We start from the raw sequence: 144,179 nt of genomic DNA, 5'->3' as shown, positions 1-144,179 counted from the left end.
CATGCTAAAATGAGCTAGGATTGTATCGATATATGAAGCTTGGAATAAGCACAACATTCTTTTCTTGCGATCCCTTATTATTTTGATCCCAAAAATATGTGTGCATTCTCCCAAGTCCCTCATATCGAATTACTTGGACAATCATATCCTTACTGTTGGAACCCCAAGGTGTTTTGATGTGATCAAACAAGCTAAGTTAGGTCCTGCGTTTGTTTAACTCTTGTGTCTAAGTGTGCAGGAGCTTAGGAACACAGGAAGTCGAGCGGAAGACGCGGCTAGCGAGAAGGACGGCACGGGAGAGAGCCGACGGGCTCGGTGCGTCTGAGGGACGAGGTGTCCGCGGAAGAGTACACCGGTGGACGAGAAGAGCGTGCGCGGCGCTCGAGGGATGAGAAACCGGGAAGGAAGGCTGCTCGAGGAGAAGGCCGGAACATGGGTTCGGGTGAGCCCTATTCCGGAAGGCCGAGATCACCCAAGCTAGCGGAGCCGGAGCGAACAGACCCGGACCGAGACTGGGACTTAACGGAGAAGTGATCCCGGACAAAAAGTCAACTGTAGTTGACTTTTTGCTCCGGGGCGCCCGGAGCATGATTTTGACCAGGATCGCGATTTTCGCAATCTGACCGTTGGGGGATAAAGTTTATCCCCCCGGGGGCGCCCGGAACCCTTCCAGGCGCCCGGACCAAGACTATAAATATAGCCTTGGTCCAGAAGCAATGATCAATCAAGAAAAACTACTTGTAATCCAGTGCTTTCATTTGTTTTATTTATTTCTGTGCTTTCAACGCTGTAAGAGGCTACTCCGCCCAGAGGAGAATCAATTATTGCGCCGTCTTTGCCTTGGATTAGCAATCCTCTGATTGCAAACCAAGTAATTCCTCTGTGTCTATTTTCTATTTTAATTAGTCTCTGCCTTTTTAATTACAAGTTCTTTTAAGTTAGTTGAATATCCGAGAAGGGTTTTTGGTTTTATTTTGTAGGGCAATTCACCCCTCCCCTCTTGCCGGCCTCCAAAGGGACCTACAAGTGGTATCAGAGCGAGGGCGCTTTAACCGCCGATCGAAGCAACAAGATGGCCGGACCAAGCATCGTCCCACCAAAATTCGAGGGGAACTTCGCAGACTGGAAGCGTCGTATGGAGGTATTCCTAAAAACAGATTTTGAAATTCGATTTATTATGAAATATGGTTTTGTAGCTCCAATAGATAAAGATGGAAAAGAAAAAGAAGAGAGCGATTGGACAAAGAAGGAGCAGAATGAGTCGGTAGCAAACAGCCGTGCGGAACATCACCTGCTGAGCGTGTTACCGCCTAAAGAGGTCAACCACATCGGAAACTATTTATCTGCTAAAGAACTTTGGGAGAAGTTCTTGGAACTCCACGAAGGCACGTCCAAAGCAAAGCTCGCTAGAAGGGACATCCTCCGCAACAAACTGATGAACATCCGTCTGGAGAAAGGTGAGAAAGTAGCTGGTTTACACGCAAAGGTAAAAGAACTAGTTACTGGTCTCGAGAACCTCGGTGAAACGATAACAAACCGGGACACTATACGCTACGCGCTCAACGCGTTTCCAAGAACTCCGGAATGGACATCAATCGTCGACGCCTACTACATCTCAAAAGACCTGGAGGTAAGCACTTTAGAAGAGTTGTTTTCTACTCTTGAATTGCATGAAACCAGGTATGCAAGAACGACAAAGGATACAACCCAGACTATGGCGCTGAACGTAACCCAGAAGGATGAACTCGAGTCAGACTCCGAAGACGATCAAGAAGCATACATGGTAAGAAATTTTAAAAAGTTTTTTAGATCTAATAAATTTAAAATGAAGAATAAAAGGAATCAAAAAGGTGGAAGAAAGGTGCGGTGCTACCAGTGTCAGAAGGAGGGACATCTAAGAGAAGACTGCCCATAACTCAAAAAGGCCAAAAGGAAGTCTCCCAAGAAACACAACCTAAAAGCAACTTGGGACGACACTTCTTCATCTGAATCAGAAGCTAAAGAATATGCCGGAATAGCACTAATGGCAAGCTATGATAGACAAAGTATATCAGAACCTAGCATCGATGAAGGGGGAGCGACCTCGGATGAAAGCAGTGAAGCAGGGGGAGATTCAGGCTTCAAATCCGACATGGTAAGTGAGGTATGCCTCTTACCCCCTGATCAGCTTTACTCTGGTATCAAAGCTATGACTAAATCCATGTATAAATTAGAAAATAAAAATGCCAAATTAGAAAATGAAATTTTAGAAACAAAGAGAATTTTGGCAAAATCATGTCTTATAGAGGATTTTGAAAAATTGAAAATTGAAAATGAAAAACTAAAAGAAGAAATAGAGAGATTGAAAAAATCTAATGGTTCAGATATTCCTAGTTTTAGAAATTTAAATTGGTATTATAGATTTCATCAAAGTCAAATTAGAAATATATCAAAAATCTATATACCTAGGAAATACTTGGTTAATCCTGTAGGTAGGAACCTTTACTGGATTCCAAAAACCTGTTTAACTTAAAATTAAAGTCAGACTTAGCATTTTCAGCAAGGAAATTAAACAACTAATTTCTTTATGAGGCTTTGTCTAAGGAAGTGGTTGTTGCTCCAATAACCAAGAAGGCCTAGTGCCTCGCCACGACCTGGAAGCCAACTATCGAAATAAAAAGTTTAATTGACTAACTGAAAAAGCATTAATTTAAATTACTTAATGATTTAAAAAAGTTATTCAATTTGTGTTAGAAAATAGTTAAAAACTTTCTAACTTAACTTAGAAATTTTTTATTATCTTAGAAATTTTCATGAAAATTGACTTAGAATTTTTTTTAAATTGCCTTATCATTTTTTTTTAAAAAACAAATTTCACTTAGAATTTTTTTTAAAAAAAAATTAGAAATTTTTTTTGGGAATGCTGAGATAAGTTTTAAACTTAAATTTTTAACACTTACTGTTCTTATCTGAAAAATATTTTTTTCAAACGAAAAATTCTGAAGAGTGTCTTTTCTAAATATTTTACACTTAAAAGTTCTTGTTTGAATTTACCTTAGACTTTTTTATAACCCCAATTTTTATGTGATCAAAGGGGGAGAAGTATGTTAAGTCTAGGGGGAGGTACTATATAATTTTTCAATTGAAAAATATTTGGACTTATTTTAATATAAATTGTTTTTATTGCATATGGTTACCCTAACTTAACTTGGGTTGCTCACATCAAAAAGGGGGAGATTGTTGGAACCCCAAGGTGTTTTGATGTGATCAAACAAGCTAAGTTAGGTCCTGCGTTTGTTTAACCCTTGTGTCTAAGTGTGCAGGAGCTTAGGAATACAGGAAGTCAAGCGGAAGACGCGGCTAGCGAGAAGGACGGCACGGGAGAGAGCCGACGGGCTCGGTGCGTCTGAGGGACGAGGTGTCCGCGGAAGAGTACACCGGTGGACGAGAAGAGCGTGCGCGGCGCTCGAGGGATGAGAAACCGGGAAGGAAGGCTGCTCGAGGAGAAGGCCGGAACATGGGTTCGGGTGAGCCCTATTCCGGAAGGCCGAGATCACCCAAGCTAGCGGAGCCGGAGCGAACAGACCCGGACCGAGACTGGGACTTAACAGAGAAGTGATCCCGGACAAAAAGTCAACTGTAGTTGACTTTTTGCTCCGGGGCGCCCGGAGCATGATTTTGACCAGGATCGCGATTTTCGCAATCTGACCGTTGGGGGATAAAGTTTATCCCCCCGGGGGCGCCCGGAACCCTTCCAGGCGCCCGGACCAAGACTATAAATATAGCCTTGGTCAAGAAGTAATGATCAATCAAGAAAAACTATTTGTAATCCAGTGCTTTCATTTGTTTTATTTATTTCTGTGCTTTCAACGCTGTAAGAGGCTACTCCGCCCAGAGGAGAATCAATTATTGCGCCGTCTTTGCCTTGGATTAGCAATCCTCTGATTGCAAACCAAGTAATTCCTCTGTGTCTATTTTCTGTTTTAATTAGTCTCTGCCTTTTTAATTACAAGTTTTTTAAGTTAGTTGAATATCCGAGAAGGGTTTTTGGTTTTATTTTGTAGGGCAATTCACCCCTCCCCTCTTGCCGGCCTCCAAAGGGACCTACACTTACTTCTGACAACACTTTGATATTGTTTCCAACTAACAAAATGTCATCTACGTATAGTACAATAAATACCACCACATTTCTATCACACTTCTTGTATACACAAGACTCATCCAGACACTGAATAAATCCATATGACTGGATTACTTCATTAAACCAGATGTTTCAATACCTTGAAGCTTGCTTCAATCCATAAATAGATCGATTTAGCTTACAAACTAGATGTTCTTTGCCCTTTGTTATGAACCCCTCTGGTTGCTTCATATGGATGTTCTCTTCAAGACTTCCGTTAAGGAAAGCTGTTTTGACATCCATTTGTCAAACCTCATAATTCATATGAGCGGCAATAGATAAGAGTATCCGGGTAGACTTAAGCATGACCACCGACAAAAAAGTTTCCTCATAATCGATTCCTTCTTTATGAGTGTACCCCTTCGCAACAAGCATTGCTTTGAAGGTTTCCACCTTCCTGTCTGTCCCTCTTTTCCTTTTGTAGATCCATTTACATCCAATAGCTTTTACACTATTTGATGGTTCTACTAACTCCCAGACTTTGTTAGAATACATAGATTCTATTTCTGAATTCATTGCTCTTTGTCAAGATACTGCATCTTTATCTTGGAGTGTTTCATCATATGTCCGAGGATCAGGTTCATGTTCACCAGGGATCAAGTCCGACGACTCTTCCAAAAACATGAATCTTTCAGGTTGCCTAACAACTCTCCCACTACTACGAGACACTATCTGTTGTTGTGTATCATTTGTGATACGTGTTGCAATTTCTTATGATATTTTATCTTGCACTGTTGGTACTAAAGTAGGCATGTCCTCTCTCATTTATTCTAGAATAATTTCACTCATGGGCTTATGGTTTATTACATAATCTTCCTCTAAAAATTGAGTATTGGTGCTAACAATGATCTTCTGATTTTTTAGGATTATAAAACAAACCACCTTTCGTTCCCTTAGGATATCCTACAAACAGACAAACTTCTGTATGTGATTCCAACTTATCAGTATCTCCCTTCAGCACATGTGCTGGACTACCACATATCCGAATATGACTCAGACTAGGCTTATGCCCATTCCACAATTCCATGGGAGTAAAGGGTACTGATTTAGAATGTACCATATTCAGAATGCATACTGTTGTTTTCAGAGCATATCCCCAACCTTAAGGTAATCAAATTTATGTTTTCAATTTTGTGTTTCTTTTGCTTTTCGAATTTGTGATTCGATTGTTCTTTTTGGTTAAACCTAGGGTTACTATAAGGAAATTAAATATTAAATTTCGTTAAAAGACTTTGTCTAGGAAGTGGTGGATGCTCCCATACCCAAGAAGACCTAGTGCCTCGCCATGTTTAACTTAGAAGCCAATCTCTGAAATTAATATTTAATTGAATTTGTAACATAGGTGGATTTGGATTAATAATGTTAAGCATCATTTGCAATCCAAGTCTAAACCACTAAGAACGGATAAGTTGAATTTGGAATCAATAATGCTAAGTTATGTTTGCGATTCCAAATTTAATTTCTAAAGAACACAATAGGTTATTAGAAATGATTCAGAACTTGTACAAAAATTTTGTACACGAGAACCAGTACGATATTTCGAATAGCAACCAACACTACGGAGAGAGGGAGAGGGGGGAGAGAGGTTGTTGGTGGCGGGAGAAAAAGGGAGGGGCATGGGTGGCGCTGAAGGGTGCGTTGCGTGAGGAAGGCGATGTTGAGTCCATCCGGTGGCGGCGCTGCGCGGAAGAGGCGATCTCAGCCCACAGGCGACGAGAGGCTGCTGTGGCGCGCTGCCGATGAGAGGAGAGAGAGAGAGGAGGAGGCGATCGCTGACCAAGGATGGCCGGCACCGGAGACGATGAGGAAGAGCAGTCTCGAGGGCGAGGTTGGTGCGGAGAAGGGGAAGATGATGGCTTCCTCCCATGTGCCTCCTTGCCGGCGGCCGAAAACCCACGAGCCTCCCTCCTCTCATTGTTACAGTGCCCCCTTTCTTTAAAACCCTAATAGTCCTTTTACCCCCTTGCCCCTCTTCTTCCTCTAAATTTCCTCTCTACCCCTCAACCTATATCCACATCACATTGTATTATCATTAAGTGATGATTGTTGTTGAGCAATAGGGACATATGACGAAGCACTAGAATGTTCAATTAGCTTAAACGCATAAGATTCTCCATGACAATACCAGTTATAATAATTTGAAATAAATCATTTTTTACATAAATGTATTTTTACAGTATCTGCATCACGAAAAATTATATTTCTACATTTGCAATGGTTACATGGACATTTTAACTTGTCTCCATCCAAATATTCTGGATAACGCTTAGCAAAGTTGACAAACTCTTCAACTCCGGTAAAAAATTCATCACTAATAAACTCATTTCTAACCTATTATATATTCAAGTCTTATTCATATACACTATAACCTAAAAAACATAAATTTACAATATTAATTAAACATGTAAAACTAGTAATGCATATAGTCATTAGATGAGCTCAATTATATCATTAAAACATAATGAAATTATTCATGATACCTGATAACATAGGGCTGGAAATAAGAGTTTGGAAAAATCAGTATATCTGAAATAACAAAAAAAAACAAACAGAAATCAGCATTTCAATACAGCAATGAAATTCTTTCAATTAGGTGCCCAACAAATCTTGAGTCGGCCAAACATCCATGACGACCAAGGAAAGGGTGGCTAATCACAGGCTGGTCAGGTTCAGGCCAACCAAGCTGAGGTCAGCCAAGCTTAGGACGATCAAACTCAGGCCAGCCAAGCATCCATGCTGGCCAAGGAAAGGTCAACCAATCACTAGCCGCCCAAGCCCAGGCCAGTGATTGCTCAGGCCGGCCATGCTCAACCAGCCAAGCTCAAGCTGGCCAATGCTCAGGCCGACAAATCTCAGGCCGACCAAGTTGAGGTCGAGCCTGCTGACGCCGTCCAAGGAAAAGGCTGTCCAAGTTGATCGTCGGACAAAGATTGTCCGGCAAGGAAACACCAGCCAAGTTGAGCCTGTCTAGACCGCGACCAACCTCGCGGGCTGAGTCGGTAGCCGAAATCACAGGAGAGGAGCGAAAGAAAAATGAAAGAAGAGAATATTACGTGCGCCGAAGAGGAGCTCGCGTCGGAAAGGATCGCCGTCGCCTCCGGAGAGAATGGATCGCGTCGGAGGAAAGATCGCGAAGAAGAGATTGTGATTTATGGATCGCGTGGGAGGGGGTCGGGAAGGGTTTGGGGTTTAGGGATCGCGTGGGAGGGGAGGGAGTCAGGTGCACAGCTAGGATTAGGGAATTTTCACGACCAATTTAATATAATCGATCGCTAAATGTTTATAAATAAATGCACTCGCAAACCCAACGATCGAAATTATTTTAGTCGATAATAACGACCAATTTATAAATGCGGTTGTTCTATAGCTATCGATTTATAAATGCGGTCGTATACAGCGACCGATTTATAAATGCGGTCATTATATAGCGACCGAATCATAAATGTAGTCATTAAATTTTGATCCTGACCAGATCAATGGTCCGTTATTTATGTACTAAAATTTTTTCAATCTGTACTATTATAGCGACCACAATTTATTTCGGTCACTAATTAGCAACCTTAATTTTATTCTGTCGCTATTATTTTTTCCGATGGTTCAAGTTGTGATCAAAATTTATTTCAATCAATAAATTAACGATCGAAGTGAATGTCGGTCACTATTATAGTTGTAGTCGTTTAAATAGCGACCGAAATTAATTTCGATCGCTAATTCTGTCGCTATTTAACCATTTTTTATAGTGTTGTTTGAGCTCGTTTAATGAGGCTCGTTAAGATAAATAAACCAAGCTCAAGCTTCGCAATATTTGGTTCGTTAAGCTCATTAAGCAACTTTTAAATAAAAATAATAATAGTTTTGATATTGAATTTATAGATTTTACACTCTACTTATGAAGAATATAGACAAATATATTAAATTTATTTATTAGAATAAAATTATAAATTTTAATAATAATATTATAATTTTTTCTAAATATATAATTTAGTTTTTAATGAATATTTAAATTTATTATTTATATTTATTAAGCTCGTTTAGGCTCGATAAAAGCTCGAATAAGCTCGTGAGCCATGAATATATTCGTTAAATAAAACTTGAGCTCGGCTCGATTATAAACGAGTCAAGCTCAAACATTCCAGAGTTCAACTCGACTCAGCTCGATTACACCCCTACCCACAAGGGTGCAAATATACCTGTCCTAAGCACATAGTGGCAAGACTTAGTAGATCACCCACGCAAAGTTCAAAATTTAGGATGGATAAGAAATTTATCATCGTATTTGAAAATTGGGATATGTCGGCTACTGGATTTGAGCAGATTTATTCGATGAGTGAATCAGAGACGAGGTCATCCACCCCCAACACTAGTCGGGCTTTCTAAGCGTGGATATCTGAGCTGTCAAAAATAAAATATTCAGATTAGAAATTAAAAAATATTATGACATATGCGAATTTGATTCAAAATTTGAAAATATAAAAGCATTATGACTCGACTCAAAATAACATGAGAACTTGTGTTCGGATCGAATTGTTTGGACCTTAATAGTTATTTGAATTTTAATTTAAGCATATTTACATTAAAATTATGAATAAAAATAGAGTTCAATTCGAGTTTGAATGGTGAGTGTTTAGTGAACAATCATCAACTAAAATATTATAAATTCAAATTTGATTTATCTAACATGTTCAAATTCGATTTAAATTTGATAATTTATATTCAAAGTTGGACTCAAATTCGATAATTTTAAATATAAATTAAATATCTTTTTAGTTAATTTGAAAAGCTCATGAATAGACTTTATTCGTTTGCACCCTTAATTACAATGTTGTGTCATTTCCTTTTCTTGAACTTGGTTTCTCTACCAAGAACTGGAAATGAGGTGGAGTATGAACTTGAAGCAAAAAAGAATTGATCAAGGAGAACTTTGGCACGTGTGACCTTGTGATCACGAACTCAACAAATAAAATAACATCTTATAATGTAAAATAAAATTATATATAAGAGATTCAATATGATTCGATCCTTTTTCTAAGATCCATATTGATTGGACTTTTGGGCATCGTGCTATCCTTTATTATTTCTAAGTTAATTGGTAGATTTTTCATAACTTTTATATGAAATTTCAATATATCACAATTTGTAAGAAATTTCTGATTTATTAGTGTTATTTAATGGAACAATAGTTAGGGCATCCCAATGATAAACCTAATATTTTAGCTATTGCAATTTAAAATATGGTTAGATATTAATGGGGCCTACAAAAATGTGGTAAAAACTTAGGGTGAGTTTGGTTTGTACGTTTTCTATTTTCATTTCCTAAAAAATATATGTTTCTGAAAAATGGTGTTTGGTTTGTATTTTCCATGTCCATTTTTTTAAAAAATAGATAACATTTTCTAGAAAAATAAAAAATGTCTAAAAGTTATTTTCTATTTTCTAGAAAATACGTATTTTCTAGAAAATGAAAATGAAAAACGTGCAAATCAAACACACTTACACACCCTTAGGTTTTGATTTTTGAACTAAGTTTTTTATTTAAACCAAAAACTCAAGTCTTATAGTAGGTTTAAAAATAGAGGTTTATTTTTTAAACCCAACAATTTAGTCCCCCATTGGGTATGCACTTATATAGTTAGATGATGGCGGGAAAAAAAAAATAGAAACCCCTAATTCCGAGCCTCCATCCTTGACCCTAATTCCCCATCTCTAACAAGACAAACGACAATAATTTAGTCCCCCATTGGGTATGCCCTTATATAGTTAGATGATGGCGGAAAAAAAAAATAGAACCCCTAATTCCGAGCCTCCATCCTTGACCCTAATTCCCCATCTCTAACAAGACAAGCGACAACAGATGGGACTCGTGGTGGTCATCTGGACGATGTGAAACATCCGATACTGACATCATACCTCTGACACTCGATACAACTTCATCAACTAAGTGGCTCTGGGCTGATGTGGCGACCTACATAGATGGTGAAGTTCACCAACCAACAGATAGGTAAAGATAAGCTCTTTTTACGCGTGCACTCAAGCTCTTTCTCTTTTCTCTCGTTCCTCATCTAGTACTGACTTAACTATCCAAGGGATCATGTCGGTCATCATCAACGTCCATTGACACGTGTTGAAGCACAGACTTAGAGACAACTCAGACGGTGAGAGGAACAAGAACTCTATCGTCAAGGTACTAATGAGGTGGAAGGCACGGCCGCGATAGAACATCAACTTCATTATTGGTCAAATCGTGTTCATGCTGATTGTGCTCTACATAGATAAGACATATTTGTTTGGCATTTAAAACATTTTTTATGGGGTCTGCATTTCAATAATGCTCTAGTAATATATTAATTAAGTATTCATATTTTATTTTCAGCCGTGATATATTATAAGATATTTTTTTTATAGAATAAAAAATCTGAGACATTGACAATTAGATGAGGAGTTACATGTACATGTCTTCCATGGATTCTGAGAATTAGATACTAAATTATTAAAAAACTGAAAAAATGTTTATTTATTTATTCTGACAAGTATTTCATAAGAGTACAAAAGCCCTGACATATTCATTTTGTTGCTTCTTTTGTTTTTGACTTTTGTGGCAGATCAATCATGTTGGATGGGGTTCAGGTACCATCTATCCACCCTATTTAAAATATTATTATTGGATGAAATTCATTTTTTCATAAAAAAATAGATACATTATCTTAGCGGTTCCTCTAGTGTCGGTCCCACAGATATGAAGGGAGGTTCATACAGATACACAGGTCATATGGAGGGAAATTTATTTTTTCAGGATGATATGATTAGTGGCGGATTTAGGGGGATGGAAGTGTACTTGAGCACCCTTTGCTCTTAGAAAATTTCATCAGTATGTTGTAGTCTGAGGGACAGTAAAAAGGAAGACAAACTCTAGCTCCCTTTTCTAAGCACCTTCTTTTTTTTTGTCTGAATCCATTATCAGATATGATTACGGGATATGATTAAGATATAGAATGTTATCATATGATATTTTAAAATCATATTATCCTGAACAATTATTTAACTTTCATATATTCATTGAGCAATTCATAACTACAACTTATTATGAAATTAATTTCCTCCATTTAATTAGTTAGATTTAAAAAATATATATGTAATATTTAAATTTAATTAATGTTTAAAAACATAAATAATCAGCAGTCGAAATGAAATTCGAGTTGATTCGAGATATTATTTGAAATAACTTAAATTCAAATTTTAATTATTTAAATTTTAATTTGAGTATATTATATTAAAATTATGAAAATAAATAGAGTTCGGTTCGAGTTCGACTCGTGAATGAGTCATCAGCAATCGAATAAAATATGAGTTCGAATTTAATTTAAAAAAATTATTCAATTTTACTCAAATTTGATAATTTAGAAAATGAATTATAAGTTCGATTCTTTTGAATCCCTAACTATATTGTTGTGTGTCATTCCTAATTTTCTTTTCACGAAGAAATAAATTGACATGTTACTAGATTCATGATAGTTTTCCCCTTTCATTTGGTTGTTTCCTTTTCTTGAACTTTTGCGGCACAGCTTCTCGATCAAGAACCGAAAATGAGATGGATTGGGAACTTGAAGTGGGCAAGAATTGGCTATGTTTTAAGGTATGTTATTGTTTCTAGGTTAATTGAAGAAGGATCTTGGCACAACGATAAAGTTATTGTCGTATGACCTTATGATCATGAATTTGAGTTTTTTAGTCTCTTACGATACAGAATAAAACTACATATAATAAATCTAATATGATTCAACTCTTCTTCGAGACTCATATTGACAGGGGTTCCATGCATCGTACAATCTTTTATTGTTTCTAGGTTAATTGTAAATCTTTCGTAACTTTTATATAGAATTTAAAATATATCACAATTTGTAAGAAAATTCTGATTTATTGATGCTATTTTAGTGGGAAAAAAATGTTAAACTCAGTTAGTCTTATTAACTAGCCTTGAGTGATCGACCTAGTCATACGGATTTTTTCCACCAGCCATCGAGTTAAATCGGGAAGCGCGCGTGGTGGGCAGCCTAGAAGTCCAGCATCCTTTGGTTGCGTGCTTCATTTGAAAGAAAAATTCCTATAAATACGTCATAGTTAGGGATTGAACCACAGGTATTAGGGTGACAACCTAGATGTCTTATCATGGCACCATAGCCCCGGAGGCTTAAATGATAAACTCAGTTAACCTCATTGACTAGCTCATACCCCTTGAGTCTTAGTTCTTAACACTACACAATAAGTAGCAAGCAATGAAGGTTCGTAGCTTTACTAAGACAATGAGTGGATCGTCCAACGATGACGAGTAGTGGATGACCTCAAACTCTAGATATTGTCGATTTGTCCCTTGCCACAACCGAGTTACAAGGGCCCATTGTGTGCCCTAAGATCTTGCCTACAAGTTGAGACTCAATGGTAAAGCGACATCCTTGAGGGATCATCTACCCATGTACTTGAGTAGGATTCCAATCATCCACAACGGAGGGACTTTCAATAAACATGGAGAATCCCAATCTAGCAACACATCTAGTAAACAATACTCGTCGTCGTGGCGGCGACACGACGACGGCCATGGATGATCCTAAGGTCATAGAGCCACTCGAGGCTAGATGCTGAGCATCTTGGCTTTCTTGTTAAAGTCATTGGACAACCATTGAGTCGTGTACAGTGTAAAAGTGATCTCGCGAAAAATATGTTGATCTAGCTTTCTACCATGTCGATATAGTATTTTCAAAGTGACAAATGGATATGACTTGTAAAAATACTTGGGAGATTTCATAATTTTAGCTATCATAACTAAAACATTAAAATTTATAGTGAATATAGTTTCAATCATCATCTGGCAACATAACCTTGGCTATAATAGACTTTTACTTGAGACTCTGTATTAATGAGAGCTTCGTGCACCAGACTATTCTTTATCTGGCAATACCTATCTTACCAGAATGCTCTAATTGCTCCATCTCCCACCTCACCCTCGGTGCCACACTCTCATGCCTTGGCACATAATCCTGCAAATAAATCAAATAGTGGTATGGACTTAGAATTCTTTGACACAAGGAGTCGATGAACCTATGTATTTGCCTTTTTATAAGTATCTAACATAACCTCAAGCTTGGACAATAACTCGTGGGCGGTTGTCGCCGAGACAATGATGTGGCGGGCAGTCGGAGCAATGAACCCCTCGTCGATGGCCTTGTCGATGAATGATAACAAAGAGTTGTAGAACCCGTCCACATTCAACAAACCAACCTGCTTGCCAAGCCAACGCGATCATATTTATCATAACTTAAATGACAATTGATATACATATCGAAAGTTAAACGCATACCGGTTTGTCATGGATCCCTAATTGAGCCCAAGTTATCACCTCAAGTAGTTCTTCTAGGGTTCCATATCCACCTACACTTCCAAGAGTAATGACTTAAAGTCGAATTAGTGAAAAAATGCAATCAAGCATGAACATGAGACGAACAATTCTACAAAACGGGATTTAACAACCCATTAAAAAAATTTGATCCGTCTTCAAAAAGTAATACTCTCAATATAATTCGTCAAATTAATATTTAAGATAAGAATATAATTAGGATAATTAAAAAAATATATAAGACTTAGTTCTATGTTATTCTGAACAATCTAGATTTATCAACCAATTTTGATTAGATCAAAATTGACTAATGGATATTGAAAGCTTCCAGATCCTCTGGTCCGCAATCTCTTATCTCTTCCTCGTCCCTTCCGTAATTTGTACTCGGATTGTGATCAAAATCTGGTCAACATTGGCTGTGATTTCTCTTAGGTTTACCTTTCCATCTAGGTTATAGTTTTGGATCTTTCTCGTCGCCATACAATCTGGCCACCGCTGGTAGCCTCCGGTTGTCTGACTCGACCTAAAATTATAATCTAAATGGGAAGATAACTTAGGAGATATCACAGTTAATTTTAACTGACTATGATCTAACTTGTAAATTACGAAAGCGATCAAGGATAACGGACGAGAGGATCTAGTCTCTAGAATGACAAAATGTTCAGTTACAGTGAACGGTCAAATATTATAAAGAAGAGTGTTACGAGGATCTCACCGGGCAAGGCTATGAAAGCGTCGGCCTGCCGGGCCATCTCCGCCTTCCTCTGGTGCATTCCGGCCACCGGGTGGACTTCGCCCACCGCCTCTCCGGTGATCTGAACTCGCCGGAGAAAAATAACGCCACCCCAAAATCATCAGAAAATCGAACAGAAAACGCCACTGGCATTCGAGTTCGAGAAGCAAGATTGGGTACCTCTTTCGGCATCAGAGTCCTCGGAATCACTCTGCATTATTTCAAACACACAGCGAAACGTGAGATTTCGATGATAAAGATTAGATTTTGACGGCGAAAACAAGTCGATTTTGGTGCGAGGATCAGTTTTTGACGCTAAAGATCGGATTTTGAAGACAAAGATGGGATTTCGAAAGAGACCCCAAGACGTGGCGGCCGCCGCTGAAGACGGCGCGGGAAACGAGGCCCATGAGGCCGGCGCCGCCGCCGCCGTACACCAAGTCGATGTTCCTGTGCACCTGAAATCAACCGTTTTTTAGGAGGCGATTTCGGATGATAAAGAGGAAGGAGGAGGAGGTGAGTACGAGTTCGTTGCCGAGGTCGATGGCGGCGATTTGGTAGCTGAGGCGCTTGCCGGAGCTGCTGCCGCAGAAGACGCAGACGCGCTTGAAACGGGGAACGGAGGAGGGAGAGGGCGGCGAAGTGGGCGGCCGCCGGTGGAGGGAGAGTTGGGGCTTCCAAAGGGATTCCGTCGATCGCAGCAGTCCCTCGGATTCCATTGCCAACTGCAGAGAAAGGTGAAGAAGGGTAAGTATCCATTTTTATACCTGTAATTTAATTAATTAATTAATTAATTGGAACATTTTTTTAAAACACCCTCTAATATTTACCCTTGTCTTAAATGCCTTTAATTATTCATCTATTAATAGAAAGGCAAGTGATGTGGTCGTAAAAAGGGCATACCAAAGATGAGTCAAAGGTGGGAAAGACGGTTGACATGAAGGCTAAAGTCAAGATCATCAAAGGAAGGAAATCGTCGACTCATCAAAGTCGGCCAACCAGACAAGAAGGTTTCGATCGGCCCGAAGGTTTATCTGAGCAGATCGCTCATTCGGTCGGGACGATCATAGAGAGGATATCAGATGCTCACAATTGTGACCAAGTGAATGCTAGTTCAACTGGACCGCTTGTCCGGTCGGGCAAGAGACGACTTACTGACCCAAGCGACCATGGAGAAGAACAGCCTTGAGCCACCAGGCGAGGAATCCTGGTCGAGCGGCTTCTCCGCTCTGTCAAACAGTGGGACCCCTTGCGTAGCTCAACATATCCTTCTGGGAATCAGTGTCGCTAACAACAGGGCAAGGTCAACAAGTAAATCATACAATGGAAGCTTCTATTATCATGTCAGGATTTACACACCTTGTTAAGGAATGGTATTAGAGATATTTTTCTTATATGTCTTTTCATAGGACAATTGGGAAAACGTACACATGCCTTGAGAAGCGTGCACATCGACTACTAATGGAGAAAGAGGATCCATGCATCGACGGAAGTATGTATTATTTGTGCTTGAGCTCCCGTTGTTGCTACGTTTCTTCATCGTCTTTCTACTATTCTAATGATTGACATGAGCATCGAAGGACTAACATCGGGACCCTCCCTTCCCTAGTTCGGCACTGACTTTCCTTATATTGCAAAGCGGAACAAAGTCTTCATATAGTCAACTGAATAGTCACATCTTTAGTCAATCGTTTTCGGACATTATCATTAGAATGAGTTTAAAATAATATTTTAAAATAAATAATTATAAATATATTCTTACTTATGAACATTGTATTTACAAGTCTAAAAGTAAAGAGCATTTTGACAATAAAATGACATTAATCAAATTTTGAGAGGCATTTTTAAAAATACAATAAATATGAAGTATTAGTTTGAAAAAAAATTACTAGACACGATAGACGGTGGAGGAATTTTGAAAACTCCTCTAATTAGTTAATTAATTAATTAATTAATTTTATTTATTAAATTTTGAAAACCCCATGAAAGCTTAAGGGTCCTCGAGGAACACATGCTCCTTGACAAGTCCTTTTCATTCGGATAATATTTTATTATTATTTTTTTAAAAATAGTAATAATAAACGGTTGTGATATTAAAATTGTGGTTGTGTTTGGTCCGTCAAAAATTATTGATTTTTTTTTTATTTTTCAATCTGAAAAAAAATAATCAAGAAAAATAAAATAAAATCCTCAATCATCCTAACTTAGTCCAGGATCTTCTAAGTCTCAATTGGAATATTCCCTTCCTTTTGTTAATTTAGGTATCTAAGTCCGACTAATTCTGAAGGTGAATGACCTTTCTCCCGATTCAAGTATCAGATAAATTCAAAAATACTCGTGGTAATTCGCTCAACAGTCAACTTTCACAGTTAAAAATTCATTGTAAAACCTTTCATTATCCTAGTTGGATTTTGAATCGTGATAATTTTCAAGAGTTTTTATCCTGAAGGTGAAATGAAAGTCATTTTTTATTAGATTAATTGACCGTTTAGTTCAACCGATCAACTCGAACCAATTAACCTATCCAAATCAACTAGTCCATTGGCTTGATTAATCTGCCCTATCAAAGACTGGCCTATCGATAATATGCGATCAACTCAACCCCATTAAACCTAAAACTAATTGTCCTATCCAACTTGCCAAGTTTACTTGGAGTAGCTACTATCCAATTATTATCAATTCAACGTTACAAGATTGAATCGAGTTGTTTTCCTTCGGACTCGTATTATTCTACAAGTTGAAAAATCCAAACTAATTCCGTAAGCGAGTAACAACGAAAATTGTTTGCACGCGATCTCCTTAGAGTTTGAAGTTCCTCAAATATAATGATTCAATTACCCACTCCCGACACATGAAAAAAGTGATGACTCATACTACGACCCCATCAACAGTGCAATTCATAACCCCTAGGGGGTCGGGCGGGGCGGTCTATCATCTTCATCATCCTACACTCACTACTAATTAGGTCATTCACTGACCTTGCATTGTCTTATATGAAACATACCCTTCCTTTTTTTTGATCTAATTTGGAAAAACCTTAGTTAAAGTTGTCGGCATCCCTACTATAGTGATACTACTATTCCTAGAGTATGGAACTAGGAAAATGTTCTCGCCTAGTCTTTCTACTCAATCCCTACTTATTTTCATTGGTTCGAGGTTCGACTACTCAATCAAGAGCGCAAGTAGGGATTAAGTGTCTCCGACACATGAGGCGGCGGACAAAGATAGAATGATGTGCGATGAAGGAGGTGAAGAACCAATTGAGCGATCGAAAGAGTAGATGAAGTGATATTTCAAGCCGAAATACTTGTTTTTCTTCAAAAGCTTGGTTTTTTTTTCATATTCGGTGCTATAGTTTTGGCTCATGTTTTTCTTGTCAACCTCCCCTCCCCCTTGCATGTGTAGCAATTATAGAGTGTGTCAGTTAGGTTTATTCATTATCGTGATTCATCCCCCCTTGAACAATAATTTTATCTAGTAATAAAATCATAAAAATAATTTATTTAGAATTAATGTGACCTTATGATTGTGGATTCAAAACAATGTTTTACAATACAAGGTAAGGTAAGATAAGGTAAGGTAAGACTTCTTATCATCTTTATTCAGGCACTCTGTGTATTAACTATCCTTTATCATTGTTTTGATTAATTATGATATAATATCAATCCAAATATAATGGTAAAAGATGAATACGCTCACCTCCAACGCTTCTGTCAATTCGTCCCAAGATCAACACGGAGAAGGTAAATCATGAATTTAAATATATCATAGAACAAGTGGATTTACAAATGAGAAGAATTGAAATGACAAATCTACCTCATTTCCCTTACTTTTTTACTTGCGTTTGTCTTTTTTTTAAAGAATTCATTTTTTCTTCTTATTTTTTTTTTAAAAATATTAAAATAGAACTCATATATATTTTTATTTTAAAAATATATTTATTCCAACATTATTAAGATATCCGTGTTGATTTGAAGATTAATATATATCACCTTTTAAAAATATAGAGTCTATATATCATTATTAAGCCATATCCATATTCATTTTAATATGAAGATTTATTATTTGTCTATTCATTCATTTTTATTTTTTATACCTAAAATTTATTTTTTTTTAATTTTTTTTACAAAATTTACTCATTAGCGAACACTCATTCATATTAATTGTAACATTATTTGATAAATATTTTCTTCATGTATGAGTTATTATTTCAGATATTAATATTTACTCATGATTTATTTAGTCACTTTTTTGACCAATTTGTAACATCATTTGAGTGTTACACTTACCCATTAACCTTGCTTTTGAGTGTTACACTTATCCCAGGGTGTAGCACAGACGATGGGCGCATGGTATCTCTGGCGTAATGATCAGGAGTCGATTCTCAGGAACTGACGACTTGGAGTTTATCCCGTCATGCGTCTATGACCTGTATACCTGCATGAACCTCCCTCCATATTCGTGGGGCCGGTACTAGGGGACTACTAAAATAGCGGATCTACCTTTTTATTGTATAACTGTTATAATATATTAAAATAAATGGATTACAGTAGTTATATTCGTAGTTATCAAAAAAATAATATAATAATTTTAATTAGGTTGAAATAGTTTTAATTTTAATTTATAGGACTGTAGGGGCTTTTTTGGGAAAAGGACGAAAATGCAAAATCAGAGGCCGCTTTTTTTTTTTTTTTTTTTTTTTTTGCCGAAGGAGCTTTTGATCGTTGCTGATTAGGTAAGCGAAGCCCTAAGTTTACCGGAGCGTACCATGGCGCCGCCGTCGCTGCTCTCAGATCTCTCTTCTTCCGCCACAGCTCGCCTTCTCCCCTTCCGTGCGTCGGAGGCCGCTACCAGGATTTTCCGCTGCCATCCGCCGCCCTCTCGCCAACCGATTCCCTCCAACTCAGTCCCTACCCGTTTGACCTTGTCCCGGCGATCGAGTTCATCTTTCGTCTTCGGAGGTAAATTTCGGATCACTTCGGTTCGTGATCCGCCTCAAAAATGTTATTTTTCTTTTTTTTTAGGCTGATATTTCCTTGATTGGGGCAGTAGCAGCGACGGATTCTGGTGCTTCTGCTAAGGTCATTGATGGCAAACTGGTCTCGAAGCAAGTAAAAGATGAAGTCGCTGAAGAAATTGCTACGATGAAGGCCGCAACCGGCCATGTTCCAGGATTGGCTGTCATTCTTGTGGGTTCGAGGAAGGATTCGCAGACGTATGTCCGCAATAAGAAGAAGGCTTGTGAGGCGGTGGGCATAAAATCATTCGAGGTTAACTTGCCTGAGGATGCCACTGAGGAAGAAGTGATCGAGCATATTTCAGAATTCAACAATGATTCATCTGTTCATGGGATTCTCGTTCAGTTGCCCCTTCCCCGTGTATGCTCTCTGAACTACTAATTCTTGTTGCTATGCTTCTCTATTTTTTGTATTCATTTCAATGACCTTCCCAAAAGTATGTTTCATGATCTACGGATTATACTATACCTCTAACTGCTTGTTAGTTTTTAGCAATGTTATTTTAGGCAATGCCCATAAGTTAAAAGTATTCAATTGAACGAAATGTTCTTTGATAGACTTTGAAAAGTTAACTGTTCATGTGGATAAAACAATTCATGATTGCATAATTGTTGACACATTTCTTTATCAAGTACCTTTTGTTCACTTTTTCTGGTTCTCACACTATTTTGCTTATTGGAATCTGAATTTTTCCAGCATATGAACGAGGAGACTATATTGGGTGCTGTAAACATTGAGAAAGATGTGGACGGTTTCCATCCATTGAATATAGGTCGTCTTGCCATGCAACGTAGGTACCCGTTGTTTGTTCCTTGTACGCCCAAGGGATGCATGGAGCTTTTGCACCGGTATGGAGTTGAAATCAAGGGGAAGCGAGCTGTCGTAATTGGCAGGAGCAACATTGTTGGCATGCCAGCTGCATTGCTTTTGCAAGTACTGCACTTCACACTAATATCAGATTGCTATCTAACATCTTTGTGTTGTTGTTTAGATTCTTTTTGTATCTTGCATTTCTCTTACTAAAGTCCTATTTCTCAAATCGACAGAAAGCGAATGCAACTGTTAGTATAGTACACTCCAACACTAAAAATCCTGAGGAAATCACAAGGCAAGCAGATATTGTTATTTCAGCTGTTGGGGTTGCTAACTTGGTAAGAGGCAGCTGGATAAAGCCAGGGGCTACCGTGATTGATGTTGGAATAAACCCTGTTGACGTAAGATACTTTAAATTTTGGTTATTTACTTTTTGCATTCCGAAGTTGGCATACCTTTGAATTTGCCACAACTTTGAGTTCTTTAGGTATGCAATTCTATTGTTTGTGCCTAGAGATAATATTCCCTTTCATGGTAGGTTTGATTTTTTGTCTCTCTATTTATAATGTTAGGATTACTTAATCTTTATGTTTTTGGCTACAAATACCTAGCTTAATGATCAGCTATATATATATATATATATATATATATATATATATATATATATATATATATATATATCTTGCTTATTTGAATTGTTTTGCATATATTCGTATTTAGCCGATAGAGTTTGTTGGTAATTGAAGTGTATGTGATCTATGATGTTTCATGAACTTTTTTCAGCAACACTGTTTATACATTCACTAGCTTCTATAATTGGGCTATTCTTACCTATTTCAAATCGTATCTGTTATGCCTCTCGAGTTTTGACTGACACTGACATATTCAATGAGTCAATTCGTCTATCTTTTATATGACTAACGGTTCTCAACCTTAGCTCCTCAAGCATCATCTACCGGAGTCATGAAGCTTCTTAGAACAAAGTTACTAAAATACTGCACTATTTAACTCACAATCTACTTGAGGAATAGCCACACCTAGCGCTCAATCGGTCCATTTTTTCATCTGATTCTGGTAGCCAAGATGCAAGGACGTAGGCGAAACTAAAATATATAACCACGAACAGTTGTTTGTCATTGCTATTGTCATCGGTGGTTCTGATATTTATATGCCGTGTCACTGTTTTATCTGTTGAATACTTTCACTTAATCTATGTATCATCGTATTTGATTCTTTGTGCATAACCTTGTCGGAATCGAATCTGGTTGTGTTGAAGTGAGTATAATCTTTATACTAGAAACCATTAGATTGTGAAATCTCGATTCCATTGATTACCCTATATATTATTTGCTAGAACTATTTCATCTGAGAATTTATAGTGGAAATGAAAATTAGAATCATCACTCATATTTTTTTTGGTTCTATTATTTTTTTAGGATGCGGAAAGCCCTCGTGGCTACCGATTGGTAGGTGATGTGTGCTACGAGGAAGTTAGCAAAATCGCATCTGCTATCACGCCAGTCCCCGGGGGAGTCGGTCCGATGACAATAGCTATGCTTCTATCCAACACACTTGAATCTGCCAAAAGGGCATACAACTTCAAGTGATCAATCTCATGTCTGTTTTAACTTATGCATCATCTTCTAAAGGTTTTTGCTAACATCTCCAGTAAATGTCGAATAATTCCAATCCATATTTTTGTTTGATCTTCAGAGTTCTCCTGTTTTCCATCGTTTGCGGTGAGGAATTTAAATAATAGCAAACAATCTCTTTTTAAATTATCATCTCGCAAATGTTGTAGCAATTGGCCTTTTTGTTGTTGTCTGTAGAAATCTCCTCCAGTAAATGGAGGAACTCATTGATAAATGTATAAAAGACATTTTTGAGGGTGGTTTCAGTAGTATGAATTTGGGCACTTTGTACTAAAAAGTTATTGAATCTTTAGTGAATGGAATTAATTTAAGGTGGCGTTTGGTTTAGAGGTTTGGGAATGAGGGAATGGATTCATTCTCAAATTTTGTGTTTGGTTGATGGGAATGGAATTAAGATTTTGAAATGAAATTTAAAAATTTGAGTATGGATGAAACACACTCTTCCCTTGGGTTTTGATGAAATGAAAATAAAAATTAAGTTTTGGACGAAAATACCCTTAGTATATTTGTTTAATTTTTTTTTTCATTTCACTCTCTCTTTTGTTCTTTCTCATCATACTTTCTCTCTTCTCATTCTATTATCACATTTTCTCTCTCAATGTGCTTTATCTCTTCTCATTCTCTCTCATCACACACGATCTCTCATTATTTTCTCTCTCTTCATTCTCTTCTATTTTTTCATCATAATTTCTCTCTCTTCAATCTCTCTTATCATATTCTCTCTTCATATTTTATCTCATCACACTTTCTCTCTCTTCATTCTCTTCCATCACACTCTCTCCTTATTCTCTCTCATCACACATTCTCTATCATTTTCTCTCTGTATTCTCTCTCATCACACACACACTCTCTCTCATTATTTTTTCTCTCTTCATTCTCTCCTCATTTTTTATCATATTTTCTCTCTCATTGTACTTTCTCTCTCCTCAATCTGTCTTACCATATTCTCTCTTTATATTTTCTCTCATCACACTTTCTCTCTCTTCATTCTCTTCCATCACACTCTCTCTCCTCATTTTCTCTCATCACACTTTCCCTCTCTTTATTTTTTTCCTATCACACTTTCTCTCTCATCACATTTTCTCATCATACTTTTTCTTCTCAATCTCTCATTTTCTCTCATCACACTTTCTCTCTCTTCATTTTTTCCCACTACTCTTTCTCTCTCAACACACTTTCTCTCTCATCGTACTTTTTCTCTTCTCAATCTTTCCTATCACGCTCTTTCTCCTTATTTTCTCTCATCACACTTTCCCTCTCTTCATTTTCTCCCATCACACTTTCTCTCTCATTATATGTTTCTTTCACATTCAACTTTATCTTTCATCTAATTTTTTCTCTTATTTTCCTCTAAGGGTAAAAAAGAAAATTCAAGTTCATTCCGATTGAAAATATTCGATTAACCAAACATTATTTTTAGGAATGATATCCAAATTCATACTCATTCCCATTCCACAATACTATGATACTCATTCTCATTCCGATTCCTAGGAAGAACCAAACGCCACCTAAATATTTAGTTTTTGTTTTTGAGTCTTCACGCAATGATAAAATGAAATTGTTCACGCGTGACTTTGACTTCTCGAATTTGAAATGCGGAGACTTCTTATAAAATATAAAGTAAAATAGTATATAATAGACCAAATGTGATCTGTCTCTGAAATTTTACATTCATGGTATATAATAGAGTTAATGTGATCTGACTTTGAAATTCTAAGTGTCTTTTTTTTTCATATAAAAATAAAAAGTTATTTCAAATTTATTAAATAATCTATTAGTATATATTGTATAAAAACATATAATTAATTGTTGATTGCATTTTATTAGTATGATAAAAAATATTATCTGTTTTTTGTAATTTCAAGAGTTTTAGCCTGAAAAAAAAATAGTGGATTTGGACAAACTTAGATTTGAGCTTGGGAATGAATTTGTTTTTTGTTTCTATATTTAAAATAAAATTTGCAGATTAAATTTTGCTTATAACACTGGTTTCTTATAGAAAAGAATAAATATAACACAAAAAGTATAACTTTGTAAAATATAAAATTAAAATAAATGATATAGAAATAATTATTATTTTTAAAATAAAATATTTTCCCCTAGCAAGAAATTTATATAGTGAACTTGAGTTATATTTTTTTTTTTTTGAGTTTTATCTAATATTAATTATTTTCAAATCATATTTAATATTTATTAGCTTCAGTTGTACAGGAGGAAAACAAACTAGAAAAAGAAGAAAAACATCTTTAAAATAGGGTTTCGTCTAGTATAAAAATAATAATTCCAATTATCCTTATTGACTATCTTTGAGGGTGATCGGTTTGGTCTCATGTAAGTTTTCCATCAATTATCAGGGTAAATCGAAAAGCGCACGTGACGACCAACCCAGAAGTCCAGCATCCTTTGATTACTTTCTTCATTTAAAGAAAAAATTCTTATAAATATATCGTAGTTGGGATTCATCTAACATAATCCCTTGACACGGAGTTATAATGACATGTGATGCGATGATACATTTCACACACGTTCATTTAAAGTTGCTGACGATACCTTCTCCTTATGACATGGTCGATTCTATGAGAATAACAAGTGTTAAAAGGCATGCCGAAAGATATTACGACGAACATAAATCATCAACTAATAACAAGAGAAAAGAATATAGAATATAAAATTAAAGTTAATATAACATCATACTTCTCTTAATTATTACCAACGATATTTATAACATTGTCCTTCCAAATTTTATTTATAAAATTATATTTATAACGAATTAGTAGGATGCTTGGATTAGAGTTGTAATTGGATTGACCCGAGCTTGAACTGATCCCAACTCGAGCTTGAGCGAGCTCGAAATAAATAAAGAGGCTCAACTCATGCTCAAGCTCAATTGAGTTTGAAAATTTGAGCTCGAGCTCTGCTTGACCATCTAATCACAGGCTGAGCTCGGCTAAAAAATGTGAATTAAAATCAAACTTTTGAGGGTGAGTTCAAACCAAAATAGAAATAATTTTATAGTAATTTTTTATACTGTAAATCAAACAATACTAACTGTTTGATTTTCTTGAAAATAAACTTTCAAATTTTGAGATTTTATCTAATACTTACCATTAATTATTTGACGTTACTAAATTGTTAAATATTTATATAAATAAATAAAAATAATATATTATATATATAGTCTAGTTCATTAGGGCTTGATAACCTCAAGCTGTATTAAGTAAGTTTAAGATCGACTTAAATATTAAATGAGCTAGTTTGAATTTGATTCGAGTTCGATCAATTCTAAGTTTGAATTGAGTTTATCCTTAATCAAGATTGTCGATTAGAGAGGAGATAATATTGGTAGTAACAATATGTATAATTATATATTTTTTTTCTGTCCTATCTACATTATTTTTCATTTTAAAAATATATACAAATATTTTACAACACAAAACTAATATTATTAAAAATGAATAATAAATACTCATTTTTTACGAATTTTGATTTTTTTTTAAAAAAAATGGAAAAAAAAAACTTGATAAAAGAAAACTGGTTCAAGCTCGCCAACTCAAACCTTTAATCGTTATTTTTATAATTTAATTTAGTATTAATTTAATAAATAAAATTGTTTTAAATTTATAAATAAGTTTTATTTTCTTTGCTTTTTTTTAATGAGTTGAAAAATGTTTAGAACTTTGTTTTACACGTTACAAAAGGGTTTCATTTCCATTTTTCTAAAATCTAAAATCGTTTAGAATATATATATATATATTCGACAAAGGTTTTTTCGTTTCTTCGTTCCCTCGTTTTTCTCGGCCGCTGGTGACTGGAGAGTAAGGTTTTTTCATTCCCTCGTTTTTTCCGGCGGTGGTGACTGGATAGCAAGGTTTTTCCGTCGAGAGAGACTATGGAGTGTCATCCTCTTCCTCCTCCTCGGCCACTGCTGATGGGCCGCCGTCCTTCTCCACCACGGCCGACGGTAACCTTCCTCCTCGTCTTTCGCGCTATGCACCGCCCCAGAAGCCAATCGTTGTGTGCCCCCCCGCGCGCCGGAGAAATCTCAATCAACTGTGACGCCTCCGTCTGCGATGATCGCATCGGCCTCGGGTGCATTGCTCGCAGCCACATCGGTGCCGTGCTTGTTTGCCGTCGCCACAGCACACAGAAACAGAGCTCGTGAGTCCGTGGTCTACCATGAATTGGAAGCAATTCTCAGAGGTCTACAAGAAGCCCTCCTCAGAGGCTTCTCCGCGGTCAGGGTTCTCTCCGACTCCTTAATATCGGTGCAGATCCTGAACGGGAACAGAGAAGCAGACAGTCCGTGCCGCCGCCTCCTTGCTTCGATCCGTCTCCTTCTCCTTCACCTACCGAGAAGCCAACTGTCCGGCAGATTTCCTTTCCAAGCACTGCCACCCTGACGACGAGGAATGGGTATCTGACGACAGCATGGCCGGTGACTACCCTGAAGAATTCCAGTATTTGCTCTGCATCGACGCCTTCAGCATATTCCACCTGAGGAAGCCCAATTAGCAGCTCCCATCTTCGCTAATCCCAATCATCAATTCCTGAGAATCAATCGATCTCTTGTCATTATGTTAAAAATGTCATGCATCCACCATATGTGTGAGAACTGATATGTGGACTGTGGCATAAAATTCCTATGTACAACAGCCCATCAAAGGCTTAAACATTTGTTCTTTGTGGCCAATTTATGTTTTGTGTTCTATGTATACTTTATTGTTGGGTTTATATTGTTTTTGTATTTCTTGAAGGCAACCCCATTGTTGATCTAAAGTGTTTATTTCAACAAAATCAGAGTTAATTCCACTAATTTCAAATGTTGTTCATTTCAAAAACCTTATAGAGTAAAGGTGGAAATCAAAGTAGACTCCTGATATCGGGCACCTGGCACCCGGTAAATAATTTGAATTGAAAAGATAATCACACCCGATTTTTGTTTTTTGTTCAAATTGATATTGTTTAATTTATAGCTATCCTCAAAATGTTACCTTGTTTATGTTGTTTGAGTATTCCATGCAGTTAGTGCTAGCTCCCCATTAGATTTGTCTGTTCAGGGAATTAAGTAGTTCATCGAAAGAAATTCGTTGAAAATTTATTTGGAATAACAACTTTGAAATCAGTAAACCTGAACTCAGATTATAAATGTTTGCTTTCTGGATTGTGTGCTACTGAATACTACTTCTATTGCTTTGTTAATTGAGTGAAATTGCGTTTGTACCAAGCTGCCTTCGGGGGTGTCGTCCTTTTTCGCCTCCAATAGCTGCACGAGCTCGTTGCAGTCAACATCGCCACACGCGCCATGTGAGAGATCCCTCACAGCCCCATGGGACTGCACTACCCAACACCGTGGAGGGGTTGAAGCTGGTCATCGATCCCTTCGGTGTCAATCACTTTCACTTCCTCTTCACGAAGATGGTTCATAACCGTTCGTGCTATTCGCGTATCGATCGAAACCGACTCGTGGCACGCGGTCCAGGAAGAGCAAGCGGCAACTGCGGCTGAGGCCGACCGTCACCGGGACGGAGACAACGCAATAGCAGAGAGGGCGCCAGAAGTTCGTGCAGGAGGCGGCGTGCTGGCAGCTTGCAGAGAAGGCGGCATTGCTACTGTAGAAATTAACAGGTAGAGGAGAGAAATAGACTTTTGTTAGATTATTACCATTATTGTTATTAGCTGCGTGGGAGAAGATGTTGGCCATAAAAATCAGGCATGAGGGAGAAGCCTAAGTAAAAAGTGAAAAGAATATATATATATATATATATATATAATCAGTAAATTGTATATCTAATTATATTTTAAAATATATAAATTTATTTTAAATTTTAAAAAAATAAATCAATTATATTTATTTATTATATATATTATCAAATTATTTATTAATTAATAATATTGTTATAATTATTATTAATAATTTTTTTTTATTTTTTAAAATAATTATATAAGTGAACCCGCGATAATATAATAAATATTAAATTAGATTATGCCATTATCTAGTTGAATCAAATAAGATTATAATTATATTTTATTACTCATAACATTGATTATCATATATAAGAGATTATAGACGATAATTTGAATCAAATGCACTATAAAAAAAAAAAGTCATATTAATACCAATTTGGGTCTTAAAATTTATTAATTCCGAATATAATCGAAAACTTTCCTATTTTGAAATTTTTACCAATTTGCAGTCACATTCATTCAATTTTTTCACGTAGATTAATAACCAATTTGCGATGACTAATATGCCCTCGGATGATGCTTTTTAAGCGAACACAATCACTTACCTACATTTCCTAAATCCCCTCGTTTCTTATTTTTCGACGGGCAGACAACCAGAGAGAAAGCTCTTCCCGGTCCCGGAGAAAGATCAAACATGGAACACCGCCGTCACAATTTCCTTCTTCTGCCTTCTCCTCCTTCCCCACCATGGCTGCTGATGGACCGCCATCCTCCTCCACTATAGATGGGCCTTAATCTTCCTCCACGTCTTTCGCCTTCTTTAGCAGCATCGCAGAAGCCCGCTGTGATGTGTCGGTGCGACCCCACTTCCGTTGGAGAAATCAAAATCAACTGCGATGCATCGATCCGCACTGATCAGATAGGACTCGGGTGCATCGGTCGTAGCCACACTGGCACAGTGATGTTCGCAGACGCCGTAGCTAGCAGAAATAGAGACCAACCAAAGTCAGTGGTTTATCACGAACTGGAAGCCATTCTGAGAGGGCTACAAGATGCGCTCCATAGAGGCTTCTCCGTCATTCGGGTTGTCACCGATTCCTAGATATCGGTCAAGATCCTAAACAGGGTCAGAGAAGCAGAGGGTTCGTGCGACCGCCTGCTACTCCATATCATTGTCGTGGCCTCCTTTAAATTTGCACCTTAAAATTTATTTATTTTGAATAGAATCGAAAACTTTCCAATTTTGAAATTTTTACCAATTTGCCGTCACCTTCATTCAATTTTTTCACGTAGATTAATAACCAATTTGCAATGACTATTCTGCCCTCGGATGATGCTTTTTAAGCGAACACCGTCACTTACTTGCATTTCCTAAATCCCCTCATTTCTTGTTTTTCGACGGGTAGACAACCGGAGAGAAAGCTCTTTCCGGTCCCGGAGAGAGACCGAACATGGAACACCGTCATCACAGTTTCCTTCTTCTGCCTTCTCCTCCTTCCCCACCACGGCTACTGATGGACCGCCATTCTCCTCCACTATAGATGGGCTGTAATCTTCCTCCACGTCTTTCACCTTCTTCAGCCGCAGCGCAGAAGCCCGTTGTGATGTGCCGGTGGGTTCCCCCTTCCGTTGGAGAAATCAAAATCAACTACAACGCATTGGTCCGCACCGATCGGATAGGACTCGGGTGCATCGGTTGTAGACACACCAGCACAGTGATGTTCTCAATCGCCGCAACCAGTAGAAACAGAGACCAACCAAAGTCGGTGGTTTATCACAAATTGGAAGTCATTTTGAGGGGGCTACAAGAAGCTCTCCGCAGAGACTTCTCCATCGTTCGGGTTGTCACCGATTCCTTGATATCGGTCAAGATCCTAAACGGGGTAAGAGAAGCAGAGAGTTCGTACGACCGCCTGCTACTCTAGATCGTTGCTGCGGCCTCCTTTAAATTTGCACCTTAAAATTTATTAATTTCGAATAGAATCGAAAACTTTCCAATTTTGAAATTTTTACCAATTTATCGTCACCTTCATTCAATTTTTTCCACGAAGATTAATAACCAATTTGCAATGACTATTCTGCCCTCGGATGATGCTTTATTCTGCACTCGGATGATGCTGTTTAAGCGAATGCAGACACTTACCTGCATTTCCTAAATCCCCTCATTTCTTGTTTTTCGACAGGTAGACAACCGGAAAGAAAGCTCTACCCGGTCCCAGAGAGATCGAACATGGAACACCGCCATCACAGTTTCTTTCTTCTGCCTTCTCCTCCTTCCCCACCACGGCTGCTGATAGACCGCCATCCTCCTCCACTACAAATAGGTTGTAATCTTCCTCCACGTCTTTCACTTTCTTCAGCCACAACGCAGGAGCCCGCTGTGATGTGCCGTCGAGTTCCCCCTTCCGTTGGAGAAATCAAAATCAACTACGAAGCATCGATCCACACCGATAGGATAGGCCTTGGGTGCATCGGTCGTAGCCACACCGGCAAAGTGATGTTCGCAGTTGCCGCAGCCAGCAGAAACAAAGGCCAACCGAAGACGGTGGTTTACCGTGAACTGCAAGCCATTCTGAGGGGGGTTACAAGAAGCTTTCCACAGAGGCTTCTGTTGGTGCGGTTAGCACTGACGGTCTAACTTAAGTTTTGATGAATGACAAAGTAGGTTAAGTTAGTTTTATTTGTGTTCTAACCACTTTGATCAAGTGTGTAGGAGAAATCCAGATAGGTCGACGAGCTAACCAGATGTTTGGCACGAAGCCCAGCTAGGTCAACAGGCCAACCGGATAGCTGGCACGGAGTCCATACGGGTCGACAGGCTGACCGGACGTTTGGCACGAAGTCCAGCTAGGTTAACGGGCTGACTGAATAGCTGGCACGAAGTCCAGACGGATCAACGGGCTGACCGGGCGTCTGGCAAGTAAGTGAAGGTAAGTCACTGGATGGGAGTGACTGTGAGGACGCGTTCCCGGGAAGGGAACTTAGGCGCCGATCCGACTTAGAACAATTTCGGAACTCTAAGTCGAGATCTTGACTAGATTCCGATCTCGGAGAGATGGAATATAATTAATATTCTGTTTGATTTTAAACTGTGACAATACTTTGTTTTGCAGGATATATATCTTATATTCGCCTCCGGACTAACATTTTCTTGTAGGAAGGAATTTGCGGGAAAACAAGGGTTCGGGCGCCCGGAAGTGATCCGAGCGCCCGGAGGCAACTTTTATCCATATCATCGCTTTGCCACGTGGAGCTCGTTGACTGGCTCGGTTACGTCACTTTCAGGGTGCCCCGAGGGGATCCGGGTGCCCCGAACCTCCTATATAAGGAGGGTGAAGGCTGGATCAAAGAGAACAACTCACGATCTACTCTTCTGTGCTTCTGCGACGATGCGAAGGCTCTCCAACAAAGCTCTGTTTTTCTGTCTTATTATTTATTATTGGTATTTTCTTTCTAGCATTTATGTACCTAACTTTTTGTAATCAAATATTCGAATTGCTAGTAGATTGACCAACGAAAGCACTCGACGAGTGCGGGCCTTGGAGTAGGAGTCGACAAAGGCTCCGAACTAAGTAAAAAATTACTTGTGTTAGCGTTGCTTTAATTTTCGCTTTTTCCGCTGCGTATTTACTCGATAATTTTTTTCGCTATTCATCCCCCCTAGTGAATTCACGATCCAACAGCTTCTTCGTTGTTCGGGTTGTCACCGATTCCTTGATATCGGTCGAGATCCTGAACGGGGTGAGAGAAGCAGAGGGTTCATGCGACCGTCTGCTTCTCTAGATCGCTGTTGCGGCCTCCTTATTTCGATCCGTCTCCTTCTCGTTCACCTACTGAGAAGCCAACTCTCCGGCGGATTTCCTGTCGAAGTTCTGCTACCCTGATGACGAGGAATGAGTCTCCAACGACGACTGTAGCGGCGACTTCCCAAAAGAATTCTAGTATTTGGTCCGCATCGCCGCTCTCGGCATGTTCAACCTGAGGATGCCCAAGTGCCGGAGCTAGCTGAATTCCGGATCAATGAAAATATGGGCAGTAGATATCGTATATAGTGTTGTTGTACTACAAATTCTCTGTGATTGAAGATTTGTTTTATATATGTTTTGATTAATATTTTGTATGCTATGGGATTTTTGATCGTGTACGGAGAGGGTGGGCCGGGAGAAAAAATTTTTTCTTTCCGTGTTATGCGGCGTTTCGAAATCGTGAACTTCCATTTTTTCATAGTCATCCTTATTATTTTCAATCTTTTAGGTTTAATGACATGAGATATTATCTTATCAACCTGTCCGTTGTTCCAATCGTGTGTGAAATCATTTGTAACATGAGATCGGTACAATTTTAACAATTCTATTTAGATTCCACTACAAAATCCAATCTCAATCTATCCCGGATCAATTTACTTCCAGATCATTCGATCCAGATTGCAAAGTTTACAAACCAGACCGTTCTTTAAAAAAAAATAAAAATATAAATAAAAATATATAAAAAAAAAGAGAGAAACACATCATGCTGCGTGTGTAATATAATAATATATAAATTATTTAAATATTTAAAAATCTAAATTATTTAAATTTTCTAGTGTCACCCTGATAAACAAAGAATTAATTATTTGGATAAAATTCGTCAGACCCATTCAATAGTGACGCTCGAAAATTCCAGCAACAAAGTACTGTAACGGACTTCCATATGAAAAAAATTATTTTAATTTAATATTATACTTGTCTTAATAAAAAAAATTAAGAAAAATATATTTTTTAATATCGTTGACCTAAAATATTTATAGAAACTTTTTTGATCATAATATTGTCAATTCTAAGATATAGGACTAAAGAGAACTATATTTTTTTTAAATAAAACAACCAAAAAAAATTAACGATAAGAAAAAATCATAATAATACGATGTAACTGAGTTTCAAACTCTAGATCACTGATTATTTCGTTTATAGAATTATTAATAAACCTTAAAATTATTTTTAATGTAAATAGAAAAAAGATATTAACGTAAATATATTTTAAGTTTCATCAAAATTAGTTAGTAAAGAGAGAGATTTTTAATAAAATAATATATATATATTATTTTTGCCCAAAAACATTCACTTCCAATGCAATATGATGACCAGACAGAAACAAAAGAAACACAGAGACGGCTGGCATGTGTAGTTCAGCTTTAGCCATTGAAAAGTCCATCAAATTGAAGCAAAATGACCCAAAAAACAAACAAAAGAAAGAAGCAGAAAAAACATTAACGAAACCATCGTACCTGCCCTGATGCTAACAATAAAATCCAGAGACAAAATATGGGGCAAATTGTTTTTTTTTTTTGGAGAAAAAAAAATGTGATCAAGAAAAATTCTCTAGCTGTTTCCATCGCATCGGTTGCATTGCTCGCGATCTTCAGCTATAAAATTGAAATTCTCGATACGGTTTGGAAATCGTGGTCGAAGCTTCCTCCAAATTATCAAAAGCTTATTGGGTGACACCGGTTGATTATACAGCAACTGGTTCGTTTACAGAAGACATTACGCCAGAATTAAGCTGCAAAAACAAGCAGCAAGGACTACTATTATGATCCCCAAGAAGTTTTTTTTTCTTTTTTTGAATTTCAATCTTTCGGGAACCAGATGTCTGACGAATGAGTTTGTCGAATGTTTCTCAAACAAGACCTGTGGAACCTGGTTGGATTCAGCAGTGAACTATCATAACATTCAGATTGAGGTTGTTCACCAATTTTTATTGAGTAAAAATCAAATGGACATCCTTTTTATTGGAATCAGGAGCTCATTTTCCATTTATCAACAAGACAGTACCGAATCCCATTTTTCTTCCTGAAAATATTTATATTTTCTCCGTATTATAGCACACTATAGCAGCTACAGGCCTAACTGCTTCAATATAAAATAAAAATGACTTAAAACAGTGTTTGTTATTTACTCATAATTGCTACAACATAATATTTATGAGATAAAATATCTATATTGTAATAGCTACAATTCATAGCAATTATAATATAATTTGATCTTGGCCAAAGATAAAGTGTCTATATCATAACAGTTCCGGTTCATAGTTACTACAACATACTATTATTAATGTTCATCAAAGTTGAAAAAGATACCGATGTTTTGATGGTAAATGAAAAACAGACGCCCTTTTGACAATTCCAATAAAAGGAGCACCCTTTTGATTTTTGTAGTCCTTATTGTTGTTAAGTCTTACTTAGCTAGTCAAATTCAATAGTAAATTTTTCACAACACCATTAATTCTAGCTTTCAATGTGCATGTGGTTACAATGGGGAATGGGACATGAAATCAAAATGACAATAAAAGGAAGAATGATCAATTCTGAGGTCAAACTAGTGCAAATATGCATTCAATTTTTTGGCTCCTCTAATTCACCCAACATGCTCGGTTCAATCAACATCTAAGCTTGATCAGTTTTCTGGCTCATTTGACCTCCGCACCCGGTTTATTTATCTCAGTCTTAGTTTTAGAAATACTAACCTGATAAATAATATTATACTTAATAATGGTAGAACAAAGCTTTCTATCTCTTAAATTATAGAAAGTTATGAGTCATTCCTCATATTTCTGCATCCAAATATTGGAACAAAATCGTATTCTTTTGTATAAGGCTGCTAAATATTATTCAGAAATAAGTTTTTTTTCTAAAAAAAATATCATATAAGTTACAACCATTTTCTTAAGAGAAATCCTAATAAGCAAATTCTTGCGATAAATTTTTCACTGAGAACTGAATTAAGATTGTGAAGACAACGAAAGCACTAAATTATATTTTATGTGTTATCTACCAGAGATTCTTGATCTTAAGATTAACACATGATCCATATGACTACGGTAACGTGTTATTCAACATAACTAAATTGAAACTATTGTGTTTCAGAATTTACGCATGCAAATATCAAAGAGATTATTTTTTATTTCATTGAGCTACATACCTTGGCAGATTTGAAGAGTTCGTCCAAGACTTCAGATAAGGTTGGATGTGCATGAACAGCAAATTTAATGTCCTGTTGAGATTTAAGATAATAGTTTGATTTAGTTGAGTAACTAGAATTGGCTTGGCTTGCACACATAACAAAGCAAACAAGTTGGTGTGATTGTTCACTGAATACACGTGAGGGTTTTGAATGTTTGTTGCTGTGATAAAGCAAACTGTAAGCAGCCGTTCATTTGGGATCCTTCAAAATGGAACATTTGCACTTTCCGAGAACTCTTAGTTATTTAAAAAAGACGGATTCTGCCTTAATAATAAGATTTAAACATCATATGAAGGTAAAAAGAGCAGGACGGTAATCATGCATTATTCAAGACTTTTCACATGGTGGTCGGAGCACTACAAGTGCAAATATACAATATGATATCAACAAACCTTCACGACCATTGCGCAAAAGAAGACCTCTGTTAATTGTCAAACATACAAAAGTAAATTAATCCCCAAAACATAAAGTGGTGTTCGTGTATGAGTTCTACTGGTCCTTTCATTGTAGGAAAAGGATTTTTCAGGTTCATTCAAAACTGTGAACTAATTATTTAGGCATTTAAATAATGTGTTTGTCGAAATAGTAGAACATAATGGCATGTTGTTAGTATTTAGATGCATCGAACATGTAAAATAAATAATTGTATCAGAGCAATTCAATTTGTTATCATTAAAAAAAAATCATGAATCACGAGTCAGATTATGTAAATATGATTACCTGTAATCTTGTTCCCAAGGCAATAGCATTTGATGCCTCGTGGATGAGGTCAGCAGCATGCAGCCCTATAATATGTACTCCAAGAATCTCCCCAGTATCAGGTCTGTATATTAACTGCATTTAAGCAAACAAGATCTCGAAGTTAATCATGAATCCACAGAAAATTTCCCAAGTTTGTAATTTGTTGGTGTGGGAAAGAGGAAACAAAGTTCTAATTTTCTAAGTTGATTGTTTAAAACACACACAAAAAAAAAAGTTAATTAACTTAAGAATTTTAGGCAAAAAGATTTAGTTCCCAAATCAAAGTTAATTGACTTAGAAGTTTATGAAAAAAAAAATTAGGTCCCAAATCAGATGGAATGTGTCAGCAGTAACACTTCTGCTCGATTCCGTGGAATCAAAATGTGAAGAGACAGTGTTAAATTCACAAAGGAATAGATTGTAACCTTAGCAATCCCCTCCCCCTCATTTTCTGCCAGAGCTTTGGTGTTCGCCTTGAAACTGGTTTTAGCAACACTGATCGGGAAACCACCATTTTCAGCTTTCTCCCTAGCTTGTGGCTGCAAAAGTAAGTTGAGAAAAATTAAATTTTCACAAACCACAAATTGAATATGCTAACTTAACTGGTACAGTTCCACATTTCCATTGGCTAGGTCCAATTCCTTCTAACAAATCTAGACTTGTGCTTTTATGATTTATTTCGTTGATCCTTTATCGAAGCAAGCAAATTGTTCTTTGAAATTCCACATGTCAGCATCAATGTAATAGTTGAGCTACTGTTCAGTAAACAGTTGGTTGATTTCTATAATCATAAATATCATGTAATTTAATCTACCAGAGAAACTAATGAAATGTTGAAGTCTTATTTCAAATTCATATCTAAGTTGTGCTTACCTCTGTGAGTCCAACCATACTGATCTCAGGGTGAGTGAAACATGCAGCAGGAATGCTCAAATGATTAAGCACATTATCGTTGCCACAGATTTGCTCGACAACTATGTTCAAAGCATAATGAATTATCAAACTGCAAGAATTTAAAAACTATGAAAAATAATTATACTATGAAAGGAGATGGTACCCGATATCCCCTGTGCACTGGCAGCATGAGCAAGCATCAACTTTCCGTTGGCATCTCCTATGCAAAATAAATGAGGGACCTACATGGAGAATTTTGCAGATCATTTGCAAGGGTTATATGCAATATGAAACTATAGACATCTAAAAGTGTATGTATTACTCTTCTGGAAGAAATGCTAAACTAACCAGATTGCCATCTGCATCTGTTACTTGCATGTGCTCATCAACTGGGACAAACCCACGTACAGTAGCTACATTTATCTGGAAATCATACGAGAGAACATCAAAAACCACATATTTTGCCTCCTATTTGATAAAGATCAAAAAGTTTGAAGATTACATTTTCTAAGCCAAGTCCCTTTGTGAATGGTGCCCTTCCAGTTGCTATCATTGCTGCATCTACCTGCAGAAAAAGGCAAGTTAGTTACAACATCAAAGCAAATAAGTTATACATAGAATACCCGTTACTCTGAAAAGAGACGTCCTAACTAACAAAGGCAGCCTCTAAATGGATCAAGTAACTGTTTTGGATAAAGGTAGGTATGCCTTCAGAAGACATTATAGTTTCCCCCCTAAAAACTCATGCATAGCTTGAGTAACAACTGTCTATTATTAAACGACTGTCCAAACTAGAGGGATTTATTTTTTAAAAAAAGGCAATCCATCAAAAATACTGAGATCTCTTGTCAATAAAGTCCAAAATAGGGCTACTTTCACCACAAATATGTAAAGCCGATGTCTGATAGTGTGTTGAAATTTGTTTACATTATGATAAAGCGACAGATGCAGAAGTGATAAAAAAACTGAAAGTGCACGTATTCACCTCTAAAGTATCCTTTGGTTCCTTTGTCTTGGCGTCGATAAGTTCAATAAGAACAGGTTTCCCATCCTTTGCTGGTGTGATCTATAAGACCATATAAAACCAAAATGGTGATGCTTTAACTGCCAACCAAAAGAACCTTACAAAAATTTCCAATCAAAGGGAACAGAGGTTAGAGGAAGGAGAACTAAAACCTTGGTTGCAAATACACCTGTATGATAATCAATCTTCCTAGGATTAATAAGAACTCTCTGAGCCATCTTTGATATCTCAGGATCAAATCCAGGCATTAGCTGATCTAGAGCTTCAACAAAAGTAACCTTATACAAATAAAAACAGGATCAGAAGTGTTCCAAGCAAACAAAAAACTAAAATTCATACAAGTTCGATGGAACTAACAAAGGTGGAGTATTGCTCCATAGGAGAAATAAAGATGAGGTTTTGTTTTTTGATCTAACTGTACAGAAGTACAGAAATACTTGGGCTCTAGCTGTTTCACTAAAAAAACAAACCTTGGAACAAACTTTAATAGCACACATCATTTGTCAAGTCATAGGTTGTTTGATGGACCCACTACATACAAAGGTCTAGTTGAGTGAAGAAAGATTAACAGTGGCCAGTGAATTATGATATAAACCTCTTTCTTATTAAAGGCAATATGCTTGTAGAAGCACCAACACCATTAAGAAGTATCTGTCATGTACTCAGGAACCACCTTAATTCAGACAAAGAGCATGTCAATGTGGTAATGTGGGAATAAGGTATGCTAAGACTTGTTTTCTGATGAACGTTGGGACTTAGGAGAAAGGCAATGTAACAAAGCATGGCATTTGATTTTACATTAAGGATTCCTGTTATAAAGAAAATATTGGAATACAATTATACAAATCATTACCCTAAGTATCTGGAACACTAATTGTCCAAACTAATTATTTCGTACAAAAATGGAGCTGCGTAAAAGAAGGGAGCTGAGTAAAAGAATCAACCAAGGAATAGATACAGCTGATAAAAAATCAAAGAAAGGGGAAGCTGAAATGCAAATACCTCACTACCAAGGGCAGTGTAGACATCACTAAACTCAAGTCCAATATAACCACTTCCTACTATAGCTATCCAATCTGGCACCCATTCCAGCTTGAGTGCATGATCACTAGTAAATACAGTTTTTCCTGCCCATATCACCAAAGATCAAAATTAGTGGAACAGTGTATCCAAGCACTACCAAGTCGACCATGGAAGTAGATTTGAAGATGAGAGATGTTTAAGAAAATGAAATGTCATATCAGCCAAGCAACAAGGAAAGAAGGGTTGTTATACAAGTTAAGCTGCTTCCACAGAAAAACAATATTCAAGAATAATCAAAGTGACTAAAAAGAATCAGTTCATCACTTCTGAAAAAAGGTACATAGATTAAACCAATATGATAAAGAAAAGAAGCAAGGAATGCACAAATGAACATCTCATTGGAAATTCTCCTACATGAACAACATGTTAGAATCTGAGTGTACAGATATGACTGGCTAATTACCAACAAAAAAGACACAAGATAAGGAATTACCATCAATTTCAATGCCTTTGGGTACAAAAGGAACAGATCCAGTAGCTATTATTATGTTTTCAGCTGTAACTTCTGTATCTGGAAACCCAACTTTTCCATATTTCACCTTTTGTGTCCCCTGAGAACATCAGTAAGCCTAGTTTACAACTCTCTGGTGAAGGCAACAATGCAAACCACTGAGAAAGATGAGAGCTAGAAAGGAAGCACTACCATGTTTGCTCTCAATATAACAGATAATATAGTTTGTAACTGACAATCTAAATCTCTATACAAGATATTTGTATTCTGCACCTTTATCTAAGTTAATCAAAGCCGACAAATAACAAACAGAGCATGCAAGCACTAACACAGTATAGCTGCTGTCTCTTGTAAGATTTATTGCAATGAATAACTAAAACAAATATATGCCAAAAAGGCCAGTTTGAGCAAATATTATATGATTTCCATTAGGAGAAAATTACATTTTTAGTCCTATAACTTGCATCTTTTCTAATTTTAGTCCTATTATGAGTTAATTTACGTTCTTAATCCTGTAATTTGTAATATTTTTCAATTTTAGTCCTTTTTCCTCTGAAATTGAAATTTTTCGACGGAAAATGTCTAGTTGGTGGTTGGAATATAAAAAGTGCGTGGGTCATAAAAAAATCAAAATCCCCAAATTCAATTTACAACTCAACATTTTCCGTTGAAAATTTTCAATTTTGAAAGAAAAAAGATTGAAATTGAAAAATATTATAAGTTACAGGACTAGGAACGTAAATTAACACATAACAGGACTAAAATTGAAAAAGATGTAAGTTATAGGACTGAAAATGTAATTTTCTCTTTCCATTAGCTACCAATAACAATGTACACTTGATTTTGGTTCTCATATTCTTTTATTTAATGGCACCACAATGTCAAGATGAAACAAAGCCTTCTAATCAATATGAATAAAAATATCAAACCAATAAAAATTAAGTGAAGTAAAAATATCTTCTCATAATTTTATAGTTCATGTGGGATAGGCATTGAAATTCTACAAACCATTTGATTTTTGTATATTTTTTTAGTTAATGGCACTCAATTGATGAGAGATTAATAACAGATCTTCTATAGAAGATGAATAAAAATATTAAGCCAATGAAAATTATAGAGAACTGGAATATGTTTTTGTCATTTATATAGTTCCTTCGACTGAAAGAATTTTCACCTTTTTACTTCTTTGTTTGATATGTAACTGAGCAGGAATATCTATTTAAACACAGTATGGTTAAGATCTGATTTTTAAGTTAACCAAAAGATATATGGATGGCGAAAATAGTAGCTAAATTAATAAACAACAGGTTCAAATATTTACTCAAAAAATATGATTTAACCACAAGCAAATGGTTTTCCACAGTTTTCCTAACACCATATCAAATAATGATCAAATGATTGTAAGAATATATCCATAAGAAAAAATATTTCAATCTAATTAGGATGAAACTCAGCTATAAATGAGGTGGCATAATGATGGACAAGTATAAAACAAGGTTCGACATTGAGCACATGCAACTTACCACAATAGTGCCAAAGCCTGTCAGTATATCAACGCCTAAAGATTTCAATGAATTAGTCAAGTTGCTCCGGATTTTAGAGGCAAGATTGTTTGCATGATCAGCAACACTTTGTCTATCATAACCAGGAGAGGCAACCTTTTTTCAGAGGAATGAGATGACATCAGCAAAATATTAACATAAATGGTGAAAAAAAGATAAATTTTGTCACATCATTTATCTCTCTAAGATATTTATGCTACAAGCAAAAGAAAATGAAGACCTCTAGAACTATAGGTTCAAAAGATAAAGGAACAATCTTTTTAAAAGTTTCACAAAGTTAATGTAGGTTTGAATGCCTTCAGGTGACATGACATTGATATTGTACAATAGTAACCAGATTTATGTCAATTTCTTGTTGAGGGGGGACTTCAGTTCCATGTTGAGAGAAGTGACATTGTAATACCTGTAGACCCAGTGCCTTCAGATGATGTTCATCTTGGAATTCACGCATGCGACCACTGACTGCTAGTAGAGCTTTAGATGGGACACACCCTCTGTTTACACAAGTCCCACCAACAATATCCCCTTCTATAATGGCAGTTTTCAAACCCTGCAAAACAAATACATTATTTTGCACTCCTAGTCGAGGTAATAACCCACGTTGCTAAGCATATGTAGAGAACTCCATGAGTGAGTCAGAAGTCATAAATGTCAATACAGATTTTCAAGAGAACATAGATAAGGTTGATGGTTCAGTTACAGTCACAGATGTAAAAAATCTTCATTTGGCCATGAAATAAGCAGCAGAATCAGATACTGTGCTAGAAGTGCAATTAGAACCATTACGATTGCTAATTTTCTCTACAGACTATTTTCTACTTGAAAATACTTGTAGAATATTGTCGGTTATTCATGTGTGATTCAAATACCACGAATTGCAACAACTCACCAAACATGGAACGCCATCATCAGTGGGTAAAAGATAAGCCATAAAAGTAGAGAAAAGCACACTGATTACACCACATATGTCAGAAAAATCGCATGATGTCAAAGCGTCGATTGACATAAGACCACGCAAGGAAATCATCGCAGGTAAGGCAAGCTACTTTTGGCGATGCATTACGAGATAAAGCACCGAATGTTCGGAGGAGAGAGTGTAAGTTCAAAACATACGGCGTGCCTCAGATGCCATGTAAGAATTGATCAGCAGAGAAGACTATAGTACCTTCTCGACCGCGTGAAGCGCAGCTCCATGACCACCGACGCCAGCTCCGATTATGATGAGGTCGTAGTCGAACTTGGCAGGCTTCCCGTTGTTCTCAGCTGCAGCCACGATCTTGGCGGCGCGATGTCGGGCGAGATCCGCGATCATCCTGCGCGATTCCGCCGAACCAACCGAGCGGAGGGACAAAACCTCCCTACGAAGACCGCAGAAGCTCAGGCTGTTGCTGCCGAAGGCGGCACCGAGCCTGGCCGCGGCGGGACCGGATCTGGGAGTGGAGGCCGGGGAGAGGGAGAGAGAGATCGACGCTGCCATCGAGAGAGCGGAGATGGAAGGTTTTGCGGCCGACGAGAGATCAGGGAGAGATTTGTAGCGGAGATCGAAAGCAAACCTCGAGGAGTCCGTTGGAGGCGGAGGATTCGAAGTGAGGAGGCGTCCGCATTGTTGGCGAGGTTTAGTCGCTACTGGGTCAGGGGCGAGTACAAGGTGCGGGCGACCGCGTAGAAAATTTGAGTGCGGATTGATCGGCATCACACAACTGGAGCTTTCTTATCCAGTCCGATTCGCATGTGGTCCCCACTTCTATTTCTAATAGTAGGCTGGTAATGTCTAGGGTAACGCAGGTTCCGGTGGAGGCAATTGATAAATGAGAAGGTTTAAAAAATTGTTTTAATTTTTTTTATATATTTATTATGATATAAATCTAAATAAAAATATGATTTTTTTTTAAAAAAATTGATTTATAGATTTTCTATTGCCTCCGGGTAAAGGTGTACATACTTAATTAGAGACAGACTACTTTAACCATGGTTGATTGAAAATTATTATTATTAATTTTAATTATCTATCAAAGTTGTGATAATTAATCTTATTTAATTTAAGTAACGAAGATAGGTTTACATATGTTTGATTTAAATTATTATGCATAAACTTGCTTATTGATTATGAGAAATAAAATAATATAATATCATTTAGTTCAATTATTTTAACAGAATAATATAATTTAGGATCTAAGAAGTAACAACTCCCAGGTAGATCATCTATCATTTTTCGTAATTTGATTATATCCCTGTTATATCATCATATATACTTAAATAAATTCTATATTATTTTATTATTATTAATTAAGAGGATGTTTGGTTCAAATTTATCAATTGAAGTAGTAATAAGTTTGATTACGGGTCAATAAAAATGAAAACCAGAATTATATTATTAGTATTTGGTTCAAAATCTATAATGAATATGATTATAATTAATAATATTTATTTTGAATCGAGATCAGGAATGAGAATCAAATAAATTTTCAATTTTACCTTTATTAATTAATACATTAAAAATATTAAAAAAATAATTTCTCTATTTTTTTAAATAATAATTTTTTCATTTTAATTATGTATGTATTCGATGTCTTCTATTATTAATTTATTTACTATTTTTTTAATATTTATTTATTAACATAATCTCCTAAATTTGAAATAGAAACACTTCAAATTTTAAAATTTAAACTTTAAAATATTTTAAATTTTTTTTTAGAGAAGAGAAGAAATAATGTTTAACATTTAAAGTTTTGAAGATCCAATAGTCTCCAAACCATCTGAATGATCCAAACCATCTATCATATCATTCAGATTGATAGTAATAAATTGTATCCAATAGAAGATGAATTGTCTTTCTTTCTAACTATTACCATAACATTATAATTGAAATAAAATTTATTTTCTTTATTTCCAAAATAAAATAAATTCAACACATTAAGTAACATATTCAAAATATTATCAAAAACAACATCAGTAATAACGCGATTTATAGCCATTTTAAACATTATCTACTTATTTAACACAAAATAAAATGTCTCAATGTAAAACCAACTATGAGACTTAAGCAAAATATAAACTTACTCATAAAATATTTATTGGTGCAATTGACTTCTAGGGTTTGGATGTTTGATAATACATCAAAGTCTGGTCAGTTTGACCAAAGGTTAATTCAAACATGACTTGATATTTGGAAAAGAGTAGTCTAGTTAGGATTAGATGACAAGCAAGGAGAAGTCATAACTAGATAAAGTGGAAGTCCCGGTAAGTGAAGTTAGGTAGTAGATAGAAGTCCTGGTGAGTGAATCCAGATCCTAGTGAGTGAAGTTAGATAGTAAAAGTCATGGCGAGTGAAGTCGGGCCCTAGTGAGTGAAGCTAGGTGGTGGAAGTCCTGGTGAGTGAAGTCAAACCCTAGTAAGTGAAGCTATGTAGTGGAAGTCCTGGTGAGTGAAGCCAGACCCTAGTGAGTGAAACAAGGTGATGGAAGTCTCGGTGAATGAAGCCGGACCCTAGTGAGTGAAGCTAGGAGGAGGAAGTCCTGATGAGTGAAGCCAGGAAATGGAAATCCTAGTGAGTGAAACTAGGCAACCCTAGGAGGAAATAACCCTAGGTTATATGTGATCGACTAGTTTCTGGTCGACCGAACCAGTGAATCTTGAATTCTGTTAACACTGTTTTACCTTACCATTTTATCTATTGTGCTAACTTAGTGTTGTAAGGAAGTTCAACTAGGTCGACGGGCTGATTGGATAACTTACACGAAGTTTAGACAGGTCGACGGGCTGATCGGATGTCTGGCAGGTAAGTTAAGGTAAGTCACTGGAGGGGAGTGACTTGGTGAGGACGTGTTCCCAGTTAGGGAACTTAGGCGTCGATCCAACTTAAAACCATTTCGGGAATCTAAGTTGAGATCAAGACTAGATTCTGGTCTCGGTGAGATAGAATCTAATTACTACTCTATTTAAATATAACTTTTATTTTGCCTCAGACTAATATTTTCTTGCAAGAAAACGAGTTTCTAGAAAATGGTGGTTCGGGCACCCGGAAGGAATCCGGGCGCCTGGAAGGCAAAAGTCTATCTCGTCGAAAACGTGAAGCGCACTGATTGGCTGGGTTGACGTCACGATCCGAGCGCCCGGAGCACTCCTATAAAAAGAGCCTTCCTCCAGAGCTACGGACAACAACTTCTTCTACGACTGCTCTGTTGTGCTCTGCTCCTGCGATACTACGAGACTTAGGGGTGTCAATTCGGGTGGGTCGGGTCGGGTTGGATTTTTTTTTATTTTTTTTAACCCAACCCGAACCCGACCCGAACCCGACTTCAACCCAAAACACCTAAACCCGAACCCGAACCCGACCAACCCGATCAACCCGAACCCGACCCATATAACCCGAAAATCCGATTCAAAACGACTTTTTTGGGCTATTTTCCCTATAATTCTTCACTTTTATCTCAATACTCCATCATTATCATACAAACATGATATTAATATACATAAAAATATCTAAATTTTTAAAATAAAATTTGATTTAACCCCAAAAAACCCCACAAAACCCTATATTTAAGTCAACCCGGGTCAACCCGAACCCGACCCGACCCAACCCGAAAATATTTAACCCTCCAACCCTCCAACTCGAACCCGACCCGAACCCGAAAATGCCCAACCCGAACCTGATTTTTTTCGGGTCGACTCGGGTTGGGTCGTCGGGTCGGGTTCATTTTTGACACCCCTAACGAGACTCGAGCCACAGCTGAGTGAGGATCGAACTCAGACCGAAGATGTAGAGGACACCCTCAAGTAACAACTTGTGGATGTTGTACTTTTTTTTGGTGCAACATCCCTCAGGTCAAGGTTGACCTGGTTGACCAAGCTGAGTCTTGGTTTGAGTTTAGATGTTTGACAATAAGAAATTGATTGAAGAAGAGTCAAGTAGGTCAAGGTTGACCGGATACTTGACTGGGAAGTCCTGACTGGGATGTTAGGTAGAATGGAAGTCCTGGTGAGTGAAGCCAGGCAGAAGGAAAGTCCTAGTGAGTGAAGCTAGGCAGATTGAAAACCCTAGTGAGTGAAGCTAGGTGAAAGTCCTGGTGAGTGAAGCCAGGTGAAAGCCCTAGTAAGTGAAGCTAGGCAGATGGAAAACCCTAGTGAGTGAAGCTAGGTGAAAGTCCTGGTGAGTGAAGCCAGGCAAGGGAAAATCCAGATGGATTAAGGATGATCAGACATCTGGTGTTGGGAAGTCCAAGTAGGTCAAAGGATTGACTGGATACTTGGCACGAGGAAATACAGATAGGTCAAAGGGATTGACCAGACATCTGATGGAAGTCCAAGTAGGTCAAAGGGAGTGACCAGATACTTGGCATGAATAGAAAAGTCCAGGTGGGTCAAAGAGATTGACCAGACACTTGGTGGGAAGTTCTAGCAGGTCAAAGGAGTGACCAGATGCTAGCATGGTGTACCAACAGGTCAAGGTTGACCGGGTGTTGGTTTGGTAGGCTTGGGACTTGGTTTTTAGGCAAAAACCAAGTACTGGATCGATCAGTGGATCGATCCAAGCCTTTCCTAGCGAACAGAGAGTCTCTGGATCGATTGGGACGCGACTGCTTCGCGCGATAAGCACTGGATCGATCCATGGATCGATCCAGGCGTTTTTCCCAGAGCACAGAGGCGCTCTGGATCGATCCGTGGATCGATCCAAAGCCTCCCCGATTGATTGGGAACATTCGAATCGATCGGGATCCGACCGTTGGCGTCGATAAAGGCCGCAGGCGCATGATTCCTTCGGCACCTCTTCTCCGATTCACTGCAGATCTCTCGCCAGCTCCTCCACAGCACTCACAAAGCTCAGATCGCCAGTTCTTGAAGGATCTTGGAAGTTCTCCAAGTCAAGAGGTGGATCAAAGCCAAGAAGAGAAGCTAGGGTTAGGGTTTATACTCATTGTAAGCTTGTAAGCTTGTATTTCTTGTATCCTTTCCCTCTCTTCTTGTATTGAGTCTTGTAGGGCTTCTCCGCCCTTGGTAGTTACCATAAAGGAGAGTTTTATTTAGTGGAGGGTGTGTGTGTTGGTGTGGATCCTTGGATTAGTCACCTCTTGTGAGGTGGATACCAAGTAAACCAACCGTGTTAGCGTTGTGTGATTGTTTCTTTGTATTTCTGCTGCACATCTTTGAAGAAACAAGCAACGTCGAGCAACGAGCGAACGCGACGAGCTATATACCCCCCCTCTAGCTACTTTTGGTCCTAACAAGTGGTATCAGAGCGAGGCCGCTCTTCACCGGAATCATCGCCGGAAGGGTCAAGCATAACAAGAAAAGCTAGAGGGTGAAGAAGTTGAAGCAAATTCATCAAAAGTCAAAGATTTCAAGAAGCTCAACTTCAAGATGCAATTCCAAGATGGACTTGGATTTGACACAAGGGTGGCTCCACCATACACTTCCACGAGCTTCGATTCTTGGAAATCAAGAATCGAAAACTTTCTTATGATAGAGATAGAGCAATGGTTTGCTCTAATGGAAGGATTTGAAGCTCCAACAAACTCGAAGGGCAAGCTTCTCAAGAAAAGCAAATGGAGCTCGGAGCAAGTCCAAAGGTGCGATGCAAATGACAAAGTGACCAAGCTTTTGGTCAATTTATTGCCAAGCACCATCCTTTGCAAAATTGGAGAATTTGAAGATGCAAAGGAATTATGGAGCAAATTGGCCAAACTTCATGAAGAGATCCCCTCCACTGTACAAGAGCAAGAAGTATCCAGAGAGGGTGACTTTTTGGAGCAAGACCAAGAGGAGGACTCCGAGGTTGAGAGATGCTCAACCTCCGAAGAAGAGGAAATCCAAGAAGCTTCATCCTCAAGGGAATGCAACGAAGGGAACAAGGAGGGAGCATACTCCTTGTTTCATATTCAAGATGATGTAGCCTCCACCTCTAGGATTGAGGGGGAGCAATCCTTGGTGACGTCGGATCAAGAAGAAGGAGAAGCTTCTACATCCGGGTCAAGAGACAAAGAGGAGGAAGAAGATTCTACCTCCACAAGACAAGAAAAATCAAATGGAGGAGAATCAAGGTCCGATCAAGAGGAAGCTTCTACCTCCGGATCCAAAGAAAATGCCACCCCTACAAGCAAAGGTATAAATATTTCAATTAATAATAAAAATCATATTATATGCTTTGAGTGTAGGGAACATGAGCACTACAAGAGCAAGTGCCCTAAATTGGCCAAGAAGAAGGGCCAAGTGGCACAAAAAGGCAAGGTGAAGCCCAAGGAGATCATCCCCAACACAAAGAAGAGCAAGGAGCATATTATATGCTTCTCTTGCAATCAAAAGGGGCATTACCGAAGTCAATGCCCCAAGGGGAAGAAGGTGGTCAAGGCTCAAGGAGGCACTAGTCAAGGGGGAGCCTCCAAGGTAAAGAAGAAGGTATCTTTTATTGAGCCTACCCCTTTACATTATGGTAAAAAGCATGATAGTTCTATTTTTTATCATTTTAATGCAATTTACCATAAGAATAGAAAGCATGAGGGCTTTAAAGAAAAGCATGTGGCCCTACATGCCAAAACTACCCAACCTAAGGTTAGGAAGGTAGATAGACACTTGGGCGGGAACACTAAGGAAAATAGATACATGCCCAAGATCAAAAAGGCTCATGGACCAAAACCTAAGGATTTAATGATAGAAAATCAAGTCTTGAGGTCAAGACTTGATAAAATGGAAAAGACCCTAAAAAGGATGGAAAATATCCTAAAAGGGCAAAATGAGCAATACCTAGGGCTAGGAGCACAAAGGTCATCAAATGGCTATAGAGGTTTGGGATACAAACCAAAGGCTAAGAAGGATGCTCCCTCTTACCATAGAGTTCCATACAGTTATGGAACAAACCCTAGGTCTAGTGGTCAAGTCAAAAATACTAGGGAGGTCATCCCTAAGAGTGTTTTTGCAATAAAAGTGACTAAGGCTTCTAAGAAGTCTAAGAAAGTCACCAACAAGGTCACAAGGGAGGATATCCCTAGAAATGACCTAGAAAATGTGACCAAGGCTTTTAAGAAGCCCAACAAAGTCACTAGGAAGGTATCTAGGGAAGTAATCCCTAGTGAATACCTAGAGTATCCAAGGAGCACCAATAGGTGTTGGGTTCCTAGGAGCATTTTCTCTACCCCATAGATGAGTTAGAGAGTGTCAACTCCGATTAGAAGGGTAGTTAACCCAACTTTGAGGAAATTGGCACTCAAGGAGCATTTTCAAGGTTTTGTTAACCTTTGAAAATGAAATAGAATTATTATTTACTCCTTGAAATAGTAAAATGTGTCTAATGGTGGAAGAATTGATTTTAATCTTAAATGACACATATTGGGAAATTCATAAGAACTACCAAGTTGAGATTTTGGTATGTTCTTAGGAAATTTAAGGCAATCCGGACCTTAATTTAAAAGTGCTACTTTTGTGAAAAATGAAATATGCTAACATTTGAGGATATGCTTAATTTCGACTGGCATAAATTAATCAAGGGAATTAGAAATGTCAATTTAGGCTTTGGCATTTTCTTGAAGCACTTTAGGGCAATCTAGGTTTAAATTGTAAGTTTAGCTAAGGTTTTAAGGATACTTAGATAGTTAATCTAGGTATATTTTATTTATGCTAAATATTGCCATGATTGTTTGCCCATCATATGCCATGACATCATGTCTATTTTTGCATTCATGTTTTATTATGTAAAATCCAAAAATATCATGTCATGACATTCATACATCATGTAGTTATAGGAATCTTTCTTTTGAAAGTTATTTTATTTTGATGTATGTCATAACATTATCATGCATTAGTTTAATTCCTTGTAATTAAGGACAAATGGCATTTAGCAACACTTATTAACAAGTGACATCCTAGGTGGATGTCTAATATCTTTAAAATGCCTAGATAGATATGCATGATCCCTAGATTAGGGCAAAACCAAAATCTACATCTCACAAAGACTATAAGGTGACTTGTATGTGGTTTAGTGCACATTAGATACAAGTGAGATGTTAGGATGATGAACAAAGCTCAAGATGTTGATTTAGTGCATTCTTTTGAGTTTTTAGGTTCATCAAAACACATAGTTATGTGTTTTCCCATCATTGGGAAAGCTAATGTACAAGTCATGTGCATTATGCCCAAGGAACATGATGGGATATTGGTTTTGAAAATGTTTTAAAAAATGCTTTTGGAAAACCATGGTGAAGGCTATCTTTTGATAGTAATCACCATTGAATAGTTAGACACAAACTTGAAGAAAACGCTAAAGTTTTAGCAAGTTTTCAATCTTATGTCAATCTTTGAAAATATGATGTATTTTCATAGAAAACTATTTTTCCATGATTAAGTATGCCCTAAATAATGTCTACACGAAATTTCATGATTTTTGAATTTTTGTAGAATTTTCTAGGGGTTTCTGAAGTTGACTGAAATGGAATTTCAGCAACTATCAGAGCTCCGATCGATCCATGGATCGATTGGAGTGCCTGAATTGATCCGTGGATCGATTCAGAAGGCAAGTCCCCCGCGAGCAGAAGCTCGCTGGATCGATCAGCTGATCGATCCAGGTAGTCTGAATCGATCAGTGGATCGATTCAGAAAGGTTCAATCGATTGGAACCCAACTCCAATCGATCCAAGTTGCTGATTTTAGCTGGGAAGGCCTAATTTCAGCATCTTTGAACCCCTTTGAGTCTAGGTAACCATTCTGAACCCCCCAAAATACATTTGTATACATACAAAGGGTGTTTTCATGTGAAAACAAGGATGGATTTGTTAAGGAAGGCTTCATTGAAGTTTAGGTTGAGGTTGTTTCAAATTTTGAGTATTTGAACCTCAAAACTTCTAAATTTGGGTTTCCTAAAGGTTTAGGGATTCCAAGTCATTGTTGGTGCAATGACAGAAGTTACCACCATGTCTTTAGCGGGAGGGACTCTTTAAAGACATGAAAAATTATTTTTCATGAACCTTGGAAGGTGGTTAACCTTCTTTAAGGAAAATGCTCATGTATGAGCTTTTGAACTGGTAATGGGGAGTGGATATCCTCATTATTTCAAGTGGGAACTCAAGTGATTAGAGAATGCTCAAGGTTGGGTATTTGTCTACATTGAGGGAGAAGTTAAGGATAAATGAAGGGTATGGGACCTTCATTATCGTGTTGATCACAACAAGTGATGTTGTGAACAACGAGGAGCAACTCTTCAGGGGGAGAGTCGTCAACAAATGGATTTGTTGATGTGTACCCAAAATTAGGGCATGGGTTGATGTGTGCCCAAAGATGGGTTGATGTGTGCCCAAAGATGGGTTGATGTGTGCCAATAGGGGGAGAATGAAAGGACCTGTGAATGGGTGTAAGTTAGGCTTTCATTACCTAGAGGGAGTGTGCCCTCTTAGGAGGAGAATAAAGAGCTTAATTTATGTGTTCATTACCTAGTGGCATGAAGATTGAGGCTATAGGATTAGCCTAAATTACATGTGGTATTGTAAGTGTTATTGTGGTATTGTCAAACATCAAAAAGGGGGAGATTGTTGGTGCAACATCCCTCAGGTCAAGGTTGACCTGGTTGACCAAGCTGAGTCTTGGTTTGAGTTTAGATGTTTGACAATAAGAAATTGATTGAAGAAGAGTCAAGTAGGTCAAGGTTGACCGGATACTTGACTGGGAAGTCCTGACTGGGATGTTAGGTAGAATGGAAGTCCTGGTGAGTGAAGCCAGGCAGAAGGAAAGTCCTAGTGAGTGAAGCTAGGCAGATTGAAAATCCTAGTGAGTGAAGCTAGGTGAAAGTCCTGGTGAGTGAAGCCAGGTGAAAGCCCTAGTGAGTGAAGCTAGGCAGATGGAAAACCCTAGTGAGTGAAGCTAGGTGAAAGTCCTGGTGAGTGAAGCCAGGCAAGGGAAAATCCAGATGGATCAAGGATGATCGGACATCTGGTGTTGGGAAGTCCAAGTAGGTCAAAGGATTGACTGGATACTTGGCACGAGGAAATACAAATAGGTCAAAGGGATTGACCAGACATCTGATGGAAGTCCAAGTAGGTCAAAGGGAGTGACCAGATACTTGGCATGAATAGAAAAGTCCAGGTGGGTCAAAGGGATTGACCAGACACTTGGTGGGAAGTCCTAGCAGGTCAAAGGAGTGACCAGATGCTAGGCATGGTGTACCAACAGGTCAAGGTTGACCGGGTGTTGGTTTGGTAGGCTTGGGACTTGGTTTTTGGGCAAAAACCAAGTACTGGATCGATCAGTGGATCGATCCAAGCCTTTCCTAGCGAACAGAGAGCCTCTGGATCGATCCTAATGTCCCAATCGATCAGTGGATCGATTGGGACGCGACTGCTTCGCGCGATAAGCGCTGGATCGATCCATGGATTGATCCAGGCATTTTTCCAGAGCACAGAGGCGCTCTGGATCGATCCAAAGCCTCCCCGATCGATTGGGAACATTCGAATCGATCGGGATCCGACCGTTGGCGTCGATAAAGGCCGTAGGCGCACGATTCCTTCGGCACCTCTTCTCCGATTCACTGCAGATCTCTCGCCAGCTCCTTCACAACACTCACAAAGCTCAGATCGCCAATTCTTGAAGGATCTTGTAAGTTCTCCAAGTCAAGAGGCGGATCAAAGCCAAGAAGAGAAGCTAGGGTTAGGGTTTATACTCATTGTAAGCTTGTAAGCTTGTATTTCTTGTATCATTTCCCTCTCTTCTTGTATTGAGTCTTGTAGGGCTTCTCCGCCCTTGGTAGTTACCATAAAGGAGAGTTTTATTTAGTGGAGGGTGTGTGTGTTAGTGTGGATCCTTGGATTAGTCACCTCTTGTGAGGTGGATACCAAGTAAACCAACCGTGTTAGCGTTGTGTGATTGTTTCTTTGTATTTCCGCTGCACATCTTTGAAGAAACAAGCAACGCCGAGCAACGAGCGAACGCGACGAGCTATTCACCCCCCCTCTAGCTACTTTTGGTCCTAACACTTTTGACCAGCCGGTATTGCCGCAACATTCAAGTAGTATGATCAGCTCTTGTAACTCTTCAGTGTGGGCTGAGGCGCCACTTCGAGCTGCTAGTGGGTTGAAAAATCTGATCGCTCGGGAAGACCCAGGAAGAAAAAATACTCCCTCCAATGTTTGTTGGAAGTTGGCATTTTATCAAAAAATACTAAGCTGACCCGGAATTGGAACAGGAAGGCCCCCGGTTCAGATTGCTTCAAGTAATAAAAAAAATAAAAGACCTGAGGGATAAGAGGGATGTCGTGCAGCCGGAATAAGACAACAACGTCGCACAGCAAACGAAAAGAGTTCGGCACAAGTTAGGGAAGGTAAATGCTGAAGTATTTACAGACGATGAGAATGAAGGGGTGAATAGGGAACCATGGACCGACGGTAAAATGGTCCCTGAACGATGCATCCGGTCGGCGGGGTATTTGGCCGATCGGACGAAGAAGGCAGAATGATTTCGTGGTCGGGCAGAATTTCAAAAGCATTCCTAAGGCCCTCAGCATCGCCCTTATCGAACCTGGACTCCATGGTGGTGTACTATAGTCCAGGGATGGAGGTCGACGGTTGTGAGGAGCCAGTCATTACGAAAACAGGCAGAAAAAGGGACTAGAAGGAAGAAATGCGAGTTGAACGAGGAAAGGCAACCACCAGAAGGTCACCGAAACAGAGGAAAGCAGAAAGCTCGAAAGAAAAAATGACGGGGAAGAGAGCTTACGAGAAAAAGATCGACGGGAAGGGAATGCGAAGAACTGCCAGAGCAAATCGCGTAGAAGCACAGAAGGGTCGTCGGAAACACAGCAGCGGAAGCGTAGAGAAGGCGGCAACGTAGCGGGTTTATAAACCCCAGGCTTAACTAACCGGAGCCGTCTGATCTAGGTCGCGGAAACCCAGGCCAAGACCTCACTGTTGAATTCAAACCGCCAAGCGTCACATCACTCCTGTCGCGTCAGCGACGATGGGTGTGACACATGGCACGCTACCACGGGTCGGTAGTTAATGCAGGCGTGAGAACTTGTTCTGCCTTAATGAGAGGGGATTTGCACAATTCTCAAGAAATCATGGTGACGTCAACATAGCTCGCGCTCGCCGGAGGCATTCCACGGAAAATTTTTAACAAGTGCAAACCTCTGTTAGGCCAATCAGATAGGAGCGCACTTATGCCCGTTCAGCAAACTTCAACAGGTCGATCGGCGAGGATCAGGCCTACCCCGATTGGAGGTCACGCAGTAGCGAAGTCCAATCGGAAGGGAATCTGCTCACCCAATATTCTAGTCAGTCGAACTACAACCTCCTTCAACTAGACTTGAAGGGGAGGCTTGTTATGCGGTGATAATGAGGGGTCCCACCCCGCTGCCACAGTGGAGGTCAAAGTCAAGAGGGTCAATGTGTGGATGGTGTTGGCCGGTCGGGTTAGGCATATCCCGACCACGGGTACAGAGTAATCAAATCGATGCTTAAAGGACGCGCAGGAGCCGAGCCGAGCGGCTCCTCCGCTCGGCCAAGCAGCAGATTCGACATCAGCTGAGCACGCGGGTAGTGAATTACCCACCGGGCGACAATCACGCTCGACCCGTCAATCGATCATATGGACAGTAGGCTACCGGCCAAGAGACCCTCCCGCTCGGCCCGACAATGGGCGACACTTGGACAGCGGACTTTCAGCCGAGCGGCTATCCCGCTCGGCAGGACAATAGACAACGCAAGGATAGCAAAATTTCGACCGAACAGCCATTCCGCTCGGCCAAGCAACAGACGCGGCAGGTTATCCTTCGACATCCTTTTGGGAGCTAGTGTCACTGACAGACGGTATGATCAAACAGAGGATCGTACGACGAAAGCTTCCACTGTCATTTCAGAGATATGCTCGACCCGTTAAGGTACTGTGTCAGGGACACTTTACTGACACGTCTTTTCAAGAAAAGTTTTGAGATGCGTGCTCACCTTGGGAAGTGTGCATGCGCTCTCCTGGGACTCTATATAAAGGGGGTCCAAGCATCGGCGAAGGTATGCTTCTCTTACGATTTCTATTGTTGCGCTACAGTTCTTACTTCTTCTTGCTTCGCCAAAGACTAATTTGAGCGTCGAAGGGTCATCGCCGGGACCCCTTCCCTCGCTCGGCACTGATGTTGCTTATGTTGCAAGCGAGAGTGAAGTCCACCCGAGGTCAACAAGAGTGTCACGTCCCCAGCATCCGTCTCTCCGACTTTTAGACAGGATCATGCTATATATATAAACAATAAAATATAATAAAATAAATAAATAAATAAATTTAAATTATCAAGCTCAATAACCAATCAAACAACTAAAAGTTTCAAACAATCAAACAAACTTGAATTGAGAGTTTGATAACATATAAACGAACCAAGCTCAATCCAAACTTGAATTGAGAGCTTGATAACATCTAAACGAACCAAGCTCAAGTCAAGTTTCAAACAAGCTCAAGCTCATAAAAAATAAACCAAGTCAAGCTTGAGCACTCATTTCAAAAGTTTGGTTCATTTTAAGCTTGGCTCGGCTCAGCTTGGTTACCTTATCAAACAAGCTTGAACACCCCAAAGCTCAGCTCGGTTCGGCTTGTTTACAACTAGTCCTATTTTATTCCTCTCGAGCTGAGGGTCGTCTCCGTTCGGCCTACTCCCAAACAGGACATGGATTGTTCCATTGTTGAGATTGATCGTGGCGTGGTTCGACCTCTATCCTTTCGATTTCCCTTCGCCCAGTTGATCAGCACCTATATCTCCAATTGGGCGACGGTGACTGACGATACTACCTTCTTGGAGCCGGTCTATTAGCCAAGTAGCAGTCCCGGGTATTATGAATCATTGATTGATGGAAAGAGCAAAACATCAGTGTCCATATTTTGCCCCTGGAAGCTTTTGGGCATCCAACTCCAACGTGTTGCACGGCATGTGTCCTAGGCTCGTGTTGTGATTGAGTTCCTCCCGATCGGGGTCCTTTAGGGGGTTGATGGTTGCTCGATTGATGCCGCTCGGACGCCATCGCTGGTTTGGCAAATGTTTCTTTTTTCCTAACCGTCTGAGCTTCTTCTACATTGATGTATTCATTGACCCTTTTCTGTAGATAGACAAAGTCCTTTGGCGACTTTCGAATGAGTGACCGAAAGAATTCTCCTTCAGTGAGCCCTTGAGTGAAAGTGTTTACCAATATGTCCGAGGAGATCGTCGGGATGTCCATTATCACCTGATTGAAGCATTGGCTATATGCCCTTAAGGCCTCTTGTGGGCCTTGCTTCAGTGAAAATAGATTTACGTTCGTCTTCTGGTGACGCGACTGCTAACAAAGTGATGTAGGAAGGCTGCTCGGAAGTCTTTGAAACTATAGATCGAACCGCTCGGCAAACGCTTGAACCAGTGTTGTGTTGATCCAGATAACGTGGTAAGGAAGACTCGGCATTTTACCCCGTCCGTGTATTGGTGAGCACGGCTGCGTTATCCAACTTGGCCAAGTGGTCATCGGGGTTGGTCGCTCCATCATATTCCCCCACCGTCAGTGGGGTATAATGTTTCGACAGAGGGTCATTTATAATCCTCTCCGAAAACTGTTGATTGACCTATTCGGGCGAGTCGTCCTCCCTGGGTTTTCTTTTTCTTATGTTTTGAACAGGTGCCATATCAGAGGATGATCCCTGATCTTTATCCGCGTGGCCCCTCTGTGCTGGAGCCCATAACAGGGCATGCGCATTAGGGGCTTCCCTATAGGTATCGATCGACATCTTGTTTAGTTCTCGAGAGAATTGTTGTTTAGCCTACCGCCTCACTATTGAGGCTGCAGGTTCTTACACTTGACGATTGACTAGTTCTTGTTGTTGTTGCTCCACTATCTTTGCTGCCCGAGTTTATATCAGCGTGTCGAATTCCTCTTGCGTCAATGTTATCGTCGTGAATCGTCCAATATTTTCCATCTTCTCGTTCAGATGTAAGTTATGTTTCCACAAATAATGTCTAAATGATCATGTCCGAAAGCATGAAGATAGAAAGTCGGAGAGATGATAATTCCGTTAACTAAATGATGACCTTACTTCTTTATATAAAACAAAATTAAAATAAAAAAAGAGGACTCTTATCTCCGCATCAAATATTTTAAATTATGTTTTGTTAGTTATGTCATTAACTACACGATGATTTGAACCAAAAGCATAATATTCAGGTTAGAATTCAAATTTTGAACATCTTGTTTATTTCCTTTAATATTAAAAGAAAAAACAAAAAGTAAGTTAACATAATTGGTAGTTTAGGTAGGTGGAGTTGCTACAATCGCATTTACTTCCGAGCCAACCCTTTGTGTTTACCTTGAAGAGGATAGAAAATAATAATAAATAAATAAAATTACACGTGTCGGCCATTTACAAGAACACCTCGCCAACTACTCCCTTAATTGCATAACTACCCCTTTATTTTTACTTATCACCATTTTTCTTCAATCTACTTAGAGGGAATGCATAATCTTTAAGTTCAAGTTAAGTTCATCGCGTATCAAATAGACTTATTTAAGACTTAGACCTAAATTATCGACATAAAAAAAAGAGAATATTCTGAAAAAGTAATAAATAAATAAATAAATGTTAAATAATTAATAATGCAAACCGTTTAAGTGACCTTCCTATTGCTTCCCAACCAATTCATTTAAGAGGAAGGAAACAACACTTCATTGCTATGCCTAATTCATCCAAGCATATTTAATTCTCTATTTTAAAAAATATTTATTTATTTTTTTTATGTTTCAATTTTATCTTATTTTATTTTATTTGTTATTGTCATAGTTCTCTATATATATGAACCTTCTTTCCTCACTACACACAAACATTGAAACACACTAAAGAAGCAAAGCTTAGGTAAAGGAAGAGATCGACAATGGCGGTTGTCATCACCGAAGAGTTGAAGGCGAAGTCGGAGGTTTACTACGGCGATGAGATTTGCCGGGAGAAGTCTAAGTTCCTCCTTCAAGAAGTGAACCTCCCTCGCGGCCTCCTTCCTCTTAGGTATAAAATGTTGTCTAGCTCAATCGGTAGAACGCAAGGCTTTTAACCTTATGAACATGTTTTTTTGTGTGTTTTAATAGGGATATCATTGAATGTGGGTATGATAAGGAGACGGGTTTTGTGTGGCTAAAGCAAGAGCAAAAGATTGAGCATGTGTTTACGAAGATCGGGAGGAAGGTGACCTATGCGCCCGAGATCACGGCCTATGTTGAGAAGAACAAGATCAAGAAGGTGGTCGGTGTGAAGACGAAGGAGCTGTTGTTATGGCTGACGGTGGAGGAGATCTCGGTGACCGATAAAGCGCCGGAGAATGTCACCTTCACAACCTCGGCCGGGCTTTTCAAGACCTACAAGAGGTCGGCCTTTGAGCTCGAGGAGGAGGAGAAGAAGAAGAAGACGAACATAGAGGAAGAAATAGAGAAGTTGAAGCTTTCTCCCTTAGCTCCGGCACCGGCACCGGCGCCGGCGCCGGAGCAAGCTTCTGAGGTGGTGGCCAACAAGTGAAGTGAAGTGTCGTGATGTGCTTCGGGGAATAAAATTAAAATTAAGAAAATTGGTGGAGGGAATTGAAAAAGCAACTGCTGCCGTCACTACCATTTATGTTTTATGTAATATCTTGAACTTTTTTTAATATAATATATGATTTCTTGTTATGAGAAATTAATGAAATATTTTTTAAAACATATTATTTTAATGAAACATTTAATTCACATTACTGTACGAAGAAAAAAAAATTGAAATTGAAATGTTGGTGCTAATTAATATGTTTTAATAAATTGGTACTCATCAAGGACCAAACATTAATATCAAGGACCACGTGGTAAAATGGATAAGACAGGTAATAATTTACCATAATAATAAAAGAATCATTTTGCAATAATAATTTATAATTTTAAGAAATATCAATTCGGTCCAAGTAAAATTGATGTGTTGATTGGTTCGATAGAGAGTGATGAGATAACGATGCTCTATGGATCTATATAGTGGTTATTTTAGGTTAATCTCATTTAAGATACTAAATTGTACTTCTTGAATAGTACATTTGAAGAATTATATAAAATTTTTATTTAACCCGTTAAAGTTCAACCTTTCGCACACAAAGTCTAGTCCATCTCTAACTCCAAGATCCATTCCTCATAATTTTTTTATTGTCTGTCGAGAAGAGGTCATCCATAATATCTTCATGTAACGGTGTTATGGAGGTTGTTGGTCATGATGGCATAAAATTTAGATCCATAAAGACATGGACCTAGTAAATCCATTGCTAATGTAACATGGTAGACTCTGATGGTGATGATGGGAAGGATCATTTGGTAACATGGACCAATAATTAATATTGAGGTTGTGAAGGACCACTTGGTAAAATGGATAAGGCAAGCAAAAATCATTTTGTAAAAATGATTTATTATTTAAAAAGAATACCATTTGGGTCCAAGTAAAATTGGTGTCTAGATTGGTTCCATCAATAACTATGGAAAGAGGGTCATCGTCGTCGAGTTAGGATCTCCTGGATCACTTTTTGTGATATAGGGGATGGACCACTCATATTTGCGACCGGAATGTGGTCGTGATCCGATCGTAATTGGTTGTAATTCCTTATTGAGTTCACCGTCCCCATCAGGTTATAGTTTAGTTCGGAGCGGACGGGAGGAGGCCGCCCGGAGGAGATCCTCGCTCGGCGCCCAACAACCTGGCCACTTATCCACCACCGGTGTCCTCCGAGCGGCCTCCAGCAGTTCGCTCCGAACCAAACTATAACCTGGTGGGGACGGTGAACCCAGGAAGGGATCGCAACCAATTACAACCGGATCGCGACCACGATCCGACCTCAAATATGAGTGGTTCATCCCCTGAACCACAAAAAAATGGTCCAAGAGATTTTCTCTCCATCGTCACCATAAAAAGGATTATGAGTGTAGTTAATTTAGGCCCTAGAGTTTTAGTGTAACGATCGGACACGGTAGTGGTTAATACTTAATCAAATGACAAAATTGTGAATACGTTTATCCCAGTGCTCTCACCCGCCCGTTTCAGAATAAATATGGAAGAGGTAAATCATGACTAAAAAGATAAGTGACAGGTGGGATGAGTTTACAAGGGTTGCAAGAATTAACGCCCCGCCAATCCTGAGATTCAATTCCAAAACCTTATATGACAATCAACCTGTCACTTACCAATTCAGCTAAGCAAATGGAGGCGGTTAATACTTAATCAAATACATAAGATTGAAAGCTCAGCTATGTAAGACATTTTCCTTTAATAGGATGACAAATCTAAAGATGTTAGTTGCTCTGACCAGAATAATCATAAGTAATTTCTGATTTATTTAGTGAGCAAAATATAGGATCAAACTATCTACCTCATAATTAGTTGAGTCATAAGATCTAAAAACTGATATAAAAAGGGATGTGCATAAATTCAAAGTGGGTGAAAATTTAGGTCGATGTTGGCCATATATAATAACAATAACAATCAATTAAGAGTGTGTTGTAATAGATTGTGGAATCAATTTTGAATGTGGGACCTGTTACGTCAGGGTAAAATATCCCTTATAATTTATCCCTTTTAGAGTATGACATGTCGTCTTGGAGAGGATGCTAAAGTGACTATTTCATTTATTTTTTTTACTGTAACAATCAATTAAATCTTAATAACTATATAGATATATCTTCTTATATCATTGAGTTTTATTCCCTATTATATTATTATTTATATTTAAGTAAATTTTATTTCATTTAATTTTATTACTAGTAAACAAATCTTTTGATTTTTCTCATTTAATATGAATATTTGTTATCGTCTTATTCAAATATTTATTAGAGCATATTAGCCATAGGACAACATGAAATGTAAATCCAGAACTGATAAAATCTATTGTTAATGTCGCATAGTGGGCTCAACCAAAGTCCAAGTCTAGTTCAGGCTCGATGTAGATTTGTCAATACATTTTGAAAGAGATAAATCCTAATCGAACCCTAAACTACTAATTTTCGATGTCCCATGTATTATACTCGTTCAATAGATCATTTATGGTCCATCCATCTTGTTCAATGTCCCAATTCTCCTCTTCGTAACCGATCGGGAAATCTCCGTTAGTCGACTCTGTATTTACTTTGTCGTCCCGTTGATCTCCTTGAACTTGCACAATGGTCGAATTAGGGTTAGTAAAATTTGAGTGCTCTTCTGATGAAGTTATCAACGACGATCCAACGGTGCGATCGTTGTCCACATGGATGCGCTCCAAGAGGCGTGGCATCCATACAAAGTGTACGATGTCTCGAAATGTCTTGCTGTTGATGTCGCAACGGAGTTGCTTCGCATGCTTTTGCACCCGGGTCCTCCAATAGTTCTTTATTTCATTATCAGTCCTTCCCGGCAAGTGTTGAGCGATTTTCGACCACCTATAGTGAGAGGAATTAAAATTGGAAGGGTAAAAGTAAAAACTATCATATGAACAAATATTTTTATTTTTTTTGGAAATAATAAATTATAACTACCGGTTTCCGAAACGGCAATGCAACTCCAGAATGAGGAGCTGCTCCTCCGCGGTGATGTTACCGCGCCGAACATCAGGGCGAAGATAATTGAGCCAACGTAGTCTACAACTTTTCCCGCTGCGTTTCAACCCTGTTCAAATTAAAATAACACATTTTTATAAAAAAAATAAGTAAATATTATTATTTTAATTAAATTTAAAGTAAAATATTTATAGATGATTATGTTTAAAAACATTCCCATTATTTAATGGCTCGATCCACTTCAGAAAAATATACAATCTAAACTTTTGATTTCTCCTAACAGATCCAGTCAGTTAAAAAAATACAGATTTATTATAATAGAAAATGATTAATTCTTAGTGAAACTCCTCTCACCCCTAATTATTTAATAGTCAGTTATAAATTGATCTTGTAATTATTTTATTTATATAATTTGGAGATAGACTGTGAGAGATGTCCAGTCCCATCTCTAATCACTTGATGATTGACTATAAATTGATTTCGTAATTTATCTTATTTATCCTAACTTGAGGACAAATTATGAGAGACATTTAGAGTGAACATAATTATTTTTTTTTTTACTTTTTTTTTAATAGGTCAGATTTAGATCAAATTTTATATTTTTCCTATTCCAACCTTATTTATTATATTCATCTTTATCTCTATTTATATCGGATATTCAATTTGTATCCTTATACTCGTTCTCATCCCTACTAGAGAATCAGATATTCATACTCTATTCAAATATCTTATTATCATCTATAATATTTTCATAAGTTATGAATATTCAATTTATCCTATTGACTGGTAAAAAAATTTTATAGGACTGAACCGATCACTTAGAATTAATTGAGTTTATCATTTTTTTTCATAAAATTATGAATATTTATTAAATTTATAAAACAACCGGTGGAAAATAAAAACTAAAAATAAAAAAAAATTTAAACATCATAATCATAAAAATATATTAAAAATAATTTATCCTAATACCATTATCTTATAAAAGTATTATATAAATATAATAATTTAATTGAGCATTCAAGTATAAATAGTATTTTATCAAATCTACTTCTATAAATTATATAAATAGTATTTTATCAAACCCACTTTCATACTTGAATTTAAAAATTCTTATACTGATTATTTAATCAGGTAAAAAAAATCTCTTTATATATTCCTTTATTTAAGTCGGATATATTCTCCATATTTATTCTTTATTCAAATCGAATGTATCTTGGTCGAATTCAAAGAAAATTATCATCTCTTAAATTTATTTATGTTAGCTCAATGTAAAAACAAATGTAAACTAAACAACTCAAAGTTATAAAATAAAATTGTCATTTACTCCTCTAAGTTATAAAAAATTAATATTCACCCTTCAAAGGTTTAAACAAGGCACCTGCGTGGCTCGCCCGCGCGTTCCACCGGCCCTCGCCGTGCTCCGCCACGACCTGGACGAGCAAGAGATCCTCCTCCACCGTCCACGGCCCTCTCCGGAGTTCCTCCATCTGCTCTCCCGGTGGCGACGGTGGTGGTGGCTCTGTGGCGGAGGCCAGCGGCGCCCTTTTAAGTACCAAGCGAGTGCCTCCTCCTTTCCACGCTGATGGCTACGCAGAGCGAAGAAAAGTAAACAGAGTCGAGATCGATTTTTATTTTTTATTTATTTTAAATTGTTTTTTTTTTTTGGAATAAAATTTGAGTGGAAACGAGAAGGATTTGGAATTTGTGTACGTATGTCAAAGAAGGAAGGCGTTGAAGGCTGACTTCATCCTCTGTTTACTTGAGGAGTGGATGGTTGTTAGGGTGAAAAGAGGAGGTTCGGTTGATTTTTGAAGGGTAATGACTGAGGAGACAGTTTGTTGCACACTTTACGACGTGTTTACTTGGGTGGATGCAGCGGCGATCGACTATAAGACTAACGGCCACAACACCCCTAGGCGGATGAAGAGTTTGGGCTATCGGTCAATGACGGAGATAGAAAGACTTGTCTACCCAAGCTGATTTACTCGGGTTAATATAAAATAAAAGCCCTTGGAAGAATCTAGGTTGACATTCACGCGTTGAAAATTTTTTCTTAGTTTATCTTTCACATTTTTCATTTCTCGTCCTTTTGAAATCTTAGGACTTCCGGGCTAAAGCCCGGGTAGATTTACACGTGGTGCCGACCTTAATGTCGGTCATCGACAAATTGATCATGTTGTCTTGTGATGACATTTTCATGGAGTAAGTCATCGCACAACAGGGGGACGTATCAGCCAACCCCCTCTAAATTTAAAATCTTAAATCCGTTTTTGAGTAGATGTGAATAAATAAAGGAGAGAAAGACGAAATAGGGATTTGAGCCTTAGAATATATTGAACTATAGTTCAAAATAGCTTGAATTCTATATTCAAATTTGACTAAAAAGGATTAATTTTAAATATAAATTGAATATTTTCAAGTTAGTTTAAAAAAAATAACAAGCAAACACGATTTATTTGCACCTCTAAGAGGAAACAAGGAGAGGAAGCAAAAAAGAAAGACCGAAAAGGATGAGAGGAAGGAAGAGATCTCTGAATAAATCTATTCGCTATTAGAAAGAGGTTAACCTTGAAAAGTTCTTCAAATTTAAGTCACTTATTGTAAGATAAAACATTTATTATCGCCGATAATTACTTGTCTAGACTTGGTTTACTTAAGAGACTCCTTCCTCATTAGGCTACTTGACTATTCAAACTAAGTTTGGTGGTCAAAGTCCATTGAGAAGAGTCTATGCATGAGGTTCATTAAGTCCAAAATTCCTTGAAATTTAGGGGTGGAAAAAAATAATATTTTTCGATAAAATTCCATTTTTGATCTTTTTTGTCATATTATTTTGCATTGTTGATGTTGCTATATAGTCATCGTGTAGGAAACCCTAATTAAGAAGAACAATATTTCCGACCAGAGCTCCTCATCTAGAAACCTAAGACTTTTCAATTCATGTCACTAGTTTTTTAGAAAATCGATCATCGAAGTGGATGTTGCTTTGACTTGAGCATTAGTTGTGTTCACCATTTTCTTGTTTTTTTCTTTGAATTTTAGACTTCTTCCCAATCTTTTATTTGACTCACAATACCAATGCGGACTAGAAGTCCAATTCTCTTTAATGACAATTCTTCTCCACTTATTATTTTAAATTAATATTTTAAACTCTTTTATCTGTTTATTCTAAAAGATTTAAGTGATTGACCACATTCATACTTCAATATAAATATAGATAAAGGAAGAAGAAGGGCAAGATATACATTATATTTGCCTTCAAGTGGTATAATGGTAAAAGTGGGATGAGCTTTTTAGATATTGGAACGGTTTGATCATCTTTAAAATTAATTGGATCATAAAAATTAAATATCTAAAAAATATAAAATTGTTTATCTCCACTTCAACTATAAAAAAAATGTTATTAAAAATATTTTAAAAAATATTGTTTTGGGCTAATGATTTTTTTTCTTCTTCTTATAAAGGCTAAGTAGTAGTTTAAATTATTAAAAAGTCTAGAAAGGGCTTATAAATATTTTTCATGCGAGATTACTCTTAACAAAAAGATTAGTCGATATTTGAAGAATTGGGATATTGTTTAAGTACTCCAAGACTCTTAACTAGAGACAATACAACATTGAATTTAGGCATATGTTTTGCTTGTTAAATAATATTACTAAAAGTAATCATCATTAAATAATATTTAAAAAATAATATATTAATATTAATATATTATTAAAAGTAACTCATCGATATAAGGACGGATCTGTTGGGTTAATTCGGAGCTAGGGGGTGAATAGGTTCTCACATTTCGATAATGATGATTTTCAACGGAATGGACTCAAGCAAACTCCTAATGCACACAAGGATACTTGACATTCACCTCAAAAAGAGATGCTAATTTAAGAATTCACACATCGAGCACACTCTCCACTAAAAAAGAAACTCTTTCTCGAAACAATCGAAGGTGGAGAAATCTCTTACAACATTCATGTTGGTGCAATATCCCTCAGGTCAAGGGTGACCTGGTTAACCAAGCTGAGTCTTGGTTAGGGTTTAGATGTTTGACAATAAGACATCAATCGAAGAAGAGTCAAGTAGGTCAAGGTTGACCGGATACTTGACTGGGAAGTCCTAACTGGCATGTTAGGCAGAAGGAAGTCCTAGTGAGTGAAGCTAGGCAGAAGGAAATCCTGGTGAGTGAAGCCAGGTGAAAGTCCTAGTGAGTGAAGCTAGGCAGAAGGAAATCCTGGTGAGTGAAGCCAGGTGAAAGTCCTAGTGAGTGAAGCTAGGCAGAAGGAAATCCTGGTGAGTGAAGCCAGGTGAAAGTCCTAGTGAGTGAAGCTAGGCAGAATGAAAACCCTAGTGACTGAAGCTAGGTGAAAGTCCTGGTGAGTGAAGCCAGGTGAAAGTCCTAGTGAGTGAAACTAGGTAGATGGAAAACCCTAGTGAGTGAAGCTAGGTGAAAGTCCTGGTGAGTGAAGCCAGGCAAGGAAGGAAATCCAGATGGATCAAGGATGATCGGACATCTGGTGTTGGGAAGTCCAAGTAGGTCAAAGGATTGTTGGATACTTGGCAAGGAAGGAAATCGGATGGATCAAGGATGATCGGACATCGGTGTTGGGAAGTCCAAGTAGGTCGAAGGATTGATGGATACTTGGCAAGGAAGGAAGTCGGATGGGTCAAGGTTGACCGGACATCTAGTGGAAGTCCAAGTAGGTCAATGGGTTGACCGGATACTTGCACGACGAGTAAAAGTCCAAGTGGGTCAAAGGATTGACCGGACACTTGGTGAAGTCCTAGCAGGTCAAGGGAGTGACCGGATGCGAGGCATGATGTACCAACAGGTCAAGGTTGACCGGATGTTGGTGAGGAGGTTTGGGACTTGGTTTTGGGCAAAACCAAGTCTTGGATCGATCCGTGGATCGATCCAGATGTGATCGATCGGTGGATCGATCCATTCTTCCAATAACGAGCCACGGATCGATCCGTGGATCGATCGAGGTCCCGATCGATCGGCCGATCGATCGGGACGATGCCGCTTGGAAAAGCGCCGGATCGATCCGTGGATCGATCCGGTGAGTCAGCACAGAGGCGCTCCGGATCGATCCGTGGATCGATCCAAGCCTCCCGATCGATTGCGAACATTCGAATCGATCGGGATCCATGCGTCGGGTTTAAAGCCAGCGACGGCGTGGTCTTGGCGGAACTTTAACGACAACTTCTCGATTCTCTCCTCCACAAGACTCACAAAGCTCGGATCGCGGTTCTTGAAGGATCTTGGAAGCTCTCCAAGTCAAGAGGCGGATCAAAGCCAAGAAGAGAAGCTAGGGTTAGGGTTTGTACTCATTGTAAAGCTTGTAAGCTTCTATTTCTTGTACTCCTTCCCTTTCTTCTTGTATTGAGTCTTGTAGGGCTTCTCCGCCCTTGGTAGTTACCACAAAGGAGGTTTTATTTAGTGGAGGGTGTGTGCATTGGTGTGGATCCTTGGATTAGTCACCTCTTGTGAGGTGGATACCAAGTAAAATCCTAGTGTTAGCGTTTTATGTTTGTTTCTGTATTTTCCGCTGCACATCCAAGAAGAAACAAGCAACGCCAAGCAACGAGCGAACGCGACGAGCTATTCACCCCCTCTAGCTACTTTTGGTCCTAACAAGTGGTATCGAGCAAGGTTGCTCTTCACCGGAATCATCGCCGGAAGGGTCAAGCATATCAAGAAAAGCTAGAGGGTGAAGAAGTTGGAGCAAATTCAAGTTCAAGATTTTATCAAGCTCAACTTCAAGATGCAATTCCAAGATGGACTTGGATTTGACACAAGGGTGGCTCCACCATACACATCCACAAGCTTCGATTCTTGGAAATCAAGAATCGAAACCTTTCTTATGATGGAGATAGAGCAATGGTTTGCTCTAATGGAAGGCTTCGAAGCTCCAACAAACTCCAAGGGCAAGCTTCTAAAGAAAAGCAGATGGAGCTCGGAGCAAATTCAAAGGGGCGAGGCAAATGACAAAGTGACCAAGCTTCTGGTCAACTTATTGCCTAGCCACATCTTGACTCAAGTTGGAGAATTCGAAGATGCCAAGGAGCTTTGGAGCAAATTGGCCAAGCTTCATGAAGAGATCCCCTCCACTGTACGAGATCAAGAAGAATCCAGAGAGGGAGACTCTGTGGAGCAAGACCAAGAGGAGGATTCCGAGGTTGAGAGATGCTCAACCTCCGAAGAAGAGGAAATCCAAGAAGCTTCATCCTCAAGGGAATGCAACGAAGGGAACAAGGAGGGAGCATATTCCTTGTTTCATATTCAAGATGATGAAGCCTCCACCTCTAGGATTGAGGGGGAGCAATCCTTGGTGACACCGGATCAAGAAGAAGGAGAAGCCTCTACATCCGGGTCAAGAGAAGAAGAGGAGGAAGAAGCTTCTACCTCCACAAGTCAAGAAAAATCAAATGGAGGAGAATCAAGGTCCGATCAAGAGGAAGCTTCTACCTCCGGATCCAAAGAAAAAGATGCCACCCCTACAAGCAAAGGTATAAATGTTTCAATTAATAATAAAAATCATATTATATGCTTTGAATGTAGGGAACATGGGCACTACAAGAGCAAGTGCCCTAAATTAGCCAAGAAGAAGGGCCAAGTGGCACAAAAGGGCAAGGTGAAGCCCAAGGAGACCATCCCCAACACAAAGAAGAGCAAGGAGCATATCATATGTTTCTCTTGCAATCAAAAGGGGCATTACCGTAGTCAATGCCCCAAGGGGAAGAAGATGGTCAAGGCTCAAGGAGGCACTAATCAAGGGGGAGCCTCCAAGGTAAAGAAGAAGGTATCATTTATTGAGTCTACCCCTTTACGTTATGGTAAAAAGCATGCTAGGTCAAATTTATATCATTTCAATGCTATTTACCATGAACATAGGAAGCATGATAGCATTAGGGAAAAACATGTAGCTCTTCATGCTAAGACTATTACACCTAAGGTTAGGAATGTAGGTAAAAGTCTAGGCAATAACTCTAAGGATTTTAGATACAAGCCTAGAAACCAAAATGCTCATGGACTTAATGAAAAACCAAATTCTAAGGATTTAATGATAGAAAATCAAGTCTTGAGATCAAGACTTGATAAAATGGAAAAGACCCTAAAAAGGATGGAAAATATCCTATTAGGGCAAAATGAGCATAGCCTAGGTCTAGGAGCACAAAGGTCATCCAACGGCCATAGAGGTTTGGGATACAAACCAAAGGCTAAGAAGGATGTGCCCTCTTACCATAGAGTTCCATATAGTTATGGAATAAACCCTAGGTCTAGAGGTCAAGTTAAGAATACTAGGGAAGTCATCCCTAAGAGTATTTTTGCAACCAAGTGACTAAGACTTCTAAGAAGTCTAAGAAAGTCACTAACAAGGTCACAAGGAGGCTATCCCTAGGGTTGACCTAGAAAATGTGACCAAGGCTTCTAAGAAGCCCAACAAGGTCACTAGGAAGGTATCTAGGGAAGTTATCCCTAGTGAGTACCTAGAGCATCCAAGGAGCACCAATAGGTGTTGGGTTCCTAGGAGCATTTTCTCTACCCCATAAATGGGTTAGAGAGTGTCAACTCCGATTAGAAGGGTAGTTAACCCAACTTTGAGGAAATTGACACTCAAGGAGCATTTTCAAGGTTTTGTTAACCTTTGAAAATGAAATGGAACTATTATTTACTCCTTGAAAGAGTAAAATGTGCCTAGTGGTGAAAAGTTGATTTTAATCTTAAAAGGCACATATTGGGAAATTCATAAGAGCTACCAAGTTGGGATTTTGGTATGTTCTTAGGAAATTTAAGGCAATCCGGGCCTTAACTTTAAAGTGCTACTCTTGTGGAAAAATGAAATATGCCAACATTTGAGGAATATGCTTAATTTCAATTGGCATAAATTAATCAAGGGAATTAGAAATGCCAATTTAGGTTTTGGCGTTTTCTTGACGCACTTAAGGGCAATCTAGGTTTAAGTTGTAAGTTTAGCTAAGGTTTTAAGGATACTTAGATAGGTAATCTAGGTATATTTTATTTATGCTAAACCTTGCCATGATTGTTTGCTCATAATATGCCATGACATCATATTTTATCTTATGTGTATTTTGCATTCATGACTTATTATGAAAAATACAAGAATACCATGTCATGACATTCATACATCATGTAGTTATAGGATATTTTCTTTTGAAAATTATTTCCTTTTGATGTATGCCATAACATTATCATGCATTAGTTTAATTCCTTGTAATTAAGGATAAATGGCATTTAACAACACTTATTAACAAGTGACATCCTAGGTGGATGTCTAATATCTTTGAAATGTCTAGATAGATATGCATGATCCCTAGATTAGGGCAAAACCAAAATCTACATCTCACAAAGACTATAAGGTGACTTGTATGTGCTTTAGTGCACATTAGATACAAGTGAGATGTTAGGATGATGAACAAAGCTCAAGATGTTGATTTAGTGCATTCATTTGAGTTTTTAAGTTCATCAAAACACATAGTTATGTGGTTTCTCATCATTGGGAAAGCTAATGTACAAGTCATGTGCATTAAGCCCAAGGAATATGGTGGGATATTGGTTTTGAAAAAGTTTTAAAAATGATTTTGGAAAACCTTGGTGAAGGCTATCTTTTGATAGTAATCACCATTGAATAGTTAGACACAAACTTGAAGAAAACACTAAAGTTTTTGTAAGTTTTCAAGTTTGTGTCAATCTTTGAAAATATGATGTATTTTCATAGAAAACTAATTTTCCTTGATAATATATACCCTAAACAATGTCTACACGAAATTTCATAATTTTGGATTTTGTAGAATTTTCTAGGGTTTCGATTGACTGAAATGGAATTTCAGCAACTATCGAAGCTCGATCGATCCATGGATCGATTGGAGTACTGAATCGATCCATGGATCGATTCGGGCAAATCGATGAGTCAGGATGGATCGATTAGCCGATCGATCGGGAGTCTGAATCAATCGGTGGATCGATTCATAAAGGTTCAACCGATTGGAACCCAACTCCAATCGATCCAAGTTGCTGATTTTGGCTGGGAAAGCCTGATTTCAGCACTTTGAACCTATTTTTAGTCTAGGTACTCATTCCAAACCCTTAAAATACATTTGGATACATAAAAAGGGTGTTTTCGTGTTGAAAACAAGGATGGAATGGTAAAGGAAGGCTAAGTTGAAGTTTAGGTTGAGGTTTGTTTCAAATTTTGAACATTTGAACCTCAAAACTTCTAAATCTGGGTTTCCTAAAGGTTTAGGGATTCCAAGTCATTGTTGGTGCAATGACAGAAGTTTCCACCATGTCTTTAGGGGGAGGGACTCTTTAAAGACATGAAAATTATTTTTCATGAACCTTGAAAGGTGGTTAACCTTCTGCTGTGAACTTGCTCAAGGTTGAGCATTTAAACTTGAAATGGGGATAAATGGGGAGTGGATATCCTCATCATTTCAAGTGGGAACTCAAGATGTTAGAAAATGCTCAAGGTTGGGTATTTGTCTACATTGAGGAAGAAGTTAAGGATAAATGAAGGGTATGGGACCTTCAATATTGAGTTGATCACAATGAGTAAAAGTGTGATCACGATGAGCAACTCTTCAGGGGGAGAGTCTTCAACAAATGGAGTTGTTGAAGTGTGCCCAAAATTGGAGCATAGGTTGATGTGTGTCCAAAGACGGGTTGATGTTTTTTTTAGGGGGTTGATGTGTGCCAATAGGGGGAGAATGAAAGGAAGTAAGTTAGGTTTTCCTTACCTAGAGGGAGGAGTTTGCCCTCTTAGGGGGAGAATGGAAAGCTTAATTTATGGGTTCATTACCTAGTGGCATGAAGAAGGAGGCTATAGGATTAGCCTAACTTACATGTGGGATTGTAAGTGTTATTGTGGTATTGTCAAACATCAAAAAGGGGGAGATTGTTGGTGCAATATCCCTCAGGTCAAGGGTGACCTGGTTAACCAAGCTGAGTCTTGGTTAGGGTTTAGATGTTTGACAATAAGACATCAATCGAAGAAGAGTCAAGTAGGTCAAGGTTGACCGGATACTTGACTGGGAAGTCCTAACTGGCATGTTAGGCAGGTGAAAGTCCTAGTGAGTGAAGCTAGGCAGAAGGAAATCCTGGTGAGTGAAGCCAGGTGAAAGTCCTAGTGAGTGAAGCTAGGCAGAAGGAAATCCTGGTGAGTGAAGCCAGGTGAAAGTCCTAGTGAGTGAAGCTAGGCAGAAGGAAATCCTGGTGAGTGAAGCCAGGTGAAAGTCCTCGTGAGTGAAGCTGGCGGAAGGAAAGTGAAGCTAGGCGGTGAAAGTCCTAGTGAGTGAAGCTAGGCGGAATGAAAACCCTAGTGAGTGAAGCTAGGTGAAAGTCCCGGTGAGTGAAGCCGGTGAAAGTCCTAGTGAGTGAAACTAGGCGGATGGAAAATCTAGTGAGTGAAGCTAGGTGAAAGTCCCAGTGAGTGAAGCCGAAGGAAGGAAATCCAGATGGATCAAGGATGATCGGACATCGGTGTTGGGAAGTCCAAGTAGGTCAAAGGATTGGTGGATACTTGGCAAGGAAGGAAATCCGGATGGATCAAGGATGATCGGACATCGGTGTTGGGAAGTCCAAGTAGGTCAAAGGATTGTTGGATACTTGGCAAGGAAGGAAGTCCAGATGGGTCAAGGTTGACCGGACATCTAGTAGAAGTCCAAGCAGGTCAATGGGTGACCGGATACTTGCACGACGAGTAAAAGTCCAAGTGGGTCAAAGGTTGACCGGACACTGGTGGGGAGTCCTAGCGGTCAAGGGAGTGACCGATGCGAGGCATGATGTACCAACAGTCAAGGTTGACCGGATGTTGGTGAGGAGGTTTGGGACTTGGTTTGGGCAAAACCAAGTCTTGGATCGATCCGTGGATCGATCCAGATGAATCGATCGGTGGATCGATCCAGTCTTCTGACAGCTCGGATCGATCCGTGGATCGATCTAGAGGTCCCGATCGATCGGGACGATCGGCGTGCTGCTTCGCGCGATAGCGCTGGATCGATCCGTGGATCGATCCGGTGCGTCCAAATCAGGCGCTCGGATCGATCCGTGGATCGATCCAAGCCTCCCGATCGTCGAACATTCGAATCGATCGGGATCCGACCGTTGCGTCGGGTTTAAAGCCGCAGGCGGGTCTTCGGCAGAACTTTAACGACAACTTCTCGATTCAGCTCCTCCACGGCACTCACAAAGCTCAGATCGCCAGTTCTTGAAGGATCTTGGAAGCTCTCCAAGTCAAGAGGCGGATCAAAGCCAAGAAGAGAAGCTAGGGTTAGGGTTTGTACTCATTGTAAAGCTTGTAAGCTTCTATTTCTTGTACTCCTTCCCTTTCTTCTTGTATTGAGTCTTGTAGGACTTCTCCGCCCTTGGTAGTTACCACAAAGGAGGTTTTATTTAGTGGAGGGTGTGTGCGTTGGTGTGGATCCTTGGATTAGTCACCTCTTGTGAGGTGGATACCAAGTAAAATCCTAGTGTTAGCGTTTTATGTTTGTTTCTGTATTTTCCGCTGCACATCCAAGAAGAAACAAGCAACGCCAAGCAACGAAGCGCACCAAGCGAACGCGACGAGCTATTCACCCCCCCTCTAGCTACTTTTGGTCCTAACAATTCACACAAGCATACAACTCAACGCAAGAAATAACTACGAGAATACAAGAGAAAACCTCCTTCTTGCTTGCACTCATGTAGCTTGTAGATGCCCCTTGACCTCGGAAGTGTAAAAGCACTTATCTCCAAGATGCTTCAAGAAGCGGTGATGAGTAGGCATGAGCTCGTTGAAGAGAACGGGAGAACTTCTTCGCGTTTAAATCTCGCCAACAGCTTTATCCTGTCGCGATTTAGGGCTCCCAATCGATAGCCACGTCAGATCCACTAATCCCAACAATCCAAAGCCTGCATATACGTAATGGTCATATCCCATCGATTGACCAATCAATTGAGGAGACTTTGATTGATTGATCGATTCAGAGCGCCTTTGTCCTCTCGCAGATAAATGCTGAATTGATTGACTGATCGATTCAGACTGCCTCACAATCTCGCAAGAAAACAAGCCCCAATCGATCGATTGATCGATTTGAGTATCCCAATCGATCGGCTAATCAATTGGGGAGCACATTGTGCTCTTCACGCGAGTGACCTCCAATCGATCAGCTCAATTGGCGTAGCCCCAATCGATCGGTTGATCGATTGGGTTGTCCTTGCTCGCGAAGTTCTCCTAATCGATCAACTGATCGATTGAGTTATGGTTTAATCGATCGGCTGATCGATTGACTAATCCTAACTTGACTAACTCAAGTCTAGTGTCCCAAACACAACATTCGATCAACCATAACCTGTTGGGACTTGCTCATGCCTAGCATATAATCAACCTTAATTTGCTAAGACTTCGTTACCAAGTGTCCGGCCAATCCTTTGATCCACTTGGACTTTTCTAGCTGTGTCAAGTGTCTGGTCAACCTTGACCCACTTGGACTTGTCGTCTCGTGTCAAGTGTCTAGTCCTCCATAACCCACTTGGATTTCCAAACACTAGGTGTCTGGTCACCCCGGACCCGCCTAGATTTCCACATGCCTGATTTCACTCACCAGGACTTTCACCTGACTTTACTCATTAGGATTTCTCATTTGTCTAACTTCACTTACTAGGTCTTTCACCTGACTTCACTCACCAGATTTTTTCAATCGTCTAGCTTTACTCATTAGGATTTTCCATATGTCTGATTTCACTCACTAGGACTTTCCACATCAAGTGTCCGGTCAACACTGACCCTCTTGGATTTTCATCATTTGCCAACCTCCCTGTTGGACTTGTCCTTACTTAACTTCCAGTTAGGATTTCCCAATCAAGTATCTGGTCAACCTTGACCTATTTGACTCTTCTTCAAACCAAATTGGTCAAACATTGATCAAAGGAGAATTGCTTCAACAATCTCCCAAAACAGATGATTACACCTACAATCTTCATACATTGTCAAACATCAAGACTCAAGCTTGAGCCAATTCAAGCTTAGTCAATCTGGTCAACCTTGACCTAGGAAAATTGCACCAACAATCTCTTCCTTTTTGATGTTTGACAATACGTTTAAATTAGGCTAATCTCATAGCCTCAACTTCTTCTTCATGCCAAAATATGAATGAGGGTTTTCTTCATTTTCTCCCTTTCCCAAAGGGCAAACTCTCCCTTTTGGGTAATAAAGGCCTAACTTAAACGCTATATTCTCTTCCTTTGGCACATATCAAAAACTCTCCCCTAAAGAGTTATCCACATGTTGTTCACAATTTCATATGTTATTCACAACACATAATGATTCCTAAAGCATTCACAAACCACAATGAAGATATCCAATAGTCTATTGTTTTCCAATACTCAACTTTGAGCATTCATTATAAGGAAGGTTTACAGCCTTCCATGGTTTTGTGAAAAATGAATTCATATCTTTAAGGAGTAGCTCCCCCTCAAAACATGTTTTAAAATTCTGTCATTGCACTAACAATGACTTGGAGTTCCTAAGATTTTAGAAAACCCGAAATTCAAAGTTTTGAGGTTCGAAATTCAATAATGAAACTCAACCTTATCCTAAACTTCAACTTAGTCTCCTTTAACCTAAATCTTATTTTCATCAAGAAACTACCCTTAAATAATCATAAATATTTTTTTTTAGGATTTATTATGGTTAACATAACTGACTGTGGCTAAATAAACTGAAATCAGACCATACAGTCAAAAATTAACTTTTTCAATCGATTAAAATTGTGACTCAATCGATTGAAGCCTTTCAATTGATCCACTGATCATTCAGTAAGGCTTGTCATGAAAAAGCTATTGAATTGATCAGCTGATCAATCCATGCAGGGTTTAATCGATCGACTGATCGATTTCGTGAGCTTATGTTCGTAGAAAAATCCAATTCAATCGATCGATCAATCGATTGAACATCCCCGATCGATCGACTGATCGATTGGGTTTCTAATTTCCTGAAGTTAAATTTCAGTCAAAACTAAGAAATACCTCAAAAATTCTACAAAATTCTAAAAATTATGAAATTTTTTGTAGATATTATTTAAGACATATACTATCATGAAAAAAATATTTTTCTAAGAAAATACATCATATTTTCAAAGATTGACACAAAACTTAAAACCATTAAAAACTTCAATATTTCTTCCTAGTTTGTGTCTAATCCTTCAATGGTGATTCTTATCAAAAGATGGACTTCACCAATGTTTTCCAAAGATATTTTGAAATGATTTTCAAAACTAATTTCCAACCATGTTCTTTGGGTTAGATGCACATGACTTGTATACTAGTTTTCCCAAAGATTGGATAACACATAACTATATGTTTTGGATAAAATTAAAACTCAAAAGATACACTAAATCAACATCTTGAGTTTTATTCATCCTTTTAACATCTCACATGTATCTAATATATACTAAAACACATACAAGTCAAGTTATAGTCTTTGTGAGATATAAATTTTGATTTTTTGCCCTAAACTAAAGGATCATGCATATCTATCTAGGCATTTTTAAAATGATTATCCACATAGGATATCACTTGTTGATTAATGTCATTGTCCTTAATTACAAGGAACTTAAAATAATGCATGAAAATGATTATGACATATATCAAAATGAATAATTTTTCAAAAGAAAATTTACTATAACTATATGATGTATATATGACATGATATGATATTTTTATAGTTTTATTTTTCATAATAAATATGAATGCAAAATATGATGTCATGACATATGAAGAACAAATAAAGTATGTTACTTTAGCATAAATAATATACCTAGATTATCCATCTAAGTATCCTTAATTAATTACTAAACCAAAATTAATCCTAAGTTGTCATTTTTCTTCTAAGAAAATGTTAAATCCCAACTTAGCTTTTCTTTGACTTTTCCTATTTGTGTCAATTTTAATTAGGTTTAATTACACAAATTTTGGCACATTTTACTTTTCTAAAAGAGTAAACACTTGAACCATTTTCATTTTCAAGGAGTACAACTACATTGAAAATGTCCTCCAAGTGTCAATTTCTTCAAGGGTAGGTTAACTACCTTTCCAATTGGAGTTGACACTCTCTAAACTCATCTAGGGTGTAGAGAACACACTCCTAGAAACTCAAAACTAGTTGATGCTCCTTGGGTGTTCTAGGTATTCATTGGGGATAACTTCCCTTGATACTGTTGGAACTCCGAGGTGTTTTGATGTGATCAAACCAAGTTAAGTTAGGTCCTGCGTTGTTTAACCCTTGTGTCTAAGTGTGCAGGAACTTAGGAACACAGGAAGTCGAGCGGAAGACGCGGCTAGCGAGAAGGACGGCACGGGAAAGAGCCGACGGGCTCGGTGCGTCCGAGGGACGAGGTGTCCGCGGAAGAGTACACCGGTGGACGAGAAGAACGTGTGCGGCGTTCGAGGGACGAGAAACCGGGAAGGAAGGCTGCTCGAGGAGAAGGTCGGAACATGGGTTCGGGTGAGCCCTATTCCGGATGGCCAAGATCACCCAAGCTAGTGGAGCCGGAACAGAAGATCCGGACCGAGATGAGCTGAACCGAAGCAGAGCGACCGGACGGAAAAAGTCAACCAGAGTTGACTTTTGGGGTCCGGGGCGCCCGGAACCATCCGGGGCGCCCGGACCCCTCCGGGGCGCCCGGAACCATCCGGGGCGCCCGGAATGTGGCTTTTGACCAGATCTAGTCAAACTCGATCTGAACGTTGGGGGATAAAGTTTTATCCCCCCAGGGCGCCCGGAACCCTTCCAGGCGCCCCGACCAAGGCTATAAATATAGCCTTGGTCCAGAAGCAAATCAATTAATCAGAACGACGAACTTGTAATCAACTTCTGTGTGCTTTACTTTTCTTCTTGTACGTTCAACGCTGTAAGAGGCTACTCCGCCCAGAGGAGAATCAGATAGTGCGCTTTCTTTGCCTTGGATTAGCAATCCTCTGATTGCAAACCAAGGCAATTCACCCCTCCCCTCTTGCCGGCCTCTAAAGGGACCTACAGATACTTTCCTAATGACATTCCTAGGCTTCTTAGAAGTCTTGGTCATGCTAGATTCCTCTTGGTCAATTCTATGGATAACTTCCCTTGTGACCTTCTTAGTGACTCTCTTAGACTTCTTAGAAGCCTTAGTTACATTGATCTTCTCAAGGTTAACTCTAGGGATGACCTCCCTTATAACCTTCACTTGACCCCCTAGACTTAGGATTGATTTCATAACTATATGGAACCCTATGGTATGATGTCACATCCTTCTTGGCTTTAGATTTGTATCACAAACCTCTATAGCCATTGGATAACTCTTGTCCATCTATTCCTAACTCTAGGTTATGTCAATTTTGACCCATTTAAAACTCTTTCCATTTTCTTTAGGGTCTTTTCTAATTTATCAAACCTTGACCTCAAGGCTTGAGTTTCAATTTTTAAATCCTTAGATTTAGATTTTCCTTAAATCCTCGGACACTTTTATTTTTAGGCCTATATAAAAAATCCTTATAATTATTGCCTAACCCATTTTCTACCTTCCTAGCCTTGGGTTAGATAGTCTTTACACGACACGCTACATGTTTTTCCTTAACCCTATCATGCATCTTGTTTTCATGATAAATTACATTAAAATGATATAACCTAGAACTAGCATGCATTTTATCAAGATTTAGAGGAATTGGTTCAATAAATAATACCTTGAGTTTCCCCTTAAAAGCTCCCCCTTGACTTAAGCTTCCTCCTTTGACTTTGACCGGATTCTTCCCCTTTGGACATTGGCTCTGGTAATGTCTATTTTGTTTATATAAGTAGCACATAATGTGCTCCTTTCTCTTGTGTACCATGAGGCCGACCTCCTTGGGCTTCTCCTTGCCCTTTGGTATTACTTGACCATTTTCCTTGGCTTATTTGGAACACTTACTCTTATAGTGTCTTTTTTCCCTACACTCAAAACAAATAATATGATATTTATTATTTACAATTGAAATTTCTATACCTTAACTTGTAGGGGTGACACTTTCTTCATTTGATCCGGATGAAAAGACTTCTTCTTGATCCGACATTGATGTTTCAAGCTCCCTATCAATCCTTGAGGTGGAGGTCTCTTCATCTTCATCCTCATGCACATGAAATTAGGAGTATACTCCTTTTCCTTTGTCTTCGTGCTATCTAGAGGATGAACATCCTGTTGGTTAGTCCTAGGAAAATCGTACCGGCTCCACTGTACAAAAATTTTATACAAGTGTCGAACCTTTTCTTAAATAACCTATTATGTTCTTTAGAAGTTAAATTAGGAATCGCAGACGGAACTTAACATCATTGATTCCAAATTTAACTTATCTGTTCTTAATGGTTTAGATTTGAATCGCAAGCGGAACTTACCACTATTGATTCAAATTCACCTATGTTGTTAATTCCATTAAATATTAATTTCTAAAATAGGCTTTCAGGACTCCATGGTGAGGCACATGACCTTTTTGGATATGGGAGCAACCACCACCGCTTAGACAAAGTCTTTTAAGGAAAGCTAATATTTAATTTCCTTAAATAACTCTAGGTTAACCAAAAAGAATAATCGAATCACAAATTCGAAGAAGAAAACACAAACTCGAAAAATTAATTCAAAAAACTAGATCTAATGTCTCTTGTGTTTGGAATTCTTACAAAAAGAAATAACTAGCATGATGCGGAAAACAATTGTTAATTATACATTCTCTTTGTATGCTAATGACCTCGAGATCTTCTGCCGTATTCCTTGCCTCGCCTTGGACGTCATGTGGGCGACGATCCTCCAAGATGAACACCGCCCAAAAGCTTTCTTCCTCTTCTTCTAAAATCCGGCCACCACCACCACCAAGGAGAAGAGAGCAAAGGGAAAGAGAGAAGAGAGAGGGCCGACCACACCAAGAGATCCTCCAAGCAAGAGAATAAGAGTTGTGTCTCATGAAGCCTCCTCACCCCTTCTTTTATATTACTTGCCTAAGGCAAATAAGGGAAGAATTTTTTACAAAAATTAAAATCTTCCTCTAGTTTTTCCTTTTCCCTTTTATTTTTTTCTTTTCTTTCCTCTTGATTGAATCAATCACCAAATCAATGGTTGGATTGATTTAATCTTGGTTGGCCCCTTGCTTGGACACCAAGCAAAGGTGGCTGGCCACTTATAGGAAGAAATAAAAAAATTTTAATAAAATTTTACAAGAAGAAAACTTCTTATAAAATTTTACAAGTTCTCTTTCCTAAAGTGGATGTTAAAAATGAAAGCTTTTAAAAATTAAAACCATGTTTTAAAATTTAAAACTTCTCTTCAAAAATTTCCTTTTTTAACATGAATAGAAAATTTTAATTTTTAAAACTTCTCTTCCTTTTTTTTCTAAAACCATGAGGATGGTTAAAAATGGAAAGTTTTAAAACTTTTAAGACTCTCTATTAAAATATGTGGCCTAATTCAAATAAGGAAAGTTTTTAAAATTAAAATTTCTCTTTTAAAACTTATAATTTTTTACAAAGAGAAGATTTTAAAAATTCAAAATAGCCCTCCTTGTTTGAATTATTGTGGTCGACCCCTATTAGCTTGTCACCAAGCAATAGAGTCGACCCCTATAAAAGAGGATGTGGTCGGCCATTGCTTGGTCACCAAGCAATGGACCGACCCCCTTCTTGTACACCAAGAATGGCCTTACATTAGGATGGACTTGAAGCTATAATGAGACTACGACAGGGACCTAGAGGAGAAATTGGTTTTGGCCTTCCGATGAGCTTGAGTATCCCGTGTTCGCCCCGAACACACAACTCAAGTTTATCGATAATAACTCATTCCACTAGAGAGTTATTATAGCACCACCGCACCAATCCCAAATTACATTATGGGCTCCTTCTTATTATGAGTGTGCTAATCTCCCTGTGTTTAAGATAACGAATGTCCACTAATTTAGTAAGTTACTGACAACTCACTTAATTAATATCTAGCTCCAAGAGTAGTACCACTCAACTTCATTGTCATGTCGGACTAAGTCCACCTGCAAGGTTTAACATGATAATCCTTATGAGCTTCTCTTGGGGACATTCTCAACCTAGACAACTAGGACATAGATTCCTTCTATAATCAACAACACACACTATAAATAATATCATTTCCCAACTTATCGGGCATATTGATTTATCGAGCTAAACCTCACCTTTTGATAAGTCAAAAAAATAAATATTAAATATATGTGCTTGTTATTATATTAAGATTAAGAACACACACTTCCATAATAACTAAGGTCTAGTTCTTTTATTAAGTCAGTACAAAAAGAACTTACCTAAAATGGTCCTACTCAATACACTTAGAGTGTACCAGTGTAATTTATTAGTCGAGATAAACTAATACTTAATTACACTACAACTATTCTAATGGCTTGTTCCTTTCCATCTTAGTCGCGAGCAACTATTTATAATTTATAAAGAACCGATAACATGATCTTCTGAGTGTGACACCACACTCCATGTTATCTACTATATAAATTAATTGAACAATTACATTTAACAAATAAATACAGATATTGACCAATGTGATTCTTTTATTTCAAAAATAAATGTTTACAAAAGCTGGGCTTTTAGTATACACTCCAACACATCCTTCTTCTTTTGATGTTGAGCATCTCTCAACTTCGGATTCCTCTTCTTCTTGATCAAATGAGTTGCCCTCTTTGGATTCTTCTTGATTTTGTATATGTTGGGACCGTTGGAGGCCGGCTAGAAGGGTTTTGAATAGCTCTGCAAAAATAAAATAAAAATACCCTTCTCGGACTTTTAAAAGAACACTTGTGTAAATAATTAAAGAAAGCAACTAAAAAGACGAGGCTCACGGATTTCACTTGGTTACAACCGGGGAGGTTGTTAATCCAAGGAATGGACCGCATTAAGTATCTCTTTCAGGCAGAGAAGCCTCTTACAACAGTGAAAGAACAGAAATGAGAAGCTAAACTAAAAGAAGAGCGCACAAGTGTTGTAATGCTAATTGCTTGTTCTATTTAGCTTCTTGGACCAAGACTATATTTATAGCCTTGGTCGGGGCGCCGTTAGATTTTCATCATCTGCTAACCTTCCCATTGGGCTTGCCCTTACCTAACTTCTAGTTAGGACTTCCCAATCAAGTATCCAGTCAACCTTGACCTACTTGACTTTTCTTCACACTAAATTGGTCAAACATTGACCAGAGGAGAATTGCTCTAACAATCTCCCTAAATAGACTATTGCACCTACAATCTTCATACATTGTCAAGCATCAAGACTCAAACTTGAGCCAATTAAAGCTTAGTCAATCTGAACCTTGACCTAGGGAAATTACACCAACAATCTCTTCCTTTTTGATGTTTGACAATACGTTTAAATTAGGCTAATCTCATAGCCTCAACTTCTTCTTCATGCCAAAGTATGAATCAGAGTTTCTTTCATTCTCTCCCTTTCCCAGAGGGCAAACTCCTCCTTTTGGGTAATAAAGGTCTAACTTAAATGCTACATTCTCTCTCTTTGGCACATATCAAAAACTCTCCCCTAAAGAGTTATCCACACATTGTTCACAATTTCACATGTTGTTCATAACACCATAATGAAGGTCTTAAACCCTTCATTGTCTCCAATGCTCTTCCTAAAGCATTCACACACCATAATGAAGATATCCAATCGTCCATTGTTTTCCAATGCTCAACTTTGAGCATTCAGTATAACGAAGGTTTACAACCTTCCATGGTTTTGTGAAAAATGAATTCATGTATTTAAGGAATAGTTCTCCCTCAAAACATGCTTTAAAATTCTGTCATTCCACCAACAGTGACTTGGAGTTCCTAAGACTTTAGGAAATCCAAAGTTTGAAGTTTTGAGATTCAAAATTGAATAATGAAACTCAACTTTATCCTAAACTTCAACTTAATCTCCTTTAACCAATCAAATCTTGTTTTCATCAAGAAAATTACCCTTAAATAATCATAAATGAGTTTTTTAGGGTTTATGATGGTTAACATGACTAACCGTGGCTAAATAGACTGAAATCAGACAATTTCAGTCAAAAATTAGCTTTTTCAATTGATTGAAGTTGGGACTCAATCGATTGAAGCTGGGACTCAATCGATTGAAGCTTTTCAATTGATCCACTGATCATTCAGTAAGGCTTGTCACGAAAAAGCTATTGAATCAATTAGCTGATCAATCCATGCAGGGTTCAATCGATCGATTGATCGATTCTGTGAGCTTCTGTTCGTAGAAAAATCCAATTCAATCGATCGATCAATCGATTGAACATCCCTAATTGATCAACCGATTGATTGAGTTTCTAATTTCCTAAAGTCAAATTTCAGTCGAAATTCAGAAATACCCTAAAAATTCTACAAAATTCTAAAAATCGTAAATTTTTTTGTAAATATTATTTAAGACATATATTATCATGGAAAAAAAATTCTAAGAAAATACACCATATTTTCAAATATTGACACAAAACTTAAAACCATTAAAAACTTCAATATTTCTTCTTAGTTTGTGTCTAATTCTTCAATGGTGATTGCTATCAAAATATAGACTTTAGCAAGGTTTTTCAAAGATGTTTTGAAATGAATTTCAAAACCAATTTCCAACTATGTTCTTTGGGCTAGATGCACATGACTTGTATATTAGCTTTCCCGGCTATATGTACATGCCTTGTATATTAGCTTTCCCAATCATTGGATAATGCATCTATGTGTTTTGGATGAAATTAAAACTCAAAAGATACACTAAATCAACATCTTGAGTTTTTATTCATTCTCTTAACATCTCACCAAATAATATGATATTTATTATTTACAATTGAAATTTCTATATCTTTATTTGTAGGGTGACACTTTTTTCATTTGATCAAGATGAAGAGACTTCTTCTTGATCCGGTATTGATGTTCCAAGCTCCCCCTCAATCCTTGAGGTGGAGGTTTCTTTATCTTCATCCTCATGCACATGAAATAAGGAGTATACTCCTTTGTCTTTGTCTTCATGCTCTCTAGAGGATGAACCTCCTTCTTCTTCTTTTGATGTTGAGCATCTCTCAACTTCGGATTCCTCTTCTTCTTTTGATGTTGAGCATCTCTCAACTTCGGATTCCTCTTCTTCTTGATCCAATGAGTTGTCCTCTTTAGATTCTTCTTGATTTTGTATAGTGGAGGGATCGTTATGGATTTTTACCAATTTGCTCCAAAGCTCCTTAGCATCCTCAAATTCTCCTATCTTGTTCAAGATGTTGCTATGCAATAAATTGACCAATAGATTGGTCACTTTATCATTGACCTCACATCTTTAGATTTGCTCTTGACTCTATTTGCTCCTTTTGATGAGTTTGCCTTTTGAATCTTTTGGAGCTTGAAAACCCTCTATTAGAGTAAACCATTTCTCTATCTCCATCATGAAGAAGTTTTCAATTTTTGATTTCCAAGAATCGAAGCTTGTCATTGTGAATGGTAGAGACACCTTTGTGTTAAATCCGAGTCAATCTCGGAAATCCATCTTGAAGTTGAGCTTGTTGTGATCCTTGACTTATTGGCTTTAGTGCTTCAACTTTTTTTTCCTCTAGTTCGTTGGCCTTCCGGCGATGAGTCTGGTAAAGAGCGACCTAGTTCTGATACTACTTCTTGGGCCACTTCAGAGCTAGGGGTGAATAACTTCTCACACTTCGATGATGATGATTTTCAGCTGAATAGACTCGAAGCAAACTCCCAATGCTAGCACAAAGATTTACTTGGTATCCACCTCAAGAAGAGGTGACTGATCCAAGGATCTACACACTGAGTACACTATTCACTAAGAAAGAAACTCCTTCTCGAAACAACCGGAGGTGGAGAAACCTCTTACAATACTCACACAAGCATACAACTCAACGTAAGAAATAAATACGAGAATACAAGAGAAAACCTCCTTCTTGCTTGAACTCGTGTAGCTTATAGATGCCTCTTGACCTTGGAAGGGCAACAACATTTATCTCTAAGATGCTTCAAGAAGCGGCGATGAGTAGTCGTGAGCTCGGTGAAGAGAACAGCAGAACTTCTTTGCGTTTAAACCTCGCCAACGACTTTATCCTGTCGCAATCTAAGGCTCCCAATTGATTGGACTTGCTCCTAATCGATTGTCATGTCAGATCCATGTAATCCTAGCTGTCCAAAGCCTGCATCCTGTGCAATGATCATATCCCAATCGATTGACTGATTGATTGAGGAGGCTTTGATTGATCGACTGATCGATTCAGAACACCTCTATGCTCTTGCAGATAAATCCTAAATCAATTGACCGATCGATTCAGGCTGCCTCACAATATCGAGAGAAAACAAGCCCCAATTGATCAACCGATCGATTAGAGTATCCCAATCGATTGGTTGATAAATTGGAGTATCCCAATTGATAAGCTGATCAATTGGAGAGTACACTGTGCTCTTCGTGCGAGTGGCCTCCAATCGATCAGCTGATCGATTGGCGTAACCCCAATCGATCGGATGATCGATTGGACTACCCTTGCTTGCAAAGCTCTCCCAATCGATCAACTGATCGATTGAGGTTTGGTTCAATCGATCGGTGATTGATTGACCAACCCTAACTTATCTAACTCAAGTCTAGAGTCTTAAATCCAACATCCTGTCAACCGTGACTTGTTAGGACTCGCTCATGTCCAGCATCTGATCAACCTTAACCTGTTAGGACTTCGTTACCAAGTGTCCGGTCAATCCTTTGACCCACTTGGACTTTCTAGCCGTGCCAAGTGTCGGGTCAATCTTGACCCACTTGGACTTCTAAACACTAGGTGTTTGGTCACCCCGGACCCACCTAGATTTCCACATGTTTGACTTCACTCACTGGACTTTCACCTGTCTTTCACTCACTAGAATTTTCCAACTGCATAACTTCATTCACTAAGACTTTTTATCTGCCTGACTCCACTTACTAAGACTTTCCACACTAAGTGTCCGGTCAACACTGATCCACTTAGATTTCCATCATTTGCCAAAATTCCCGTTGGACTTGCTCTTGCCTAATTTCCAGTTAGGACTTCCCAGTCAAGTATCCGGCTAACTTTGATCTACTTGACTCTTTTTCACATCAAAATGAATAAACATTGATTAGAGGAGAATTGCTCCAACAATTTTTCAAAATGGATGATTGCACTTATAATATTCATACATTATCAACATCAAAATTCAAATATCAAAACTCAAGTTTGAGCCAATTCAAGTTTAGTCAACCTAATCACCTTTGACGTAAGAAAATTACACCAACAAGATCCTCTGGTCCATAAGAAATTGGTCCACTGCATGGCTTGATTGATTTATATCGATCACACTTATTTAATAGATGAGATCTATCAAAATTAATCAATCGAAAAATGGGTCATCCCTATGATCCGCAATACATATTAGTTATTACTTTGTAAATTAATCCATAAATTAGTTTATTATTATTATTTTAAATTAGAGGAGTTTTTGAAAAAAAAATATTTTGGATAAAATAAAAATACAAATTAAAAAAAAAACAAAAAATTAAAAGAGAACGTTTAGTTATCAGGCCACGTGGCAAGCAGAGACGAATCTAAATAGGGGCTGTCCTAGGCTATAGCCCAGCCCTTTTGGTTGAAAACTTATGGAATTGGATTGGGAGAACAATAGGTTTTCGCAATATCTACACCATATCTGCTCAGCATCCGCTACCATCTAAGAATTAGCCAAAGCCAAGAAAAAAATTAGATTTTCCAAACATCAACCAAATAAAAAAATCTATTTTTTCCTTTCTAGTTCCACCAGCTGATGCTGCGTAAACGCAGCATCCTCACGCCCAGCGATGGTTCATCGAAGGGAAGAAGTAAAATCCGAACAAACCAACTCGACCAAGAGACTTTGAGTGGCCACCGACAAACAAATCCGATGTTCTTCCTCCCGAACTCTATAAAATAAGGAAGAATCGTCCAGTCCTAAATTTACCTACCGTTTCCGCTCCTTTTCCTTCGGCGTTAGGCGTTGCTCGTGATAAAGCGGAGGGATGCGAAGGAAGCTGCTTTAATCTAATTTTTAATTTTGACCATACCGTTGCACTCTATTCTAAACCAAATTAATGTGAGTGTGACTATTAATAACAATAAATTAGCATTGTGAAGTACATCATTTTATATTTGAAATACGGTGTATTAGAGTCAAAAAAAAAAAAATGGGAGAATTTTTAACATTATCTGATTTTACCATCAATGAGTATTTTCGGGTAATAAAAAAATGGTAAAGATGACCCTTCTTAGTAAAAATAGGATGATTTTCTTAAAAATTATATGATATTCTATATTGAATAAAATTTAGTTAACGATATAGAATAGATTCTATTATATATTAATTTTATATTTCAAAATTTAGTATGACATAACTTTATTATTATATTAAATTTAAGCCTCCTTTAATTTTAATTTTTGGATCGTCCCTAGCGATGCTACACATCATGGTTCCTATATTTCCAATGTTAACCTATTAGATATAATTATCAGTAAATTAATTTAATAATTTCATAAATAATCAAAAATATATTAAATAAAAATATAAAATTAGGTGAAATATTAGAAACGACGAGATGATAATGCACTCATGCTAAGTGAACTCAACCTCTTCTGCGATATCTTTAACGAACTTGACCAATTCAAAATCAGCCCAGTCCACTTCTAATTTCTGGATCCTTCCCTGGTGGCAAGTGACCATCGAGTCACCTAAATTTGCTCAACACGCAGCTTTCGTTAATCGATAGAGTTAGGGTTGGGTATGATATACCATATATGTTATATTGTATTGGAAATTTTGAAAAAAAGAAAATTATATCAATATTATATTAAAATTTAATATATCATACCATTCTATCGAAAATTTTAAACTAATTAAATAAAAAATTCAAACTAATAAAATCAATTAAATTTATTAAAGAAAAATTGAATTAATAAAATATCGATTAATTTAATTTTCGATTAAACTAATTATATTAATTTGAAAAATTTTATATATCAAAAATCAGCACCATGTTTGATTTTTATAAATCATCCGCCTAAAATAAATCAGCTATGATTTTAATTTCAAAATTAGCACCACATTCATTTTTAAGAAAAAATTTATTTTGTATTTCAAGATAAATTAAGATATTAATTTTTTAGTATACCAAAATTTTACTTATTAAATAATATTATTAAAAACAATTATTATTAAGTAATATTTAAATATTTAATATATTAATATAAAAATATTATTAAAAGTAACTCATCAATATCCGTATTATTTTTTATTTGGCAAATTAATTCAAAAATTAGTTTATTATTATTATTTTAAGTTAGGCATTTTTGAAAAAAAAAAAAACATAAATGAAGATTATATTTCCGTGATCGGGCCACGTTGGCATCTTCCGTTCGTCGATACCAAAGCCTGTTACATTCCAATCACCAAACATGTTCCCCACCAATCAAAATCGTCCGCGTGGTCCAATTCGCTTGATATTACTCACTGCCCTAGCTTTCTTCCTTTCTCGTCTTCTACCTCTTCTCTCGTCGCCACTCGCCTCCTCTTCTTCTTCCCTTTCCTCCCTCCCCATTCCAACCGGCGGCGATTTCAGCCGGATCTGAAGACACCAGCGTACACCAGTTGCTCCGATCCGCTGGAAACCAACCCATTAAGCTCTCTACGCACTCCGTCACGAGAAGGAGGTATCGATCGCGACTCTTTTTCGATTCTAAGATTCGCCCCAAAAAACTTTGGTTCCGTAACGATTTTTGGGGATCGTATTGTTTGACGCCTACGATCCTCTATCTAAGTTTATATTTACTTTTTTGTTCAATTTTGATCGAAGCCTCGTTGAACCTATCGTGAAACTCTGGCAGTGATGCAATATGTTGCAGCGGGTTGATGTGTGAGAGATGAGTCTCAATCAGCGTTTTAGAATGCCCCTGCTCAGCCACTATAGGTGGGTTCTGAAGGGATCTACATAGCCTCTGCTCAGCCACTATAGGTGGGTTTTAGAATGCGCCTGCTCAGCCACTATAGCTACGTATATGCAATCTATAAAGTTAAAAATTTTATTTGGTTTATTTAAGCTAATATAAAATAAATTAAATTGATCTAAAGCCCTAAGCTACTCGGAGTAGTAACCCGGATCTCGTAACTATTACTTAAACATTTATTTTTCTAGTGAACAAACTCAAATATCAATATAACTATTTCTAATACTTTTAAGGCAGTGAAGATAGGTCTAAGTTTGGACATATAATTTGCCACCAAATTGTTATATTTGGATATTACCCAAAATATTTCATCAACAAGGGTTAAATAGTGGTTTGGGCAATCTTTTGCCAGCAAATTGTTTTCTTTGGATATTACCCAAAATATTTCATCCTATAACATAGGTTAAATAGCAGTCCAGTGCTATTGTTTAGATCCTTACAAACAATAAAAAATATATACACACACACATAAATTAAAATAAATCTTTTTAGTGCATGTATGGAAAACCTATATTGAACAACTTGTACCAAAATTTCTAAAATTTTCTATGGATAAGTTCCTTGGAAAAAAAATATGGATAAGATCCTTATGGCTTTATTCAAAATTTCTAAGTTTCCAAAATTAGGTGTACGGCGTACCTACTTGGTAAATTTCCGCATTACTTTTCAAGACTGTGAAGGGACTTATATGGTTAAAATAGCCATTTTCAGAGTGCTTTTCTAATGTTTTCCCGTACTCCATAATGTAAAATTTACTTTATAAACGGCTTATGGATTGACTTGATTTTTGTGCATTTTTGGATGGAAAATGATGAGTTTTAAAATACCATTCTAGGCTATATTGTCAGTATTTAGTGGTACAACCAAAGCTAGTGCAGGCACTGAAGTGAATCATAAATCTGATTTTAGTGTTGGTATAAGTTGTTCAATATAAGTATTTCCATACATGCAGTAAAAAGATTTATTTTAATTTATGTGTGTATATATAAGGATCTAAACAATATGTGATATGTATCAGTTAAAAATTCACTTGGTTTTGCATTGGACTGCTATTGGATGAAATATTTTGGGTAATATCCAAATAAAACAATTTGCTGCAAAAGATTTCCTAAACCACTATTTAACCCTTGTTGATGAAACATTTTGGGCAATATCCAAATATAACAATTTGGTGACAAAGGATATGCCCAAACTTAGACCTATCTACAGTTCTACACTGTCTTAAAAGTATTAAAAATAGTGATATTAATATTTCAGTTCTTTTCACTTGAAAAATAAATGTTTAAGTAATAGTTACAAGTTACTAATTCGGGTAGCTTAGGGTTTTAGATCAATTTATTTTATTTTATATTAATTTAAATAATCCAAATATACATATGTGGTAGCTATGTAGATCCCTTCGGTACCCACCTATAGTGGCCGAGTAGGGGCATTCTAAAACCCCTATTGAGAGTGTGAGATTTAATACATATTGCTCTTGTTCCGACCCCACCTAGTGGGAAAAGGCTTGGTTGTTGTTAGGGATGTAAACGAGTCGAACCGAGCCGAACAGTATTAGACTCAAGCTCGGCTCTAGCTCGAATCGAGCTTTTATCACAAGGCTCGAGCTCGGCTCGTTTTAGAATTATCAAGCTTGCGAACAGTTCGAGCTCGGCTCGTTATTTGCTCGATTATCAAAGTTAACAAGCCTAACTCGTTAAGCGAGCTCGGGCTCGTTTTCGAACTCGTTTAGAGCTCGTTTTAGAGCTCATTTTTTGGCTCATTTTAGTGCTCGTTTTAGAGCTCGTTTTTTGGCTCGGTTTAAGGCTTGTTTTTTTGGCTCGCGAGCCTATAAACGAACATGTTCGCGAGCTCACGAGCCGAATATCCTTAAGCTCGAGCTCGGCTCGATAAAACTGTCGAGCTCGAAATCGAGCTCGAACTCGGCTCGATAAGATAAACGAACGAATTCGAACGAGCTTTTTACCGAATCGAGCTCCGGATAGCTCGCGAACCGTTGTTGTTGTTGTTGTTGTTGTTGCTCTTGTTTTAATTTCACTTTGGTTGATTTTACAATATAATTTTTTTAAAAAAATATTTATTCTAGGTCATTATTACTGAAGGCAACTTTTACAGGATTATATACTTAAACATATCATTTGGGCGTGTAATTCGTAAAACAAATTTTAACCTCTTTTATTATATATTTTACTTGCATACTATTCTTTCCTCACCATAGGATGGCATTGCAGTTCACTGTGTACTTACATGGGTCATGGATCTCAGATTGGGGGAAGATAAATGAGAACATCTCACCTGTGCGATCTTAAGCAAATACGGAAATAGGCTATTTTATAGGCCAATACAAAAGTTCACAAAAGCCTTATTCTTCTTTGTATCATAATGTTTAGAATTAGCTTACTTATCAGGTAAGTTTCTTTTTTATGTTGCAGTTTTTGGTTTACTGATGTGAATTATCTTTGCAGATGGGCTTTAGTTTTACTGGCATATCACGTATTGGCAATTATATGGGAGTAAAATATATTTTAGAGAGGTATTGTTAGTAAGCAATTTAGTTAGAAGAGTGTAATCTATTAGAGTGTAAGGGGGTAGATGTAAATGGAAAAAAAATCTTTAATGTAATTAAAATAATTTAATTTATTTGAATACTACTAATGATATGACTTTTCAAAGAGTTAAAGGGAAGGATGAGATATATAGCTGATCTAAGTGGTTGAGATAAATGACTTGATGATAATGATGCCAATACTTACTATCCTAAGCAAACATAGGGAGGCGAACCATTGTTGTTCTTGTTATCCATCCTGTGATCAGGAACAGTGAGTTTAGTATCAGTGCAGAGTGTATTCGTGTATGTTATTAGCAGTATGGTGCACCAATGTCCCCTGTCTCCAATTTCAATTGTTTGTAATATAGAAAATTTTCAATATCACATCATTGTTTGATGGGTTTACTTTGCTCAAATATCTTTATAATATACCTACTTAAGTTTCTGGGCAATTGAGTATTGTATCTTTGACTAATTTTCTTATAGAATCAAGTCATTTGATGCATTCTTAGAATAAGTGTTTATTTTGAATTTTGGCTTTCAGGTAGTGATTGGCATTCATTTCAATTATCCGGGAGTGCCCATTACTATATGGCTTCAAATATCCTGTCAGGAGATCGAAGGTTGATGATTGCTTGTGATTTCAATTCAATCTTTGTTCTTGATTACAAGTTCCTGTTTGAAGTTCAAACATTTTTCTTCTATTTTATTTTTTAAAGAAGACTTTTAGCAATTTTGTGTAAAATTTTTAGTAATATTTGGAGAAGATTGTAACTGCTGTATGTAAGTGTAGCCCACTTACTAAACAAGTCTCCATGGAAAATTTAAAAATGACAGCAGGCCTTATGATGGTCTCAATGCTTTTCAATGGTCACCTATATAAATGTAAGAGAGAAACTTGAAGAGAGATCTTACGTAGTCCAGATCATTTATCTTGCCATTTGAGATGCTTTCTTTCTTTCCATGGTGTCTACCTTCTACTTTATTTTCCCGCTCCTTCCATCCTTTCCTCTTTTCATGCTCCAAAGTTGGTATACCAAGAATGTCTTAAGCGGTAAATTTTGGAGATGAAGAATCTCCTCACAAAAGCTTATTCTCTTTTTTCGTCTTTTGGTTCTTCTGCTTCCCTAATTTTCTCCTCCAACCTCCTCACTTTTTTTTTTCTGGTTTCAGGGTTGATAGGAGTTATATGGCCCTCACTCTGAAAATTCATGAGCCTCTAGTCTCTGGGAAAGATTTGGGGAGAGAGAGAAGGGTAGTAGACAAAACTGTTGACCATAACATCTTTGTGTATTAGTTGACTTCACATATTGAAATCTTGCATATAAAGTCTTGCTTGAAATTTTGGCATGGTAATCAAGATGATCTAATGTTCTTAGTTATTTTCAAAACATTTTTTATGATTTCTTACTTGTCAGTAATCATTGCATTTTTTTAATGGTACTTCTTTAGATGGGCTTCTGGACGAAAGTCAGGCATGACTATTTTAGGCAAAGTGCCAAAACCCATCAATTTACCTAGTCAAAGGTAACAATGCATTATCACTATAATTTATAATCTTATTTATGTATCTTGGTTAGATTTGTGTACTTCTATTTTAATAGTTTTTTGTACTTAAATTTTGACCACTTTTGAAGGTCGGAGAACAATGGTCTCGACCCAAATGTGGAGATTGTTCCAAAGTGAGCCTATTGCTTCCTCATGTGTATTTTCCCCTTCTAAAACTGATGGAGGGATGCACTGTTTATTCTACTTGCATGGTGATTCCTGATTGATATTTCAGGGGCACCCTTTCTTGGGGAAGTCGATCATCTTCGTCAACCTCAAATGTGTGGAGTTCATCAACTCTACTATCACCTAAAACTGATGGAGGTACTGGTTCACCCAGTCATTGTAATAGCCGCCCATCATCTGGTGGAAGTGGAACGAGGCCATCGACAGCGGGCAGTGATAAATCCCTAGACTCCCAAAATGCATGGGGTTCAAATTCTCACCCATCAACTGCATCTGGACTATCACCCTCACACCAGGCACCAGTGCTTGCATCTCGTCCCAGAAGTGCAGAAACAAGGTCAATTATTGCAGCTCGCCCTCGAAGTGCAGAAACAAGGCCAGGTAGCTCCCAGTTGTCTCGATTTGCAGAAAATGTACCAGAATCTGCAGTTGCATGGGGATCTACATTAACTGCTGACAAGTTGGTATTTCCCTACCTTCCTTCTTCCAATCTGTTTTGCACACGTCTGTATGAACCTTCTGCTTGCAGCTGTACTCATACTTTAATGTGCTTTAAAAAATTTTAATTTTCTCCATCTGAAATTTATTTTTGTTCTTTTGACATTCAACTTGATCTTTTATATGTGTTAGGGAATTGCATCATCAATAAATCACGAATTTTCCTTAAGTTCTGGAGACTTTCCAACTCTAGGCTCCGAGAAAAGAAATGAAATGCATGATCAGCAAGGTGACTTTTTTTTTTCTATGTTGTCTTTAAATCTCATAATCCAAGTGTTAACAATATAAATATAAGATTATTTTTTATGAGTTTGCACTTTAGAGACAAGAGGTTAGCCAATCAAATTATGTTATACAAGAGGTCCGTCTCATTAGCAATATGTCTTGGATAGAATGGGGACAAGATGCTTGCAACCAAACTCAAATAGTTGGAACAAATACGACTGAATGATGAAGATGATCCTTGCATAGACTTTAATAGAGGGAGAAGATCTATTCAGTCAACCTTGAGAGTGGTGACTAATTTTGTGATGACGATTAGCTTTGAGTTCTGTTGAACTCAAATGTACCTCATTAGATCACATATTGAGCGACCCAAAATATAAATACATAAAATTTGACATTTTTTAACTGTTGGAGCTTTTGGAATCATTGATTTGTTGTTTAAATTTAATATAATTATCATTGTGGGATTATATTATTTATATCAATTTTATATCCTAATATTGGTGATAGATTCTGTAGTGAAGTGCAATTTATTTTATATTCATTTAGGTTTTACCTGATTATTATCAAGGTTTAAAAAGGCTGGTAAATGTGTGTGAATATATATGTGGACAAACATTTGATTAAATTGACTTATTCTTTTTTACAAATTTTTTGGTCCAAAGATTTAAACATAGTGAGAGCATGAAATCGTTAATGATGATAATTTCTATGATATGTCGCAACCTGTGTTTATAATGATGTCCAAGTAGTTGTATGAGACACCATCGAATGTATTCTATGTATTATCTCTAATATAGTGCATTAATCAATTTATAAAAAGGTACAATCATAAGTAAACAAGTGATAATTAATAAATGAACACATACCAACAACTAAATACATTGTATTTCACATTGCTTCGAGGAAAACACAACAAACGAGGAGAGGTAAAGTGATATATAATTAAAAAACACACCTGGACTGCCTGCCTGGGTCAACTAGACTGGCTGCTATTTGGAGTCGCATAAAGGGACTGCTCAATCACTAGGCAAAGCGGCCCCTTCCATTTCAGTCTAGGCAAATGCCTAGACTGCTTTTTAGAATAGTGATTCTTATTCAGATTTGTTACTCATTTCTTGACTGATAGTTGAAGAGCAACTAAGGTGTTTGAAGTAAATAATACATGTATATGAATTGGGTATTCTTGTGATATTAAGATGTCAACTACCAGAAAAAATTAAAGAAGGATTTAATTGGTTTGGAGGTTAGTAAAGTTATAGTAGAAGTGAAAGTAATAAAAGGTGTCATGATCTACAAATGATAAAGTAGAAGAGTTTCTCATGGTTAGCGTATCCAAGCTCATCTGTTTTTCACCAACCTTGAATTTTACCTCCATACACAGAAACCATTATGGGCACACCTTGAATGGTTGCCTTTTTAATGGACAGGAAAGGTACTATCACACATTATCATTTTGTTACATCGTTTTCTTAGCAATTAATATAATAGAAGAATTAGATGAAGGTGAAGAGGAAGTAGAAGAAGCAGTCATTGTTGTGGGATGTTTATCGATCCTTGTTGATCAAGCGATGATGGAAAGTATAACAGCTTAACTGTTAATTGGTTCATCAAAATTGTTAGCTTGTTCCAGCTTAGCAGTGTATCTTTGTTGTTGATCAAATTCTTGCTGATGAGGTTATGGGGTGATTGCAAGGTGCACAGTCTGAATCTAATCCTTGAACTGAGGCAGTATGTAATCTGCCGTCCCAATGTCATGGCCTATGCTGGGCCTTACTAAGTGAAATTTCTGCACGGTACTGATACCTTACTGATCCAACAGATCTTTTAGATTGGTGTTGTTCTGAAATTTTAAACACTCCAGCACCATACGATCCAGTTCCCACTGATGTGAATAACATACTGAGATTTTAACATTTTATATGGGCTGGTATTGGATGGGTTCCATAATGTCACAAAGCTGTCTTGGATGGTACAATAATAATACCTTGACAACCTTCCAGGTTAACTCTGCTGATTCAAACAAATGATTGAAATGTTTTATAGCTTATAAATTAGGCCATACAATACTTCATCAAATCTTATTCTGTTTGTTTTTGTCTGGTTACATTACCTTTTTATCAAAAAAAAAAAAAGAAGCAAATTAGTCAATTCTGTTGTTGGCTGATAGCAGATTTTGCTATGTTTTTTTATTCCAATCTCAAGTTAGTTTGATGCAAAAATACAATTGAAAACAAACAATACTTATTTTGTATCTTTTACTAGCAATATTTTATGCTATCTTTTACATCTCTGATTAGCAGGTCAAACATTCCAAGAACATACTGATGCATCTTCTGGTCCTCTGAGATCCAATGAAAGTCTGAAATCCCCTCGTGGTGGGTGAAGATGCATTAGCTTGCTTGGTTTTTAAGTATTCTTATCATAATAGGACTCAAGATATGCTTTGTGAACTCAGGAGAAGATGCCTGCATGGATCAAGAGGATGCCAGTGCTCCTAGAACTGGGAGAGAGACTTCTTATCAAGTCGCTGCCTCACATAACCAAGAATTGAATAACAATTCTCAGCAGGCACAGCCACTTAAAAGCTCCAAATTGACACCTACTCAGTTCGATTCTTGGCATGGTCCTGGAATTCATGCTCCTGACAAAGTTTTGTACAGAGGGGCATTAGTTGGTCCTTATGGACAGGCAGGGCCTCCTGGTGGTTTTCCTGTTGAATCTTTTGTGTGCTATCCTCATCCATTGCCATCCAACTCAGAGGCTGTTCCAAGGCCAGGTGCTGGGTCTGTTCAGTACCAATCTTCATCTGGAGATGTGTATCGGCCTCAAGTGCTTCCTAATTCATACATGTTTTCTAGTCACCCTGTTATTCCGGCCATACCTGGGCCCTATCCTACACCTGTTCCGTATGATGGATATTATAGCTATCATCAAGCAAGTTTTTGCACTTCTGGTGAACAACAGATGCCTTCAACAAGAGTGGCTACTCAACCAAGTTTCTTCAAAAATCCTAAATCCAATAGCAGCATAACCTCAGATGAGTATCGAAATAATCTTGGTGGAGATTTCACAAAAAGGATGGAGATACAAATACTATCTAATAGAGCTCGTGCTCCTTTTCAAGGGCCTTATAAGGTTTTGCTAAAACAACAAGGTGACATAGCAAATAATGCTCCACAAGTGAAAGTGCACAGTGGAACTCTATCACCTAATACGACACAATGCCATGTTGAAAAACCTGAAGAATCCATATCTAAGGAGAGTGAGCTGTCTCCAGGTTGCCAAAAGAATGACATCGTCAATGACATGAATCTGGAAATTGATCACCAAGCATCACTGAAAGTAGCTGTTGATGGTATGGGTCAGCCTTCAAATCCTGTTATCTCTGGTTTGGGAGAAAATTTCCGTAGAACATCTGAAGGAATACTGAAGAGAGAACCAACTGTTGCAATTCGAGGGATTCATGATTGGAAGCATAATACTGCTTCAAGAACGAATACTTCACTGATCGGAAAAATAGAAGACTTAAATAACAAAATTAGAAGTGCTGAAAACCATAGCATAGTTGGAGAATTGCTATCTAAACAAGAGAGATTAAAACAACCAAAAGTTGCCAATGCAAGGTCTGAGCATTCTATCAAAGCTAGGAGTACTTCTATCCCAGTTTCTTTGGACATGCATGCCACTGATTCAACAGTTGTATCTAGGCAGTCAGACTCTGATCTCATTCCAATTGAAGCAGGTTCCCATGTTTCAAAAGGAACCCACTCCACTCCAGGTAGGGGTGAGTATCATTCCAACTCAATGTTAGATCATCAAACTGATGGTGGTCGAACAAGAGAATTATCTGAAAACGACTCTTCTGTTGTTCTGACGGAAAAAAACACCACAGAAAATGCCTATTCAGATTTACTTGATCACAAAAACCAGGTCGGTGTCTTCCTCTAATTTGGTTAAATGTTGTGATTGCATAATGAGGGGGATTCATAATGCATTTATCAAAGTGAATTATGGCTTCCATGTATAGTTGACAAATAACTGCTAAATGCTTTCCATAAATGACCCATCTTTCTTGTTCTTTTGTTTTCTCCCCATTTTTTTTGGAATTGTTAGATACAAATTAGATGCCATTTATAAAATTTGGTATAGGACTTTCAACGGTCTTGGTATGTGTCCTCTTACGAATAATTTTATATAGTTCAGCACCTTTGGTTCCAAAATAAAATAGATAAATTTGTATCCATTTATTTTTGAGAAAATACTTTTATGAATGAATTCGTAGGGCAAGTATGAAATTCTGTTCTGGGTGTGTATATATTTGAAATCCCATGTGAAATAAAAGGCATAAGCAAGAACATAAACTGCAACTGTAGGTGAAACGCCTCATTACAACTGAGTATGTTGTTTTTAGATGACATTCATTCCAATAAATTCTCTAGTTTTTGTTCCATTTTTATTTATAGTGACAATGCTTATGCTCATCTTGTTCCTATGTGTCCCCAGACTTTTGCAAGGTAAAAGTGAATGTCTGAATCTCGATCAAAAGTCAACATTGTATTTTCTTTCTTTCTTTTTGGAAAATGGTATCCGAGTATGGATAAATGTTTTTGATGCCCTTTTCTTTGCTCAGCGTGCTAAAACGAAAGAGTTGGCTTCACAACGTGCAAAGCAGTTACAGAGAGAGGAGGAGAGGATGAGGGATCAAAAAGCAAAATCTCTTGCAAAGTTGGAAGAACTGAACAGACACTCAGCAACAAGCACAAAACCTCAGTCAAATGAGGCATCATCCTCTGGCCATATTCTGCATCAGCCAGAAGATGCTGGAGTAGATGCAGCTTCAAATGTTACCCTCCTTACAGCTGATATACCACTACAGGCAAATAACGACGAGTATAACAATGTTGGACCGGTAGTTTCTTTGCCTCCCAATTCTGTTTCTCATACTCCAGAAACAGTTGCCCAAGATTCATCCGCTACTATGCCTACTCTTTCAATGGAGCATCATACAAATACTACAGCAGTTGCAGCGCAAGACACTTCACAGTCTAATGCTTCCAGTGGTTCCAAGCATAGACAGATGGGACACCGAAGAAGGCAGAAATTTTCAATGGAGAAAAACACAGGCGGGAAGTCAATGAGGGATGATGCAGGATCAAAACATCTTGATGAGGCTTTATATGAGAGTAGATCAAATGAGAAGCAATTTACCGGTGAAAAGAAAGAGAGCCCACAAAAGTTTGTTGAAGTCAATGCACCTGCATCAAGTGTTGATATGTTGCCCCATAATGGAGATTCTTCTCTGCACCAGAAGAAGAAAAATAATAGAAACTGGAGGAATAAAAACAGGGATGATACTTTATTTGGCTCTAGCATAACAACACATTCAAATGTAAAGATTGAAGAATACCCAAGTCAAAGTCCTAAGACTATTCCTGCACCACCGGATATGGAAACTTCATCAGCTCCTGCCATAATTTCTGCTGACCATAGTAGCGGTCAGGAGTCTGGGGATGGCATAGTAAACTCCCAAGGGTCTTCTAAAGTTGATGACGAAATTCAAGGTAGGATGAGCAGCCATTGGAGACCCCATCCATTTCGAAAGATAGCAAGAAACTATCAGTCCGTTAGGCCTACTGACAAGGTTCATGGAAGTGAGACTGTCATCAGGGCACCTGTAAGGCCTGCAAATAAGATTGAACAATCTGAGGAAATCAAGCAGAATAGTACAATGGGAAATAACTCTGATTCTTCGCAACAGATTGGACATGATATCAGTGGTACAAAAACAAAGAGGGCTGAGATGGAGAGATATGTCCCTAAACCTGTTGCCAAAGAACACTTGCAGCAAGAAAATAATCAAAAGTCTTCAACCCATGACAATCAAATGGCTTTTGATGACATGCATGAGAAACCTCATTTGGATTCCAAAGTTGTCGGGTTGTGTAAAATTGATGGCTCATCTGATTTTGGGGTTGAAACAAAGAAGGCAGAGGAAAATAGGCCTGGCAGGCGTGGTAGGGTTCACGCCTCTTGGCGTCAAAGGAGTTCAGCCGATTCTGCTCTTCCTTCACAGATTCCAAATGAAAATGTGCAACCCCCTGATGGGACCAAAATTTTCAACAAACCTTCCAATCAGCATCTACCATTACCAGAACAGGTAAAATCTGATGACAGGGAGAATGGCGACAATTTCATGCAGAAAAATTCAGGGGTGGTTTCTTCCCTGACTAAAGATCAGGGGATGAGAAGCAAGCAAAAACATCATCAAACTCACAGAGTTACAGGAAGCAATTATGGGATTTCCGAGGATCAAATTTTCAAGAATGAAACAAATGATAAAAATGGTGACAGTCATCTCAATTTAGATACAAGTGAAAATGATGTGAAAAATTGCATAAATGATCCCGGTAAGCATGCTGTTGGTGAACATGTTAGGTCTCACTCTCGCTGGAAACCCAAGTCTCAAATTTCTCACCCAGGTAAGGGCACCGGAGGACAAAGAAACTTCTATCACGCTGTAAGAGTTGAGAAGTTCAGTTATCCTGGCACTGGGACCAACTACCTGAGTAATGAAGGTAACAACACCCTGGACCAGAAAGATCAGTCTCGTAATTCTGCTCCACCAGTGGAGCAGATGCATATCAGAAAACCAGTTGGCGATGTGAATGGACATCTCGATGGGTGCTTTATTAGAGAGCAGGAAGCAACATATAGGAGCAGGGATTTTATGCACACTTTTGGAAAATCAAATGGCCAGAGAATAGATGCCCAACGGAGGAGCACTCCATATTTTGAATACCAGCCAGTTGATCCTTACAGGAAGCAAAGCGATACGTACCACAGGTCAAACTCGAACACCGATCAAGAACCACAACGCCACCATGCTTCCAGGCAGAGCTACAAGGAACATCATCATACTCAAACAAGAAACCCTCGACGCTTCATTCGCGGAGCTACTACTGCCCATGTTGATTCTAACAATGGTGAAGAATGAAACATGCTATACAGGTGCTCACACGGTCACTTTGCTTGTTACCAACTGATTAGGCGTTAAAACTCCACCGATAATATTTCACAGCATTACGAGGGAAGCTTTTGTAGTTGTAGTGGAAGTTTCACTCTGTTATTTCCTTATCTGCATGTAGAGGCATAGTACGATCCTACCGAAAAGAGTTCATGCATTTGGAGCATGTGGGTTGGTCCCATTACATATACATCCTCTGTCCGCCATCAAGAACGGGTTTTTGCCGCCGATTTTCCTACTAGTTAATGCTGCTTCAAATATGGTTTGAGGTAAGAAGTGTTTGTTTCCACGAGTTGAAATCGCAATTTGTTACTCGAGACATGTTGTTAATTACAGTTTCTCCTCACTGTCTGCCCTACGTGGAACTTTGTACAGATATTTGCTGTGTGTTCCATGTCGACTCATTTTCCCCTCTTCAACTTTTTAAATTTTTTGGGGGTACTGATTTCTATTTCATGTGTTGATTACTGTTGGACCGGGCCAAACCAGTGGTGATCAAGGTGGACCATTTGAGTAATCGAACAGCCTAACTAGGTCTTTCAATAGCTAAATCAAGGGATTTAAGATTAAAGTCTTAGTTATGATATATTATAGGGGATTTTTCTCTTGAAAAATGAACTTTATGAATGTTGATCATATGGATGAGGCTCTGTCAATGCTTGTTGAATTAACTTAGTAGTTTATGGGAAACTTTTGTAGTATCAACCCGGAGTCACTTCCGGATCAACTTTTTTGGGCAACCTTATTTTTATCATCATTATTAAAAAGAGATTTTATCCTCTTTTTAATCTTTTAAAAAATATTTTTATTAACTTGATTTAAATTATTTAAATTTAATTAAAACGATTCTAATTTTATTTAAATTATTCAACACTAGTGTAATAACTATAATTGTAATTACTACAATGTTGAGGAGTGTTTTTCATGCAGAGAATGAGGATAAGACACTTGTGACATGCATGATATCGTTATAGATGAATTAGGTAGAGAATGAGGATAAGACACCTTGACATGCATGATCATCGTTATAGATGAATTAGTTATTAGGTACAGAGTTATTCTTAAGAGAATACTAATAAGAAAATTTAAATATATGTATATAAAATTTTAATTTCTATTCGATCTCACACAATGGATATCAAAAGGTGTTCAAGATTAATATGGTATATATATATTTTTACTGATATATATATATATATATACTATTTTAATTTTCTCCAGAATAATAATATTAATAATAATACTTTAAATATAAAATAAGGAATAATAATAATTAGATTTATGACAACAACTCTACAATAAGACAATAATAACTCAATTGATGATTTTAGATCGATTTTCGATGTGGATAAAATGTCTTGGTATTTATCTATCTAATTTTACTATGAGCTGGATGATACTGAACATTTGGAGCGAAGGATATTGCTTTTTTACTTTAATAACAATCTAATGAGTATGTTAAAATATCTTATTAGTATGAGCTCTTTATGTAAATGGTCGTCCCCGGGTCATGGTGTCATCTTAAGGTATTTAGATTGTCACTTAGGTATTCGTGATTTGTACCTCAAGTATAACGTATTTGTAGGAATTTTTCCTTCAAATAGGAGGCATAATAAAAAGATATTAGGCTTCTGAGTTGACCACCGCATACACTTTCTAATTTACCTTGATGATCGATGAAAAATTTTTATAGGGTTAAATTGATTATCAGAAATAATTAATGAAACTAATTAAAATTATTATTATTTGTTTCTATATATAAATGATCATTATACTGAAAGAAAATATTATATATTTTGATGTGGATCGATAATATTGACCGTTTAAAATAAAGTAAACGATATGATAATTTAATTATTTGTCCTCGAGGATTAGTAAAGTTGGTACGGTATTTTATCAAAAAAAAAAAAAAAATGGTCACATTTTCTTATTTATCAAAAAGATGCATCAAACTATTAGAATAAGTAAAAAATATATATATATATTATTCCTTTTTTACTCCTTCTATCAACCTCCTAAATCTTATGTTGTTTTCAATGCATGAATATGATATGAAAAAATATCAGACCTATGCTTAACTTAATATTTTCTATATCAGGTCCAACATGTACGATATTGAAAAATATCAGACGTCGACTAGATTTGATATGGAAAATATCAGGTTCAGTCCGAGCATGATGTTGGACTATATCAGGCTCAGGGTCAGGCTGAACCTGAAATGAAAAATATCAAGCTCATGCTGGGTCTAATATTAGACCATATCAAACTCAGAGTCGGTCTGACATAGGAAAACATGAGACCCATCGTGTGTGATATAGGATCATATCAGACCTGATATGAGAATATATCAAACCCTTTTCAATTTTGAAGAGAAAGGATGCATTAAAAAATTAATTAGAGAGAGGAAATTTAGGAGGTTGACATAAAGGATAGATAGGAAGAAAATAATATTCTTTTTAATATTTTTTTTTGATAATTTTAAAATTAAAATACTTATTTTTTTAAAAAATAAAAAAACATAGCCGTTCTTTCAGTAAAAAAAAACGAAGTTTGGTACCCTATATTACGATGACTGTTTTACCCTGTAATAATGACCCAATTGCCTCGAGCCATGTGTCATGAATAACAACGGCCGCAATAACAAAATCGCGCGGCGTATTCATGGAAAAACAGGAAACATTTTTTTTTTTTTGTGTTTTCTTTCAGCCATTAATTTCGCGTTCGCTGCCACCTTCGAGGCGAGATTCTTCTCCATCGCTCCTCGCCTTCTCCCTACTGGTGAGGGAGGGGGAGGCCTCTCTCTCGTCTCATTGCCCGAGACCTAGCGATGCAGTAGGCGGATCGACAACAGGTACAGATGGATTAGCGTTCCACGGAGTCCCTCGATTCATCATCGCAGCAGGTTCTGATTTTTTTTTATTTTTTGTTTTTGAAAAAAAAAAAAATCTTTTCCTGTTGTTTGAGGTGAATAGGGAGTGATGGGGCGGAGGAAGGTGTCGGCGTTGCTCCTTTTGATCGTCTTCTTCGGGGGGTTTTGCTGCGCCTCTGCTGCTTCCCCAGCTAGTGAGCCCGATTCTGGTGTCCTGTGGGGTTTCGTGTGTTCCCGATCGATGATTGATCTCCCTGTTTTGCATTTTTTTTTTTTTAGGGTTTGCGAGCGTGTTGTTCTCCAATCTCTTGTCTGCCCTCTGGCGGCGGATTTGGTCGGCGACGACGGATTCGAGGATCGGTAGGATCGCGCCTCCTCTCATATTGATTTATTGGGGCGTGCAGCGTGCTTGCTTGATTTGGTTATTTTGGATTGATCAGCGATCTCGAGCCGCTCGAACGTGAAGTTCGAGAGTGGATACAGCGTCGAGACTGTTTTCGATGGGAGTCGGCACGGAATCGAGCCGTTCTCCGTCGAAGTCATGCCGGGAGGGGTGCTTCTGGTTTTGGATTCCGAGAACAGCAACATCTACAAGATTTCTTTGCCCTTGTCGAAATGTGAGTGCTCTTGATCCTGATAAAGATTCAAGTACAATTTGCTTACTTGTTGTGAATTGTAGTGACCAACCATGCCATTTGGCCAAACAATTTTCACTCCGTGCCAACGAGACCCTGCAAAAATTTTCTGGAAGAAATTAGCAAAATGTGAACTGTCTAAGCACTTGCCTAAATCCTACAATATGAACTATCTTAAGGATCTCTGGTACTTGGGCTCTTCATCTATGTATCCTCTCCATGCCCACGTCGGATATTGACACTAGCACATTGATACTTTGGGCACTCAATATGACAATATTGTTCACAGGACACTTGAATCCACACCCGTGTTAGATTCTTATATCCAAGTACGAGTAACCTAGGTAAGGAAGCCTCCAAGTGGTTTATGTAAGACTCGCGTGTGAATTCACTGATGCGAACTGTTCTGAAGAACATCAACAAAGTCTGATGGTTGATGATGCTGATGATGATGATGATGATTTCGTTCTTCCAATATGAAGGTGTAAACTAAACTGATTTGTTAGTCAAACATGTTGGCTAGCTTGAATGTGACAAAAACTTTATAATCTTATGGTTTAGTTATTTGAAATGTTTGTTCTAGATACATTCTTGAATGTAAGGAAGCCTCCAAGTGGTTTATGTAAAATTCGCGTGTGAATTCACTGATGCGAACTGTTCTGAAGAAACATCAACAAAGTCTGATGGTTGATGATGCTGATGATGATGATATCGTTCTTCCAATATCAAGGAGTAAAATAAACTGATTTGTTAGTCAAACATGTTGGCTAGCTTGAATGTGACAAAAACTTTATAATCTTGTGGTTTAGTTATTTGAAATGTTTGCTCTAGATACATTCTTGAATGTAATTGTTTCTAAATAAGCTCGTATTTTCTTCCCATTTGTATGATACTGTGTCGACTATTTAAATCTCTTTGGTGTTATACTGAATTGTTGGGACAGACAGCAGACCTAAGCTTGTTGCTGGTTCAGCTTACGGATCGAGTGGTCATGTTGATGGGAAACCACGCGAAGCAAGGATGAACCATCCAAAAGGACTCACAGTTGATGACAAGGGTAACATTTATGTTGCCGACACAAAGAATAAAGCAATTAGGAAAATCAGTGATTCTGGTGAGTTCAAAAGACTGAAAAATTAGAGTTTTGCCAAAAGAATAAACTAGAGCAACAAATTGAAGTGAGAGTTAAACTACATTCTAACAATGGATTGCATGTTTGGATAGGTGTTACAACAATAGCTGTAGGGAAGTCGTACAGAGTGGGCAGTATAGGTCTGCATATTGAAGATGCAAAGTTCTCTGACGATTTTGAGGTAGTGTATGTCAGTAGTAGCTGTTCTCTTCTGGTGGTTGACAGAGGAAATCAGGCAATCAGGGAGATCCATTTGAATTTTGACGATTGTGCTGACCAGTATGGAGCTCACCTTTCTCTAGGTAGAGCTTCAATTGCTAAGTGTCATCTTTTCCTCTTTTCACAATGTAGTTTGTGTAAGTACTCATCGATCCATGACATTGATATGGGACTAGGAGGGGTTGGTTTCGTTAAGATGACTTGGTGACGACTAAATCTGTTGCAGGAATCACAATGTTGTTTGCTGCTGCTTTCTTCGGGTACATGCTTGCATTGGTGCAGCGGAGATGGGTTGTCGTAGCATCTTCTTCTCATGTATGTTAGTATTCGCATTTTCATTTCTTAACTATGAATGTGTGAATTATGGATATCAATTTTACAAGATGATAGTATGAAACAATAGTAGAAGGGGAGTCTTGGCACAACTATAAGTGTTGTCGTGTGACTTGAAGGTCATGGGTTCGAGTCACAAAAACAACCTCTTGTAATGCAAAGTAAGATTGCGTACAATAGACCCTTCTCCAGGATCCCTCATTGGTGGTTTTTTATCATTATGAAACAATAGTGACTCAGCTAAGGTATATGCAAGTAGTTCATGCACAAATCATACTTTATATATAGCTTTGGAAAGCCACTGGACCCTACCTGCTTTCGGTTGATGATATTAAATTGAATGGCAAGAACAAGACAACCTTTCTTTGAGAATCATAACTTTTAAAAAAAAAAACATTCTTTCTGTGGAGTGCTATATGCTTTATTGGGGAATCATATTCCATAGGCCTATCTATCTCTGTGATATATGGCTCCAACAAACCTCCAGACCGATAACGATAAAATTATAGTCACGTTGATTTTATAACATGTTAAAAGTCTTTTGTCAAATATGTTCATCAGGTTTAAACCAAGATTCAGGAACATAATTGAATGGGTACAAATTGAATTTGGTCAAGCCGGCTAGGGTCTTATGTAGTTCATCCTAAGTGACTGCAGTTCAGTTTACGTCGTTGTTGGGCTCACTGAAGTGAAAGATCTTCGGTTGAGAAGGAAATGCTATTTTGGGTGTGAAGTTGGTTTGCTTGAGATGGACATAGTTCGGCCAAGGTGGAAGCTCTAAGGTTTCTCTCGCTCATTGCGAGCTGCTAAAGCTGGTAAAGAGCTATGATAAAAATGCTTCTAGTATTGTAACACTGTCTACTTTTAGATCGTTGAGGTAACCGTTGCCCAGCGTCCTTGTGCCAAGTGTTTGCTGTGGTTGGTTTTGCATCTTTAATGTGGATCAATCTCTGCTACATTGTTCCAACTGAGGGTCACATATCAGTTGAAGCCTTCGACAATGATTCAGGCCGGAAATGAGTCTTACCCACATTAAGTCACTTGTCGAGGGCCAAACTTAATGAATGGTATCGATCATGCTTTGCTTCTATTTAGTTGCAGTTCTTTTTGCACATCTTGTATAACATAAGTTATACTAATAACACTTCGGTTTGATTATGTTATGTTTCGGTTCTTTATTTTACATATCTGGTATTAATTGTGATATTTGACTTGATTCTTTCAGGAAGAAAAAACTACCACAAGAAGCTATTCGGCTAGTCCTCATCATCAGCCATTAATTCCACCCGAAACTGAAACCGAAAAGCAGGAAGAAGTAGAAGGCTTCTTCACCTCACTAAAGGAGATCACTGCATCTGCTGCTGCTTCTATTGCTCCAATATTTGGTCGAATCTTATCGAGAAGAAACACGCCTAGTCACCTCAGAAATCAACAACCGCGACAAGAGGACAATGTATGGCCTCTGCAGGAAAGCTTAGTGGTCCCTGATGAAGAACCACCTCCATTTGAAACACAAACACACAGTCCGCGCAAGACCTACGCATTTATGTCGAAGAATTCAGAGAAGCTCCAGCAACTACAGCACGATACAGCCTATTTCACCGAATGGGGTGGAGCGGAGCGCCACAACTGCAGCACCACCTGAGATGACACAAGAGGTGGTGTTTGGTGCAGTCCAGGAATCTGGTAGTTGATAGGATGAAGCAGAGATGAAGTCTGTGGAACATGGAGATCCTCTCCAAACCTTCTGCGAACTCTGCTCTGAGATGAAAGAGGAGATTGTGTTTGTTGATCACTAGCAGAAGTTTTAACATCTGCCTGATATACGGAGAGAGAGGGGGAGGGAGAGTTAAAACTTGAATAAAATTCCCTAGTGTTAGGTCGTATTATATTTCTTATTACATAAACTGGACTTTTAGTAAAGTTGTAAATGAATGAAACGTTCAACATGATAAGAATTTATTTATGATTATTCAATAGACACAATATTAATTAAATAAATAAGTTTAAACAAGTTTAACAACCAAGCAAGTTTTAAATATAAAAGTGTCAAACAATCAAACAAATTAATTGACAACTCAACTTGAACTGTGTACTGGTCCTTCTCTCTGCCTTTTCTCTTCGACCCATTTCCCCTATCGACTACAAGGGGACTGTGAAATAGTTAACTTAAGATCTTGTATAGTCCCTAGTGCTCAGATCTGCACTGAGGGAAAGGAGTACTAAAACTCAATTCTAGCAAAATCAAACAAGAGTTTCCAAGGGTTTACTTAAACACTGGCTGGAATACAACCACTTCGGTCCAGTCAATTGGACCTCTCATATGGAAGCCACATCTGATAACAACTTTTATCATATCATTACCTACCCAAGTATTGTTCCTAATGCTGTCGAAGTAAATGAGAAAAGAAGGAGAGAAGACACACCTAGGTGGACAACAATTTACATACAAGGATGTTTCTAAATACAATGAAATGTGTGAATGATCTCCAACCGGCAAAAACCAATTGTTACAAATCAACAAGTTGATGAAGAGGAAATGATATCACAAATAAAAGGTAATCTCACTAAATCCATGCAGTATATTGATCCCCTTCCACACGTACAATACTTATATATAGGCTTATGAATATAGAAATCAATTTGTCGACAAATGGGGGATTAATTCTATAGCTCCACTTTGTTCCTCTGCGCCTCGAATCCACTCCGAATATATATATTGCAAGATGTTGCATTCATCAAGTAACAGAGGAATACTTAACGACATCCGACTCTAGTATTTGTATCCAGCTGAACTATTTTGCGGTGGTGCAGGTGGCAACCTGTTTGGGGTACGACGACTACCAGAGTTTGCTCCTGAACTTGCATCGCCATTCTGGGTTGGGGTGCCATGCCGCCGGCTGCTGCTGCTTCTGGACCTAGATGATGAGTCAGTGTGTGAGCTGTCTATCGATCCATTGGCCGCAGCATCAAATGCTGATCTCCAATCCTCACCGGTACCATTGGTCCTTGGGCTACTTTCTGCAGTTTTTACAAACATGCTCATTAAGTTATGAATTACATGGGAACTGGATCGACCTTGTTGGTTCAGTCAATAAAACGAGGAGCTGGAAGCCAAGCAGGCCCAAACTAATGCTTAAGATTGGGAATTGCAAAATGACAAGAACCAAAATAATCAGCTAAATTATCGCAAATTAAGACTCTACATGTAGTTTTTGTTGCAAGGATGAATAAGGCTTAATATGAATGTACTGTGAATATTAATCTCGATACAAGTGAATATATATTGCATATAATCTTTTTTATATTTTACATTAGTAAAAATAATTATATTTTTCCTAAACTCAATGGTTATTTTTTGGATCCACCAGATTGAATCAGTAGATTCAATAACCAAGGAGCCAGAAGCCAAGCAGGTCATAATCAATGCTTAAGATTGGAAATGCCAACAAAAAAAAAAGCAAAATATTCAATATTTTTTTCTAGAATAACAAAATAATCAGGATTCGGGAATTTGTAGAACTGCAAGGAACAGAATTTATTTCTAAATCTCATCATCTTAAGCAGAGACATAAAAGGTTAAATTGGATTTATAAATATTTTCAATGATTGGGATAGATTTTAACACTTTACATGTATTATGGTATATAGATGAATTAGTTTAATAATAATGTAGGTTTTGACATTTATAAATATATAAATGACTTATGATATCATTTTTTTGATCAACCATTAAATCAGTTCAACCAACCAAACCATCAAATAGTCAATCAATGTCAAACTGCTCAATTTAACACTAGTACCTAGTACATGTTGGGAAAGTGATGTGCAAGATATGAAATAGCCAAACAACGAATCTTAACACCTTGTGAAGCCTGGGATTGATAGTATGCTTGAGTTTAGGTTAACTAGAGCACCTAGAAACCCATTAAAGGAAGTTACCTGCAGCCGAGCTACCATCAGACCAGCTAGCAGCAGCTGCTCTGTTGTCATGGATGCTTAGTTGACGTGTAAGTTTCGAGAGGAGAGATGATTGCTTTTGAATCCTTTCTCTTCTACGCTTCACATTTTGGTCTTCCTGGAGTAGTTCTGTAATCTTCGCGTTGCTTTGAGCACTAGACCAAAGAATACAAATCAGTTGAAAAGGATTGCATCCACTAAACTTACATATTGTATAGTCTCAATCATGATCATGAATTATCAAAGTTAAATTCATAAATGCATTATCTGACTGCAATGCGCTTGATCACAAATGCATTAAAACCTACGAGAATCATCATTCCAAAGTCTATTGCAAAAGCTTGGGAATTGCAATCAGAACAATGTGTCAATGCCATGCTTTTATATTAGCATTTGGTTTGTTCATGAACTACATAAGTGTTACATTATAGTACCATAGGTTTGTCGCCTTGCTAAGTAAATCATGCTCCATCCATGGGAATAGGTTTATTTAGGTCATAACAACCTTCACAACAAGACCTCCATCAATAAAAATAAGATAACTAGTGAGAATTTCCAAATATCTCATGATTAACCACTGTAATGAAGTTAACTTTCCGCCTAATCATTTCCTTATCAATATGGAAATAAAGATGTATCCTACCTACCTACACTAGTATGCAAGTGACTTACCCCCATCAGATAAATACTCCAGCATTAGAAGCAACAAAATCAATCAATTTTTATATGCACAACAGTTTCCAAGCATATTATTGAAGAATGGCAAGGAACAAACCTTACTGAGCTATATAGCTGATTCAACATATCTTCCTTAGCTTTCTCAACTTGACATAGCACAACTGCCTGATCAATCAGAAAACAAAGATAAGGACCTGTAATATCTCAAATAAGAAGACAAAAAAGCCCATAGACAACATTTACCTTTGGTACATTAGCAGCAAGACTGTTCAATACAGCCTCTACATAACCTCGAACTTCTTGGGACATCCAACGAAGTTCTTCTTCAGGATCAGCTGGCCTTCTAACCATTGTGTCCTACAATTGTCTGGCATTAGTTTGGGATCTAATATAAAACAAGATCAAGAGTACAGCATATGTATTTGAAGCAGATAATAATGGAAGAACATGGCCATGTGAGCACACGAATGGATTCGTGCACGAATACAAGCATGCCAGTAAGCACTGTAAAGGGCATATCATAATCCATATGTTTCTTAACAATGAAAACTTGTGATCGCAAGAAATATGAACCTTCATATTTCAGCAATCCACCTGATTGTAATCCCTATCACTATCCAAAATGCTCCACACTAAAAAAAGAACTTTCACAGTTATATAACAGAAATCAGTTGCATAAATTTATTCATCAAGCTTGGTATTCTAGGTATTATTAGGATATATAGCTCCGCTTCACATGGAATATTTTGCGTAACTTTATTCAGCAAATTTCATATCTCAGGTGATAGAATATAAAGCTGCGTCCCACATGGGATACTGCCTGCTATTTAAGTCGCATGTTTTTAATAGTGTTACTCCAGTTTTAACTTAGTAACAAACCAGGCTGAGCCTGAAGGTTTTATTTCCTGATGATTTCAACAAAATGTACAGTTTTAAGCGACCAATCGAGTCAGAGACTTCAATGCACAGCTATGCATTGTGTTACTGAAGTTTCCTAATCACCGTCCACCATTATTATATCTTCTCCATATAATCTGTCAATATCTACAGGAAACTCTATGTGAGACTTGTCAATTCAGTGAAATAAAAGAGTTTGACAGTAACGCATCTCAGGGACTGACCCTTTTACAAAGATAGATATCCCTCTATGAATGCAAATGGCTTTGATACATTGGGCCGTTATGAAGCAAAACAAAAAAGTTAACAGAGCAAAGATGAGAATACCAAAATGAATGAGTAGAATTACTGGAAGATAATATAACAAAAAAATTATTAATAAAAACATTAGGTGTAGGTGTCACTTCGATAGATGATAAATGCCTAAGAAAATTAAATTAAAATTGAAGAGACATGATACAGAGAACCATTTAGAAAGAAGTAAAGGGAGACAAAAAAGGTTAAAATAATAAATAATAATTTAATTAATTTAAATATTACTAGTAAGTAAAGTCTTGCATGGAGGAACAAGAATCATATAGTTGAGAAAAACATAGCACGAAGATGACAATTACTAGTCACGATAAATATCCGATCATGTATTTTCTAATGGCATCAAAAATTACGTATGATTCAGCATGTGTGTGACTGCTAGATTACACAACAGACTCCTGCATGGAGTATCTTCCTATTCATTGTTATGCTATAGCCTTCAGCATATGAGTACATAATTCTCTTTCATCCAAATAATATTGTTCCATTACTTTCTTCTGCAAGTAAAGAAGGAACACACTTATATCTGAGAACTTACAAGTGAACCATCAGAATGACTTTGTCTCATTGGTGTAACTCCAGATTCAGGTGCACCCTTTGAGGAAGTAACTTTTGAAGAGCCAGTGATATTTCCTATCTTATTCATCCACTCAACTTTCTCAGCCAAGTTCTCAGCCTTTAAAATCACAGCACTATGAGCTGCGAGCAACAGATTCATGAATCACTAACAAGGAAAAGGGATGCTGACAAAACGGTCCATTCAGTGTGTCCTAAATAGTTTGGGTATCACATCTTATGATTATTTCTACTAGTTTCTATTGTAAAATTACCTTTTAAAACAGTTTTATATGCAACTTTACTAGTTATCTTAAAGACAAGGGTTGGGCTTTTTTCTGCTCCATTTGCTTTTTTGGAGTCCTTCGAACTTTTGGGAGGATCTTCCTCATCTGGAACCTCCTCAAGGTTACATTCCTGCAGATGAAAAAACATGTGTAATCATTAGAAAAAAACAAGTGGATGCTAACAAAACATAAAATTACTGCAGAGTAAAAAGATTCACTGTGTAAGCAGATATAGCATCATGTCCTACATGTATCTAGCACAGACTTTTACATATATGTTTATTGGCAGCCAGTCATTTCAGTGGGGAACTTATGCTAGATAGACTTCCAAGTACAAAAACTGCTGCCCATCAAAAAAGGTGGATACACCATCAAAAGTACCTACTATATCCAATTCAAACTTAATATTTAACTTCGCTGAAAGTAACCACCTCTCCTGACAAATAACTCCATTTCACTGCATTATTTTGTAACATTAGCTCAAATATATTTTTTGTGAAAATATTTCTAAGATAGTTGCCAGTTAAACTCCATATAATATGAAAGTTTTCAGTAGAAGACATACTTCACATCTGTTAGCAGTTCTACGGTGACTGTCAGCCCACACAACCTGATCCAATTTCCTTTTTACCTCTATAATTTCTCCTAATTAATCCTAAACAAGAAGAGAGTGCTTGAAAGGATATTCAAGTTACTACTTATTATCAGGTATATTTAGGGGTGGCAATTTCTAGCTCGACATGAAAACACGATCCGAACCGAACACCTAAAAATCAGATTAGGGTTAGGTTTTATTGGGTTTCGGTCGGGTTCAGGTCGACCTAATTGATACGATTAAAAAACGGGTTAGATTCGGATCAACCTGAAATGATCCGATTACGACCCGCAAATCCGTTTATAAATATTTTCGGGTCGGATTTTGGTTGAGTTCGGGTTAAAATAAACATATTTTTATAAAATGGGCCTTTTCGGGTCGGGTTCGAGTTGAGTTTGGGTTAACATGAACATATTTTTATAAATGGGTCATTTCGGGTTGGCTCGGGTTCGGGTTGGATTCGGATTGTGGGTCATTTCTGGTTGAGTTTGGGTCAAATACAGATAAATGGATTGGATTCAAGTCGAACAATTTGACCCGAAATACTAATCAGGTCGGGTACGGGTTTTGATGTTCCAACCCATCAACTCGAACCCGCCAATCCGAATCCGACCCAAATTGCCACCCCTAGGTATATTGTTGTTAATTTATTGGGAAAGGGGATATTGTTAAATTCCCTAAATACAAAAAAAAAATGTAAACTTGTCAAAGCAAAGTGCTAACATGCTTCAAATTTTTTTGAAGAAATATAGACACAAAACTCTCCAGATGTAATTCAATTTATAAAAAACGCTACAAGTGCATTCCCTACAAGGTAACAATAAACAATGAACTTACGTTGCATATAGACCATGGTTTAAAATTTCAACCCATGCCAATGTTTCGGTCCTAGGCCGAAATGATACAATTTCGATATCACATCGTGCCGTGCTGATACAGTTTCGATATTTTTTTTATTTATATATAATAATTATTAGATAAATATGATTATTGTTTATAATTTAAAAATAAGTTGTATATTAATTTTATATAAATTCTTAATTATTGGACAACTTAATATTGTAAGAAAAAATAATTAAAAATAATTTTTTTAAACAAAATTAATCATTTATTCTTTTAATTAATTACTGATTTAAATAATATATACTTTAAATAGTAAAAAATATTAATAAAACAGTAAAATAGTAAAAAAAATTAGAAAAAAATATCATAATATAAATCTAATTTATTAAAAAAAATCGAATTTTTAGAATTTTTTAAAATTTTTAAATAAAATTTAAAATAATAAAAAATATTAGAATATAAATCTGAATTATTATAATTTTTTTAGAATTTTTAAATGAAATTTAAAACATTAAAAAATAAATTTTCAGAATATTAATTAATAAAATTAATTAAAAAATTTTAAATTTTAAATATATTTTTTATATATTTTATTAGAATAATTTAATTAGGATTTATAAAAGTTTGGTCAAAATATCATACATATCTTGAAATTGTTTAAATTAATTAAATAAAAAATTAAATTTACTGGTTAAAATGTGAATCGCTGGTTAAATTAAACTTTGGTGTGTGAGTTGCTGGTTTCGCCCACGTGGCATGACGGTAAATACCGCCCGTGCCGCCCAGCACAGAATTCACTCCATGCTATAGACACAAAACAAGTATAATTTCTTAACCATCTCACTTCATCAAAAATAGCATGCCATTAAGGGTGTATTTACTAGATGAGAAATGGCGGGAAGAAACAAGTTAACTTCATGTCAAGCAGCTGTCCCAATTTCTGGTCGCTCTAGTTTGTATTCTGTTATTTCTCTACAGCCAGCGGGCACTAAAATAATGTGATAGTAGAAAGGCTTGTTTTGGTAAGTGAAGCTGTAAAAGAGAAGGATAAAGCAAGCATCAGTACCTCCAAAGTGATAACCCCGTGAAAATGCTTCTCCTCCTGCTTTTTTGTGTATCCAAGCTGAAAATAAAGCAATGCAGAACACAGTTTATAAATAGCTGCCAATATGCCAAATAATTTGCAAACTATGTAACAAAAAAAGTAGGATTTACCTTTCCACTTTTCTCATTGAGGACAAACCATCGCTTGCTCCAGCCATTTGTTTTGGCACTTTTCTTCAGTAAGAATCCTAAATGAGAAAAACCAAAAAACTAAATGACTCCATAAAAAAGTGTATCTTGAGGAAGAACTTAAATACTAAGATTAATGTGCAAAAAAGCATAGAAATGAATATCATATTGTTGTAAGACTAAAGATGATGAGGTACGAGATTAATTGTGAAAGCAAATTCTTGAACCTGAATAAAATCCTGCATAATATTCAAGCAGTAAAAACAACAACTTGTTGGTAGCACAGCTAGAAAGTATTAACATTTTAACCCAATTATATTCAAATGCTCACAAAAGCAACTCTATGAAGTGATATTTTTCTACCAATTAGACAAGCAAATGAAATACATCTAAATAAAACAATCCTGATACTAATTTTACAGAACTGTTATTCCCTCTTAATATTTCAACTACTCCTTTAATCAGTCTTGTGAATTTTTTTTCTTGTTATATTAGAAATTGTCTATTAGGATGCAAGTTTTAGTTGTAGGGAAATTTTTGTCATGAGAATGTGAATGAAGCATTCATTCTCTCCATAAATCAAACTATTAAACACAAATTGTATCCCAACTCTGTTCAATTGCCCATGACTAATTGTTCCATTTCTTATCAATTCCATTAGGTGAACCAAACGTACTCTTAAAGAATGATGAAAGCTGCATCATGACACATGAAATTATGTCAAGTATATATTTAGTACACATGCAAAACCTTTTGCCCAAAAATCATTGCAAAATCTGTCCAAATCATAATGGAGAAATTCTAGGAAACTGGGTAAAGAACCTGCTGTTATTTCTCCAGAAGGTCCAGCAACCTGCAAGGTGGATGTGGAACCCTCTTTGGTTTCTTTGTCTTGTTGATTAGATTTATCTTTCATTGATTTCAAGCTACCACCTTGAGCTCCTTGTTGAGGGCTTGATGCCTGGTATGCAACAGAAGCCATCAATGATGAAACAACAAAAACATTTGAAAAGGAAAAACTCATTACACTATTGCAAAAGATATGGTGCTAAGAAAATTAATTATCTATTTACTCTATTCAAGATGGCTTGCTCTGCTTCATTTGCTTTCTTTGATGATCGATTCTTCAGCTCATCCTCCTTACGCTGCCTCTCCATTCTGGGGACAATTTTGAAGATTGCAGTTACGATTAAGTAAATACAAGATTGAGACGTGTCAGAAGATCGCAGTTACAATCAAGTAATTAGAGACACATCAAAACTTGTAGATATCATATCTACCAACTTCTGAGGATTAGCTGTGTTAACTTCTGACTAAAAGAGCTTGTATGTCTGGACTTATCAGTTATCATGTGAATGCAAATAACATCATCTAAGGAAAAATGGAAAACCAGAAACTAAGAATCAAGTGAGCCAAAGTGTTGCTATTTAGTTGTTAGTACCAGATTAGTCAGAAATTGAATTGAAGGTTTTAGAAGCTAAGATGATTACTCAAAGCCTAGCAGCTTAAAAATGCATAAAAAACATCTCATTGAAAAAATAGTTGAATACAGAAACTTTAATTAGCATTATCAAATTCAAAGTCTTAAAACTAAAAGCAAAAAAGAATCAGAGAAAATTGCAACAGATTTAAAGCTGAATATGGAAGCCCAAGTATCTATGTTTCATTTATAGGTTCAAATTTTTTTAAACCAAATACAAGAACTGGAAACCTAATAAAAACAAACATACCTCCGCTGAACTAGACGAATGAAATGTTGCGGAGGAACAAATGCACGCTCCATATCAACTAATGCAACCACCATCTTTTTGGCCTCATTTCTGAAGTTCTCTAATGCAGTTGATGCAATAGCAATCACCTTTTCCATAGAAAGAGAATCATGCAATAAGAAAAAAACTGCAAGATACATTTTGGTCAACAAATAAAGCAACATTAATAGCAGCCTACCTCTCTTTTAAAAGGAGGATATCGACCTAGTCCAGGTGTACCATTTGCTGAAGCAGAAACTATATCCAACAGAACGCGGTGGACCTATTTCATAAAGTTCAGACAAAGAATAAGATTAAACTACTACAAATGTTGTAATGGCATAATAGATGCCTATCATGGTAGATCTAAGCTGCATCACATGCAACTTAAGTTGCGGAAAAGTCTGTACTAATTCATGCATTGTGCCCATGATCTGACATTCAAAGGTGGCACCTAAATCTAACAAGCATGGGTATGAAAAATCAAGGAGCTTTAACGATGTTGTTAAGCTTCTAATCCTAGTAATTACCAGCTCGAAGAAGGAAAATGCCAGACGCAAAACAGAGGGGAAAAAAGGTAAAAGTATACTAAGGAAACAAAGTAAAAAATTAAGCACGGATGATTTTGAAAAAAAAATCAATTTTCAATAAAGTTGCATGAGGTTCATCTGGCATCAAGCAAAAAAACTTAGACTACATCAACAAGAGATTGAACATAATTCAATGAAAAAATAGCTTGATTATGAGCCTAAAATACTTGGACCATTTACCTCATCAACACAAAGGCGTGATGGTTCTTTTGCTAATTCCAGTACTCCCTTTATCAAAGATCGCAAACCTTTTTCAGGAGATATCAAGTATGGCTGATAACCATCAGCCTCCAACACAATCTAGAAGACAGAATGATCAATACATAGCAATTAATTTATTGAAACACATGCACTGAAGAACAAAACAGAATTAACAGTCTTGACAAAAGTACACATACTCTTTTGACATTGTTGATATCAAAATGTCGATCCAGTGGAAGTTGTTTTATTCTGTTAGGAAAGTTCCCTTCAAATGTTGCAACAACTTTCCAACCTGAACCCTGAAAAAGAAACCCAAAGGTGCTATATATAACAAGCATATAATGTTACAAAATGACCTCAAGAAAAGTGCTTGTTTTTTTAAATGTTACTGTAATCATTATAGACTTTTAAGATAAAAACTCATTGCCCATTGCAGTAATTAGTATAAAGTTTGAATGTGAGTGTTAAACAACAAAATTAGACTCCCACAATGTTCTTCCCTTATTGTTGCATTAGGAAGTGGATTCAGCAACACGACATACTGTTTAACCATGGCACCCTTTAGATCTCTTCTGCAATGGCTTGGTTCCCACATGGAATATAAGAAATTTAATAACCAATTTTGTTCAAGGGCATGGCTTTTATATATGTCAAGGGACAGTTACTAAAAGAGATTGGATTATTACTTCATCCTGTGGCATGACATTCACAATCATTTGTAGTAAGACATTCATTGATAAGCAATCAGTGTTATCTCAAATGATTCAGTTATATAGTCGTCAAGCTCAAGTTCCTAAATGATTTTGGCACTCTATTTGTCTATCAAATGTCTTCACCATTTTTAACAAGGCGGCTCACACATCCATAATTGAGGATTAAGTAACATAGAATGAGGTTGTTTTTCTTCTGTGCACAGTAAACTCATATCACATGTTAGTGTAGTTCCCAATAACTAAATTCCTAGAAAATTGGTAGGGAAAGGTTAACCCAGATAACATATTCAAAGTAAAGAAAACTTATGTTTATGACACTCGCGTGTTTGATGGTTAATGGATTATCTTACAGTTTTTAGCCACTTTGATATTTAGCAAAATTTTCCCAATAAATTACAAAAGCATTAGGAATTATATGAAGGGCATAAGCATATTTTGATATAGAAAAGATAAGGAGATTTCAAGATACAAACAACATCATGGTTCAAAGCATTGCAAAAATCCAAGAAAATATCTAAATGATGAGCCAGCCTTTATGCATCCTAGCATTTGTACATGCTAGTTGCTCTAAAGCGCTGAGATCCTTTATCACTTGAGAACCTAGTAAAGTTACGTGGTTATTAAGAAAAATATTTCATCTAATAGCACTAACTAAACACCAAAAAATGATTAGATTAAATAATCATAAGACACTAGTAATCTATATGTCAAGGAGTAGAAGTCGATAGGAAATTGATGAGTCGAATAGATTGGGTACATATTCATAGATATAATAATGTTTGGATGCATATTCATAGATTTAAAAATGCCTTGTTGCAGACAAAGTTAATTTTCAATTGAGGAATTCAAACTTGGACAAGCTTGAGCACCTAGGCGAAGGCCTAGTGATAAAACTGACAAAACCTAATCATAGAGCAGACTCAACCTATTATATAAAAAGAAAAGAAAAAAAATACTGACCTCACCAGTCGCAACATGTTGCAAAAACTTGTCTTCAAATTCTCGACAAAGCTCCAAGGCAATAGCTCTGGTGCCTTCCGCACTCTCCACCATTTGTTCACCAAGTCTAAACAACTCATCCTGCACAATCTGTGACTTACCTTGTAATCTGCAAGTATCATGTTAAAATTAATACATTGTAGAAGGATTTTTTTTAAAAAAAAAAAAGGTAGAGATTGTATTAATGACAGCAAGAACATAGAAGAAAGGCTTCAAATGACACCTGATAAGCACAATAAGATATACATGTCATTAATATGAACTCAAGCATTTCTGGTAATGTGATGGAAGTATGTAGGCTAAGAAAGTCAAAGTGTCAAGGGAACTCAAAAAAGTTCAAATTAAGTCAAGTCTTCTTATTTTTCTAATGATTATTATAGCCTATAAATTATTATAGTAATGTTCCGTAACTATCTCCCGTTAATGCAAGTCCATTAGCAAGTCCCGGGAAGGGTCTATTGTGTGCAACCTTACCCTACTTTACAAGAGACTATTTTCGAGACTCGGACATGTAACATCTAGGTCACACAACAACAACTTTACCATTACGCCAAAGCTCCCCTTCAATGTTCCATAACTATATATTGGTTAAATAATTTGGAACATGTTTTCATAGGATTGTATATCAAATATCAGATTTAAAAAAAATACAATTTTTTTTTATTAGAATTGGACCAATATTTTTGGCCAACCCTATAATACCATATTGCTGGAGACAGTTCGAAAGTCATTACACATCTACAATGAGAAGTAATAGATAAAGGGTAATAACAAAAGGAGATGGCTAACAGGAATAATTTCTCATTATCAAAAATAATCCGCCTACTAACAGCGTTAGTTCATGTAATGCAGATGTAATAACAGAATAATGTGTACTAGTTCTAGCATGCTTTTTACATGTAATGCCAAAGAGGAAAGTGGTTGAGTCACAGGTGGTCCCAAGGTCAGGCAGGATATCTTGGTTAAAAAAATTATTGCCCACCCAGTCACAGCTTCAGAAGTCATACTGCTTGTAAAGAAAGTGAAAACTGCACTGGTCACAGTGACACAGGCGAAGTGTTCAAAAGTCAAAAGAGCCAGCCCACTTTCATTGCCACAATAAAGGAAATAAGCTAGGAATCCCAGGGATCTACCAGTACTGAAACTGTTGGACTCAAAAAGTCCAAAGCACTTGATGAAATAGGATAGCTCTTCTAGCCAAAACCCATTGCACACATTGACCCTATTGGTTTAGTTGCTTCCTTAGGCTTGCCAAACAACTATTCAAAGAATTACAAGCAAACCAGATATGCATCAAGTAAAATAGTAGCACCATGATGAAGGTTTTCCTTCTTTTACTGTACACAGGGAAATTTGTCCACCACCACAGACATGTGTACTTAATTACTTCCCCCAAAAATAAACACTCAAATAATATTTCACAAGTGAAAGCAAAAAAATAAATAAATAAATAAAATTTACCCTGAAAGAAGATTTGGCAATCTCAGCTTCATTCTACTGCGAATTTGCTTGGAAAGTGCATCAACTAATGCTACTCTTCCAAGCTTACTTTGTGGAGCACCAGTAAGTATAGTTTTAAGACTCTCAGTCTCAGCTCTCCATGCTGTTTCAAGTGAATTTTCAGATCCAACAGAACCAGCTTGTGCTGAAGCAATAGAAACAGATTGACCGATCAGAGCAACCCATGGAATATCAGCAGTAGAGGGTGGCCCCTGAGACAAAAGAAGAGCTTGAACTGCTGCAAGACATTTCTGGTCCCCAGCAGCTTGATCGATCTTGCTGATAATACCAATGGTTCTACTTCCTAAATAAGAGGAGACAAGACTTTCATAAAAGAACTACAACAAGAAGTCAATAGAAAAATAGAAGTTGTCATTGACCTGAAGTTAATCTTCAATATATATGTTTGTAAAAAAGGAAAATGTTCAAAGGCAAACACCACAAACCTTCTGAATCAAATTCCTTAGCCAGTCTAAGAGCTCGATAAGAAGAGATTTCAGGTGCCAGAGCAGCTGGCACTATAAGTAGCAATATTGCATCATTGCGTGCACCATAATCACTGACCTAAAGGGAGATAATTACAGCCACATCCACAAAACATTAAAAATAGAAGAAGAAAATTGGAAGTGAATGCAATTTAATATTAATAGAACTTCACAATTATAAATTGCAACTTACAATAGAATCATCCATTAACCTCTGGTCTAAACCTGGAAGATCAATTAATTTTAAAGACGGAGCTGGGGAAGAAAGAAAAAAACAACCGTGAGTATACCTAAAGTTTCTTCCATAAGAACTGTGAGAGTCTAATCAGTAGAAGAATATAGATATCTATATGACCTGTACTAGTACGGAGCTTCAGATATATCTCATCTGCACGGCCCTTTCCTGAACCTTGAACTCCAGTTCCCTTACTTAGTCTGTCCTGAAGAGAGTGCCTAAGGGCACCTTAGATCAACATAGAAATGTGTCAAGACTACGTCAAAACCCAAATACTATAGAACATGGTAAAGAATTATCTAATCTTCAAAACCCAACCCAACCATCAGTAGGTGATATACAAGAGATGCAAACTGTGATTGTAGATAAACTGAAAATGTTGTTACAAGGATTTGAGATCTTACTCGCAGAGACTTGTTGAGATTTGCTGTCTATTTGCAAGACAATTGATTTACTACTCAGTGAACTATCCCTTTGCAGATCAATACTGATAGGGGCGCGAGTCGCGCCATTCTCTCCAGTTGGCTGCAAGCAATTAAAACCAGTTTTAACTGACAGAAAGGCGAAGGCAAGAGATGACAAACAAATAATATACCAGTAATGCAATTACAAACTCAACATACCAGGACCGGGTGTCCGATTAAGCTGTTCAACACTGCTGATTTACCAGCCCCCTGAGGCATTAACCAGACACTTAAAATAGAATTTGAAACTGGACTTCTGCCAGACTATCGAACCAATCCCATTTCCTAATCTTGGAAGAATAAAAGCGATTGGAATTAATTAGGTCAAGAAGGCGCTTACAACATTGCCGAGAGCGACGACGTTGAGGAACGTGGACGTCCGCCTCTTGGTCGACCCCTCATCGACGTCCTCATCGGCGAGGAGGGCAGAGGCCTGCATCATCGCGTCCGCGAGCTCGCTCAATTCCTCCAACGCCTCCATCGGGGGCGGCAAGACACGGATCTCGACAGCTAACGCGGGTCAACCCCTAACTGAGACTGGCAGATGCCGAGGCGGGGTCCGGAAGGGACTCCGATCGGCCGCCGCGACGAGATCCGGATCTGGGGTTGGAATCCAAACCCCAGCGGCAGATCGAAGAAGACGAGGTAGAGGAGGGGGGGATTGGGGAGGAGGAGACGGAGATCTGAAGCAGAAAGGAGCACTGGACGGGATCTTGGAGGAGGCGGAGAGGAAACCACCGTCCCAGTCGCAGGGCTTCGACTTGGAAGACGGTTGAATCGGGAGAAACAGTAGAGATGAGAGGAAGCTTTCCTTAACTTAAAAGACGCTCGAACCGATCCGGTCGGGATGGGGAAATGGAGTCGCCGGTTCACCGAGTGGAATCGTGCTTTGAGAGTCGTGCGGAGGGAGGATCGGTGGCTTTAAGATTCGTGAGCGAAGATTTGGACGGTGGGAATTCGTGGTTGGCGCGGAAGAAGTTAAATGGCATCGTAATTATAATTAATTAAGAGTAAATTGCTCCGTTATTTAATTAGTTAAACAGATTAGATTCTTCATCTTGGCGGCGAGGCGGCAGCGTTCCTCTTCCTCCTCGGCCACGGCCACGGCCACGGCCAGGCTTCCTTTCTCGATTCTCCCACGATGCAGCAATAATCTGAAGCACTATTTGAGATTATTAGTGAAAAAAAAAAAAAAACAAACAAACAAATACGCTCCTCTCTGCGCCCCCGTCAGCAGTGGCTTAGCCAACATCTTTAACTGTCCTAGACTGTTATTGGTCATTGAGCCTTCTGTTAAAAAAATGCTCGTTCTTGAATTTGAACTCTATATATAAATTTAAAAATCATTGGACGATATATAAATCTAAATATAAGTATATACGTCTTAAAATTACTAGACTGTACTAGATGTAAACCTAAAAATTACTAGATTGCTCGATTTGAGTAATATATGAGGAATGATACTTGCCGTGACGCCGCAACACATATCCGCGACACTGTTGGCAGCCCTCGTGGCCACCTCCACCTCAGCGCTCTCTCTCCGCGACGCGAATGAAATCCACTCGGGCCAAAACTTGTTCCTCGCGTACCCTAACAAGCCCTCCCCTGCCGTTTTCTCTTCTCCCTCCCCAGTCCTAACTTCTTCGAAATCGCCGCAGCCCCTTCTCCCTCCTCGCTGAAGCAGCAACGGTACCCTCCCCAGCCCCAACTCCTTCGAACAAGTTTTGCCCCTTCTTCCCCCTCGCTGAAGCAGCAACGGCACCCTCCCCTGCCGTTTTCTCTTCTCCCTCCCCTGCCCTAACTTCTTCTAAAGCGCCGCAACCCCTTCTTCCCCTTCGCTGAAGCAACAACTGTTCTTCCTCAGCGAGGCTCGTCACCCTCAGCGTTCGAAGAAGCAGTAGCAACAAAGAGCAGTAGTTTTGAGTACTCTTTGAGGTAATCAACTTCTTCTTCTACATCTTTTCTTTCTTCAATTCGTGGTAACCAAATTTTGAGGGATAATCCAAGCAACTAGCAAGCAAATGAATCTTAGTTAATCGGTGGCACTCAACGGAATATTCAGGACAAGAATCAGACAATCAATATAGTAAAAAGGACATGTAGAATAACAAATAAAAGGTCTTACTTGCATAAATTTCAAGAGTATCAGATCCTCTTGCATATGATCTTAGTGGCTCAGCGTCCTTAGAGTATCAGATCCTCAACAGAGGCACTAGAAATGGATAGTTCATATTTTTAGTGCTATTTCATAGGAATTCAAGAATGCTATTCTAATGCAACTTGGTAAGCCTCAATTCCTGTTCTTTATGGGTGGGAAACACAACATGATCCTTTAGAACAATATGAACCAAAAGAAATTATGTTGTTAGTAGAAAGAAACTGATGATCTTGGATGTACATCAACTTCTGTTATTTGCTTGTATAACATAATAATTTCTGTGCTTTCAAAGCTGAGAGAACCAATATGACATTTGCTTGGCTTAGTTCCAATATGACAGATACTTTTAAAAGAAAATTAAAAGAAACATTATCTCTACATTCTCCATGTTATTTATTGGAAGAGACACAAATATTTGTTTCAGTTATTTCTTGCACATTATCTTTGTTTCAATTATTTCTTGCATGTTTCATGTTTCATATAGGCTTCGTTTTGTTTCATGTCTAATTCCTTAGCACAAGAACATAAAAGGCATGCCCTGTTATAGCTTTATTTTTGTGAAGAATGACATTGTTTTTTTAAATCTAATAATGAAAATTTAATTATTAGGTTGCTATTTCATGGCATCATCAAGTTATAGCAGCATCGAGAATGCAAGATCTCAACCTGTAACATGCAGAGACTGCGGACAAATAACATCGGTGTGCATTTCTAAGTCAACCAAGAATCCTGGAAGACACTATTATAGGTGTCGGCAACATGGATGACAAAAGTGGGTGACGACCGATACTAGTTCATCTGGCAAAATTAAAAGTGAAGAGAATGCTTCTCATGGACATAATCCGACAATAATCAATATACCAAAATTCATTTGGATATCAGTGTTGGTGAACTTGATTCTCTTAGCCATAATCTTAATTGTGTTGTTAGTTCATCTGGTTAGTTAGTGTTATGTCATGTTGATGTTGTAATATAAATGGTTAAATATTTGTAATTCTGAACACAAACTTGGTTTGTTAGTTATATTATTAAACACTGTTCGAATAGAAATTTTTGAGTGTTTATTTGGAATGTTTAATTGGTATTGTGTTGATTCATCTAAGGACTAAAAAAAAAATCGACAGAGAAATTGACGGGACTCAACTATTATCTAATTTGGAAGAATTTCATTGCCTCTGATCTGTAACTATTATTTTGATTCAAAATTTGAATTTCTAGTTATTGATCTATTACATATACTTAATTATTGTTTTAAATTGCATTTTCCTTCCTCTCCCTAGAATAGTCTCAGTGTTGTGCATTAAATTTGTCCATTTAATACTTAAGCATTGGCATGATACCTGCAAATTAAAAAGCTCACAGCAGATGGTTAACGAATCACATTATCGTGGATCGGTCAACAGACCGATCCACATTCTTTTTGACCGATCAGGCCTGATCGGTCCAGGAAGGCTCTGATCGGTCTGTGGACCGATCAGGCTATAGGTGGATCGGTCCACAGACCGATCCCCCTATCCTTTCTCTCGTTGCCTCCTGATCGGTCTACAGATCGATCAGTAATTCCCGTTGCCTCCTGATCGGTCTACAGACCGATCAGTAATTCTCGGTGAGTTCACTGATCAGTTACTGATCGGTCACCAGACCGATCAGATAATCATAGTATCACTAGATCGGTCAACAAACCGATCCAATGCCTATGTAGGTTTAGCGCTTCCCACCCTAAACCCTACAGCCTTCCTGGTCTAGAGAACGAGCTATCGAGCCCTCTCTGACCTATTCCGGAGAACGAGCTACCAAGCCCTCTCCGACTTCCTCTGGTCCAGAGAACGAGCTACCGAGCCCTCTCCGACTTCGCGTGACAAGTTTCCATACTTGGACTTTTCCCTTCCACTTGATCAACCTTGACTTCGTCTGGTCCAGAGAGCGAGCTACTGAGCCCTCTCCGACTTCGCGTGCCAAGTTTCCCTTCCACCTGATCAACCTTGATCAGTAATCAATCTGAGTTTAAGTAATATCTGATACAAACTTAATATCAAAACAACAGCCAGGTCAGACTGTATCTTAATTATTGTTTTAAATTTCATTTTCCTTCCTCTTCCTATAATAGTGTCAGTGTTGTGCATTAAATTTGTGCATTGAATTGAGGGAGTCAGAGTTTGTATATGCATTGCATTGGCCGCATTGAATTTTATCTCTGTCATACATATTGTCCATCACAGCCTGCATGGCCACTACAAATTCTTAGTGAAGCACTTCTTATGTAATGGCTAGAAGAAAGAAACACTCAAAAATTGGCTGAATACAAATTCAACAATACATCAACAATTGACTCTTGATTCACAAACTGGCATACATCACAAATCTGTATTCAAGAAATAACAGAAGTGAAGAAAGAACAGAAACAGTGCACGATGGCTTTGATGGTTCTTGATTAACAAATTGGCATACAAATTAAACAACAGATTGGTTCTTGATTCACAAACTGGCATACATCAAAAATCTGTATTCAAAGGCATAGAAAGCATGAAACTGCAAAACAGAGAGTTGAGGCTTGTGCTGAGGCTTGAAACCACAAGGGTGTGCATTCTGTAGTTTTGCGGCTATCTCCTTTTGAATGGCTCCTGCTCACGAACACAAACACAAGAAAGATTTAGAAAATTCAATGAACCAATAGCTTACCAAGGTGATATCAATAGTCGATTAAAGAAAATGAACCCACACTAGTATCGAAACACAACCCATTTTACCAAGGTGATATCAGTTTTGTCTACAGATTTTTTTACTACAGATAAGGAATTCAAATGCTGATGGCATTAATTGTACTGAAGGTGTGTTTAACAATAAACTAGAAGAATACAAAATAACGTTAGAAGACAAGTTATAATTACCTGTGAGTTACAGCAAAAATGAATCATGTGGTCCAGCCAGTAAGAAACTTGTTTAGGCTACTCATAGCTGCAAGATAGATTATAAACAAACTTTAAACTATCTAAAACCACATGAATATACTTGTACAAAACCATAACACATAGGTAACTATTATATGCATCACATACCTTCTTTTGGGTCTTTGCAATTGATTTCTTCACTATTTGTTCAACCTTAGATTGCTTCCTCTTTATGGGTGGACGACCTTTGGTTCTTACTTTCAATGGAGAGTGTATCACTTTTGCCCCAGATGTAGATGCTTCTTCAAGTTGTTCAACCATTGATTGCCCATTCTCCATAGCAATAATAAGTTTTTCCTTAGTGTCTTTCATGATTTTCACCAAAACAGAACAAATGTCGTCATTTTCAGCTCCAAGTTGTTGAACCTCTTGCATCAATGGGGTGAGAGCATTATACTGAAGTCTTTTTCCATCACAACCATAATCATCATATATGTTACTGATGCTTTGATACCCACGTTTAATATCTTTGCGCCATCGGTCCATAATATAATGCATAGGAAACTCAATAACCTTCATTCTCATTAACACTTTGATCACATGCCTACATAAAATTCCCCGAAACTCAAACAAACGGCACACACACTTCAATTGGCAATCTAACTCGGTATAATGTACCCTAAAGGAAACTTCTCTTCCAGGATGTCCATTATTTCCCAACATATTTTCTACTACTTCAAATATTAAAGTTGTCCCTTCTTCCCTCAACAAAGAGGCATCGCAAAACATCAACCCTCTTATTTCATCTTGGAACAACTTAAATATATTGTTAGTGTAGGCGTTTTGGAATTGTCTTTCAATAGAATGACCAAGAATAACTGGCATAATGGAATTAAAAGAAACAAAATCCAATTTTTTTTCATTCTCAATATTATTCTTCAATGCACTATCATACTTGATCCTGTCCGAACCGGGAATCAGTGGACGCTGGGCACGTGGCGCTTCCTGCTAGATCCTCGAATGCTCCGGTGAACCTGCAACGAAACCGAGCCGGGAGGGGTATCCCGGCGACGGCCCTCCGACGCTCAAGTCAGGCGAGGAATAACAAAAAGGTGGCTTCAAAATGAAGATTTTTTTTTATACCTCCAGTGGAGAAATGGAAGCCTTATATAGATCTCTCAAAGAAGCCTGGGCGTGCCAATCAAAGCAACCACCTGCCTTTGACCATGCCCAGGTATGGGTCTGTCAGAAGGGCCATGTCTAAATATGGATCTGTCAGGGAGACGTCCATGAGACCATACTGCTACGGTATCAGCCTCTCCATGATGTGACGGCAAGATCGTGCGATCTTGTGTACGGCCTAATCATTAGACATGCTTCGGCTGACATCTCATATCCTAAGTCGAGCGCATAGGCCGCTCGACCCCCTTTATACCCTCGCCCCTATTTTGGCCGAACGGGCAACCCCCTCGGCCCTTGGCCCCTGCCGAGCGGACTCCCGCTCGGCCCTTCGGTCTTCCTGCCTTGGCGTCGGAAACATGAGCCCATGGATGGGCTTATCTATAGCTCCGTTCGGACCTACCCATCCGCTCGGCTCGGCCATCCACCGCACAGCCTTCCATCGGTCCTCAGGCTGAGACCCTTCAGGAAGTGGGTCCCCCCTTCTTACGGCCGGATCAATACTGTTCAACAAATTGCTTCAAAGATGTTTTAGAATGAACATAGTTATCAAAAAATGCATTCATACTTTCACTTCTTTGAGTTGTGGACATACCAGCCCAAAAGTGATCTTTAACATACACCGGTACCCATCTATTCCGTTCCTCATATAAAGATTTCAACCAATCATTGTTCTCCAGCTTAAACTCCTCAATCATTTTTAACCAATTCTCATCACATTCATCAACTGTAAGAGAGTTATAAACAATGGTCTTCAATTGTTTCTTTATCATTTTGTATTGAGCATGACCGCCTAACTTCACTGGTAGTTTTTTCATAATATGCCAAAGACATAGACGATGATGAGAACTCGGAAATACCTCTTCAATTGCGATTGCCATTGCACGACATTGGTCTGTGATTATAGCCTTTGGAGCACATTCGTGCATACATGTCAACCACGAGTTGAACAACCATGTGAATGTTGCTGAGTTTTCACTTGATATTAATCCACATCCCAACAGAATAGATAGCCCATGATGATTCACCCCAACAAATGGAGCAAAAGGCATGTCATAACTATTAGTCAAATAAGTTGTATCAAAAGTCACGACATCACAAAAATAATCATACGCAGCCCTACATCTTGCATCTGCCCAAAAAATATTCTTTATTCGAGATTCACCGTCTAAATCCAGCACATAAAAAAAATTTGGGTTCCTACTTTGCATGTGGCAAAAATAATTACTCAAAGCTTCAGCATCTCCTTCCCCTAGCCTCAACCTTCTAGCTTCTGAAATATTATTTCTACATTTTCTCTCATCAAATGATAAATTCTCATAACCTCCAACCTCAACTACACAAGAGTGAAAACTTTTGCTTAAAGTAATTCCAGCTTGATCATTTAATTCCAATTTTCTCTTCGTAGAAGAATCCAATACTTTATTACATCTAAATTGTCGTGACTTTCCAGGGCTCAAGAGATGATTATGTTCAAGGTCTACACTAGTTATCACAAAGTTTCCATCATTTCGAACAGCTACATTAATCTTAGCTTTGCAATTTGTCTTACTAGAAGGTCGAGGATGTAAAACATTTTTAGCTTGAGATACTTTCTTACGATTTTTGGCACATCCAATAGAAAAATATTTTTGTTTTCCATCATCTCCATTCCTACCACCTAATTTTGAAATACCAAAACCAGCATTGGTAGCATAGGAATTATAAAAAGTACGAACTTCTTCTTCAGAGGAAAATATCATTCCAATCTCAGGTAGCTTGACTTTTTCGACGGTAGATGGAGACGGGTCGATTTTATCCTTCATCTCATTTGAATCAAATTTTCCTTCTTCCATGATAATTTCTTCACCTACATTTATTAAGAGAAAAGTAGTATGCAACTTAGAAACTGAACATACAACTTAGGAGGGATCATCTTAATAGCACTGCACATACATCTTAGCAGAGATCTAAGAAATAGCACTGCACATACATCTTAGCAGAGATCTAAGAAATAGCACTCCACATAAGAACTCTACTGCATTATTATGTTATACAAGCAAATAACAGAAGTTGATGTACATCCAAGATCATCAGTTTCTTTCTACTAACAAAATAATTTCTTTTGGTTCATATTGTTCTAAAGGATCATGTTGTGTTTCCCACCCATAAAGAATAGGAATTGAGGCTTACCAAGTTGCATTAGAATAGCATTCTTGAATTCCTATGAAATAGCACTAAAAATATGAACTATCCATTTCTAGTGCCTCTGTTGAGGATCTGATACTCTAAGGACGCTGAACCACTAAGATCATATGCAAGAGGATCTGATACTCTTGAAATTTATGCAAGTAAGACCTTTTATTTGTTATTCTACATGCCCTTTTTACTATATTGATTGTCTGATTCTTGTCCTAAATATTCTGTTGAGTGCCACCGATTAACTAAGATTCATTTGCTTGCTAGTTGCTTGGATAATCCCTCAAGATTTGGTTACCACGAATTGAAGAAAGAAAAGATGTAGAAGAAGAAGTTGATTACCTCAAAGAGTACTCAAAACTACTGCTCTTTAATTTGTTGCTACTGCTTCTTCGAACGCTGAGGGTGACGAGCCTCGCTGAGGAAGAACAGTTGTTGCTTCAGCGAAGGGGAAGAAGGGGCTGCGGCGCTTTAGAAGAAGTTAGGGTAGGGGAGGGAGAAGAGAAAACAGCAGGGGAGGGTGTCGTTGCTGCTTCAGCGAGGGGGGAGAAGGGGCAAAACTTGTTCTAAGGAGTTGGGGCCGGGGAGGGTGTCGTTGTTGCTTCAGCGAGGGGGAAGAAGGGGCTGCGGCGCTTTCGAAGGAGTTGGGGCTGGGGAGGGTGTCGTTGCTGCTTCAGCGAGGAGGGAGAAGGGGCTGCGGCGATTTCAAAGAAGTTAGGGCTGGGGAGGGAGAAGAGAAAACGGCAAGGGAGGGCTTGTTAGGGCACGCGAGGAACAAGTTTTGGCCCGAGTGGATTTCATTCGCGTCGCGGAGAGAGAGCGCTGAGGTGGAGGTGGCCACGAGGGCTGCCAACAGTGTCGCGGATATGTGTCGCGGCGAGTTGTCATGGCAAGTATCATTCCTCTTAATATATACATCTAAAAATTACTAGGTTGCTCCACTGCACAGGGCTAGAGCCTAATGACACTCTGGCTATGTAATTGCACGTCAACTCACCCGAGAAACATTATAAGTAGGGGTGAGCAAAAGTTCGATTAAACTTAATAAATCGATCAAACCGATCAAATTTAAAAATTCGGTTTGATTTATTCAGAAATTCGATTTTTTTCTCTCCAAAAAATCGATTAATTCGGTTCAGGTTCGGTTTTGAATTTTTTTATTTGGTTAAATCGAATAGACCAAATTTTTTAACTAAATCGATTTTTTACACTATAAATTTTAGATCGAACCAAAATTTTATTAAGCCAAACCAAATTTTTGGAAAAAATCAGTTTATTCGGTTTGTTCAGTTCGATTTGTTTAGTTTTATTGAAATTCGGTTCGGTTCGATTCGGTTTTTATCAAAAATCAGTTCGGTTAGGTTTGTTAAAAAAAAATCAGTTCAGTTCGATTCGATTCGGTTTTAACCGAATACTCACCCCTAATTATAAAAGAGATAAACCACGTAATTGAGAAATAATGTGGATGGGAAAATGAGTTGTGCCAGAGTGTAAGGATTTACGTCCTACCAACCTTGGGATTCGATCCTTCACTCTTAGTGCAAATTTTACTATTCACTTACCGTTTCAACTAAATTCGTGGGCAGCATGTGAGATTATTGACGAAGCACTACATGCTAAGCTTTGCATAGATTAATATGTGTAAAGAGTTTTTTTTATAATTGACACTAGGTATTCAATTTATGTCAATTAATTTTAAAGTGTTGGTTGCTACTCGGAAAACCTATAAGTTCCACTGTACAAAAATTTTGTACAAAGGTCTGAACCTTTTCCTAGCTACCATGTGTTCTTTTAAATTAAATTTTGGATCGCCTGCGGAACTTAACACGTTTGATCCAAAACTTAATCTATTTGTTCTTTTAGGTTTTGACTTGGATCTCCTGTGGAACTTAACACGTTCAACCCAAGTCTCCTTAAGTTATTAATTCCATTAAATATTAATTTCCATAAAAGGTTCCCAGTACTGACGTGGCGAGGCACATGACCTTCTTGGATATGGGAGCAACCACCACCGACTAGACAAAACCTTTAATAGAAAGCTAATATTTAATTTCCTAAAATAACTTTAGGTTAACCAAAGAGAACAATCAAATCACAAGGAAAAGAAAGAAACAAAAGAACACAACTTCGAAAAAACATATTCGAAATTCTAGAACGTAAGCCTCTTGTATTTGGTATTATTTCCATAAATAACTAGCATGATGCGGAAATAAAATTTACTAGTTATACCTTGTAGAAAAACCTCTTGATCTTCTACCGTATTCCTCTTCTAACCTCGGACGTTGTGTGGGCAACGATCTTCCGAGACGAGAAACCACCAATCACCTTCTTCTCCTCCTAGCTAGGTTCGGCCAACAAAGAGGAAGCTTCACCAAGGAAGAAAAACAAAATACTAACCAAGTTCCAAGAGATGCTAGCTTTCTCTCCTTCTTCTTCTTCTTCTCCGAGTAGTATCCGGCCACCACAAGAGCTCCAATAGAAGGGTAGGGTTCGGCCACCACAAGAGGAAGAGAGGGAGAGGTTGGCCGGCCACACCAAGGAACAAAAGAGGGAGAGGAATAATAGATGTTGTGTCTTGTGAAGGCACCCTCACCCCTTCTTTTATATTCCTTGGCCTAGGCAAATTAAGAAATTTAATTACAATAAAATTTCCTTAATTTCCTTGACATGATTTAATTGAGAAAAATTAAATAAAATTTCCCAATTTAATCTCTAATGGTCGGCCACTTCTAGAGGAAATAAATTAGACAAGTTTTAATCAACAAATTAAAACTTCCTAATTTGTTTCCAGAAATTTTAAAAATAAAATTTCTCTTTAAAAATCTCTTCATGGTTGATAAAGGAAATTTCTATAATTTTAATTTTATCAACATGTGGATAATTTTTAAAGAGAAAATAAAATAACTCATCAATCTACAAATAAGGAAAGAGATCTAATCTCTTTCTTTAATCTTTTGTAGATCTTTTACAAGAGAGATATTTTAATTTTAATTCTCTTTAAAAATTATTTCTTCCACATAATAAAAACTAAAATTAAAATCCCTTTTTAATTTAATTTGGCCGGCCCCACTAGCTTGGGTTCAAGCGGCCACCCAATAATATACCTAGGCCGCCCCTAGCTTGGTTCCCAAGATAGCTTGGCCGGACCCTTATTAGTGGGTATAGAAGGTGGGTATAGGTGGGTATAAAACTTCTACAAATAAGAGGCTACGATAGGGACCGAGAGGAGGAATTGGTTTTGGTCTCCGATAAAATTACATCCCGTGTTCGCCAACACACAACTTAATTTTATCAATGATAATTCATTCCACTAGAGAATTATCATTGAACTACCGCACCAATCCCAAATTACATTTTGGGCTCCTTCTTATTATGAGTGTGTTAGTCTCCCGTGTTTAAGATATCAAATGTCCACTAATTAAGTGAGTTATTGACAACTCATTTAATTAATATCTAAATCCAAGAGTAGTACCACTCAACCTTATTATCATGTCTGACTAAGTCCACCTGCAGGTTTAACATGACAATCTTTATGAGCTCCTCTTGAGGACATTATCAACCTAGTATCTCTAGGACACAGTTTCCTTCTATAATCAACAACACACACTATAAGTGATATCATTTCCCAACTTATCGGGTTTATTGATTCAACGAACTAAATCTCACCCATTGATAAATTAAAGAAATAAATATCAAATATATGTGCTTGTTATTACATTAGGATTAAGAGCACACACTTCCATAATAACCGAGGTCTTTGTTTCTTTATAAAGTCAGTATAAAAGAAACGACCTCAAATGGTCCTACTCAATATACTCTGAGTGTACTAGTGTAATTATATAGTCAAGATAAACTAATACCTAATTACACTACGACCTTCCAATGGTTTGTTCCTTTCCATCATGGTCGTGAGCTACTGTTTATAATTTATAAGCTACTGATAACATGATCTTCTGTGTGTGACACCACACACCATGTCATTTACAATATAAATTAATTGAACAACTACATTTATCATAAATGTAGACATTCGACCAATGTGATTCTTATTTCTAGATAAATGTTTATACCAAAAGCTAGGCTTTTAGTATACACTCCAACATAAAGATGGTTTGTTCTTTCGTATAGAAACTTTCCATTAACTATCAGGGTAAATCAGAAATAACTCACAACGGACGGTCCATTAGCCCGGTATTTTTAAGAGAAATTTATCTGTAAATTCAGCGAAACTGAGACTCAATGCTTATATACCTATAAAATTCAGAGAATCGTTGCACTATAGAAATCATAAAGGTAAGAGAATAAGATAGCTTTAGAAATCATAGAAAAGTGGTAATTATATCATGTATACTTTGGCCAGTCGACCCTAGTCAATGGTAGAGCCATTATTTATAGCTCGCCCGTACTACAAATGTCCTCCAAAGGGGTCCTCGGGCTAAAGATTCTCTTTTTCTACTTGGCAATTAAAAATTAAGGAATCAATAGGTAAAATTAAAACAACTTTAGCTGGACCTCGAACTATAACCCAAGTAACCTTAAGTCTTGCTCCACCATTGACCCTAGTTAAAAGTGGTCAATCAAACTAGAGAGTTCAACCTGGTGATTATAACTCAAAGTGAAAGACAACTTATAATATAGCTCGAACTAGCTCGACAGGTAAAAATAGCTCAGCGGCTCAAAAGCTTGGACTAGCTCTCAATAGATCATCAACCTAGTTCGATAACTCGTTTAGGAGTGACTCGACTTTAGGCCCAATGATATCGCCAGTCGGTTTCTCTACCTGTCCCAGCCACCAACACATCGCCCGCTAATCGGAACGTCATCGTTGGCCACAGCATGCCGTCACCGGCATATCCCTGTGGCCCGAGCCCTGCTCCGATGGTAATCGCGACCTTGTCACGATTTTGGCACAATGGAACAGTTTGGACAAAAAAAAATTGAGCAATATTTATCAATATCGCACGAATGAACAAAAGATAATTAAAGGAAAATGAACTGAATCATTTTAATCTACATGTGTTATGATTATAAACATTCGAACATGCATTTCATAATTCGTCTCAAACATTTAGAAATAACACTGCTCTGATATCATTGTTGATTTTCTAAATGCATGAATTAAAACGAATTAAAGAATTATAGCGATCTCCCGCAGATCTGCAATCGGCGATGACTGAATGTAATGTTCAGACTTGTTGAACTTGTTGTCGGAAGAGCGATCCCAAAGTCGGAAAGTTCTCCACAATTTCACGAACCAAATTCCACCGCCTTGGATGTTTTCCTTCCTCTCTCTTTCTCCACAACCTTCGTTGTTGTTCTCTTCGATTGATCCTTGGATGCACCATTTATAAAGGGAAATAACCCAGGGGTATAATTGACATTTTCTATTAAGAGTAGTGAGCAACATAGGTATGTTCCCACGTTTCCATTTCCTACAGCATGACATGGTGAGCTTTGCATAGATTAATATGTGTAAAGATTTTTTTTTATAATTGACATTAGATATTCAATTCATGTCGATTAATTTTAGAGGTGATCGGTATATTCCTATAGAAATTTTCCACTAACTACCAGGATAAATTGGAAAACACTCACAGCGGACGGTGCATTAGCTTGGTATTCTTAAGAGAAATTTATCCGTAAATTCAGCGAAACTGAGATTCAATTCTTATATACCTATAAAATTCAGAGAATATCGACCGTTGCACTATAAAAATCATAAAGGTAAGAGTGCAAGATAGCTTTAGAAATAATAGAAAAGTGATAATTATATCATGTATGTTTGTGGCCAGTCGACCCTAATCAATGGCAGAGCCATGATTTATAATTCACCCGGACTACAAATGTCCTCCAAAGGGATCCTCAGGCTAAAGACTCTTTTTCTACTTGGGAATTAAAAATCAAGGAATCAATAGGTAAAATTAATACAACTTTAATTAGGCCCGGACTATAGCTCGGGTAACCTTAAGTCTGGCTCCACCAACCACCATTGACCTTAGTTAAAAGCGCTCAATCAAACTAGAGAGTTCAACCAAGTGATTCTAACTCAAAGTGAAATGACAACTTATAATATAGCACAAACTAGCTTGACAGGTAAAAATAGCTCAGCAGCTCAAAAGATTGGACTAGCTCTTGATAGGTCATCAACCTAGTTCGATAACTCGTTTAAGAGTGACTCGACCAAATGTGACTTAACTAAGTTGGTTAGTCATGGATCATGTAGTGCATGGTCCATGACTTATGGTCGATCTCCTTCCTAAATTTGAGCTTGATTGTGTTGTACCTAGGCACGATTGAGTCCTGCTCAAGTTTGAAAGGTGAGTATTGTTGGTGCAACATCCCTCAGGTCAAGGTTGACCTGGTTGACCAAGCTGAGTCTTGGTTTGGGTTTAGATGTTTGACAATAAGATATTGATTGAAGAAGAGTCAAGTAGGTCAAGGATGACCGGATACTTGACTGGGAAGTCCTAACTGGGATGTTAGGCAGGAGGAAAATCCTGGTGAGTGAAGCCAGGTGAAAGACCTAGTGAGTGAAGCTAGGCAATTGGGAAGTCCTAGTGAGTGAAGCTAGGCAGGAGAAAAATCCTGGTGAGTGAAGCCAGGTGAAAGACCTAGTGAGTGAATCTAGGCAATTGGGAAAGTCCTGGTGAGTGAAGCCAGGCAAGAGAAATCCAGATGGGTCAAGGTTGACCAGACATCTGGTGAGAGTCCAAGTAGGTCAAAGGGATTGACCGGATACTTGGCACGAGGAAGAAAAGTCCAAGTAGGTCTTAGGGAGTGACCGGATACTTGGCAAGAAGAGAAAAGTCCAAGTGGGTCAAAGGGATTGACCAGACACTTGGTGAGAGAGTCCTAGCTGGCCAAGGGTGACCGGATGCTAGGTCTTATGTACCAACAAGTCATGGTTGACTAGATGTTGGTTTAGGGGGCTTTGGGCTTGATTTTGGGCAAAAACCAAGGTTTGGATTGATCCGTGGATTGATCCAGCAGGTTTGGATTGATCCGTGGATTGATCCAGCAGGTTTGGATCGATCCGTGGATTGATCCAGCAGGTTTGGATCGATCAGTGGATCGATCCACCGATCTATCCGGTGAGTCCCCACGAACAGAACCTCTTTGGATCGATCCGTGGATCGATCCAGAGGTCCCAATCGATCAGTGGATCGATTGGGATGCTGCTGCTTCGCGCGATAAGTGCTGGATCGATCCGTGGATCGATCCAGAAGTTTTTCCAGAGCACAGAGGCGCTCTGGATCGATCCGTGGATCGATCCAAAGCCTCCCCAATCGATTGGGAGCAATCCAATCGATTGGGATTCGACCGTTGGCGTCGTTTATAGCTGTTGGCGTGCGATTTCTTCAGCAGAACTTCACCGATTCATTCCAGATTCAACACAGCTCCTCCCCAGCACTCTCTAAGCTCCTCACCGCCAGTTCTTGAAGGTTCTTGGAGGTTCATCCAAGTCAAGAGGCGAGTTGCAACGAGAAGAAGAAGAAGCTAGAGTTTTTACTGCATTTCTTGTAAGCTTTTGCTTATTCTTTACTACCCTTTCTTCTTCTTGTAATGAGAGTCTTGTAGGGCTTCTCCGCCCTCGGTAGTTACCGAAAAGTAGTGTTTTCATAGTGGAGGGTGCGTGCGTGGTGTGGATCCTTGGATTAGTCATCTCCGTTGGAGGTGGATACCAAGTAAACTCCTAGTGTTAGCGTGTTTGTGTTTGTTTATGTATTTTCCGCTGCGCATTCTTGAAGAAACAAGCAACACCGAGCAACGAGCACGCGACGAGCTATTCACCCCCCCCTCTAGCTACTTTTGGTCCTAACAAGTGGTATCAGAGCGAGGCCGCTCTTCACCGGAATCATCGTCGGAAGGGTCAAGCATATAAAGAAAAGCTAGAGGGTGAAGAAGTTGGAGCAAATTCTTCAAGTTCAAGACTTTATCAAGCTCAACTTCAAGATGCAATTCCAAGATGGGCTTGGATTTGACACAAGGGTGGCTCCACCATACACTTCTACGAGTTTCGATTCTTGGAAATCAAGAATCGAAAATTTTCTTATGATGGAGATAGAGCAATGGTTTGCTCTAATGGAAGGCTTCAAGGCTCCAAGAAATTCAAAGGGCAAAGTTCTAAAGAAAAGCAAATGGAGCCCGGAGCAAGTCCAAAGGTGCGAGGTAAATGACAAAATGACCAAGCTTTTGGTCAATTTATTGTCAAGCACCATCCTTTGCAAAATTGGAGAGTTTGAAGATGCAAAGGAGCTATGGAGCAAATTGGCCAAGCTTCATAAAGAGATCCCCTCCACTGTACAAGATCATGAAGAATCCAGAGAGGGTGACTCTTTGGAGCAAGACCAAGAGGAGGACTCCGAGGTTGAGAGATGCTCAACCTCCGAAGAAGAGGAAATCCAAGAAGCTTCATCCTCAAGGGAATGCAACGAAGGGAACTAGGAGGGAGCATACTCCTTGTTTCATGTTCAAGATGATGAAGCCTCCACCTCTAGGATTGAGGGGGAGCAATCCTTGGTGACTCCGGATCAAGAAGAAGGAGAAGCTTCTACATCCGGGTCAAGTGAAGAAGAAGAAGATGGTGCCACCTCCGAAATTCAAGAAATAGCAAATGGAGGAGCAAGTGTCATCCCTACACAAGAAGGTATAAATGTTTCAATTAAAAATAAAAATCATATAATATGTTTTGAGTGTAGGGAAAGTGGGCACTACAAGAGCAAGTGTCCCAACTTGGCCAAGAAGAAGGGCAAGGAGAAGCCCGAGGAGACCATTCCCGGAACAAAGAAGAGCAAGGAGCATATCATATGCTTCTCTTGCAATCAAAAGGGGCATTACCGGAGTCAATGCCTCAAGGGAAGAAGATGGTCAAGACTCAAGGAGGCATTAGTCAAGGGGAGCCTCCAAGGTAAAGAAGAAGGTAACATTTATTGAGCCTACTCCTTTACATTATGGTAAAAAGCATGATAGTTCTAATTTTATCATTTTAATGCGATTTACCATAAGAATAGGAAGCATGAGGGCTTTAAGGAAAAGCATGTGGCCCTACATGCCAAAACTACTACACCTAAGGCTAGGAATGTAGGTAAAAGTCTAGGCAAGAACTCTAAGGATTGTAGCTACAAGCCTAGAAACAAAAATGCTCATGGACTTAATGGAAAACCAAAAACTAAGGACTTAGTGATGGAAAATCAAGTCTTGAGGTCAAGACTTGATAAAATGGAAAAGACCCTAAGAAGGATGGAAAATATCTTATTAGGCCAAAATGAGCATAGCCTAGGTCTAGGAGCACAAAGGTCATCCAATGGTCATAGAGGTTTGGGATACAAACCCAAAGCTAAAAAGGATGTGCCTAGTTATCATAGGGTTCCATATAGCTATGGAACAAACCCTAAGTTTAGAGGTCAAGTTCAAGATACAAGGGAAGATATCCCTAGAAGTATCTTTGCAACCAAAGTGACTAAGACTTCTAAGAAGTCTAAGAAAGTCACTAACAAGGTCACAAGAGAGGCTATCCCTAGAGTTGACCTAGAAAATGTGACCAAGGCTTCTAAGAAGCTCAACAAGGTTACTAGGAAGGTATCTAGGGAAGTTATCCCTAGTGAGTACCTAGAGCATCCAAGGAGCACCAATAGGTGTTGGGTTCCTAAGAGCATCTTCTCTACCCCATAGATGGGTTAGAGAGTGTCAACTCCGATTAGAAGGGTAGTTAACCCAACTTTGAGGAAATTGACACTCAAGGAGCATTTTCAAGGTTTTTGTTAACCTTTGAAAATGAAATGGAATTATTATTTACTCTTTGAAAGAGTAAAATGTGCCTAATGGTGGAAAATTGATTTTATCTTAAAAAGGCATAAATTGGGAAAACCTAGAGAAATACCAAGTTGGGATTTTGGTATTCTCTTATAAATTTTAAGGCACTCCGGGCCTTGATTTATGTGATTACTCTTGAGGAAATATGGAATATGCCAACATTTGAGGATAAGCTTAATTTCAATTGGCATAAATTAATCAAGAGAATTAGAAATGCCCATTTAGGTTTTGGCACTCTCTTGAAGCACTTTGGGCAATCTAGGGTTTAAGTTTTAGGATTAGCTAAGATTAACAATACTTAGATAGGTAATCTAGGTATATTTTATTTATGCTAAACCTTGCCATGATTGTTTGCTCATAATATGCCATAACATCATATTTTATCTTATTTGTATTTTGCATTCATGACTTATCATAAAAAATACAAAAATACCATGTCATGCCATACATACATCATGTAGTTATAGGAATCTTTCTTTTGAAAGCTATTTTATTTTGATGTATGCCATAACATTATCATGCATTATGTTTATTTCCTTAAAAATTAAGGACATATGGCATTAGTTAAACAAGTGGCATTTGTTTACAACAAGTGGAATAAACAAGTGACATTTGTTTAACAAGTAAATCAACAAGTAACATCCTTTGTGGATGTCTACCTCTCAAAATGCCTAGATAGATATGCATGATCCCTAGAATAGGGCAAAACCAAAATCTTACATCTCACAAAGACCTATAAGATGACTTGTATGTGTTTCAGTGCATATTAGATACAAGTGAGATGTTAGGATGATGAACAAAACTCAAGATGTTGATTTAGTGCATTCTTTTGAGTTTTAAGTTCATCAAAACACATAGTTATGTGTTTTCCCATCATTGGGAAAACTAATGTACAAGTCATGTGCATTATGGCCAAGGAACATGATGGGATATTGGTTTTGAAAATGTTTTTAAAATATTTTTGGAAAACTTTGGTGAAGGCTATCTTTTGATAGTAATCACCATTGAATAGTTAGACACAAACTTGAAGAAAACGCTAAAGTTTTTGTAAGTTTTCAAGTTTGTGCCAATCTTTGAAAATATAAAGTATTTTCATAGAAAGCTATTTTTCCATGATTAAGTATGCCCTAAATAATGTCTACACGAAATTTCATGATTTTTGGATTTTTGTAGAATTTTCTGAAGTTGACTGAAATGGAATTTCAGCAACTATCAGAACTCCGATCGATCCATGGATCGATTGGAGTTCCTGAATCGATCCGTGGATCGATTCAGAAGGTAAATCTCGCAAGCAGAAGCTCGCTGGATCGATCAGTGGATCGATCCACACATACTGAATCGATCAGTGGATCGATTCGGTTGGTTCAATCGATTGGATCCCAACTCCAATCGATCCAAGTTGCTGATTTTGGCTGGGAAGGCCTGACTTCAGCATCTTTGAACCATGGTTAGTCTATGTAACCATTCCAAACCCTTAAAATATATTTGTATACATAAAAAGGGTGTTTTCGTGTTGAAAACAAGGATGGAATGGTTAAGGAAGACTTCATTGAAGTTTAGGTTGAGGTTTGTTTCAAATTTTGAACATTTGAATCTCAAAACTTCTAAATCTGGGTTTCCTAAAGGTTTAGGGATTCCAAGTCATTGTTGGTGCAATGACAGAAGTTACCACCATGTCTTTAGGGGGAGGGACTCTTTAAAGGCATGAAAATTATTTTTCATGAACCTTGGAAGGTGGTTAACCTTCTTTAAAGAAAATGCTCATGGACGAGCTTTTGAACTTGAAATGGGGAGTGGATATCCTCATTATTTCAAGTGGGAACTCAAGATGTTAGAAAATGCTCAAGGTTGGGTATTTGTCTACATTGAGGAAGAAGTTAAGGATAAATGAAGGGTATGGGACCTTCATTATCATGTTGGTTTAACGAGTGAAGTTGTAACCAATGATGAGCAACTCTTCAGGGGGAGAGTTTTCAACAAAAGGATTTGTTGAAGTGTGCCCAAAGAGGGGGCATAGGTTGATGTGTGCCAATAGGGGAGAATGAAAGGACGTGTGAAAGGGAGTAAGTTAGGCTTTCATTATCTAAGAGGAGTTTTCCTCTTAGGGGAGAATGAAAAGCTTAACTTATGCTTTCATTACCTAGTGGCATGAAGAATGAGGCTATGGGATTAGCCTAACTTACATGTGGCATTGTAAGTGTTATTGTGGTATTGTCAAACATCAAAAAGGGGGAGATTGTTGGTGCAACATCCCTCAGGTCAAGGTTGACCTGGTTGACCAAGCTGAGTCTTGGTTTGGGTTTAGATGTTTGACAATAAGATATTGATTGAAGAAGAGTCAAGTAGGTCAAGGATGACCGGATACTTGACTGGGAAGTCCTAACTGGGATGTTAGGCGGGAGGAAAATCCTGGTGAGTGAAGCCGGTGAAAGACCTAGTGAGTGAAGCTAGGCAATGGAAGTCCTAGTGAGTGAAGCTAGGCAGAAGAAAATCCTGGTGAGTGAAGCCAGGTGAAAGACCTAGTGAGTGAAGCTAGGCAATTGGGAAGTCCTAGTGAGTGAAGCTAGGCAGGAGAAAAATCCCGGTGAGTGAAGCCAGGTGAAAGACCTAGTGAGTGAATCTAGGCAATTGGGAAAGTCCCGGTGAGTGAAGCCAGGCAAGAGAAATCCAGATGGGTCAAGGTTGACCAGACATCTGGTGAGAGTCCAAGTAGGTCAAAGGATTGACCGGATACTTGGCACGAGGAAGAAAAGTCCAAGTAGGTCTTAGGGAGTGACCGATACTTGGCAAGAAGAGAAAAGTCCAAGTGGGTCAAAGGGATTGACCGGACACTTGGTGAGAGAGTCCTAGCTGGCCAAGGGTGACCGGATGCTAGGTCTTATGTACCAACAAGTCATGGTTGACTAGATGTTGGTTTAGGGGCTTTGGGCTTGGTTTTGGGCAAAAACCAAGGTTTGGATTGATCCGTGGATTGATCCAGCAGGTTTGGATTGATCCGTGGATTGGTCCAGCAGGTTTGGATCGATCGGTGGATCGATCCAGAAGATCTGGATCGATCCACCGATCGATCCGGTGAGTCCTCACGAACCGCTTTGGATCGATCCGTGGATCGATTCAGAGGTCCCAATCGATCGATGGATCGATTGGGACGTTCTTCTAGCGATAGAGCCGGATCGATCCGTGGATCGATCCAAAAGTTTTTCCAGAGCACAGCGCCTGGATCGATCCGTGGATCGATCCAGCCTCCCAATCGATTGGGAGCAATCCAATCGATTGGGATTCAACCGTTGGTGCAGATGGCGTGCGATTTCTTCAGCAGAACTTCACCGATTCATTCCAGATTCAACACGGCTCCTCCCCGACTCTCTAAGCTCCTCACCGCCAGTTCTTGAAGGTTCTTGGAGGTTCATCCAAGTCAAGAGGCGAGTTGCAACGAGAAGAAGAAGAAGCTAGGGTTTTTACTGCATTTCTTATAAGCTTTTGCTTATTCTTTACTACCCTTTCTTCTTCTTGTACTGAGAGTCTTGTAGGGCTTCTCCGCCCTCGGTAGTTACCGAAAATGAGTGTTTTCATAGTGGAGGGTGCGTGCGTGGTGTGGATCCTTGGATTAGTCATCTCCGTTGGAGGTGGATACCAAGTAAACTCCTAGTGTTAGCGTGTTTGTGTTTGTTTATGTATTTTCCGCTGCGCATTCTTGAAGAAACAAGCAACACCGAGCAACGAGCACGCGACGAGCTATTCCCCCCCCCCCCCCCCCCTCTAGCTACTTTTGGTCCTAACAAGTATAAGTCATATTCCATGGATTCACCGGCGGAGGCAAGGGGGTGCGAGGGGGTGCGGAAGCACCCCCTTGCTTCTGGAGAAAAAAAGAAGAATTAGTTATGGTGCAAAAATTAAGGGCATAATTATAATTGTTTAAAATTATTGGACCTTTTCACAAAAGTACCATTAAAAACACCTTATTCCCTTTTCTTTCTCAGTTTCGATCCTATTCCTACACTTTCGTTTTCGTTTTATTTTTCAGCCGCCGAACCTTTTTTTTTCCCAGCCAATCCTTTCTTTAAACCAAAATATCTCATTATTTCCCCTTCTCCAGTCTCCTCACCGTTGCCCTCATCTTTATCGCCTCATCACTTCGTCAACGCCTCACGCCAGTGACGCCACTACTGTTCACGGTTAGCCTGTTCCATCGACGTCGCTGCCAGCCTGCCACTATCGACGCCGCTGACATTGTGCTCCGCCGGTGATTCTCCACAACAAGCAAAATTTCTTCAATTTTAGGTAAATCTTGTTCCTTATTTCATCTAATTTCTAATTTCATGATTTATACTTGGTAGTATATTAATTGTTATGTTGATTGCATAAATTAATAATTTTGAGAAATTGACATAGGTTATGGAGAAAATTTTAAAACGAAGTATTGAGTCTTCTAAGAATTCTATGGAAGAAAATAGTAAGAAAAAATATTCTCGTGTTGAATTCAACCCGGATGATGTTGTTAGTGACCCAGGGCTACGCAAACCAATTAATGAATTTGATATTTCTATTAGAGATCAGATTCGAAGAGAATATTTGATTAGAGGACCTTGTCAACCATTTGGTCATAGTTATCCCCAAAGACAATTTGGTAAAGAGCATAGAAGTTTCCAAGTTGCTTGGTTTAAAAAATTTTCATGGTTAGAGTACAACATATCAAAAGATGCAGCTTTTTATTTTTGGTGTTATCTCTTTAAAAATTCTCATAGA

General features: G+C 38.0%; 9 protein-coding genes across 17 annotated transcripts; 4 read left to right on the top strand and 5 right to left on the bottom strand.

The window, feature by feature from the left end:
• Positions 1-12,965: 12,965 nt before the first annotated feature.
• LOC122034430 (cytokinin riboside 5'-monophosphate phosphoribohydrolase LOG1-like) lies at positions 12,966-15,008 on the bottom strand. Its single transcript, XM_042593681.1, has 7 exons — positions 14,802-15,008; positions 14,638-14,735; positions 14,458-14,488; positions 14,260-14,359; positions 13,509-13,579; positions 13,286-13,429; positions 12,966-13,188 (listed from the first exon to the last, which is right to left on the bottom strand). Exons 1-7 carry the CDS (start codon positions 14,994-14,996, stop codon positions 13,096-13,098), a joined length of 732 nt encoding a protein of 243 aa, XP_042449615.1. The 5' UTR covers positions 14,997-15,008; the 3' UTR covers positions 12,966-13,095.
• A 3,979-nt stretch (positions 15,009-18,987) lies between these two features.
• LOC122034429 (bifunctional protein FolD 4, chloroplastic-like) lies at positions 18,988-22,002 on the top strand. Of its 2 annotated transcripts, none has more exons than XM_042593680.1 (5): positions 18,988-19,238; positions 19,330-19,655; positions 19,992-20,228; positions 20,342-20,509; positions 21,545-22,002. In XM_042593680.1, the coding sequence occupies exons 1-5, from the start codon at positions 19,046-19,048 to the stop codon at positions 21,713-21,715; spliced, it is 1,095 nt and encodes a 364-aa protein (XP_042449614.1). In that variant the 5' UTR covers positions 18,988-19,045; the 3' UTR covers positions 21,716-22,002. The 2 variants fall into 2 exon arrangements, with proteins under 2 accessions (XP_042449614.1, XP_042449613.1); XM_042593679.1 differs by having other exon boundaries at positions 19,327-19,655.
• Positions 22,003-32,596: 10,594 nt separating this feature from the next.
• Positions 32,597-41,796, bottom strand: LOC122034484 (dihydrolipoyl dehydrogenase 2, chloroplastic-like). Its single transcript, XM_042593758.1, has 15 exons — positions 41,364-41,796; positions 40,602-40,748; positions 40,160-40,294; positions 38,619-38,736; positions 38,105-38,229; positions 37,255-37,380; positions 37,064-37,144; positions 36,581-36,643; positions 36,427-36,501; positions 36,242-36,320; positions 36,058-36,158; positions 35,610-35,723; positions 35,164-35,277; positions 34,402-34,473; positions 32,597-32,983 (listed from the first exon to the last, which is right to left on the bottom strand). Exons 1-15 carry the CDS (start codon positions 41,673-41,675, stop codon positions 32,936-32,938), a joined length of 1,710 nt encoding a protein of 569 aa, XP_042449692.1. The 5' UTR covers positions 41,676-41,796; the 3' UTR covers positions 32,597-32,935.
• A 15,173-nt stretch (positions 41,797-56,969) lies between these two features.
• LOC122034703 lies at positions 56,970-57,850 on the top strand. Its single transcript, XM_042594036.1, has 2 exons — positions 56,970-57,169; positions 57,250-57,850. Exons 1-2 carry the CDS (start codon positions 57,042-57,044, stop codon positions 57,671-57,673), a joined length of 552 nt encoding a protein of 183 aa, XP_042449970.1. The 5' UTR covers positions 56,970-57,041; the 3' UTR covers positions 57,674-57,850.
• Positions 57,851-60,057: 2,207 nt separating this feature from the next.
• On the bottom strand, positions 60,058-62,202 carry LOC122035044 (transcription factor JAMYB-like). Its single transcript, XM_042594410.1, has 3 exons — positions 62,042-62,202; positions 60,667-60,796; positions 60,058-60,570 (listed from the first exon to the last, which is right to left on the bottom strand). The coding sequence occupies exons 1-3, from the start codon at positions 62,172-62,174 to the stop codon at positions 60,153-60,155; spliced, it is 681 nt and encodes a 226-aa protein (XP_042450344.1). The 5' UTR covers positions 62,175-62,202; the 3' UTR covers positions 60,058-60,152.
• A 25,025-nt stretch (positions 62,203-87,227) lies between these two features.
• On the top strand, positions 87,228-100,167 carry LOC122034359 (protein MODIFIER OF SNC1 1-like). 7 transcript variants are annotated; one of them, XM_042593585.1, is made up of 10 exons: positions 87,228-87,408; positions 90,795-90,873; positions 91,703-91,777; positions 91,888-91,932; positions 92,034-92,448; positions 92,615-92,711; positions 95,008-95,085; positions 95,166-96,640; positions 97,341-99,718; positions 99,856-100,167. In XM_042593585.1, exons 2-9 carry the CDS (start codon positions 90,842-90,844, stop codon positions 99,702-99,704), a joined length of 4,581 nt encoding a protein of 1,526 aa, XP_042449519.1. In that variant the 5' UTR covers positions 87,228-87,408; positions 90,795-90,841; the 3' UTR covers positions 99,705-99,718; positions 99,856-100,167. The 7 variants fall into 7 exon arrangements, with proteins under 7 accessions (XP_042449519.1, XP_042449522.1, XP_042449521.1 ...); XM_042593588.1 differs by adding an exon at positions 91,424-91,602 and having other exon boundaries at positions 97,341-100,167; XM_042593587.1 differs by adding an exon at positions 87,583-87,665 and having other exon boundaries at positions 95,011-95,085; positions 97,341-100,167.
• A 2,257-nt stretch (positions 100,168-102,424) lies between these two features.
• LOC122034687 lies at positions 102,425-106,894 on the top strand. Of its 2 annotated transcripts, none has more exons than XM_042594020.1 (8): positions 102,425-102,585; positions 102,707-102,797; positions 102,883-102,963; positions 103,044-103,220; positions 104,182-104,352; positions 104,463-104,672; positions 104,816-104,904; positions 106,148-106,894. In XM_042594020.1, the coding sequence occupies exons 2-8, from the start codon at positions 102,713-102,715 to the stop codon at positions 106,565-106,567; spliced, it is 1,233 nt and encodes a 410-aa protein (XP_042449954.1). In that variant the 5' UTR covers positions 102,425-102,585; positions 102,707-102,712; the 3' UTR covers positions 106,568-106,894. The 2 variants fall into 2 exon arrangements, with proteins under 2 accessions (XP_042449954.1, XP_042449953.1); XM_042594019.1 differs by having other exon boundaries at positions 102,426-102,636.
• Positions 106,895-107,334: 440 nt separating this feature from the next.
• LOC122033540 (dynamin-2A-like) lies at positions 107,335-122,012 on the bottom strand. Its single transcript, XM_042592583.1, has 22 exons — positions 121,558-122,012; positions 121,377-121,427; positions 121,158-121,278; positions 120,874-120,981; positions 120,712-120,773; positions 120,480-120,597; positions 119,995-120,337; positions 118,495-118,642; positions 117,019-117,120; positions 116,801-116,920; positions 116,230-116,313; positions 116,013-116,140; positions 115,356-115,440; positions 115,105-115,243; positions 114,265-114,341; positions 114,116-114,172; positions 111,600-111,741; positions 111,308-111,468; positions 109,804-109,917; positions 109,658-109,725; positions 108,865-109,037; positions 107,335-107,943 (listed from the first exon to the last, which is right to left on the bottom strand). Exons 1-22 carry the CDS (start codon positions 121,696-121,698, stop codon positions 107,696-107,698), a joined length of 2,790 nt encoding a protein of 929 aa, XP_042448517.1. The 5' UTR covers positions 121,699-122,012; the 3' UTR covers positions 107,335-107,695.
• A 5,927-nt stretch (positions 122,013-127,939) lies between these two features.
• On the bottom strand, positions 127,940-129,277 carry LOC122035314 (protein FAR1-RELATED SEQUENCE 6-like). The gene has a single exon (XM_042594726.1). It carries the CDS (start codon positions 129,275-129,277, stop codon positions 127,940-127,942), a length of 1,338 nt encoding a protein of 445 aa, XP_042450660.1.
• Positions 129,278-144,179: the final 14,902 nt, after the last annotated feature.

This window comes from Zingiber officinale, chromosome 11B, assembly GCF_018446385.1.
Source record: "Zingiber officinale cultivar Zhangliang chromosome 11B, Zo_v1.1, whole genome shotgun sequence".
Taxonomy (NCBI): Eukaryota; Viridiplantae; Streptophyta; class Magnoliopsida; order Zingiberales; family Zingiberaceae; genus Zingiber; species Zingiber officinale.
This window is presented reverse-complemented; position numbering and strand designations above follow the sequence as displayed.

Coding starts and splice junctions, on each gene's coding strand:
- LOC122035314 (XM_042594726.1), bottom strand. CDS start 129,277: ATGGAAGAAGGAAAATTTGATTCAAATGAGATGAAGGATAAAATCGAC.
- LOC122034359 (XM_042593585.1), top strand. CDS start 90,842: ATGGCTTCAAATATCCTGTCAGGAGATCGAAG. Junction 91,933..92,033: donor AATGTGGAGATTGTTCCAAA/GTGAGCCTATTG, acceptor TTGATATTTCAG/GGGCACCCTTTCTTGGGGAA. Junction 96,641..97,340: donor TACTTGATCACAAAAACCAG/GTCGGTGTCTTC, acceptor TTCTTTGCTCAG/CGTGCTAAAACGAAAGAGTT.
- LOC122035044 (XM_042594410.1), bottom strand. CDS start 62,174: ATGGAGGAACTCCGGAGAGGGCCGTGGACGGTGGAGGAGGATCTCTTG. Junction 60,797..62,041: donor CTTGTTTAAACCTTTGAAGG/GTGAATATTAAT, acceptor TAATTTGAACAG/GGTTGAAACGCAGCGGGAAA. Junction 60,571..60,666: donor CATTGCCGTTTCGGAAACCG/GTAGTTATAATT, acceptor CTCTCACTATAG/GTGGTCGAAAATCGCTCAAC.
- LOC122034484 (XM_042593758.1), bottom strand. CDS start 41,675: ATGGCAGCGTCGATCTCTCTCTCCCTCTCCCCGGCCTCCACTCCCAGA. Junction 40,295..40,601: donor TGAAGGCACTGGGTCTACAG/GTATTACAATGT, acceptor CTCTGAAAAAAG/GTTGCCTCTCCTGGTTATGA. Junction 38,737..40,159: donor CAGGCTTTGGCACTATTGTG/GTAAGTTGCATG, acceptor TGATGTTCTCAG/GGGACACAAAAGGTGAAATA.
- LOC122033540 (XM_042592583.1), bottom strand. CDS start 121,698: ATGGAGGCGTTGGAGGAATTGAGCGAGCTCGCGGACGCGATGATGCAG. Junction 116,921..117,018: donor ATATCAACAATGTCAAAAGA/GTATGTGTACTT, acceptor TCTGTCTTCTAG/ATTGTGTTGGAGGCTGATGG. Junction 116,141..116,229: donor ATCCTCCTTTTAAAAGAGAG/GTAGGCTGCTAT, acceptor TCTATGGAAAAG/GTGATTGCTATTGCATCAAC.
- LOC122034687 (XM_042594020.1), top strand. CDS start 102,713: ATGGGGCGGAGGAAGGTGTCGGCGTTGCTCCTTTTGATCGTCTTCTTC. Junction 102,798..102,882: donor CTCTGCTGCTTCCCCAGCTA/GTGAGCCCGATT, acceptor TTTTTTTTTTAG/GGTTTGCGAGCGTGTTGTTC. Junction 104,905..106,147: donor TCGTAGCATCTTCTTCTCAT/GTATGTTAGTAT, acceptor TGATTCTTTCAG/GAAGAAAAAACTACCACAAG.
- LOC122034703 (XM_042594036.1), top strand. CDS start 57,042: ATGGCGGTTGTCATCACCGAAGAGTTGAAGGCGAAGTCGGAGGTTTAC. Junction 57,170..57,249: donor CGCGGCCTCCTTCCTCTTAG/GTATAAAATGTT, acceptor GTGTTTTAATAG/GGATATCATTGAATGTGGGT.
- LOC122034429 (XM_042593679.1), top strand. CDS start 19,046: ATGGCGCCGCCGTCGCTGCTCTCAGATCTCTCTTCTTCCGCCACAGCT. Junction 20,229..20,341: donor CAGCTGCATTGCTTTTGCAA/GTACTGCACTTC, acceptor TCAAATCGACAG/AAAGCGAATGCAACTGTTAG. Junction 20,510..21,544: donor TTGGAATAAACCCTGTTGAC/GTAAGATACTTT, acceptor TTATTTTTTTAG/GATGCGGAAAGCCCTCGTGG.
- LOC122034430 (XM_042593681.1), bottom strand. CDS start 14,996: ATGGAATCCGAGGGACTGCTGCGATCGACGGAATCCCTTTGGAAGCCC. Junction 14,489..14,637: donor GGCGGCCGCCACGTCTTGGG/GTCTCTTTCGAA, acceptor GAAATAATGCAG/AGTGATTCCGAGGACTCTGA. Junction 13,580..14,259: donor CGCTTTCATAGCCTTGCCCG/GTGAGATCCTCG, acceptor TTGGAAGTGTAG/GTGGATATGGAACCCTAGAA.